Source organism: Rhinichthys klamathensis, unplaced genomic scaffold, assembly GCF_029890125.1.
Source record: "Rhinichthys klamathensis goyatoka isolate OS25496 unplaced genomic scaffold, OSU_Roscu_1.1 h1tg000570l_1, whole genome shotgun sequence".
Taxonomy (NCBI): Eukaryota; Metazoa; Chordata; class Actinopteri; order Cypriniformes; family Leuciscidae; genus Rhinichthys; species Rhinichthys klamathensis.
The window spans coordinates 103737-247500 of record NW_026607036.1 but is presented as its reverse complement, the minus strand read 5'-3'; the positions used below and the strand labels follow the sequence as shown (position 1 = coordinate 247500).

The 143764-nt window shown below is 39.6% G+C and overlaps 3 protein-coding genes, 1 long non-coding RNA gene and 17 other non-coding genes across 22 annotated transcripts; 18 read left to right on the top strand and 3 right to left on the bottom strand.

The window, feature by feature from the left end:
* The first annotated feature begins 8416 nt into the window (after positions 1-8416).
* LOC130074191 (5S ribosomal RNA) lies at positions 8417-8535 on the top strand. The gene has a single exon (XR_008804478.1). It is a non-coding gene; the product is annotated as a 5S ribosomal RNA (ribosomal RNA).
* Positions 8536-14254: 5719 nt separating this feature from the next.
* LOC130074799 (5S ribosomal RNA) lies at positions 14255-14373 on the top strand. The gene has a single exon (XR_008805068.1). It is a non-coding gene; the product is annotated as a 5S ribosomal RNA (ribosomal RNA).
* Positions 14374-14434: 61 nt separating this feature from the next.
* Positions 14435-14553, top strand: LOC130075145 (5S ribosomal RNA). Its single transcript, XR_008805399.1, has one exon. It is a non-coding gene; the product is annotated as a 5S ribosomal RNA (ribosomal RNA).
* A 61-nt stretch (positions 14554-14614) lies between these two features.
* LOC130074720 (5S ribosomal RNA) lies at positions 14615-14733 on the top strand. The gene has a single exon (XR_008804995.1). It is a non-coding gene; the product is annotated as a 5S ribosomal RNA (ribosomal RNA).
* An 11458-nt stretch (positions 14734-26191) lies between these two features.
* LOC130074130 (uncharacterized) lies at positions 26192-30565 on the bottom strand. Its single transcript, XM_056239671.1, has 6 exons — positions 30496-30565; positions 29031-29576; positions 28685-28784; positions 27033-28156; positions 26593-26801; positions 26192-26495 (listed from the first exon to the last, which is right to left on the bottom strand). The coding sequence occupies exons 2-6, from the start codon at positions 29565-29567 to the stop codon at positions 26192-26194; spliced, it is 2274 nt and encodes a 757-aa protein (XP_056095646.1). The 5' UTR covers positions 29568-29576; positions 30496-30565.
* A 235-nt stretch (positions 30566-30800) lies between these two features.
* Positions 30801-30919, top strand: LOC130074786 (5S ribosomal RNA). Its single transcript, XR_008805056.1, has one exon. It is a non-coding gene; the product is annotated as a 5S ribosomal RNA (ribosomal RNA).
* Positions 30920-31083: 164 nt separating this feature from the next.
* LOC130074775 (5S ribosomal RNA) lies at positions 31084-31202 on the top strand. Its single transcript, XR_008805045.1, has one exon. It is a non-coding gene; the product is annotated as a 5S ribosomal RNA (ribosomal RNA).
* Positions 31203-31263: 61 nt separating this feature from the next.
* On the top strand, positions 31264-31382 carry LOC130074403 (5S ribosomal RNA). The gene has a single exon (XR_008804681.1). It is a non-coding gene; the product is annotated as a 5S ribosomal RNA (ribosomal RNA).
* Positions 31383-31443: 61 nt separating this feature from the next.
* On the top strand, positions 31444-31562 carry LOC130074764 (5S ribosomal RNA). The gene has a single exon (XR_008805034.1). It is a non-coding gene; the product is annotated as a 5S ribosomal RNA (ribosomal RNA).
* Positions 31563-31740: 178 nt separating this feature from the next.
* LOC130074553 (5S ribosomal RNA) lies at positions 31741-31859 on the top strand. Its single transcript, XR_008804829.1, has one exon. It is a non-coding gene; the product is annotated as a 5S ribosomal RNA (ribosomal RNA).
* A 60-nt stretch (positions 31860-31919) lies between these two features.
* Positions 31920-32038, top strand: LOC130074751 (5S ribosomal RNA). The gene has a single exon (XR_008805023.1). It is a non-coding gene; the product is annotated as a 5S ribosomal RNA (ribosomal RNA).
* A 61-nt stretch (positions 32039-32099) lies between these two features.
* LOC130074739 (5S ribosomal RNA) lies at positions 32100-32218 on the top strand. The gene has a single exon (XR_008805012.1). It is a non-coding gene; the product is annotated as a 5S ribosomal RNA (ribosomal RNA).
* Positions 32219-32382: 164 nt separating this feature from the next.
* On the top strand, positions 32383-32501 carry LOC130074654 (5S ribosomal RNA). Its single transcript, XR_008804928.1, has one exon. It is a non-coding gene; the product is annotated as a 5S ribosomal RNA (ribosomal RNA).
* Positions 32502-47629: 15128 nt separating this feature from the next.
* Positions 47630-47748, top strand: LOC130074562 (5S ribosomal RNA). Its single transcript, XR_008804838.1, has one exon. It is a non-coding gene; the product is annotated as a 5S ribosomal RNA (ribosomal RNA).
* Positions 47749-47809: 61 nt separating this feature from the next.
* Positions 47810-47928, top strand: LOC130074733 (5S ribosomal RNA). The gene has a single exon (XR_008805008.1). It is a non-coding gene; the product is annotated as a 5S ribosomal RNA (ribosomal RNA).
* Positions 47929-53682: 5754 nt separating this feature from the next.
* Positions 53683-53801, top strand: LOC130074534 (5S ribosomal RNA). Its single transcript, XR_008804811.1, has one exon. It is a non-coding gene; the product is annotated as a 5S ribosomal RNA (ribosomal RNA).
* Positions 53802-53937: 136 nt separating this feature from the next.
* On the top strand, positions 53938-54056 carry LOC130075026 (5S ribosomal RNA). The gene has a single exon (XR_008805287.1). It is a non-coding gene; the product is annotated as a 5S ribosomal RNA (ribosomal RNA).
* A 61-nt stretch (positions 54057-54117) lies between these two features.
* LOC130074645 (5S ribosomal RNA) lies at positions 54118-54236 on the top strand. Its single transcript, XR_008804920.1, has one exon. It is a non-coding gene; the product is annotated as a 5S ribosomal RNA (ribosomal RNA).
* Positions 54237-90250: 36014 nt separating this feature from the next.
* Positions 90251-91074, top strand: LOC130074133 (uncharacterized). The gene is made up of 3 exons (XR_008804418.1): positions 90251-90635; positions 90746-90847; positions 90891-91074. It is a non-coding gene; the product is annotated as an uncharacterized LOC130074133 (long non-coding RNA).
* An 8510-nt stretch (positions 91075-99584) lies between these two features.
* LOC130074126 (zinc finger protein 239-like) lies at positions 99585-120506 on the bottom strand. 2 transcript variants are annotated; one of them, XM_056239668.1, is made up of 2 exons: positions 120393-120506; positions 99585-100805 (listed from the first exon to the last, which is right to left on the bottom strand). In XM_056239668.1, the coding sequence occupies exons 1-2, from the start codon at positions 120475-120477 to the stop codon at positions 99820-99822; spliced, it is 1071 nt and encodes a 356-aa protein (XP_056095643.1). In that variant the 5' UTR covers positions 120478-120506; the 3' UTR covers positions 99585-99819. The 2 variants fall into 2 exon arrangements, with proteins under 2 accessions (XP_056095643.1, XP_056095644.1); XM_056239669.1 differs by having other exon boundaries at positions 99585-100796.
* A 9546-nt stretch (positions 120507-130052) lies between these two features.
* On the bottom strand, positions 130053-131239 carry LOC130074128 (golgin subfamily A member 6-like protein 6). The gene has a single exon (XM_056239670.1). The coding sequence runs from the start codon at positions 131181-131183 to the stop codon at positions 130374-130376; it is 810 nt and encodes a 269-aa protein (XP_056095645.1). The 5' UTR covers positions 131184-131239; the 3' UTR covers positions 130053-130373.
* Positions 131240-143764: the final 12525 nt, after the last annotated feature.

The window sequence follows — 143764 nt, the reverse complement described above, 5'->3', positions numbered from 1 at the left end:
ACACAGGGAGGAAAGAATTAAATGAATTGATGAGGGAAAATAATTTAATAGATGTATGGAGAGAGAGAAATGGGAGGAAAAAAGTTTATTCAAGGAAGCAAATAGTGGGGCATTTTATATGTAAAACAAGAATTGATTATGTGTTATGTACAAGAAATGTGGAGAACTTTATCAAAAAAATCAGCTATGAAGAAACTAGTTTTAGTGATCATAAGTTTGTACGTTTTAAAATAGATTGGAGTAATGTGCAAAGGGGACCGGGTACGTGGATTTTAAATACAGAGATTTTAAAGAATGAAGATTATGTTGCAGAGATAAAAGGAATTATAGAGAAAGAGAAGGATAATGCAATGTATGAGGAAGATAAAAGAATGTGGTGGGAGAATGTTAAATATCTAATTAAAAGGTTTTCAATAAAGTATTGCAGCATCTTACAAACAAGTAAAAGACACAAAGAAAAAGAAACAAAGGAGACGTTAGAAAGAGAATTAAATAATGAGAATAAAGACATACAAAAGATAAAAGAAATAGAGGATAATTTGAAAGAAATAGAAGAAAAAGAATATGAGGGGGCAAGATTAAGAAGTAAGTCCAAATATATGGTGGAGGGGGAGAAATGCACAAAGTTCTTTTTTGACTTGGAGAAAAAAAGGGCACAAGTTGGAATAATAAAAGAAATAAAAGGGAAAAGGGGAGAGATTGTGGAGGGGAATGAAAAAGTGCTAGAGGAGATAAAGGCTTTTTATGAGGATCTTTTTAAAACAAGAGGGGTAGAAGAAGAGGTAAAAAATAAACTGTTAAATTATATTGAACCAAATTTAAGTGAAGAGGATAAAAAAGAATGTGATGGGGAAATCAAGAAGGATGAGATTGAAAGAGCGATAGATCAACTAAATAAAAGGAAAAGCCCAGGGATAGATGGTTTGGGAAGTGAATTTTATATATGTTTTAAGGAATTTTTAATAGAGATTTTAAAGGAGGTTTTTAGGGAAATTTTTAAAGAGGAAGAGATGAATGAAAGGATGGGAATGGGGCTGATGAAGCTAATATATAAAAAGAAAGGTGAACTAACAGATTTAAAAAACTACAGGCCGATAACAATGTTAAATACTGATTTAAAGATATTAGCAAAGATTCTTGCAAATAGGTTAAAAGAAGTGATGCCACGAATAATAAAAACAAATCAAGCATATGCAGTTAAAGGAAGAGACATAGCAGACATAACGATGAGTATAAGGGACACAATACAATACATAAAAGAAAAGAATGGAGACGGGTATTTAATCAGCTTAGACTTTGAAAAGGCTTTTGATAGAGTGGAGCATGAATATTTGTTTGGGGTTTTAAATAGGTTTGGTTTTGGTGAGAATTTTATGAAATGGATAAAGATTTTATATATAAGGGGGCTCTAACAAAAATAAAATGTAACGGATTTTTAACAACTAGATCAATTAGACAAGGATGTCCACTCTCAGCTTTATTATACTCTCTTGTAGCGGAACCTTTAGGCCTAGCAATAAGAAAAGAAGAGAAAATAAAAGGAATACAAATACAGGAAAGCAAAGCAGAAGGAAAAATTTTCCAATACGCAGATGACACAACAATAATAGTTAAAGGGGAAGAGTGTGTAAAAGAAGTAATGAAGAATGTACAAGAATATTGCAAAGGATCCGGAAGTAAAATTAATGAGGACAAGACGGTATATATGAGGTTCGGGGCAACGTCAGTTTTAACGGAATACTTTAATTTTAAGGAAGTTGAAGAAATTAGAATTTTAGGGATTTTAATGGGAAAGGATGGGAGGCAAGTAAGAGAAAAAATGTGGGAGGAATTGATAACAGGAATAGAGCGGAGGTTGAATTTTTGGAGATTGAGGGCTTTAAATTTGAAAGGGAAGGTTTTAGTATTGAATGTTTTAATGGCTTCAAAGTTGTGGTATGTTTTATATGTGACAGAAATGCCTTTGTGGGTAGAAGGGAGGTTGAAGAAATGTTTTCTTTGTTTTTTGTGGGAGGGTAAACCCCCAAGAATAGCGTATAACACTTTAATAGGGCCATTAGAAGAAGGTGGGTTGGGGTTAATGGATATTAACCCTCTGGGGACCAGAGTGTTTTTGGGGCCCTTTGGATGTTTTGACATGCTCTGACATTTGTGCTTTTTTCAGTTGCTTATAAACATATTAATGGCACAGGTGAAATTAAACTCTATTTAGCACAAACAGGTCTACCATAATGTGTGAGCAACATGTATGTACATGTTTGTATTTTTGAGAGAATATTGTTTATGCGTGGTTATTGAAAAAACTAAAAAATAAAGTTTTTGAAATAAGGACACAAAAAACATACTAAATATGAGTCCACAAGACTTTTGACTAATGTACGTTGTTGCCTAGAGTTTTTGCTTCAAAATGATCTGAAAATCATCCTTCCTAATCATTCACATAAAACAATAGATTGTTTTAAATTGTGAAAAACATTTTTTTGTTTGCCAAGGCAATATGCGGATGGGCGGAACGGCCCAACCCCTATCATGAATAATTAAGTGGTTCTCAGACAGTGACCCTGCATAATAATGAGCCTTTCATTCAGGGGTGTCACACAAGAAAGAATGTAAGGACAATATATATATATATATATATATATATATATATATATATATATTGTCATTGCATTCTTTCTTGTATATATATATATAGCCTACATGTATATATATATATATATATATATTTTGTCATTGCATTCTTTCTTGTATATATATATAACCTACATGTGTATATATATATATATATATATATATATATACACACACACACACACACACAAACACACACATATATATATATATATATACAAACAATCAAAATATAAATGAAAGCCAAAAGCACATTTTTAGTCATACCTGGAAACAAATCCTGGTCAAATGCTATATGGGCCATTCTACAGAATTGGTTCAAAGTTACAGTTGGAAACATCTTGAAAAGAAAATAGTCTTTTCCCATAAATGTCTTATAAAGTATTATTTTTTAAAGTAGACCAATACAATAAAAATAAACCAGTCGCATTTCAAAGTCGCTCGCGAAATGACCGCCAGGTGGCGCAAAGGGACATTTATCAAAACGTAAGTGGGGCTAATGTCAATTAACAACAGTAAGGATGAAATTCTACAAGTTATGGTAATTTACAAATAAGCCTACAACAAACATTTATTTTTAAACAAATATTTTTAAATATGTAACATGCACGTTTAAACAACAAACAATACAATCTGAACCAGCGCTCCTGTATTGAGACATGCAGCGCGTTTCAGTTACGATCCTGGTTCCAGTGGCCTTAATACATTCACGGCTTTTTAAAATGTCACAAAGCGTTTTGAGATGGTTTTGAATGAAATATTGAAGTTTATAATTAGGGTATTTTGGCACACCACGCCGAGTGGCTATGCATTATTCTAAAATCTGGCTTTATTCTGGCATGTTGAATTAGAGTTTGACAAACGCGGCGGCGCGTTCATTTGGATTTATTTTTCTCATAACAGCTAAAAGAACTTACTGCGTAATTGTTGGTCATACAGATAAGATATCATCTTTTAAAACTGTAAAAGGTCTACTTTTATTCATGTAGGCTAAAGTAGGCCTACACTCACACAGGCTAACGACAAAACGTTTTCTCGCTCATGTGAGAAACAAACGTTTGGGCATTTCTCAGTGAGGAAATTAATAGCCGAGCGGTAGAACTTACGGTTCATCATCAAGATGACACGGGTTCAAATCCCGATCAAACATGGTCTACTGCAAATTTTATATTTATTAATGCAGAGAGATTTGTCTAGCTCTAAAACTCTGTTACGCCATACAGTTTTTTGGTTATATTTATAAAATAAAATTACCATGCATTTCCATTTTACACTAGGAACAATAGTATCGAACACAACGACGTTGCATCTGTACCAATCGTACGAGGCTACCAATCGTAATTTCAAAAGCAGTTCTGTAAAAAAAGTAATTTTACATATATAGCCTATATATATATATTTTTTTTTATTAGGCCTATTATTATCATTATTATTTTGATTCCCTACAACCTAGAGTTTTTAAAAACATGGTTTTAAGTAAAGTGTGATTTGCCAGGGGGGACGGGGATTTCCTTCTGGTCTAAACATCCCTGCTTCTGCTGAATTATTTGAATCCCCACACCCCTCCCTCCACAGTAATCAATGCTATAGGCTACTTCACCAATAGACCATATCAAATATAAAATAGAGATATGCAACAAGCACGTTTAAACAACGACAAACAATAAAATCAAAACCAGCGTTTCAGTTGTTCATTAGTTCAAGTGGCCTTAATGCATGCACGGCTTTTCAAAATTTTACAAAGCGTGTTGAGATTATTTTGAATGAAATATTGAAGTTTATAATTAAGTGTTTTGGCAGACCACGCCGAGTGGCCCTATGCATTTTTCTAAAGTCGGGTTTTATTCGAACTTTTGCTAACGACAAAAACAGTTTATCTGTCGTCTCTGTCTCCGGGAACTGCGCGTCACAAAAATGAACCGAAGCCACTTCAGCTCAGTCACTATAAGAAATCGGCTCTGTCTAAAGCCTTTAAATGTCTAAATATTCTGGCTAATAAATGTTATCTGATTATGTAATCCATATGAAAACGAGAGGTACAGAGGATGTACTCAAACATGTAGCCTGTAAGCGCTTCCCAATGAGAAAATGACAAGGGTGAAAATCTCGCTCTAATTAAATGTAGCAGGCTAAATCGCCCTGAATTAAAATGTAAAAACAGATCAAATAATGTATTTGTCGAAATGTTGCGATATTGTTTCATTTAAGTTCATAATTATTCAATACATGTTATTTAATTTAGCAGCATTACCACAAAGCACCGTGGTTCGATATTTATTTGAATAAAAAAATAAAAAATAAAAAACTTAATTCACAAATTGCATGCCTGGTTGAAAGGATCCAAAGATCCATGTAGACTTTAATATTGAGTTGAACATTTTGTTCATGAAAACAAATTAACATGCGTTTTTTTCAGATTATATTTAGTTTTGCTTGGAAAAAGCTGGCCCAAACCAGTTTTATTTCATCAATTACTGAAATAATGAAATATTTAGTAATAAACTTTTATGATAGAAATATCACTAGGCTACATGTAACTAAATCATTTAATTCCTTCATTATCAACACTGTCTAGAATAGCGATTTAAGTGTGAATTGCGACTTCTCTTTGTGTTAAGTCAGCCTCAGACTCCGATAGCCTGTGGGGGGTTGGAGGGACAGTTCAGTGCTGTATCGAGCGCGCAGGACAATAGGCATAGGTGTTAATGTTCCTCTTTCATATGGAGAGCGAGGGAGACTAAATAAACTTGTTAAAAAGAGATTCAGCGCGAGAGAGGCAAAGAAAAACGCATGTTTTAATTTAATTATGTTGCTTTGGACAATTTTCGTTTTGTAGGCCTACTGTTTTAATTGTTTAATATAGCTGTCATTTCTTTGGCAATACAAATTTAAAATGTCGCAAGAATAAGATTAGCCTAGTGTTTCTTATTTTGCATCGCAAAAGAAATAAACTCTAAACCCGATGCAACCCTGTTTTAAATTAAAAAAACTGTCCCGACACTTTATTTAAACCTTGAAATGTTCGAACTTGGTTTCAAACTTAAGTAATTTTAGTGTTCTTTTACATTACACAATAATTTAGCAGACTAAAGACGAGCTTCTTCATTTTCATTTTCTGATGCAATCGGCTGACAATCTTCCTTCATCAGTTTTTGTCGTTTGTGCAGCGGCTGCGGTTCTACAGGAATGTAGCAAATTTATGTTGTAATAATAATTAAACAAAACTCTTGACTTTAAATAAGTAAACAGTTATAAACAGTTAGCTATTTAAGCATCAAGAAGGTTAAATATAAACGCTGTTGGCCAACATCAGTTAACAACATGTATGCTACATTGAGATTCGATCTCGAGTCGATTGAAGCTCCTCGAAGCTCGTGTTGTTGCGTTAACCACTGAGCTATCGTCTGTACGTCTGTAAATGTTTTTATTGCAATGTTTTACTTTTTCATTATTTATTCAATTTCATTTCAGTAGCCTAATTTCAGTATTGTGATTATGAATTATTTTAACTATACGTTTCACTTGTTGAATTCATCTGCTACCAGCTTTCAATCGCTCTGAATCAGTGCGGTGCGGCAGCAGATTACGCATTAGAGAGAATAAACAAACACTTTTCAGAGTCTATGATTGTAGCGCCTCTTGGCGGTAAAAGGCAGCAAATACACCACACATTTTACCGCCGCGGTGGAACGGCTGATGTGGGCATTGTCATGGCTTGCCTCAACATTTGCGTTTGAATAGCGCGCGTCCTCCGTGGGCGTGTCAGATTAACGCGTAATGAAGTGTAATGAGCTGGGGAAAAAAAATCTGACAGCACTCTCTTTTCGTACAGATTACATAAACTGAGAATATTTGTTTTTTATATAAATTACATCATTGAAAAGAAGAGAATTCAAGCTTCATAAAGAAAAATCTCTCGTGCTTGTATGACAAGTATTTGCAGAGTTAGAGTTAATTTTTCGGACGTGTTTCAGAATGGACTGCACTGACAGAGAGAAGGCAAAACTCGCATCATGTTTATTTTTCTTTATTTGACAAAAAGCACAAAACTTTGTTTTTATTGTGAGTATACAGAAAAATAATAGACAATTAACAAGATCGATTGATGTATAACACTTATATGTACGATCAAAATCAACAGAGTATTTTAAGTCTATTTTTCTGCTATGTGAAAAAAAAACGGCAAAACGCGCGGGCGCGTTTCTGGTCCCCAGAGGGTTAAACAAAGGAAAAATTGCTTAAGGGTTAAAATAGTCAAAAAATTGTTGCAAGACGAAAATGAAACAGAATGGAAGAAAGTTATGAAATATTTTTTAAACAAATGTGGGAATTTTAATTTGGGGGAGGATATTTTATGGATGAAAACAAAAAACTGGATGGCGGAAGGATTATCGGATTTTTATAAGGAAATTTTAAGTGCTTGGGGGGATTTCTTAAATGTAATTGATTATAATCTGAAAGGAAGAGAAAACATTTTAAACCAACCTCTGTTCTTAAACAAAAGTATTTTAAGAGATGGGAAAGAGATCTTTTTTAAAAAATGGATGGATGTGGGTATAACAAGGGTAAGAGATGTTTTGTATGAATTTAAAGAAGGGTTTTTACCATCACAATTTATAATGGATGCAATGGAGGAAGCAAAAGAGGAATGCAACAAACGAGAAATAGAGAATAAATACGAAATACGCAATACCGGAGGAATGGATTAAAAGAATAGAAAACATGGAGGAATGGAAGAAAGAGAAAGACATTTATGTCAGACTTAAAGGAAAACTATGTAATTTTAAGGAGTGTAATGTGAAAGATTTTTATTGTTATTTTAGAGATGATGTTTTTAAAGAACCAGTTGCTAACAATTTTTGGGTACAGAAAATTAAGGACCTGAAAAAAGAAAGTATATGGAGAAATATGAGGGGAAAGTTTGTGGAAGCAAAACTTGAATGTTTAGAGTATTTTATAAGGCACAAAGTAATTTTTACCGAATGTATTTTAACTAAGATTGGAATGGAACAGAATGCAACATGTAAAGTATGCCAAGAAGAAGACGAAGGGATTTTACACTTGTTTTTATACTGCAAAGAGTTGGAGGGTTTTTACAGAAAATGAAAAAGGGTGATAAAAGAAATAATTGAGGACTGGGACGAAGATGTAATAGAATGGAAGAGGATAGTGATGTTTGGATGGGAGGAAAATTGTCAAAGTAAACAGTTTGTGAACCTGTTAGTAATGTTGATAAAAAATGCAGTATGGGAAAGAAGAAATGTGGCAAAAAAAGGAAAAGTGGTGCTTGATGTTTGGAATGTTCTTAAAAGGAAAACAGAAAGATATATTGAAGGATTGTATTGGTATTTTAAGTATGAAAACATGTTGCAAAGCTTTTATGTTGTTTTTACTCCAAGGGTTTCTAAAGTTTTAAAAGATCTAGCATGGAATGTACCTGAAAGTGATTTGGATTTTTAATTTTAATTTTTACTTTTATTGTATTTTATTTTTTTAACAGTTCTTTAAACTTAGGAATTGTGAACTGAGGGTCTGTATAACAAAAATATGTATTGAAAATGATGAAAGTTTTGATGTATTTTTTTGTATTTGAAACATTTTCAAAAAAAAAAAAAAAAAAAAAAAAAAAAAACCCGATCTCGTCTGATCTCGGAAGCTAAGCAAGGTCGGGCCTGGTTAGTACTTGGATGGGAGACCGCCTGGGAATACCAGGTGCTGTAAGCTTTATTGTTTACTTCACTAATGTTCTAACCTTTCAAATAGCCCGATTTTGGCAGCAGATTTCGCTTACGGCCATACCACTTTGAGCACGCCCGATCTCGTCTGATCTCGGAAGCTAAGCAAGGTCGGGCCTGGTTAGTACTTGGATGGGAGACCACCTGGGAATACCAGGTGCTGTAAGCTTTATTGTTTACTTCACTAATGTTCTAACCTTTCAAATAGCCAGATTTTGGCAGTAGATTTCGCTTACGGCCATACCACTTTGAGCACGCCCTAGTGGTAGCAGGAAGTTGTGTGGCAGTAGTTGGGAGAGGAAGGCTCTCCCCCATTTTGTTTTCTTCTATTTGTGTTTGTTTTGTGAGTTTTTTTTACTGTAAGTTAGTTTTTTTGTTTTTGTTTTTGTTTGTTAAACCACCTAACAGCAGCATATCGCTGTCTGGAGGGTGGTTGATCTTTTTTTTTTCTCCAAATGGACGGATTAAATGGTAACGACTCGGAACTGGCTGGAGAGAAACGTATGGCAAACGACACTGGACTGGCTGGAGAGAAACGCTTGGCAATCGACACTGGAATGGATTATCGACAACGAGCTGGACATGATGTGAGAGACAAGAGTGCAGGACGGAAATACCTAAAGGAGGCGACAATGATTTTGAATGTGGAAAATGTCAATGAGGTGAGAGCGGTGGATATTATAAAGGCGGTGGTGGAAAAATGTGGACATGGGAAAATTCTGGCGTTAAGGCCAAGACAAGGAAAAGAATATGAACTAACAATGGAAAATGAAGAAACATGTGAGGATTTGATGGACGGACTGAATATAAAAGGAGTGAATTGTGACATTAAAAAGCTGCAGAATAGAGACTATGTGGTTTCCTTCATGCACCTGCCCGTCTACCTGGAGGATAGAGCAATAATTGAAAAATTGGAGGGATGGGGAGTTAATCCCATTTCAAAAATTAAAAGAAGACACTACCCGGGCACGGATATTGAGGATGGAACGAGGTTCCTTAAAGTAAGGTTCCCGAAAGAGGTGGCATCGTTGCCTTACAGCACAAGGCTGGAAACGGCAGAGGGGCAGCAGTATTTTAGGGTGATGCACAGTCACCAGGTGAAGACCTGTCGGCTGTGCATGAGCCCAGATCATCTGCTTAAAGAGTGCCCAGATTTTAAATGCCACAAATGCGAAGAAAGAGGGCACTTCGCAAGAGACTGTAACGCAGCCAGGTGCCCGGAGTGTCGGAATATTTTAAATAAATGTGAGTGTTTGATGGAGGAAGAGGAAGGAGGTAGGGAACACCAGGTGGACGGACAGGTGCATGAAGGAAACAACGAGGAGGAAAGACAAACTGATGTGGGACAAGAGGAACAAGTTATACAACAAAAAGAAACGGAAGAAGGAACGAGTAACAGAGAGGAAGAAGGAGAGCAAGAGAGCAATAAAGATAAAGAACAAACAATGGAACAGGACATGCAATGGTCAGCAATGGGAATATCGGACAGTAGTAAAAGTTATCGGGATGGCATGGAGAAGGATGAAATAACGATGGACAACATGGAGAACAACAGAGGAGGGAGAGGACAAATAAGAAGAAGGTCATTGAAGTTTGAGCCAAATCTGGAAAATGCAAGAAAAAAGACTACGACAAGGGGGCAAGATCAAAGTGCAAACAGATATGAAGTGTTAAAGGACCTGGAGGGAGAAAATGGAGAATAATGGTTTTTAGGTATTTATTTTTCTTTCTTTTAATGGTTTTAAGTTGTGTTACTTTTAATGCAAGGGGACTGATGGACATGGGAAAATTTGAAAGAGTGAAAGAAAAGTGTAGAGGAGAAGATGTTATTGTTTTACAAGAAACAAATTGGAAAGAGAGTGTGATGATGGAATATAAAAAGAAATGGGAAGGGGATATTTTATATAATAATGGGGATGGTAGGCTTGGAAGAGGGGTGGCGTTTTTAATGAGAAAAGATGCTTTTAATACAACCAAAGTGGTGTACAAAGATACGATAGGGAAATGCATGGCTGTGGAAGTAAATTACGAAGGATGTGAATTGATTTTAGTGAATGTACATGCACCAACAGAAGAGAAAGAAAAGAAAGAATTTTTTAATTGTTTAAGGAGTGTAATAAAGAAATATAAGGAAATAATAATGATGGGGGATTTTAACACTGTTTTTAGCAAACAAGACATGGCAGAGGGGATGGTTTTTAAATCAGACACAGGGAGGAAAGAATTAAATGAATTGATGAGGGAAAATAATTTAATAGATGTATGGAGAGAGAGAAATGGGAGGAAAAAAGTTTATTCAAGGAAGCAAATAGTGGGGCATTTTATATGTAAAACAAGAATTGATTATGTGTTATGTACAAGAAATGTGGAGAACTTTATCAAAAAAATCAGCTATGAAGAAACTAGTTTTAGTGATCATAAGTTTGTACGTTTTAAAATAGATTGGAGTAATGTGCAAAGGGGACCGGGTACGTGGATTTTAAATACAGAGATTTTAAAGAATGAAGATTATGTTGCAGAGATAAAAGGAATTATAGAGAAAGAGAAGGATAATGCAATGTATGAGGAAGATAAAAGAATGTGGTGGGAGAATGTTAAATATCTAATTAAAAGGTTTTCAATAAAGTATTGCAGCATCTTACAAACAAGTAAAAGACACAAAGAAAAAGAAACAAAGGAGACGTTAGAAAGAGAATTAAATAATGAGAATAAAGACATACAAAAGATAAAAGAAATAGAGGAGAATTTGAAAGAAATAGAAGAAAAAGAATATGAGGGGGCAAGATTAAGAAGTAAGTCCAAATATATGGTGGAGGGGGAGAAATGCACAAAGTTCTTTTTTGACTTGGAGAAAAAAAGGGCACAAGTTGGAATAATAAAAGAAATAAAAGGGAAAAGTGGAGAGATTGTGGAGGGGAATGAAAAAGTGCTAGAGGAGATAACGGCTTTTTATGAGGATCTTTTTAAAACAAGAGGGGTAGAAGAAGAGGTAAAAAATAAACTGTTAAATTATATTGAACCAAATTTAAGTGAAGAGGATAAAAAAGAATGTGATGGGGAAATCAAGAAGGATGAGATTGAAAGAGCGATAGATCAACTAAATAAAAGGAAAAGCCCAGGGATAGATGGTTTGGGAAGTGAATTTTATATATGTTTTAAGGAATTTTTAATAGAGATTTTAAAGGAGGTTTTTAGGGAAATTTTTAAAGAGGAAGAGATGAATGAAAGGATGGGAATGGGGCTGATGAAGCTAATATATAAAAAGAAAGGTGAACTAACAGATTTAAAAAACTACAGGCCGATAACAATGTTAAATACTGATTTAAAGATATTAGCAAAGATTCTTGCAAATAGGTTAAAAGAAGTGATGCCACGAATAATAAAAACAAATCAAGCATATGCAGTTAAAGGAAGAGACATAGCAGACATAACGATGAGTATAAGGGACACAATACAATACATAAAAGAAAAGAATGGAGACGGGTATTTAATCAGCTTAGACTTTGAAAAGGCTTTTGATAGAGTGGAGCATGAATATTTGTTTGGGGTTTTAAATAGGTTTGGTTTTGGTGAGAATTTTATGAAATGGATAAAGATTTTATATAAGGGGGCTCTAACAAAAATAAAATGTAACGGATTTTTAACAGAATGTTTTAAAATAACTAGATCAATTAGACAAGGATGTCCACTCTCAGCTTTATTATACTCTCTTGTGGCGGAACCTTTAGGCCTAGCAATAAGAAAAGAAGAGAAAATAAAAGGAATACAAATACAGGAAAGCAAAGCAGAAGGAAAAATTTTCCAATACGCAGATGACACAACAATAATAGTTAAAGGGGAAGAGTGTGTAAAAGAAGTAATGAAGAATGTACAAGAATATTGCAAAGGATCCGGAAGTAAAATGAATGAGGACAAGACGGTATATATGAGGTTCGGGGCAACGTCAGTTTTAACGGAATACTTTAATTTTAAGGAAGTTGAAGAAATTAGAATTTTAGGGATTTTAATGGGAAAGGATGGGAGGCAAGTAAGAGAAAAAATGTGGGAGGAATTGATAACAGGAATAGAGCGGAGGTTGAATTTTTGGAGATTGAGGGCTTTAAATTTGAAAGGGAAGGTTTTAGTATTGAATGTTTTAATGGCTTCAAAGTTGTGGTATGTTTTATATGTGACAGAAATGCCTTTGTGGGTAGAAGGGAGGTTGAAGAAATGTTTTCTTTGTTTTTTGTGGGAGGGTAAACCCCCAAGAATAGCGTATAACACTTTAATAGGGCCATTAGAAGAAGGTGGGTTGGGGTTAATGGATATTAAACAAAGGAAAAATTGCTTAAGGGTTAAAATAGTCAAAAAACTGTTGCAAGACGAAAATGAAACAGAATGGAAGAAAGTTATGAAATATTTTTTAAACAAATGTGGGAATTTTAATTTGGGGGAGGATATTTTATGGATGAAAACAAAAAACTGGATGGCGGAAGGATTATCGGATTTTTATAAGGAAATTTTAAGTGCTTGGGGGGATTTCTTAAATGTAATAGATTATAATCTGAAAGGAAGAGAAAACATCTTAAACCAACCTCTGTTCTTAAACAAAAGTATTTTAAGAGATGGGAAAGAGATCTTTTTTAAAAAATGGATGGATGTGGGTATAACAAGGGTAAGAGATGTTTTGTATGAATTTAAAGAAGGGTTTTTACCATCACAATTTATAATGGATGCAATGGAGGAAGCAAAAGAGGAATGCAACAAACGAGAAATAGAGAATAAATACGAAATTATCAAATACGCAATACCGGAGGAATGGATTAAAAGAATAGAAAACATGGAGGAATGGAAGAAAGAGAAAGACATTTATGTCAGACTTAAAGGAAAACTATGTAATTTTAAGGAGTGTAATGTGAAAGATTTTTATTGTTATTTTAGAGATGGTGTTTTTAAAGAACCAGTTGCTAACAATTTTTGGGTACAGAAAATTAAGGACCTGAAAAAAGAAAGTATATGGAGAAATATGAGGGGAAAGTTTGTGGAAGCAAAACTTGAATGTTTAGAGTATTTTATAAGGCACAAAGTAATTTTTACCGAATGTATTTTAACTAAGATTGGAATGGAACAGAATGCAACATGTAAAGTATGCCAAGAAGAAGACGAAGGGATTTTACACTTGTTTTTATACTGCAAAGAGTTGGAGGGTTTTTACAGAAAATGCAAAAGGGTGATAAAAGAATTAATTGAGGACTGGGACGAAGATGTAATAGAATGGAAGAGGATAGTGATGTTTGGATGGGAGGAAAATTGTCAAAGTAAACAGTTTGTGAACCTGTTAGTAATGTTGATAAAAAATGCAGTATGGGAAAGAAGAAATGTGGCAAAAAAAGGAAAAGTGGTGCTTGATGTTTGGAATGTTCTTAAAAGGAAAACAGAAAGATATATTGAAGGATTGTATTGGTATTTTAAGTATGAAAACATGTTGCAAAGCTTTTATGTTGTTTTTACTCCAAGGGTTTCTAAAGTTGTAAAAGATCTAGCATGGAATGTACCTGAAAGTGATTTGGATTTTTAATTTTAATTTTTACTTTTATTGTATTTTATTTTTTTAACAGTTCTTTAAACTTAAGAATTGTGTACTGAGGGTCTGTATTACAAAAATATGTATTGAAAATGATGAAAGTTTTGATGTATATTTTTGTATTTGAAACATTTTCAATAAAAAAAAAAAAAAAAAAAAAAAAAAAAGCACGCCCGATCTCGTCTGAATTCGGAAGCTAAGCAAGGTCGGGCCTGGTTAGTACTTGGATGGGAGACCGCCTGGGAATACCAGGTGCTGTAAGCTTTATTGTTTACTTCAATAATGTTCTAACCTTTCAAATAGCCCGATTTTGGCAGCAGATTTCGCTTACGGCCATACCACTTTGAGCACGCCCGATCTCGTCTGATCTCGGAAGCTAAGCAAGGTCGGGCCTGGTTAGTACTTGGATGGGAGACCGCCTGGGAATACCAGGTGCTGTAAGCTTTATTGTTTACTTCACTAATGTTCTAACCTTTCAAATAGCCAGATTTTGGCAGCAGATTTCGCTTACGGCCATACCACTTTGAGCACGCCCGATCTCGTCTGATCTCGGAAGCTAAGCAAGGTCGGGCCTGGTTAGTACTTGGATGGGAGACCACCTGGGAATACCAGGTGCTGTAAGCTTTATTGTTTACTTCACTAATGTTCTAACCTTTCAAATAGCCAGATTTTGGCAGCAGATTTTGCTTATGGCCATACCACTTTGAGCACGCCCAATCTCGTCTGATCTCGGAAGCTAAGCAAGGTTGGGCCTGGTTAGTACTTGGATGGGAGACCGCCTGGGAATACCAGGTGCTGTAAGCTTTATTGTTAAAAAAAAAAAAAAAAAACTTTCTTCAAAAAGCCTGAAATAGTCTCTCTGAGTTTCTTCAGAAACCCTGAAAGAGTCTCTTAAATTTTTCTTCAAAAAGCCAGATTTTGGCAGCAGGTTTCGCTTACGGCCATACCACCTTGAGCACGCCCTAGTGGTAGCAGGAAGTTGTGTGGCAGTAGTTGGGAGAGGAAGGCTCTCCCCCATTTTGTTTTTTTCTATTTGTTTGTTTTGTGAGTTTTTGTTACTTTAAGTTCGCTTTTTGTTTGTTTTTTCGCTTTTTCAAACCACCTTACAGCAGCTTTGGCTGGCTGGAGGGTGGTTTTTTGTTTTTGTTTTTTTGCAAGCATGGACGGATTAACGGCAATCGACACTGTACTGGCAGGAGGAAGACGCATGGTAATCGACACTGGAATGGCAGGAGGAACACGTACGGCAAACGACAATGGACTGGCAGGAGGAACATGCACGGCAAAAGACAATGGACTGGCAGGAGGAACACCCAAGGCAAACGACAATGGACTGGCAGGAAAAAAACGCACGGCAATCGACAATGGACTGGATAATCGACCACGAGTTAGGAATGGAAACACCCGAGATGTGAGAGACAAAAACAGCGAAAGGAAATATTTAAAAGAGGCTACAGTGATTGTGAATGTGGAAAACGTGATCGAGGTAAGAGCGGAGGATATCATTAAAGCTGTAACGGAATTATGTGGACATGGTGGAATTTTAGCGCTAAGACCAAGACAAGGAAAGGAATATGAACTGACAATGGAAAAAGAAGAAATGTGTGACAAACTTACTGATGGACTGGAAATAAAAGGAGTGAAATGTGAAGTGAAAAATTTGCAAAACAGAGACTATGTTGTTTCCTTCATGCACCTGCCCGTCTATCTTGATGATGACGAAATTCTAGAAAAATTGCAAGGATGGAGAGTTACTCCCATCTCGAAAATAAAAAGAAGATGCTATCCGGGCACTGACATAGAGGACGGAACAAGGTTCCTAAAGGTGAGGTTCCCCAAAGAGGTGGCATCGCTGCCGTATAGCACTAAGCTGGAAACAGCGGAAGGGCCACAGTATTTTAGGGTGGTGCACAGTCACCAGGTGAAGACCTGTCGGCTGTGCACGAGCTCAGAACACCTACTGAAAGACTGCCCTGAGTTCAAGTGCTATAAATGTGAGGAGAGGGGACATTTTGCACGAGACTGCAATTCTGTCAGGTGCCCGGATTGCAGAGAAACATTAAATAAATGCGACTGTGGGATGGAGGAAGAGGAAGGAGGTAGGGAAAATCAGGTAGACGGACAGGTGCATGAAGGAAACAACGAGGAGGAAGGACAAACTGATGAAGGACAACAGGAAGAAAGCCTACAACAAGAAATGGAAGGAGCAGTGAGAATCAGAGAGGAAGGAGAACAAGAGAACGATAAAGAACAAACAATGGAGCAGGACAATCAAGGGACAGTTATGGACATTTCGGACAATTCTAAAAGTTACCTGGATGATGAGGAGAAAGATGGACATGAAAAGAAGGATCAAAGCGGGACTGAAAGTGAAGAAGAAACAACGATGGACAAAGACAGGGAGGGGAAAGGACAATTAAGGAGAAGACTAGTAAAGGTAAAACCAAATATAAGTAACGCAAGGAAAAAGACTATTTTAAAGATCTTAGATAAAAGTGAAAATAGGTTTGATGTGTTAAAGGATCTGGAGGGAGAAGATGAAGATTAATGGTTTTTAAGTATTTATTTGTTTTTCTTTTAATGGCTTTTAGTTGTGTTACTTTTAATGCCAGAGGACTTTTAGATGTAAGAAAATTTGAGAAACTGAAAGAAATGTTCAAGAATGAAGATGTGATTTTATTACAAGAAACCAACTGGAGGGAAGGTTTTATGACTGAAATAAGAAAAAGATGGAACGGAGAGATTTTATATAATAATGGGGATGATAGGCAGGGCAGAGGTGTAGCGGTTTTAATAAAGGAAAACAGAGGTGTAACATGTAAGAAAATATACAATGATAAAGAAGGGAAATGTATGGTGGTAGAAATGATTTTTGAAGGAAAAGCAATAGTTGTGGTTAATGTTCATGCGCCAAATGAAGAAAATGAAAAGAAAGAGTATTTTAGTATGTTAAGAGAATTTTTAAAGGATTACAAAGAAGTCATTATGATGGGTGATTTCAATACTGTTTTTAGCAAAATTGAAATGGGTGAGGGAATGGTTTTTAAAAGTGACAAAGGAAGAAAAGAGTTGAAATTATTAATGGAAGAAAACAACATGGTTGATATATGGCGAGAAAGAAATGGAAAAATTAGAGAATATTCAAGGAGGCAATTAGTGGGGAATTTTATGTGTAAAACAAGAATTGATTTTATATTATGTACAAGGAATGTGGAAGGATTTATTGGTAGTATGAAATATGAGTTATCAAGCCTAAGTGACCATAAACCAATTTTTATGCACCTAGACTGGAGTTCAATGAAAAAAGGGCCGGGAGTATGGGTTTTAAATACAGAGATTTTAAAGAATGAAGATTATGTCTTAAGTGTTAAAGAAATTATTGAAACAGAAAAGAAGAACGAAATGTACAGTGAAGATAAAAGAATATGGTGGGAAAATACAAAATATTTAGTTAAAAAGTTTACAATCAAGTACTGCAAGCTAATACAGAAAAGCAAGAGAAACAAGGAGAGAGAAATAAGAGAAAATTTGAAAAAAGAATTAAATGAGAATGGGGAAGATATACAAAAAATAAAAGAATTAGAGGGAAAATTGAAAGAAATTGAAGAGGAGAAATATGAAGGAGCTAGACTAAGAAGTAAGGCAAAATACACGGTGGAGGGTGAAAAATGTACAAAGTTTTTCTTCGATCTAGAAAAAAGTAGAGGGAAAGCGAAAATGATAAAAGAAATAAGAGGAAATAATGGAGTAGTTGTGGAAACAAACGAGGAAATTCTAAAAGAAATAAAAGCATACTATGAGAATTTGTTCAGTGCAGAGGGAGTGAAAGAAGAAGAGAAACTGGAGTTACTGAAACAAATAAAAACAACAGTTGGGGAACAAGACAAAAAAGAGTGTGATGAAGATATAAGAGACGAAGAGATAAAAAGAGCAATAAGTGAATTAAACAAAAAGAAAAGTCCGGGTATAGATGGTTTGGGGAGTGAATTTTATATAGTTTTAAAAGATTTTTTAACTAGCATTTTAAAAGAAGTATATGTAGATGTTTTTAACAAAGGAGAACTGAATCAAAGAATGGGAATGGGTTTAATGAGTTTGATATACAAGAAAAAAGGAGAGAAGATGGATTTGAAGAATTACAGACCAATTACTATGTTGAATACTGACTTAAAGATTTTGTCGAAAATTTTAGCAAACAGATTGAAGGAAGTAATGCCGAGTATAATTAAAACCAATCAAGCGTACGGAGTGAAAGGAAGAGACATTGCAGACACAACAATAAGTATAAAAGATACAATAAGATACATAAATGACAAGAACAAAGAAGGTTATATAATTAGTTTAGATTTTGAAAAAGCGTTTGACAGAGTGGAACATGAATTTTTATTTGATATTTTTAAAAGTTTTGGATTTGGAGGGAATTTTATTAAATGGATACAAATTTTATACAAAGGCGCAGTAACAAAAATTAAATGTAATGGCTTTTTAACAGAGTGTTTTAAAATAACTAGATCAATAAGGCAAGGATGTCCACTTTCAGCTCTTTTATATTCTTAAGTTTCTGAACCGCTAGGTCTGGCCATAAAACAGGAAAAGAGAATTAAGGGAATAAGTGTTGGGGGAGAAAAGAACAAAATATTTCAATATGCGGATGATACTACAATGATAGTAAAGGATCTAGAGAGTGTGAAAAAAGCAATGATAATCGTAGACGTGTTTTGTAAGGGATCAGGAGCAAAAGTAAATGCAGACAAAACAGTGTACATGAGATTTGGTGGGGCAAAAGAATTGACAAATAGTTTTGCATTTAAGGAAACAAAAGAAATAAAGATTTTAGGGGTTTTAATGGGAATGGATGAAAAGAAGGTAGGAGAAGCAATGTGGGAGGAATTATTAGGGGGCATTGAAAGGAGGATGATTTTTTGGAAACTGGGAACTTTAACTTTGAAGGGGAAGGTTTTAATTCTGAATGTTTTAATGGTTTCAAAATTATGGTATGTTTTATATGTGTCATCTATGCCATTGTGGGCAGAAAAAAGGCTGAAAAAATGTTTTTTTAGATTTTTTATGGGAAGGGAAGCCAGCAAGAATTGCATACAATACATTGATAGGAGAGGTTGAGAAGGGAGGTTTGGGCTTAATGGATTTTGAACAAAGAAAGAATAGTTTAAGAGTAAAAATAATACAAAAGTACTTAGACGAAGAAAAGAAAACAGCGTGGAAAAAAGACAATGGAATATTTTTTAAGTAAATGTGGGAATTTTACACTTGGAGATAATGTACTGTGGATGAGAGCAAAGAAATGGATGACAGAGGGGTTGCCAGATTTTTATAAGGAACTGATGAGTGCCTGGGGAAAATTTTTAAGTAATGTACATTTTAATCCACGAGGTAGAGAGAACATTTTAAATCAGCCTTTATTCTTAAATAACGGCATTTTAAATCAAGGAAAGGAGATTTTTTTTAAGAAATGGTGGGAGCTGGGAATTACAAGAGTGAGAGATGTTTTATATGAATTTAAAGAAGGTTTTTTACCAGTGCAGTATATTGTGGACGTAATGGAGGAGGCAAAGGAGGATTTTAGCAGACAAGAGATAATAAACAAATATGAAATAATAAGAAAGGCAATACCCAAAGACTGGATAAACAGAATTGAAAGCATGGAAGAGGGGACAACTGAAAAAGAAGTGTATGTGAAGTTGGGAGAAAAATTGTATGGTTTTAAAACATGTACGGTGAAGATGTTTTATGGTGTTTTTAGAGATTTTGTTTTTAAGGAGCCGATTGTAAATCGATACTGGATGCAGAAATTCAAAGATTTAAAAGAAGCATGTATATGGAGAAACATGGGGGGGAGGTATGTGGAAACTAAATTGGGATGTTTGGAATATTTTATAAGACATAAAGTGGTTTTTACTGAGGCAATTTTAAACAAAATAGGAATTGAACAAAACAATCTGTGTAAAGTGTGCCAGGAAAAGGAAGAGTGGATCTTACACATGTTTTTATATTGTAAAGAATTGGAGGAATTTTTAAGGAAATGCAAAGTTTTAATTAAAGATTTGACTGAGGAGTGGGATGAAAATGGAATGGAATGGAATAGAGTTGTGATGTCTGGTTGGGAAAAGAAGTGTCAAAACAAAAGTTTTATAAATCTGTGTGTAATGCTAATGAAATGTGCAATATGGGAGAGAAGAACTGTGGCTAAAAAGGAAAAAATTGTGTTGGATGTGTGGACTGTCTTTAACCCATTTAATCCCAAATTTTTCCCAGACATAAAAATATCCAAATCATGTGTCATTAGTATCCCTTTGAAACAATCAATCATAATTTTTTTTCATTTTCTTGGAAAAGTGTGTGAAAAAGTGAGTTTTATGATCGGTCACAATTGTGACCGGTGGGATAATGTGTTGTATCAACCATTGGACAGACTGAATATAGGTCTATAGGACCTGTGCAGTGTGTTTGTGTGTGCATGTGCATGTGCATGTGTGTGTGCGTGTGCGTGTGTGTGTGTGTGTGTGTGTGTGTGTGCGTGTGTATGTGTGTATGTGTGTGGGGTTTGTGGTGTGCATGTGGGGTTTGTGGTGTGCGTGCGTGCGTGTGGGGTGTGTGGTGTGTGTGTGTGTGGGGGTGTCTGGTGTGTGTGTGTGGTGTGGTGTGGGGTTTGTGGTGTGTGTGGGATGTGTGGGGGGTGTGGTGTGTGTGGGGTGTGTGGTTTGTGTGTGGGGTCTGTGGTGTGGTGTGCGTGGGGTTTGTGGTGTGCGTGCGTGTGGGGTGTGCGGTGTGTGTGTGTGGGGTGTCTGGTTTGTGTGTGTGGGGTGTGTGGTGTGTGTGTGGGGTGTGTGCTGTGTGTGTGGGGTGCGTGGGGTGTCTGGTGTCCGTGGGGTCTGTGGTGTGTGGTGTGCGTGCGTGTGCGGTGTGTGTGTGTGGGGTGTCTGGTGTGTGTGTGTGTGTGGGGGGGGTCTGTGGTGTGTGGTGTGCGTGTGTGTGGGGTCTGTGGTGTGTGGTGTGCATGCGTGTGGGGTGTGCGGTGTGTGTGTGTGGGGTCTGTGGTGTGGGGTGTGCGGTGTGTGTGTGTGGGGTCTGTGGTGTGGGGTGTGCGTGTGTGTGGGGTCTGTGGTGTGTGGTGTGCATGCGTGTGGGGTGTGCGGTGTGTGTGTGGGGTGTCTGGTGTGTGTGTGTGGGGGGTGTGCGTGTGTGTGGGATGTGTGGTGTGTGTGTGGGGGGGGGGTGTGGTGTGTGTGTGGTTTGTGTGTGGGGTCTGTGGTGTGGTGTGCGTGGGGTTTGTGGTGTGTGTGCGTGTGGGGTGTGCGGTGTGTGTGTGTGGGGTGTCTGGTTTGTGTGTGTGGGGGGTGTGTGTGTGGGGTGTATGGTGTGTGTGTGGGGTGTGTGGTGTGTGTGTGGGGTGTGTGGGGTGTGTGGTGCGTGGGGTGTCTGGTGTCCGTGGGGTCTGTGGTGTGTGGTGTGCGTGCGTGTGTGTGTGTGGGGTGTCTGGTGTGTGTGTGTGTGTGTGGGTTGTCTGTTGTGTGTGTGTGGGGGGTGTGCGTGTGTGTGGGATGTGTGGTGTGTGTGTGGGGGGTGTGGTGTGTGTGTGGGGTGTGTGGTTTGTGTGTGGGGTCTGTGGTGTGGTGTGCGTGGGGTTTGTGGTGTGCGTGCGTGTGGGGTGTGCGGTGTGTGTGTGTGTGGGGGGTGTCTGTTTTGTGTGTGTGGGGGGTGTGCGTGTGGGGTGTGGGGTGTGTGTGTGGTGCGTGTGGTGTCTGGTGTCCGTGGGGTCTGTGGTGTGCGGTGTGCGTGCGTGTGCGGTGTGTGTGTGTGGGGTGTCTGGTGTGTGTGTGTGTGTGTGTGTGTGTGGGGTGTGGGGTGTGTGGTGTGTGGTGTGTGTGCTGTGTGGGGTGTGCGGGTGTGTGGTGTGTGGTGTGTGTGTGGGGTGTGTGGTGTGTGTGTGGGGTGTGTGGTGCGCGTGTGTGTGGGGTGCGTGTGTGTGGGGTGCGTGTGTGTGGGGTGCGTGTGGGTTGTGTGGTGTACGTGTGTGTGGGGTGTGTGGTGTGTGCGGGGTGCGTGTGTGGAGTGTGTGGTGTGCGTGTGTGTGCCTACCTGTAATTGCGTTTGTGTGTGTGGAAAATTAGGTAGAATTAGTTAGCTAGCTAGTCTTTGTGTGTGTGTGTGTGTGTGTGTGTGTCTGTGTCTGTGTCTGTGTGTCTGTGTGTGTGTGTAAAATTAGGTAGAAAGTTAGGTAGCAGCAGAAAGTAAGGTAGAACAGTTAGCCTATGTCTATTAGCATGTAGATACAATGGGTTATCCCACCGGTCACTATTGTTGCCGGTGACATGTTTGTGAGTTCTATGACCACATTAAACAAAGTTGAGTAATTGCAAATGCATATATCAATACTAGACACCTTAAACATGATGTGTATCAAAAATCTAAGTCCTATCTTTATGTTAACATGCTTTACTGATCTTTTCTTTGGGAGCTTTCTTGCTGCCATCCTCTTCTCTTGGCACAAACAGGATATAAACAGCTCTGGTCATGTGACAATTTACAGTAAACATGTGACACTGCACATATTTCATTGAGACCCTTTATTATTTCAATATCTGTTGGAAATGCACTGATAGATCATTCAGTAACATTTTTATAGCCTTAGAAATGAAACATTTTTTTACGGTCACTATTGTGACCGGTGGGATTAAATGAAAACTGAATTATATATTGAAAGATTGTATGTGTATTTTAAAGGTGAAAATATGTTGCATGCTTTTTATAATGTTTTTACCCCAAAAGTTTGTTGTGTTTTAAAATAATTGATGTGGAAGCTGCCGGGAAGTGAAGAGTTTTTCTAAATTATGTATGTAACTGACAGAGATGGGGGACTCGAGTCACATGACTTGACTCGAGTCAGACTCGAGTCGCAAATTTAAGGACTTGAGACTTGCTTGACTAAATTAAGAAAATGACTCGACTTGACTTTGACTTGAGATCCAATGACTTGAGACTTGACTTGACTTAAACTGTATGACTCGAGAATGACTTGATATACATTTTTATATAAATCATCGCAACATCCATTGATAAACAAAATGAAAGCAACGGAACCATTGACGTCAGTCATCAGATTCTGCGCGATTGCGTGACGCTGCACAAGCCCAGAAATAGCCTACATCGCGGTGAGCGCGCTAAATACAAAAACATCTCCCTGCATCGTTTCTTTTTGGATATAAACACTAGAAAATTACCATATTCATGCAAGAAGATTTGTTGTATGCGTTGTAATAACTGGCAAGGGATATCGGACGACCATCACAACCTCGAACAGTCGAACTTCATTCACCACGTCTAAAAGTAAGCTATGGCTTGTTTAACCTGTTTGTTATAGTTAATTTGACTATCTTTAAATCTAGAGAGAATAATATTGGTCAAAACAGCATGCCTCTTTATACACAATTATGTTTTCAAATGTAGCTTAATGTTGTCAATATTCAAATGATAATTAATGATGGTATATGTTTTGTATAACATTTGCCACATTTCTTTTTAAATCATGCTTTAAAGCCAAAAATGTTGTTCTTTCCAATGACGAAAAACAATAGAGAAAACTGTTAGTTTTGTCGTTTATGTTTCTCTTAATGTTATCAGGGGGTTGGTGGCAAAAAATGCCAGCAGAATTAATATGCACCCAAAATTCAAAATGTGGTGGAAAAATGGCCCTAGTATGAGTTATTTTCATAATTATAACATATATAAAAAAATATTTCCAGATTATTGGCGCGATTGCAAATGTGATGATTTTATAAAACAGTTCAGTAAACAAAGAGTGAATATTGTGATGTGACATTTTAGACATAATATTCCAAATATTCTCTGTTTTTGCTCTATTTCTCCAATGACAATAGTTCCAAACAAGCCACAGAAAGAGTTATGCGTATTTGTGAGTCAGTGACCTAGTTGCTTAGTTCCAGAACGAATCTGTCATTTTGAACAAATCAGTTGACTGCTTCTATGACTCGTACATTAAGACGGTGATTTGGCGCCACCTATTGGCGGTTTTAACTTCATTATAGGCTAAATGCCAACGGCTGTTATATAACTTATATAAAGGGGATCCCAGTTTGAAGAATGCCATTTGGTGGCATAGGAACCATTATACTTGAATTGTGAATTGTTTAATACCTTTTAATGGTCTTCTGCAATGTTTGAGGCATATTTATTTTTTCATGCTTTAATGTTGGCCTAATTTCAGTTACATTTACATTTTAGGCTATGTAGTTTGAAATTGTATTTATTTTTTGATTTTTTTGATTTTTATTGTAGTAACCACTCAGCTGTATGTGGAAATGCATATTTAAAAAAAATATGTTGCAAATAAAACCATAGTCCACAACTTATGTAGTTTTAACTTATTTTAATATATAAATTCAGTGAAATCATCAAACGTTTGTATGACTTGCCAGTGACTTGTGACCCAAGCTACGACTTGACTTGACTTGCTTGATATAAGGCAGTGACTTGACTTGACTTGCTTGCTTTTATAAAAAATTGACTTGGACTTGCTTGAGACTCGAAGGTTAAGACTTGAGACTTGCTTGTGACTTGCACATGTGTGACTTACTCCCACGGTAACTGAAAGATATGTAATGTAGAGATGTTTGTCTAAATTATGTTTGGAAAATTTGTATTTTTTATTGTATTAATTTTTATTGTATTTTATTGATTGAAATTTCTTAAAAAAAAAAAAAAAAAAAAAAAAAGCACGCCCGATCTCGTCTGATCTCGGAAGCTAAGCAAGGTCGGGTCTGGTTAGTACTTGGATGGGAGACCGCCTGGGAATGGCTCATGACCCCTCCAAGTCCTTATCCTGGGTCCTGATCACCTTGGAAACAAGGGGAGGAGAGAGATGAGAGAGGGGATGAGAGAGGGGAGGGGCCAAATGGAAAGAGAGACCAATGTTTTCAAACTTCAGGACATCTATATTTTAAGTCTTGTTTACCTCTGAAATAGTTTACTGTTCTTTTTTTATCTTTTTTATGTTTTTGTGAATAAGACCATGAAGACTATAATCTCTGACTTGAATAGTTTATTAAGTATAATATGATGTCTGTCACGTAATATAACAAACATAATGCTTCAGTTAAAACAATAAAAAACAAGTAATAAAACAAATGTGTTTGCTCATATCTGTTTGAAGTATGAATGGATGCACTTTACAAATAAACTTGAGACTTTTAGTTACAATGTTTGCAAGATCACTGAAAAAAGCTAATAAACTATATTAGGCTACTTGAACAAAGTGTAATTTGCTCATATGTGAGATATTATGCACTCTATATGCCCTATTCGCCCTGTAGGGAGCATGTAAAATGTACTCATAAAAGGGCCTTAATGGAAGTTTAAGACTTTACCTTCCTGGTAAGTAATTCAGCCTCTGTTATACTCAATAAAGTTTCATGTGACAGTCTTTAGCTATTGGACAAATGGGGAAACAGCAGTGAGAGGAATCATATATTTGGAAACATTCTTTTTTTTTATTTGGTCAACAATATATATCTACATATCAGAAATAAATAAACAACTCAACAATAATAACAATAACACAGGTAACAAAGTACACAGAATAGAATTAACATTAAGTAATTTAGCAGAAAATATAGCAAAATAGGTACTAAATTATAATTTACAGGATTTGTTCAACAATATATATCTACATATCAGAAATAAATAAACAACAACAATAATAACAATAACAGGTAACAAGGTAAACAGAATAGAATTAACATTAATTATTAAGTAATTTAGCAGAAAATATAGCAAAATAGGTACTAATAAGTTATTATTTACAGGATTTTTATATATATTTACAAGATTTATACATGTACACATTGAGCAATATACAATATACGTACAATATATACAAGAGGATGAGGTAATGCAGTGCAATAGTATGCAATGTTAAGCAGATATTTACATTCACTGAAAACACATCTTTTTTGGCAAATTACACAAAGTGCAAATAATGTTGAGGACATGTAAATCTGTGCACAGGTAATTCTGACTAACCCACACCATGTCTAAACCAGGACCAAATTACAACCCCAATTCCAATGAAGTTGGGACGTTGTGTAAAACATAAATAAAACCAGAATACATTCATTTGCAAATCCTTTTCAACCTGTATTCAATTTAATACATTACAAAGACTTCTTCAAAGACTTTTGAGCTTCTTATACATAAAGATTATATATGGATTAATATTACACTTACCTCAACCCCACGGGTGATCCGTCTGACATAGGACCTGATCTGGTGAGGTTTGAGGAAGGCTATCATGTCCTCGTCTGAAAGACTGGCGTACAACTCCTGGTTGCCCTTCCTGACTGCCTGGATTAGGAGCATCATATCGTCCTGCACCTGCCAGGGCACTCATGAACATCCCATACTTGGCATGGCTCTGTTTGATGACAACAGCATCCCAGCGGTGCAGCCAGTGTCGGATGTCCAGTCTGACCACAGTACCCTTCTGCACCCAGTCCCCGAACAGATTCTCCAGGAAGGACGAACCACTGTCACTGAAACAATATAAATTCTGCATGTGTTCTTTGTTTTTTTTTTAACATTAAATTAATGACAAATTTTATCAGGGTATATGGATGTGTTATTACCTACCGACAACAGTTGTTATCTGCATATATGGCAATTGGTGCAGGAGCCCTAGCTCGTTCAAAGCGGGCCATCAGACCTTTGGCCATACGTCTGTAGCACCCCTCAGACTCGGCTGCCACCACCACTGTGGTCAAGAACTGGCCCCACTCGTTCAGCACACTGGTGATATACTGCATGGTGCCCTGGCCATCACCATATATCTTCTTAAGGACCTGGAAAATACAAAGCAGAACATTCATTTGATAGTTTCTATCAATAACCTGTCTGTCCAATATAATTTATATGAATTACAATGCATGTACATATTGTATCCATCACATTTGAACGCTGAACAGTGAGGCCAAAGTCCCTTATTCAAAACGATAAGCTGGCTCAAGTCACTTTAAAGTGACTAAGTAAATATTAAGTCTGCTTAACTTCATGAATTGATACAATACACATACCTTTTTTGTACCATCAATGCAGAGGATTTCTCCAGTCACACTGAGGATTGAGGCTCTGTACACAGGCATCTTCTCCATCTCCATGATCATGTGTGCACGCCTCAGCACACGTGCAGAAGGAAGGGGAGTCCGGGGCAGAGGAGGGGTGTAAGTACCAGCAGCTTTGACAAAGGACAGGATGCTCTTCTGAGACGATGCAGATCCAGCTGTGTGGGCTTCGTACAGGAGAGTCTGGTACAGGTCACGGCGCTCCACATACCACTCATCATGTCCCTGCTGCAGCAGTCTCTGGACTTTGTTCATGGACACACTGTTGACCCTGTCATTCAGAAGAGTAACCACGCCTTTGTCAATAGCACGCTTCCCACACAGTATGGCAGGAAACATGCTTCTGATGGCCGGGGCCAGGTTCATCAAAATCTTGGGACTGTGTGCCAGCCAAATGTACTGCTGAACATGATGACTGTCCTCATCTTCACTGTCTGTGTCACTATGTGTCTTACTCACTGCCCGCCTCATCTTTTCACAATGTGAACACTTCAGCTTCTCCGTCAACAGGGTGTAATTGTACTTCATCCCACACACTTGCCTGGCATAACTACCAAAGCCTTTCTTCTCAAGGTATTCACCTGGTGGTGCAGGGCAGTTGGAGCTAGGGCAGCGGATCTTGGCTTGCATCACACCAACTGGGCGCCAGAAGAAGGCAGGGGTTGTGAAAAAGGCCATCATGTTGGGCAGTCCTCCCTTGACAGAAGTAGGAATTGGGGGTGGGTGGAACTCCATCTTCTCCTTTAAAAGCCTTCTCTCCACAATCTCTCCTTTGGCATTCTTGTACTTGGAAGGCCTCTTAAACAGACCATACATCTCATCACATTTCAGCCATGTGATGTTAGGAGGAGCTATACCATTGGCTTGTGTAGATGGAGGTGGATGCTCCCAGTATTTCTGCCAGCCCTCCAGCAAGATGCCACCGGTTTCTGAGGCAGAGGTGTCTACAGGGGAAGAAGGTCTTCCCTGAGATGTGCTGAGGCTGTGGGAAGGGTCCTGACTCACAGCCGGTGTGAGCTCTCCCCAGGTGGTCAGCCGTGTGGAGACCGCTACCTCAGAATCTTCAAGGACTGTCTCTGTAGAAAAAAATCAGACAAAATGTATCGAGCACATTGCTAAAGATGTGAATATAATGACAAACACTAGCATTATCACAATAAACAAATTTTGTTTCTTTTTTCCATGTTATCAGATCTTATTTTAGAGAACACAAATTATATTTGATACAAACATTTTAGTATAGAGCTGCTACAAATATAGGCAATAGTTTAAAACAAATCCAACATATCACATCTACAAATTAAATTGATTTTTGTATGTGTTATCTAAATGCCAACAAAGAATTTAGACATTAATCTGTTAGACTGAAAAAGGGCAGCTAGCTTGACAATATCCCTCACCCTGCTGAAAATTAAAGTGAAATACTAAACCTACTGTCGTCATTATCAGTGCCATAAAATGTGTGATATTTCAGCAGTGTATTTAGTCAGATGTTTGAAATACATCAGTAAGAAAATGTTATATGAATTTTAAAATAGAGTTATGGCGTGTTAAATGTTATATGAATTTTAAAATAGAGTTATGGCGAGTTAAATGTTAAATACCTGCAGCTGCCAACAATTCAGCATCACTGGCATAGTCAGGATCCTGCTGGAACTTAGAAAGGGTAGATTCAGCCTTCTTTCCTTTGTCTTTCCTTGACTCCTATTCATGCAGAAAATAAAGAAATTGTATAAAAACATACAAAGTTGTATTGTACCACATAAACACAAGTACTTACACTGTTACCACTTCCTATGTCTAAAGCACAAGCTTTTGTGCAGAGTAAACATTGATGATTTTACTATTGAAGGTGCATTACATGTGCCTAACTGATTTACACATGCACTACATTTTTTTATAAACAAAACAGTAAATATAATTTAATCTCAGTTAAAGGGTTAAAGTTACCTCCAAGCGTTTGTCAAGATGAAAGGTGACAGGCGGGAACTCTCTGGCATACTGCAGCAATCGCTCCTTTTGCCACTTTAGGAGTTCGTTCTTCTCACCCTTCTGGCAATATTCAGACAGCAGCCATATGACCCAGCCCACATCATTTTCAAGCAGCCACCTGAAAGACTGTCCTTCATATTTGCCGAATGTGACAATTAGCTGGCCTTTCCACATTTCCCCTCCAGCTTTCTTTGCAGCAGCCTCTGCCTTTTCAGAATCCAGATAGCTGGGGTCTACTGCTTTGCTGGGGGCCATTGCCACACTCTTAGCTGCATCCGTACACTGTAGCTTGGCCTCTCCCTGCCTGTACAGACGGATGCATGGGTACAGGTGCTGTTTTTGGTGGCTGCTCAGCTGCTGTTTCAGTGAGAAGCTTTTCCCACACACTTCACACACATGTTCCTTTGGACCATGAAGCTGCATGTGCCGAGTCAGGTTGGACTTCACAGAGAAACTCCTGTCACATACACTGCACTTGTGTCCCTGCAAATCCATGCTTTTTATCTGATGTAATAAAACAGAAACAGATTCAGAATAGTTTCTTCTTTTCAAACGGTACAGGGGACTAAACACTGGAAGACCAGGAGATGCAAAACATGTACATCACACAAGTAACAGTAGGCCTACTGCTATTACTATTACTTAAAGTAGAAGTAAAAAAAAAAAAAAAAAAAAAAAATACTACACAAGTACTGAGTAATCTTTATGGATGTTATCTGATTTACCTTTTAATGTGATATTTCACATGATTAGCTGAAAGTTCAAAAGGTAATGGTTTATAATTTTAGACTGTATTTTAGTTTTCAGTGTTTTATGTTATTGACTGTTAATGGCTTATCAGTTACTATGAGACAAAATAGTTTAAATAAGTGGAGATAGCCTGACAAAACAGGCCTAAACTATTTAAATGTACAGTATGGTAGTCAGTCAATTCCAACAGGACAAACTGGCAAGTGACAGTTGTGTTACTAGCCATAAGTAAAATCTAACTGTATTTGGATAGTAGGTTAGTTTTAATGTCCAGCCCTGATAGTGTTTGGGTAACTATTTCCAAAAGTATTTACTTTTTAGTAAAACATTACAAAGACTATCAAGAATTACTGCAGTGCAGTTTACGATTCATGTCAGTAACGTTAGTTAGATGGGCGATTATATTTCCCCTATTAATGTTTTTAAAACTTTAACAGTTGATAACTTTGTAATTACTGCACGTAAATCCATGCAGAAAAAACTGTTAGAAAGCTTAAAGTCATATCTATTCGCGACATCACTGAGTAAAGCCGTTTTTGGCCAAACACTAAGTTACGCGAAGACGTGATGTCAAACAGTCCTAGCCAATTTAATATACTAAAATCCGCTATCTCAACGATCGCTCGGTAAATGCTAAAAACATATAAAATCACAGAGAATATACTGGACTTACCTCTTGTTTGCTGTCACCGATCTCAGTCCACTGATGATAGTAACGTTAGTGTTGTTTACGCTTGTCACTCTCATGATGCACTTGACCCGGTCAATGGGGCCATCTGATTGGTGGGTTGAGGAAGATGCCTGCTCAACAGAGCTCAGTGATTGGTTGATTGAGCTACTCAACTTGCTCAACGGCGCTCAATGATTGGTCAGTATAAGGACTTAGAGGAGAGTTTGCCTACCAGGTGCTGTAAGCTTTATTGTTTACTTCACTAATGTTCTAACCTTTCAAATAGCCAGATTTTGGCAGCAGATTTCGCTTACGGCCATACCACTTTGAGCACGCCCGATCTCGTCTGATCTCGGAAGCTAAGCAAGGTCGGGCCTGGTTAGTACTTGGATGGGAGACCGCCTGGGAATACCAGGTGCTGTAAGCTTTATTGTTTAAAAAAAAAAAAGAGTCAATGAGCTTTTCAAATAGGCGGAAATAGTCTCTTTGTTTCTTCAAAAAGCCTGAAATAGTCTCTCTGAGTTTCTTCAGAAACCCTGAAAGAGTCTCTTAAATTTTTCTTCAAAAAGCCCGATTTTGGCAGCAGGTTTCGCTTACGGCCATACCACTTTGAGCACGCCCGATCTCGTCTGATCTCGGAAGCTAAGCAAGGTCGGGCCTGGTTAGTACTTGGATGGGAGACCGCCTGGGAATACCAGGTGCTGTAAGCTTTATTGTTTACTTCACTAATGTTCTAACCTTTCAAATAGCCAGATTTTGGCAGCAGATTTCGCTTACGGCCATACCACTTTGAGCACGCCCGATCTCGTCTGATCTCGGAAGCTAAGCAAGGTCGGGCCTGGTTAGTACTTGGATGGGAGACCGCATGGGAATACCAGGTGCTGTAAGCTTTATTGTTTACTTCACTAATGTTCTAACCTTTCAAAGGGCCAGATTTTGGCAGGAGATTTCGCTTACGGCCATACCACTTTGAGCACGCCCGATCTCGTCTGATCTCGGAAGCTAAGCAAGGTCGGGCCTGGTTAGTACTTGGATGGGAGACCGCCTGGGAATACCAGGTGCTGTAAGCTTTATTGTTTAAAAAAAAAAAAAAAAAAAAAAAAAAGAGTCAATGAGCATTTCAAATAGGCGGAAATAGTCTCTTTGTTTCTTCAAAAAGCCTGAAATAGTCTCTCTGAGTTTCTTCAGAAACCCTGAAAGAGTCTCTTAAATTTTTCTTCAAAAAGCCCGATTTTGGCAGCAGGTTTCGCTTACGGCCATACTACTTTGAGCACGCCCGATCTCGTCTGATCTCGGAAGCTAAGCAAGGTCGGGCCTGGTTAGTACTTGGATGGGAGACCGCCTGGGAATACCAGGTGCTGTAAGCTTTATTGTTTACTTCACTAATGTCTAACCTTTCAAATAGCCCGATTTTGGCAGCAGGTTTCGCTTACGGCCATACCACTTTGAGCACGCCCGATCTCGTCTGATCTCGGAAGCTAAGCAAGGTCGGGCCTGGTTAGTACTTGGATGGGAGACCGCCTGGGAATACCAGGTGCTGTAAGCTTTATTGTTTACTTCACTAATGTTCTAACCTTTCAAATAGCCAGATTTTGGCAGCAGATTTCGCTTACGGCCATACCACTTTGAGCACGCCCGATCTCGTCTGATCTCGGAAGCTAAGCAAGGTCGGGCCTGGTTAGTACTTGGATGGGAGACCGCCTGGGAATACCAGGTGCTGTAAGCTTTATTGTTTAAAAAAAAAAAAGAGTCAATGAGCTTTTCAAATAGGCGGAAATAGTCTCTTTGTTTCTTCAAAAAGCCTGAAATAGTCTCTCTGAGTTTCTTCAGAAACCCTGAAAGAGTCTCTTAAATTTTTCTTCAAAAAGCCCGATTTTGGCAGCAGGTTTCGCTTACGGCCATACCACTTTGAGCACGCCCGATCTCGTCTGATCTCGGAAGCTAAGCAAGGTCGGGCCTGGTTAGTACTTGGATGGGAGACCGCCTGGGAATACCAGGTGCTGTAAGCTTTATTGTTTAAAAAAAAAAAGAGTCAATGAGCTTTTCAAATAGGCGGAAATAGTCTCTTTGTTTCTTCTGTAAGAAATTATAGTCTGCTCCGATCCAACTTCCACTCCAATATATATATGTAAATGTTCCTTCACTAAAAGAGCTTATTTATCATAGAGACAATTCATTCCAATCTCAGTAATATGCAAAGAGTCACGGTTATCACCTATAGCATGGGAGCGACAGCAGGCAATCAAGAACCATCTTGATTACAGGGACTTAAAATAAAAGTTATCACCTTAACATTTGACAGTTCTACATTGAAGTGATGTACATTGTGTTTTGCACTTTGGAGTTGTGATGATGATGATGATGTCACCTGTTAAGCATGAGAGTTCTGCCAGTCCTGTTCTCCCTATTGTAAGTTAAAAGAATCAGTTGGGCTGATTGGATTATCATCAAGATGTGAATGAGACTGTTATGTTGATGAGATCAGGACTGGGGAAATGGGCTGACTCTTGTACTTCATTTACATGCTGAGGGGGAAGACGAATGGAATACAGTATAAAATGTTTGAGCTGAGATTATTTCGGGGTTCATTTGGACGCCGGTGAACCCAAGGTGCTCCGTGTATCTTGCCACTGCTATGCTGTAATAAACTTCATTTTTGAGATCTTCGACGTCCGCATTATTTTTTCTTACATTGGCGAGCCACCCTTCCAGGAGTTTCCAACAAAAAGTGGGGAAAGGTAAGAAAAAGCTGTTTTCTTTCATTTATGCTGTTTTTTGTCAGGAAACCCCTCGTTTAAAAAAATCTAGAAAAGGAAAATTTAAGGACAGAAGAGAATTTGGTTTATTCAGTCTTAGCAGGAAGAGTTGTTAAGCCTATTCTGTACGATTTTGTTTAAGATTCTAACAGAATTGAATCAGCCCGAAGTAGTGTGGTGACAGAGTTGTATTGGAATTGTTGTTTCTAAAGTAGTTGAAACAAAGTGCTTAAGTGTAAAGTTTCTAAAGTAACTGAAACTTGGTGTCGGTCTCTTATAATTCTGTTGAGATTCTAAAGTAAGTGAATCAACCCGAAGTAGTGTGGTGGCAGAATTATATTAGATCAGTTGTTTCTAAAGTAACTGAAACAAATGTGTATGTTTCTAATGTACTTGAAACCGATTGTGAAGTTGTTATAATTCTGAGGAAATTCTAAAGTAAGTGAATAAGACCCTACGCAGTGTGGTCACAGAATTATTGCACAACGATTGTGTTTTATAGTGTAGATTAGTGAGTCTGACACTTTACGGCTCTGTGGAATTTAAAACAAGAACCCGAAGCAGTGTGGTTTTGCCCGACGTACTGTGGCAGTGTTTTAAATTAGATATTGTATAAGCCCGAAGTACTGTGGATAAGTAAACTGTTTTAAGAAAATAACATAAAACCCGACGTAGTGTGGTTTTGTACAGTGTTTTTTAAAACTGTTTTGTGTAGTGAAATTTAAGGTCAAATGGATTGTGGCCATGGTTAAGTTTAGAAGCCTCAGATAGTGTGGCTATTTTGTTAATTTGCGTCCGAAGTAGGCTACTGAAGCTGTGAATAATTAGACGGATATCTCAAAGGAACTAGATAACGTGTAGTTATTTAAAATCAGACTTTGTGAATAACTATTAGATCACGAGATACTCTAAAGCCTGATAAGACTTTTGAAAATGGAAGAAATTATTGTTAAATACATCGCTAAACACGGTTCTCAGGGAATGTTTGACGGAATAGAGAATATTGTTGACAAACCGTACAAGTGGGCTATCTCTAAGTTTGAAAATGATCCCAAAATGCCTAAGAACAAAAATGGGAAAATTGCTAATGCGCTTCAAGCACTTTTTGCTTCATACAAAGTAACTAGGAGGAGAGTAGATGAGTTAGAGGCTGAAAATGAGCGACTCAGTGTTGGGGTAATTTCTACAAAAAATTACCTGGCTAGTGAAACAATATGGAAAGAAGAAAAGGTCAAGATGCAGAATGAGATCACACTTCTTAGATCTAACAATAGTATGCTTAAATCATCTGTGGAAACATTGTCCAACAATTTGGAGGAAGCGAAGGCGGCTTGTCAGTTTATGATAAAGAGTGGCACAACTGAGAAAAACCGTAGTAAGACATTGTTAGGTGTCACATTGTGTAACCCAGTTCCAGAAATGCCAGATTTGCAGGAAGACACCACTGAGGGTTGGGAAAAATTTCCCATGGCACCAGTCCATACTACTACGACTATGCGTGCTAGTGAAGGAAGGGAAGAACCAATGACCTCTACCATAGTCCGAGGATTTAATCCAACTGAACTAGAAACTGTGATCAAGAATATTGGTAAATTTGATCCTGCCAAACAAGATCCATTAGATTTTCTGAAAAACTTGGAGGAATATGCTGAAGTTTACAATTTAACAGATGGTGATGCATGCGTTTTGTTGAGAATGTGCTTACCTGACACTTTGTCTGGAGCCTTAACTCAGAAAGTAAAGGACAGAAAGGCTAATAAGTCAGAGAGGAAAAAGGCACTGCTTGAAGTCTTAGGTGAGATGTCAGTTAATTGGGATAAAATATCTGAAATGCACATGAGGAAAGGGGAGCATCCAGCAGCATTTTCAGAACGATTATTGGAGATGTTTAAAACTTTCAGTGGCAATCCCGATATTACTAAGAATGATGTCAGTTTCAAGTCTGCCTTGATTAACAAATGTGACCCACTCACCCGGTCTGCTGTGACAATGCTTGTGACACCACTCTCTGAATATAATGACATTATTGGTAAAATGACACAGTTTTACAACAATAATGCTAATGCAAATATTCAAATGAAAACTGCCAAATCTAGACATCCAGTTGCAGCCTTAGGTGGGAGAGAATGTTCTACATTATCTAATGGTTCCCATCATAGACCAAGGAGATTTACAAAAATAAATTCAGAAGGTGTTATTCTTTGCTATGCATGTGGAAAAGCTGGTCACATTGCTAGACATTGTCAAGACAATGAGAGACCTCTTCAAAGCTTTGTCTGTCATGCATGTGGAAAGGATGGTCACATTGCAAGGCACTGTTTGGAGAAAAGAAAGGAAGATCAGGAAGTTGTTTGTTTTGCTTGTGGAATGATGGGGCACAAGGCAAGACAGTGTCACTTTTCACACAAAAGAAAGATGGGCTATCGTGGTTTGCTTAAGAAAATAGTCAATTTAGAAACCCAGTTGGCACTGTTGAAAGGAAATAAAGAAGAAGCGATTCACTCCTTGTCAAACATATCACTGCACGAGCAACATGACTGTAGCTCAGTCACAAGCAGATGCTGATGCAAATTAGAATTAGTTTTATGATAGTAACACATTTTAGAAAAAGGTTTACTATCAAAAGGGGGGTGATTCTTTAGGATTTATGAAACATGTTTTATTAGCATTGATATGTAGTTGTAATTTATAATAAATGTTTTAATGGCATTATGCTTAGAAATAATTTTTTAAGAACATTACTGTAGCGATTGTACGCACGTATAAATATAATTAATTATTATTCATAACAGATTATGATCAATAATTAATAATTGAATTATTTTCAGAATTTACTGTAGCAAAATCAATAATATGATCAGTTTATCAGTTCATCCAATGAACGGAAAGCATAAACAATTATTAATTCTAGGAAATATAATATCTTCTTGGCCAAGAAAGACTAATTCCCAGCTAACAGCTAAATCAAGAAATAAATCAAGGGTCAAAGCATAGGTAACTTAGATCGAAGTTCAAGACAATAAATCGGTAAGCACATATCACAAGTAATGCTTCTCTTTTCAAATACAAACAATACTTTAATGATTATAAGCCTATGACTAACACACAAAACAAATATCTAACACAAACACACGCACACGCATTCATACAAGTTGAAGAAAGACAGAGAGTGAGGAAGAATGAGTTTTAGGAGTTAGATGGTGAGATCCCAAGTTTCTATATGCACTTAAAAGACATGACCTGAACGAACCATCAACAATTAATTTCACCCTTGTATCGTTTCTTAGGCGGGTAATTCAATTTGATATAAATTGCACCAGGTCAGTTACGTCTGGAGGCGTTACTTGCTTGTCCTTTGCGTTGCTTTGGGGATTCTCCTTTTTGTCGTAAAGGGGGTTTCCCGGTCCGTTGGTTGGCTGATCTTCTCGTGTGCCTGGATAGATCTTTGGACAGCCAGTCACGTGGTGTGTTGGCGCGGATGAATGAAAGTCTTTGAAGTTGAAAGCTGGTTTTGCAGTTGAAACGTTAAAACGAAACGTTGCAGCAACACTTAACTTAGAACCGAGACTTTTAACGGAAAAGAAACAAACTAAGAAAAGAAAGGAAAGTGAGACGAGATGGCTTCAATTAAATCTGTTTTAACCCATATCTTGATTTGGGTCATTTGTCTCTGCGTCTACATGGTTACTATAACCATCGTCGGGCATCACAAGAGAGAGTCACCAGAGCAAGAGCGCATCACAAGAGCGAGGATCACAAGAGCTAGTCACCAGAGCGAGATTCTGTGTCCGGGTCTAAGATTTTAAACTCAAAATGTTTGTCCCGCCTCCTGGAGGAATTTGGAATTCGGACAATAAGATACTATATGGTTATTTGAAAAGGGGGTCTATTCTATCCCCCCCCCTTCTCTCATCGCGAATCATGTGTTCTCTGTGGTCTGCTTTACTCATCAGCTCGAAACAGAGGATTCAGTTTAGACATAATTTCCATTTTAAGAACATAAACATTTTTACACAGATTTCAATCAAGCCATCTTTTGAATTAAACACATACGAGCATAATGATAGGAAACAACGCACAATTTCACTCACACACCTAATATTTATAACAAATATGAATTGTATGGCATTTAAGCATATGAGAGACACACACATATATTGTAGAAACAACATATAATCAAAGTCCATCGAGAATTGTCCTGGGAAGAGTTTTATGGATTTTGATATGTAAGAAAGTCCTTATGTGTGTGTGTGTGTGGGTATCCTTATGGTCAGCATTTGTGCATCCGTGGTGTGTACCACGTGAGGGTTTAGTTTCGCAAATGGCTGTCTTCAAGACAAAGGGTATTTTGTATGCAAGTCCACTTTTTCAGCCTTAAGGATATAATTGATGAGGGGAAAACTAGCTCGGGACGCTGAATGGTTCAGTCTGTTTAGTCGCAGGGGTCAGGTGACTCCTCGTTAGGGCCTCTTGCTTCACCATTTCTGAACAGATCTGTTCTTGCCAAATTATAAAACATTGACAACGTCCTTCCTTTAGTTAAGCAACAAAAGGTCTTCTTGGCTCATAGCCTCAGGGATAATTTGGAATATGCAGCCCCTTGTGTTTGATTATGTACGAACGCTTCCCTCGTGTGGGTTGCATTCTCGTTGTTGCTACATATCCCCCCTTCGTTCGATGATGGGTTGAGGAGAAGACATCAGTGAACGCTGGAGAAACGGGTAGAGGAAGCAAACACACACAGCAAACAACAAGACAACACCTCCATGACTGGTCACTTTACTGGTGCAGGGCATTAGATTACCTAGGCCTAAACAGGTTCACTCTCTCAATATAGTCAATCACGTTGAATAAAGTTTAGTTCAATTTTAGGACCGTTATTCTATTTTGTTTTGGTACGGTGATTGATCAACTTTGTGACTAAATTTGATTTGTTTGTTTTATTCTCTTCTAAATTGTTCTAGGTTTAGACCAATTTACCTTTCAATTTGTGATACGAATGATGCAGGGAGTTCTCTGGCTCACATTCGTTTTAAGGTGACTTACAAATATAGGAGTGGTGTGTCAATCCTATTATTGTGACCTTGACCCTTATGGGGTGGACAGGCATTTTACCTAATAAAAGAAGAAGGAAAGGAAGGAAGAAGTAAAACAAAACAAAGCAGTTTTGAGTGTTCCTGATATGACTTATAACTACGGTTGCGCAGCTAAGGTGTCAGGTATCATGATGTAATGAGAGGTGTTCTCAGGTGTACCTGTTGGATGGGTAGTTACCATGTTTCCTATGGTAAGTGTAGCTAAGTTGTTAAGCTAGTTTCTGAAGTTAGTTTCTACCTGTGGGGGAAAACATATTTGTTGAATGTTTTGCACGGTAGAGGTGGTTAACTTCTGTATGTAAGTGAGTATGTTAGGGGTGTCGTGTAGTGCATGTATGTATGTATGGTCAGATCTGTCTCAGTCTGTTTTGCTCCCCCCTTTTGCTTGATGGCTTAGCTTTGATGAGCTTGTTGCATCTTTGCCTTGGAAAAGGGATCTTCTGTGATCTGCTGGGGGTCAATCCAGTAAGGCAGGAAGTTCTCTGGCAGACATTGGGAGGTAGTTTGGCACGGATGTGTGAAGATGTAGTGCGAAACTTTTCTCCGTTGTTGCATTCCTCCGATGATGCCTTCTGGTTGTGACAGACTTTCTGACCTTCTGTGCATACTGTTGTTGCTGTAGCACACACGTGGTTCTTGAGTTTGGAGCTCGTTTGGTGGTTTCTTTATGAGTGATGGGTAGCCAGGATGGTGTTTTCTGGTACCTCTGGATGTTTGTCAGTGGTTGACTGTGAGAGGCCACTTTGTTCTGTGTTGTTGTAGAACAAGTGGTCGTCAAGTTCATTATGAAGGTGTATCAGATGAAACGGTGGTCTTCCATTCCATCGCCATCCTGTTCGTCATCCATGTTTACCTCATTTCCGATGAACACTTTCAGTTGCCTCATTAGTTGCTCCATGTCTTCTGAGGGTAAACTCATACTCAGTGCTGTGTTTAACTGAGTGGTGCCAAGGTGGGTTTCGTTGTTGAGTACCCACATGGAGTGCTTTTGGATGCCTTGGTTGATGGCTTTTGGATGTCCAGTTAGGTTTCCAGTGGTTTCCTTCTTGTGGGTTACTTGAGAAGCGTGGCTGGTCCCATGGCATTTCCATGCGGTTAGTGTAGTAGGTGTCAGCGACATGGGAGTCACGTTCTCTGTGCTCCTTACGAAGGACTGTGGTATTGTCATGCCACTGGGTGTCTTCCAGTGCAAGGCTTGTGTCTTGGCTGATGGAGTTTGACACTGTGGATGTTTTCAAACCTTTCTTTGAGTTCATCTTTTGTTTGATGTAGGCCTTGTGTGTCAGGTCACGTAGCTGTTGAATTGTCATTGTGCCTGGGCAGGCCATGATACCAAGATGATGACTCAATCCGGGGTGCAGGTTTCTCAGGAAGAGGGTTTTGAAGTTCACATCCTCTTCAAGTTCAGGTTTGCTATGTGCACCTAAGTAGGCTTGTCGAAAGCGGTGGTAGTAGGCTTGGGGAGTCTCTTGTCGACCTTGTTTGGTTTCCATAGCGATTAACACACCATGTTCCGACTCTGGGCCTGTGAATTCTTTAATCAGTGTCTCACATAGCAGCTGGTAGTTTGACTTGACATGAGCAGGTTGTCTGTCTAGGAAGCTTCGTACCTCTGGACTGGATGTGGATCTGAGGAGGTAGAATCTGTCTCTGTCAGTCATATGTGGTCTCACCTCAAGGTGGAAGTTGATATCTCTGATGTAGGTCTGGATGTCGGGACCCTCTGTGGAGTTTGGGTTGAACTGAGTGATATTCTTTACCAGCTGGTTGAGATCTTTAAAGGTCATCCCCTGTGCAGCTTTGGAGTCTGCCTGGATGAGCTCTCTTCGTTTGTTAGCAGGGAAGAGTTCTGTGGTGAAGGCCGGTGACGTTTTGGGTTGTGGCCATTCACTTCTTCCGTTGTATGGCAGTTCTTGGATGAAGGACTCTGTTCTGCTCAGCAGGGGTGATGCTGAGGGAGGTCTCTCCCTTCTTGGCTCTGGTTTCTGTTGGAACATGTGCAGGAGTTCATCTCTGACCGTGTAGAGCTCGTCGTTGGCGTCATCTCGCTGTTGGGTCAGATGGTCCATTTCAGCGCTGCACCTTTCCAGGTGGTCTTTCAGAGCATTAATTTCAGAGTTCTTATCTTTAATGTCAGCTTTGGCTTTCTCTAGCTGATGTTCAGCAGACTGGAGTTGGTTTACCAGGTGCTTTTGGACAGTCTTTAATTCTAGTTTGTCACGTTCAGTGACTGCAAGGGCTTCTTGGAGCTTGTCAACTTGTTTCTTTGTTTCTTGCTCCGCTTCGTCAGGCACTTTGAGTTTGTCTTGAGCTTTCGCTTTGAGCTGGTCTGTGCAGTGTTGAGTGTGCATCAGCTCTCTCAGGAACTCAGTGGTCTGACACTTGAAGTTGTCCTGGACTTTCACTTCCAGCTTGTCTATGCGGCTCTGGGCACGTGTCAGCTCCTCTTGGAGGTGGGTGATGTGCTTGTCGCTTAGTTTCAGCTGGGCTGTGAAGGCATTACTTAAGGAACAGGTGATTTTGGTTAGTTCCACGTGGTTGTGGTTCTGGCTTGAATCACGTGTCAGGAATCTTCTCAGAATTATGATTATTATTAAAAATAATAACAGTTCAATTGTCTTTGGTGTGAGGCAGTCTGTAATGCCTCTGAGCCAGGCGTCCACGTCGTCCCTTTGGGCACTGGGGTTCGTCGTCCACGACATGTTGGTACGCTGGGGTGAAGAGACTGACACAGACCTGTGTGGAATGTAGGCCTATATGTGGTTGAACAGCTAAGTGTCGTTTCAGTGACGATACACTAATAGTGAAATGTTGTAATGTCTACGTGTTGGTCTCAGTGTAGGCAGGTAGGCTAGTGATGGGGAAACTTCGTCACTCAACTGAGTGAGGGAAAGAGAGAGAAAAAGGTTAAAACAAATCTCAATTTGTAAAGGTTTTTTTTTTTCAATGGGAGAAATATTTTTTATAAATATTTTCTATCAATGAAAAGCTGGTTTCAGCTCGTGATGTGAGGACTACGTCACTCAACTGAGTAAGGGAAAAAGAGAGGAAGAGGTTAAAAACCAATTTAAAAAGAAAAACAAGAAAGAAAATTCTCAACTAGGAGAGATATTATTTTTCTCGTAAATGCTTCCTATTAAAGAGAATCTGTTTCCAGAAAGTTAAACAATATTATTGTTTACGTTTACAACGAAAAATAATACAATAATAATGCTGATACCTCTTTTCTGAGTTTGACAGGATTGACACCACACACCGTCAGTTGGGCCGCTTACAGCAGGGATGCTTTGAAGGCGACGGTTGCTCAACACTTGTCTCTGTTAATTGATCTTGGATGAGATGTCAAATTGTAAATTGCGTACACAGATGCAGGGAGAGTACGGAGAACAGAGAGGGTTTGATTAAAAATCAAATACCTAATGATTTCTTTGGAAAGATTGTCTTTCTCTTTCTTTTGAATCAATTGATGGTTCTCTCAGGTGTGTTCCCTACAAGTGTGAAGAATGGGATGGAATAAAGCAGGACAGCACAGGAAAGATGTGAGAAGGGAAGGAGGGAAGGAGATTGGATCCACAAATGGCTGGAGCCTTTGTCGAACTACGAGTATGGAATTGACAGTTGCCAAACAACTAAACATTCACAAATAAACTTTTGAAAGAGAGGGTTATCTCTGATTTATTTGAAACTCGTAGTGAGATACCAATGTCTCCTTTTGAGGCTCAGGTGTGTCACTTCCAAGCAAAAAGGAAGAGGTAATGAGGATGAAAGAAAGTAATAATGATAGTGGACAAAATAAGAAAGGAAAATTAAATAAAGGGGGTAAATGAATAAGTAAAATAGATTGGTTAAGTTTATAACCACAACTGAAATAAATGAGAAAAGGAGGATACAACGCAATAACAATAAGAAGCAAGTATGAGTCTAACAATATTTTGTAATAGGGAAAATGTTGGTGGAATAAGTTCTTAACTTTCAAAGTTTAAGACTTATTCGCCTGTGATTAGATCTAAAAGAGAAATTTAGAAATTATGAAATTAGATTTATTAAAAATAAATCGAGAAATCGTTAGAAATTACCTGTTAAGAAAAATAGAATTTAAATTTAATAATTCCCTAAAAAAAAAATCAAATTCGAATTTGACAATTAATAATCATAAACCAGTATTTTCTTTTGCAAGTAAAATGCAGGTAAAGGAATTAATAATTGCAAACGACTTCCTTTTCAAGGAAAATATGGGTTAAGTGAGATATGGGAAAGGTAAATAAGAAAGAAGAAAAGACCAACAGGTGGAAAGTCAAGGTGTTTAAATGGTTAAATCACTTTAACGTTGTTCAAACAGACACTATTTAACCATTGAGGTTAATACTACTGATAACCGTAAATAATGCTAAAGGCGTTAGCATATAGGCCTCACTGTAAACAACTGCTTTGGTTAGCTTGGCAAAGGGCTAGCTAGCTTAGCCACCAAAAGGGTTTGTTTACACTGTGGCTCTGATCATGCGAGAGGTCAGAGTTCCCCCGGAAGCGTTGGTTAAGACTTCCGTGTCACGATCGTAACTATGGCAACGAAACGAACGCTAGTGGGTAAACATGTGAATTGCAACAGTTAGGAAACAGTTACGCATGTTACATGAAATGTCGGCGCATTTCAACAATGTTCATAGAATATGCATGTACAGTAACAGTCGATCATATTACGGGAAATGTCGGCGCATTTCAAACTGTACAAAAATACACCACTCGTAGCTTTAGCTGGTTTTACGACGTGGGGTTCACTCAGTTTATTAGGAGTGATATTAACTTTAAGCAAGCGACAGCTTTGCGTTATAATAGATGGAACGATGACGACCTCGGCAGATCGTCTCTGTGCAAGTTTATCTGGGCACACGAACAACAGGGTTCTTCACGTTAACTGTTGGTTAAGTTCCACGTCAAGCTTTACTTGAACACAATTTTAAAATGACTCTTATTCAATTACATTCGGACACACGCAGTGTTTACCCGAGAATTCATTGAACAGGCACCAACATACAAGCAAACATAGACAAACAGCTGTTTATTACTGGGATTGCAATGGGACACGCATTGACAATCAGATAAATATAACTGCTTCTATGTTTATCACGGGTCGCAGTGGAACACGCACTGTAAATCGGATAAAAATATATATAACGTTAGATGAGGAACACGCTCATCGCTCTGTGAGGAGAATAATCGTTCTTATAGGCCTATAGTTATTTTAATTACTGCAGTATAATTTTGTTAAGCTCTCTGGCTGATACACACACATGTATAGCTTTGACAGACGCTGGAACACGCAGACGTCGGTAAGCTATAATCAAGGTATTTCAGAAATTGAGGAACACGCTCAATTCTCACCTTATTGTTGTGTGATATTTTATATCTTGGGTTATTTTACTGCAGTTGAAAAATAACATATATGGAGGCAGACAGACTAGCTCTTTCAGGGGTGCGTCTCTCAAGCAGCAGATTCATTCAAACAGGGCGCGCGCTGCGCGCTCTCCATCCGTCACACACAGACTTTCGCAGGTTCGGATCTCTCATCCGCACAATATGAAAAGATAAATTACTTGGTATATGCTTACAATTTAGGTTAAACTTCCCGCATTTTTCTCCACCATAAATAATGTAGCGATTGTACGCACGTATAAATATAATTAATTATTATTCATAACAGATTATGATCAATAATTAATAATTGAATTATTTTCAGAATTTACTGTAGCAAAATCAATAATATGATCAGTTTATCAGTTCATCCAATGAACGGAAAGCATAAACAATTATTAATTCTAGGAAATATAATATCTTCTTGGCCAAGAAAGACTAATTCCCAGCTAACAGCTAAATCAAGAAATAAATCAAGGGTCAAAGCATAGGTAACTTAGATCGAAGTTCAAGACAATAAATCGGTAAGCACATATCACAAGTAATGCTTCTCTTTTCAAATACAAACAATACTTTATTGATTATAAGCCTATGACTAACACACAAAACAAATATCTAACACAAACACACGCACACGCATTCATACAAGTTGAAGAAAGACAGAGAGTGAGGAAGAATGAGTTTTAGGAGTTAGATGGTGAGATCCCAAGTTTCTATATGCACTTAAAAGACATGACCTGAACGAACCATCAACAATTAATTTCACCCTTGTATCGTTTCTTAGGCGGGTAATTCAATTTGATATAAATTGCACCAGGTCAGTTACGTCTGGAGGCGTTACTTGCTTGTCCTTTGCGTTGCTTTGGGGATTCTCCTTTTTGTCGTAAAGGGGGTTTCCCGGTCCGTTGGTTGGCTGATCTTCTCGTGTGCCTGGATAGATCTTTGGACAGCCAGTCACGTGGTGTGTTGGCGCGGATGAATGAAAGTCTTTGAAGTTGAAAGCTGGTTTTGCAGTTGAAACGTTAAAACGAAACGTTGCAGCAACACTTAACTTAGAACCGAGACTTTTAACGGAAAAGAAACAAACTAAGAAAAGAAAGGAAAGTGAGACGAGATGGCTTCAATTAAATCTGTTTTAACCCATATCTTGATTTGGGTCATTTGTCTCTGCGTCTACATGGTTACTATAACCATCGTCGGGCATCACAAGAGAGAGTCACCAGAGCAAGAGCGCATCACAAGAGCGAGGATCACAAGAGCTAGTCACCAGAGCGAGATTCTGTGTCCGGGTCTAAGATTTTGAACTCAAAATGTTTGTCCCGCCTCCTGGAGGAATTTGGAATTCGGACAATAAGATACTATATGGTTATTTGAAAAGGGGGTCTATTCTATCCCCCCCCCTTCTCTCATCGCGAATCATGTGTTCTCTGTGGTCTGCTTTACTCATCAGCTCGAAACAGAGGATTCAGTTTAGACATAATTTCCATTTTAAGAACATAAACATTTTTACACAGATTTCAATCAAGCCATCTTTTGAATTAAACACATACGAGCATAATGATAGGAAACAACGCACAATTTCACTCACACACCTAATATTTATAACAAATATGAATTGTATGGCATTTAAGCATATGAGAGACACACACATATATTGTAGAAACAACATATAATCAAAGTCCATCGAGAATTGTCCTGGGAAGAGTTTTATGGATTTTGATATGTAAGAAAGTCCTTATGTGTGTGTGTGTGTGGGTATCCTTATGGTCAGCATTTGTGCATCCGTGGTGTGTACCACGTGAGGGTTTAGTTTCGCAAATGGCTGTCTTCAAGACAAAGGGTATTTTGTATGCAAGTCCACTTTTTCAGCCTTAAGGATATAATTGATGAGGGGAAAACTAGCTCGGGACGCTGAATGGTTCAGTCTGTTTAGTCGCAGGGGTCAGGTGACTCCTCGTTAGGGCCTCTTGCTTCACCATTTCTGAACAGATCTGTTCATGCCAAATTATAAAACATTGACAACGTCCTTCCTTTAGTTAAGCAACAAAAGGTCTTCTTGGCTCATAGCCTCAGGGATAATTTGGAATATGCAGCCCCTTGTGTTTGATTATGTACGAACGCTTCCCTCGTGTGGGTTGCATTCTCGTTGTTGCTACATTACCAATGTTTGATGTTTTGAGATGAAAATTCTGTGACTTTCATGTTTGAATGTGAAAAGATGATTGTGGGGGAAAGGGGGGCAACCTCTTCTTTTGATCATTGTTTCAGATATAAGCATCGAGATGTTTGTCTGAAATGTGTAACCTCCTGGAGAAAGATGATATGGTCGTTTGAAGGACGAGAAGGAAGTAGAACCAGTGGAGCCAGGGGATTTTCTCAAGAAAAAGAACAGAATACAGAGATTTACAGATCTGCAAGACCCTGAGACCCACCATGGGATGGATGGAACTGACGAAGAGGCACAGACTCGAACAACACCAGAGACTGCTTCTTCTAGAAGGACTTATGATCCAAGTGGAAAAGAATGGATAATGAGAAGAGAAATAAGAGGAGATTTCAGAAACAAACCATTGCAGAGACTACGGACATCAGTCTTTCCACATAGAAAAAAAACAAGTGGATAAAGGATGTCCACACTGAGAAAATCGACACAAAACACATGACAAAATGAAAAACCACACACACACACACACATTATACTGTCTATTGATTGTTTGAGTTATGCAAATAACAAATGCATGACCTTTAAACCTGCTGTTTGTGTATCATTTTTATAATCGGTCAGTGCATGATGTTATGCTGTACGTGTTCCATGTTGAAACGTCAGATTGAAGATAATTCTATGATCAATATTGAACATTTCCGTTGGATGTGATGGTTCTTGATTACCTCTTTCAAACCCTCAAAAAAAACAAAAAAAAATAATAATAATAATTTCTTAACAACGCAAACTATGATAATTCTGCTCAAGTGAAGTAGAGCTGTAACCAGTGTGCATGAGGTGTCGACCCAACGACGGGTAAGATTCTCCGATGGCCATAGGGGGACAACCTAAGCCAGGGCTTCACCGCCACTGGGCACCTGCCCACCAGGGAAGGGAGGTGTTATCTATGAAAAGGGAGTGGATGTGATGCTTCTTATGGGCCAAGAGCATCAAAGGGGGGACTGTAAGAAATTATAGTCTGCTCCGATCCAACTTCCACTCCAATATATATATGTAAATGTTCCTTCACTAAAAGAGCTTATTTATCATAGAGACAATTCATTCCAATCTCAGTAATATGCAAAGAGTCACGGTTATCACCTATAGCATGGGAGCGACAGCAGGCAATCAAGAACCATCTTGATTACAGGGACTTAAAATAAAAGTTATCACCTTAACATTTGACCGTTCTACATTGAAGTGATGTACATTGTGTTTTGCACTTTGGAGTTGTGATGATGATGATGATGTCACCTGTTAAGCATGAGAGTTCTGCCAGTCCTGTTCTCCCTATTGTAAGTTAAAAGAATCAGTTGGGCTGATTGGATTATCATCAAGATGTGAATGAGACTGTTATGTTGATGAGATCAGGACTGGGGAAATGGGCTGACTCTTGTACTTCATTTACATGCTGAGGGGGAAGACGAATGGAATGGAATACAGTATAAAATGTTTGAGCTGAGATTATTTCGGGGTTCATTTGGACGCCGGTGAACCCAAGGTATCTTGCCACTGCGATGCTGTAATAAACTTCATTTTTGAGATCTTCGACGTCCGCATTATTTTTTCTTACACTTCAAAAAGCCTGAAATAGTCTCTCTGAGTTTCTTCAGAAACCCTGAAAGAGTCTCTTAAATTTTTCTTCAAAAAGCCCGATTTTGGCAGCAGGTTTCGCTTACGGCCATACCACTTTGAGCACGCCCGATCTCGTCTGATCTCGGAAGCTAAGCTAGGTCGGGCCTGGTTAGTACTTGGATGGGAGACCGCCTGGGAATACCAGGTGCTGTAAGCTTTTTAGTTTACTTCACTAATGTTTTAACCTTTCAAATAGCCCGATTTTGGCAGCAGATTTCGCTTACGGCCATACCACTTTGAGCACGCCCGATCTCGTCTGATCTCGGAAGCTAAGCAGGGTCGGGCCTGGTTAGTACTTGGATGGGAGACAGCCTGGGAATACCAGGTGCTGTAAGCTTTTTAGTTTACTTCACTAATGTTTTAACCTTTCAAATAGCCCGATTTTGGCAGCAGATTTCGCTTACGGCCATACCACCTTGAGCACGCCCTAGTGGAAGCAGGAAGTGGTAGAGTCAGTGGAGAGAACAGGTGGAGAGTGTTTGTTTGGAAGATATTTTGAGTTTTGTGCTAAAACAACCCTTTATTAAACAAGGAATTGTAATTTGTGGAGTTATTTACTCCCCAAACGGCATTTCTGCTGTTTGGGGATTAGTACTTCTGGCACAGTGAAGGTGGGAATGCAAGCTGACAACATGGAAAAGGGAAGAGGAGTGGACAAGCGGAATGTGAGTGAAAATGGCGTTGAAGATGAACAAAGGAGAAGGAATTATGAGAAGAGACTAACAGTGCTGGTGGAGATAGAGGGGAGAGGACAGAATAACCATGATGGAACTGCTGAAGAAAGTAAGAGAGGAATGTGGAGTGGTCATCGGATGCAGGTACAAAACTCCAAAGGAATATGAACTAACAATGGAGGAGGAGAAAGGAAAAGATAAAATATTGGATGGATTAAAGATAAAACAGAGCAGAATCATGGCGAAAGAAATAAACAGCACGGAGATGGTAGTTTCATTCCTGGGTCTGCCTACGTACATCCAGGATGAGGAAATAATGAGAAAGCTAACGGAATGGGGAGTGACGGCTGTCTCAAGAATAAAGAGGAGAATGTGGCCAGGGACTGATATAGCGGATGGGACCAGATTTTTAAAAGTCAAGTTCACTGATACGGTCAAATCCTTGCCGTATTCCACAAAGTTTGACACAATGGGAGGTACGGAGCACTTCAGAGTCATCCATGACAGACAGGTGAAAGTTTGTCGCTTGTGCATTCAACCGGGGCACATACTGAGAGACTGCCCAAGCTTCAAGTGCAACAAGCAAGGACACTATGCACGGGAGTGTAAGGAGGGGAATTGCAAGGAGTGTCAGATGAGGTATGGACTGTGTGTGTGTGAAACGCCGGCGGAGATGGGAGAAGAGAGCATCGAAGGAGAGCCATCAGATCTTTACGAGGTGGATGAGGAGGAGAAAAGTGAGGAGGAGGAAGGTGTAGCGGCTGGAGAAGAGGTGAGAAGTGGCACTTGGTGCGAAAAAGAAGGAAAAGGAGAACGGAGAGCTGCCGAGAGAGAGAGTGGTCGAAGAGAAAGTGGTCTCACGACTATGGCAGAGAGAGAGAGGAGAAAAAAATAAAGTTCTGGAACTAGATGAAGGGACAAATTTAAGAGACGGAAAAGCAAAAATATTGAAAGAACGGGAGAACGAAGAAGACGATGGAGAGATATCGAAAGGTGATGGTGAAAGTCAAGGTGCAAAAAGTATGAAGGAGAAGGATGAAGGAGGGAGAGGAGAAAAGGAGATGTCACAGAACCCAGCATTAAACGTGGAGGAGGAAATGGACACAAGTGAGGAAAAGAGCATAAAGAAGAAAAGAAAGAAAAATGGGAAGGAGGAGCATACTGCAAAAAAGTAAGGAATTGGATTTACTGAAATGAGTTTGAGATTCCTTAAAACTATAATATACATTATGTGTGGCGTTATGAACATTGCATGCTTGAACGCCAATGGACTAAGAGATGTAAACAAGTTTGAGAAGGTGAAGGGAGTGCTTAAAGCAGACATAATATGTTTACAAGAGACGCATTGGTCGGAAGAAATAATGGGAAATATAAAAAAAGTGTGGGAAGATGACATTTTTGTAAACCATGGAAATCAAAAAGCTTGTGGTGTGGCGATTTTGATAAAGAGGGATAGAGTGTATAATGTACAACAAATTTATAAAGATGGTAAAGGGAGATTGTTAGTAATAGATTTTATGTTTCGCAATGAGCTATTTAGGTTGATAAATGTTTATGCACCTAATGTAGAAACTGAAAGAAAAGAAGTCTTCAAAGAAATTAAGCCGTTATGTAAAGGGAAATTTATAGTAATGGGAGACTTTAATGTTTGGTGCACAAGACTAGATGCATCAAGTAGTGCAAATTTTAAATCAGATGTGTCTAGGAAATATTTAAATGAATGGATGATGAGCGAGGATATAGTTGATGCTTGGAGAGAGGAGAATCCTTATAAAAGAGAGTTTTCTAGAAGGCAAATGGTGATGGGGAGTTTGAAGCAAAGCCGAATAGATTTATGTTTAATTAAAAGGGAAATGTTAGGATACGTGAAAAATGTGAAATATAAGTTTATAGGGATAAGTGACCATGCTGCTATGACAGTTAAGGTTGGTGTAAATATGGAAGAGAGAGGTGGGGGCGTGTGGTGTTTGAATGCATCTCTGCTAAAGGAAAAGGCATATAAAGAAAATATCAGCAAATGTATAAGGTATGAAATGGAAAACCCATTGTTTAATGAAAATGTGTGTGAATGGTGGGAAATAATGAAAGCAAAAATAAAAAAAAGAAGTGTTAGATATTCAAAACAAAGGGATTTCATGAGGAGGAGTAAAGTAGAAGCAATGGAAAATGCATTGAAGAAGGAAGCAGAGAAAATAGATAGGGATCCTAAGCATGGAAAAGAATGTTTTTTGAAGATAAAAGCAGAGATGGAGGAATATGAAAAAAGAAAAAAGTAAGGGTGCAATAGTAAGGAGTAGGGCACAGTATGCTTTAGAGGGAGAAAGGAGTACAAAGTTCTTTCTGAACTTAGAGAAAAAAAAGCAGAGGAAAAATCATATTTTTGAGTTGGAAAATGAAAAAGGGGTAAAAGTAACTGATTATGTGGAGATAATAAGAGTAGTAGAGTCGTTTTATAGAGAATTATTTAAGAAAGAAGGTGTAAAACAGGACTGTGTGGATGAGGTTTTAAATACTGTAAGTGCTAGGTTAAATGAAGAGGATAAAAGTATGTGTGAAAGAGATATAAGGATTGAAGAAATAAAAGAAGCAATAGAGCAAACAAAACCGAATAAAAGCCCAGGTGCAGACGGTCTAATACATGAATTTTATAAGACTTTTGTTGATATTATAGCACCAATATTGTGGAAGCTGTATAAGAGTATGGAAGAGAGAGGGGAAATGCCACAATCAATGGGTTTAGGAGTAATCACCATCTTGTACAAAAATAAGGGGAGTCCACTTAAGTTGGAAAATTATAGACCATTGAGTCTTTTAAACACAGACTATAAAATTTTAACAAAAGTATTAGCTAATAGAATAAAAAAGGTAGTAGGGACAATAATATCACCAAATCAAGCATACAGCATAATGGGAAGAGATATCACAGACACAATTAGTACAATAAGGGATGTAGTAGAAAGCATGGGAAAGGATGGGGAGGGCGGTTTGATTTTATCGATGGCTTTAAATAAGGCGTTTGATAGGGTAGAGCACAGCTTCATGGAGCAAACAATGAGAAGATTTGGATTTGGGGAGAGGATTCTAAGGTGGATAAAGTTAGTATATGATAATGCTAAGAGTTGTGTGAAAATTAATGGGGTGTTAACTGACCCTTTTCCTTTAGAGAGGTCAGTTAGGCAAGGATGTCCATTGTCGGCATTGCTATACTCAATAACAGCAGAGCCTTTGGCAACACTGATTAAAGGAGATAAAGAAATAAGAGGAATTCAAATACCATATGGGGGAATCAGCATAATTCATCAGTATGCAGATGATCCCACATTTACAGTTAAGGACATAGAGAGTATAAATAGAATAAGGGAACATACGGAAAAGCGTCAGGTGCAAAAATAAATGTAGATAAATCCGAAATAATGAGTATAGGAGGTGTGGATATAAAAGGGTCAGACACTCCCTTTAAAATAACTACAGAGTATTTGAAGGTTCTAGGTGTAAAGATAGGAGTAAATGTAAAAGAAGCTAGAGATGCTACGTGGACAGGAATATTAAATAAAATTAAACAAGTTTTACAATTTTGGAGACTAAGGGAGTTAAGATTAAGAGGCAAAGTAGTAGTAGCTAATTCATTATTGCTTACAAAATGTAACTATGTGATGGGGGTAATAGACCTACCAAATTGGGTGTTGAATGGAATTAAAGAGACAGTGAATATTTTTTGTGGGGAGGTAAAGGAGTTAGAATATCAGCAAAAACTCTAATAGCGGATTATAAGGAGGGAGGCTTGAAGTTGATTGATTTAGAAGTTAAAAGAAAGGCAATAAGAGTGAAAACGATAAAAAATATCTATATGATAAAGTAGAGTATGGATGGAAGGGTTATATGAGAAATTACTTAGATAAAAGTGCAGGATGTGGTGAGGAAGGATTGTTCATGGCCTTAAAAAGACCAATGATTGAAAAGGTGCCATTATTTTATCAGGAAGTCTTTAGTGCATGGTCTGAGTTTGTAGTGAATGTGGGATATGAATGTGAGAATATAAATCAAGTGCATCATCAGCCAATTTTCTTGAATCCAAAAGTAAGGTTAGGAGGGAAAATGCTTTACAATAGATTGTTCATGAGAGCGGGTATTAGAAAAGTAAAAGATATGGCATATGAATATGTGAAGGGGTTCTTGCCAAATAGGGCAATATATGACTGTGTGGTGGGATGGGATGATGAGATTGAACAAGCAAAAGTGGACCGTGAGTGTGAAAATATCAAAATAAGCCTGCCTAAGAGCTGGGTGGAAAGGATAGAGAGAGAGACTGTTAAAGTGGGAAATTGGGGAATTCCAGAAATGTATATTTTGGAAAATAATAATAAGAAGTATTTGTCTTAGATAAATGTGAAAATGATATATAAGATGTTGCTGAAAAAGGAAAATCAAAATGCCTGCATCAGAAGCTGTATGGACAAAACTATTTCCAGATTTGAATGTGAAGACAATTTGGAAGAACTTAAGGGTGAAATATAATGGACTGGATTGTGAGAACCTGGACTTTAATCTCAGACATAATAGGATATACACAAAGGTGGTAATCCATCAAATAAACAAAAATGTGAAAAGAGAATGTGATTTATGTGGGACAGAGCCAGAGACCCTGATGCATATATTCTTTGAATGTAAAGAGCTTCAAGTGTTCCATGAAAAAATGAAAAAGATGGTCAAGGATGGAATGGGAAAAGATGTAACAGGGAATGAATGGAAAAAACTGTTTTTATTCGGTGAATGTATGAATCACAAAGACAAGATGGTTAATTTCTGGAATTTTATGTTAAGTCATGCAAGATATGCAATATGGGTGAGAAGGAACTTGGCATATTTTGAAGGGAAGAAAGTGGATGTAATTGAGATGTTTAAAACTGTTGTAAGAAAGAATGTGTATCTAATGTGGCAATATTTGAGCAAAGAGGAATTTGAAAAGGCATTTGTGGATGAAGAATGTGGGCTTATAAGTATAGATATAAAATAAGGGTTAAGTTTAAATTTTTGAAAAGAGACAATGAGCTTGAATAATGGTTCAACATTTTATTTGGAATACTCTGGTGGATGAAGATTGAAGAAAATTAAGTTATGGTTTTTCCCTGTATGATTCATTGATATGTGAGATGAATTAGTGTTGGGGTTATAATGATTGGAATCATAACTTCATAATTGTTATGTAAAAAAATGTTGTTACTTTTTGATAATAAAAAAAAAAAAAAAAAAAAAAAAAATGCACGCCCGATCTCGTCTGATCTCGGAAGCTAAGCAGGGTCGGGCCTGGTTAGTACTTGGATGGGAGACCGCCTGGGAATACCAGGTGCTGTAAGCTTTTTAGTTTACTTCACTAATGTTCTAACCTTTTAAATAGCCCGATTTTGGCAGCAGATTTCGCTTACGGCCATACCACCTTGAGCACGCCTGATCTCGTCTGATCTCGGAAGCTAAGCAGGGTCGGGCCTGGTTAGTACTTGGATGGGAGACCGCCTGGGAATACCAGGTGCTGTAAGCTTTTTAGTTAAAAAAAAAAAAAAAAAAGAATCCTGAGCTTCTTCAAAAAGTTGGAAATAGTCTCTTTGTTTCTTCAGAAAGCCTGAAAGTGTCTCTGAATTTTTTCTTCAAAAAGCCAAATTTTGGCAGCAGATTTCGCTTACGGCCATACCACCTTGAGCACGCCCGATCTCGTCTGATCTCGGAAGCTAAGCAGGGTCGGGCCTGGTTAGTACTTGGATGGGAGACCGCCTGGGAATACCAGGTGCTGTAAGCTTTTTAGTTTACTTTACCAATGTTTTAACCTTTCAAATAGCCCGATTTTGGTAGCAGATTTCGCTTACGGCCATACCACCTTGAGCACGCCCGATCTCGTCTGATCTCGGAAGCTAAGCAGAGTCGGGCCTGGTTAGTACTTGGATGGGAGACCGCCTGGGAATACCAGGTGCTGTAAGCTTTTTTGTTTAAAAAAAAAAAAAAAAAAAAAAGAGTCACTGAGCTTCTTCAAAAAGCTGGACATAGTCTCTTTGTTTCTTCAAACAGCCTGAAAAAAAAAAAAAAAAAAAAAAGCACGCCCGATCTCGTCTGATCTCGGAAGCTAAGCAGAGTCTGGCCTGGTTAGTACTTGGATGGGAGACCGCCTGGGAATTGCTCTTCAACCCTTCCACTGCTTGTCGTCTAACTTCTTCCACTCGAACTGTGTCCTTTAGATCCCCATCGTACCATCTCCCAAGACTCTTCACTGGCTTCTCAGAAACTGTTGGTATTGCCTCATCATTAATGAAGAGTGTTTTATCTACTACCTTTCCTTTAACTATCGAGATGCTCCTTGATTTAGAGGGCTTAAATTGCATTCGTGCCCATTCGATATTATCTGTTAACTTCCCCAATAACCGATTAGTGCAGGCTACTTGTCACGATGTGGGTTTGTGTCTTGTCATGTTTAGTGGTTCCCTGTCTTGTCCATTAGTTATCCCAGGTGTTTCTTGTTAACCACGCCCCCTTGTTATCCTGTCTAGCTCGTTTGTCCCGGATTATTTAAGCCCTGTGTTTTTGCCCTGTCCTTGTGAGTAGAGCCTGACCGATATATCGGCGGGCCGATATTATCGGCCGATTTTAGGCATTTTCCTAACTATCGGTATCGGCATTTATAATGGCCGATAAATGAATATTTTTAAAAATGCGGTGCGGTGATTCATGTAAGGGTGGCGCTGCCAATAAAGCACCTAAAAGCTGTCACAAGAACTGGCAAAAGTAATGATTATGAATACAACAAATATGGCAAGGAGACATTTTAATTGTTTATTAATAAACAAGTGTTTTCAGTCAGTGTCAGCCAAAGATGAAGTTGACGATGCTGACTCGCGATCTTCAGTGAACGCGTGCCAGAGAGAAATGCACATTTCATACGATTAGCCTACATGAGTCTGTCTGTCTTTCGTTTTGAATTGTTCTGTTTAAAAGTAGACATTTCAATATAGATATATTTTAATTCTCAGGTCTATACGCTAAGTTTCGGTTCATGAGACGAGCTCCAGTTCACCCGCAGGCGCCTCCGTGTCGAGATTATCTATCGTCTGCTAGCTATATTTACTTCTTATAAATTAAATCCAGGCAAATGGTTGATGAAACATTGATTAAAATTAAGATACAATTAATACAAAACGAAATTCACTTTGAAACGAAAGGTTTTGTGCTTTCTGTTTGATGTCTATGTGAAAGTTTCAAACGCCTATTTTAGTGCCGCTTTCAGAGCCCTCACGTCCGTAGTGCTGAACTGTTGCGTCTGTAACATTGTTTTTTTCCTCATAAATGCGAACACAAAAAATAAAATAAAATAAAATGAATATTTTATGTAGCCTGTGGAGACTGAGAGCCAACCCTTCTTCATCCGGTGGGTAGTAGCCTACTTGTGATTTGCGCAGTGTAATTCACAGAATTGATTTCTCTGCTACCAGCCTCTGTCACGTATTGTGTGAGCTTGTGACTATTGCAAGCGCGCAGCTGAGAAGTCCTGATTATATTGTCTGCTATATTTAGGCCTAATTCTTATTTATTAAGGCAATTGGTTGATTTTAATCAATGAAACATTGATTAAAATGCGTGGCGCGAGCGATCTCCGACAGTAAACTGATTCTGCTTTGTCTAGGGTAAACAACTGTTGCGACGCGAGCAATAACGGCCGCGTCCGGTGAAGACACAGTGTAAAGCTCATTCTGCCTGATAACGCTACGTTACAACATCAAGCAATATTCCAAAAATGTATATAATAACACTTTATATAGGGCCATTTTGCATTAAGAGTAGGCCTAGCCTAGTTTCACGTTTAGTACATTTTGCTTACTAATTATTTAAAATAGTATAAAAGTACTGTACATAGGCTATGTAATTAAAAACGTTTTCATTATGATATTATTAATTTTACTGAAGTAAAAAGATCTGAGTTCTTCCTCCACTGGTAGAGATAAGAGGAATTAAGAGTAAAAATAGAAGATAATAAGGTTTTGTCAGTGACACTTTTTATATATTTATTGATACAAGTTATGACTAAATTAAAAGACAAAGTCGTTAGTGAAGATTATGCAACAGTAGAATATAATATAATATAACATGCAATGCAAACTAGTTTGGTTACAGCTCAGCTGTATAATTCTCATTCTATCATTCCCCCTGCCTCCATTACATATCTGTGTCACACAAGTGTTTGATTACCACATTTGAGTGATCATTGCAAAACGTGTTTATAAAATATATTTATTCTGTTTATAGCTACTGTGTAAAGTACCTATCAAAAGTTTGTACACACCAATAGGAAAGTGTCCAAACTTTTGATTGGTATACTGTACTATAATACACATAAATAATATTGCTACTGTATTATAATATACACATAAATAATATCGGCCGATATATCGGTATCGGGCTCTTTTTACTCCCTAATATCGGTATCGGCCCCCAAAAATCCATATCGGTCGGGCTCTACTTGTGAGTTGTTGAATGTTTGAAGTTAACGTTAGTTATTCCTGTTTCTGAGTCCTTGTATCCTGTTCCTGTCTGAGTTCATCACCTGTTTAATAAAGCCACACTGCGTTTGGATCCAGCCTCTTCTCAGCTTCATCGCACCCCGGTTACACTACTGTTGTAGTCATGGTTGTCATGTCATCCATGTATGCTCTGATTGGTGGTAGTCGCATCCCAGAAGCCAAGCGCTCTCCTCCTACTACCCATCTTGATGCCCTAATGATTACTTCCATTGCCATGGTAAAAGCCAGTGGAGAAATGGTGCATCCTGCCATTATTCCAACCTCTAAACATTGCCATGCAGTGCTGAATTTTGGAGTTGAGAAACTAAATTGCAAATCTCCAAAATAGGCTTTCACTAAATTTGTTATTGACATTGGTACTCTGAAAAAATCAAATGCTGCCCAAAGAAGCTTGTGTGGCACTGAACCATATGCATTAGCCAAATCCAGGAATGTCACATGGAGCTCCTTCCTCTCCTTTTTAGCTGACTGAATTCGTTGCCAGATAACATTGATGTGTTCTAAGCATCCTGAGAACCCTGGAATGCCCGCTTTTTGAACTGAAGTGTCAACGAAGCCATTCTTTAATAGGTAGGTGGACAATCTCTGGGCAATAATGCTGAAGAAAATCTTACCTTCAACGTTTAATAGTGAAATAGGACGAAACTGATTGATGCTTGTAGCATCTTTTTCTTTAGGTATAAAGACTCCACCTGCTCTGCACCTGCTCTGCGCCATGCTCTAGGTACAACCTGTTTTTCCCATGCCACTTTTATCAATTTCCACAGAATTCGCAGAACTCCTGAAGCACTCTTGTACACTCTGTACGGAACTCCAGTAGGCCCTGGAGATGATGAAGCCCTTGCCTTTCTCACAGCCTGCTCTACCTCTTTCCACTTAGGTGCACAGACCTCCATTTGGTATTCTGGTGGGTTGATAGGTGGTATGTCTGATGGAATTGACATAGGCTCATGCCTTTTTGCATCTGTATGCGTTTCCTCCAAATATCTCTCTAACTCAACCCTAGATGCTTTTAAAGTGCCATTCTTCTCCCTGGTGAATAACTTCTTTACGAATTTGAATGGGTCTTTATAGAAATTAGCCCTCGCACGTTCCTTCTTTTTGTAGCGTTTCCGTAGGCGCTCAGCTCTGCGTAATGTTGCCAGCTTATCTTTTATGGCCCTTTGTAAGAGATTGAGTCCCTCCTTCTGACTTTGTTCTGCTCTTTTCCATTGCTTCCTCAGCTGTCTCCTTTCTCTAACTAACCCTTCAATTTTCTGCTGCCGTCTAGACATTCCAGGAGTAGTTTGTACTTTTTCCTTCCTTTTTTCCACACCAAACCTCTCACTTCCATATGCGTAAATGATGTCTCCAAATTTATCCAGCTTCTTTTCAACTGTACCACTTAATCTTTCCAATGCAAAGCATAGATCTGTGTTTACCGTGTCCCATGCAGTTTTCTCACAAGCTCTTGGCCATCTAACTCCAGGCCTATACCTGTTGAGGTTCTTTTCTCTCTTATGCTGGTTAGTCTGACCGGGTTCACAAGTATGAATTTGTTCATCACTAACTGTGCAAGCCCTCCTGTCCTCTATGACAGGGGTGCTGATATCCTGCGAGCTGTGGTTTGCTTCCTGTCGCTGGATTTCATTCGACTGACTTGACTGACTTCGTAAGAAGTACTGATCAATGCGAGGCCCTTGTCCCTTCTCCCTCATTTTCCCTTGATGAACCTTCAAACCCCTGACCGTTGTCGCCTTGCTCCAGCCACAGACACAAACTTGGAGTTCAATGACTTTACTAACTGCAGATCTTGAACTAGTCTTACTCTCCATACTCATATCCATTTTCATTCCTAAGTCGTTAACCATGTTGTCCAACATTGAGTCATCTTCCGCCCCCGCTCTCGCAGACTCTAGGGGTATTTTTCTCTTTAATTTCTCAGAAGCCTTGGGCGGGTGTCTCCAGCATCCTGTAAACACGGAGCTGGATACTGCCGACAAGGGTAGCTAACCCTTACCAGCCCCAATGGGGTCTCTTTCCTCCTGTCAGCTGTCTCTCCAGGCTGTCACAAGGTCTTTCCCTTGTTGCCAGCAGCACTATTCACCGCGGTCACTGGACGTATTAGTATTTTGCTTTCTAATTACACACTTAGTTACACAGCGAAATCGTAATGGGTATACCTGGCAACCAATCATCTAAACCGTCAGCCTTCACTCGAATTTTCCATTTCATCGTGAGCCTTTGAGGATGGGGGCACACACAGGGCACTACCAGCAAGAACCAGCCAGGTGAGATGTAAAATTCTATTTGTATTCAATATTTTAAAGATGTGTATTTCTAAATGTTTCACCCCAAATGTGAAGATATTCGTTTTACCATTAAAGGAGCTGTATGTAAGAAATGTATTTCAATTAATCATAAAATGGCCCTGATGTGTCTCTAGACATTAAGAAATCATGTTCATTTCAAATACTTATATCACTGACAACAGTAGTACGGCCACGATATTGTCATTTAAAAAGTGCAGTTGCAGCCCTCAACTGATGTTGATGTTGTCATCTTGTGTTTTGGCCTGAAGCCCCACCCTCCACCTATCTACCAATCACGAAGTCAGTAGTGTTTCGGCATCCGGGTTGCCAGCTCTGCTCTAGTTAAAAGCTCCTTGTAGCAGCCTATGTTCCTGCTGGATCCTGCAGCCTATCTGGCAACCTCGAGTCAGGGAGGAGGGGGAGGGGATACACAGCTCTACAGTAATTTGAAAGTGATTGCAGTACCAGTTTTGTCCACAATCTTACATACAGCTCCTTTAAATAATCGGTGGTGATTTTGATATAAAGATAACGTTAGCTTTGTAACGGAAACATTCTTGCCAGTTAGCCAAATACTAGTTATCACAAGGTTTGCTGTTAATGTTAGTTAATAATTTCAAGTTTAGAACAAAGTAAATCCAAATGTTATTTTTCTGAACATTTGTGTGTAACGTTAACTTACACCGTGTGCGTGCGTGTGACCTGTCACAATCGAGGCCTCATATGCGCCCGTTAACGTTACGTTATGCCTACAAGGCTATATGTTCGAAATCGACCTATGTTATCCACGACTTGAAGGGACAACCACAGTGTTTTCAATCACATTATACATTTATAACGTGAGTACAACCGATGTACACTTAAAGTGAATTACACAGTCGGTGAAAGTCGCGCCGAATGAATTCCCGCGTCTCGGCATCCTTCAGACCAGACGTTCACAGGGTTTTATTTTGCTCACTCGTTTTCATTCACTTCAAGTACACTACCGTATATTAGTTTATTAATGTCTGGATACAGCCACTGCCAACGGACTGAGGTTAATTTAGTTGTATATTTGATATTCGTTTGATATTCACGACAATGGTCATTATAATCTCCGTTTTTGTCACCTTGGGTGCTTCTCATTTCTTATTTGTGACAATTCAGGTTCTCCCTCGAAATCGGGTCTCTGTCAGGACCCCAAGCGATCTCAAATTAGTTTTAATTGGTAGGCCTACACTCTTTAGTGTCTAATTACAATTTCTACAAAATCATGTTATGATAAATCCTTTTTTAACCACTTTAAAATGACCATTAATATCTGTAACTTATTATTTAGCATACTAGCACAGATACCGATTGGCCTGATAGCATACACGCATTTACACCTACTGTACATGTATTCAGTCATCTTTAAGATAATTATGTGTTAAATTAAGTGTTAAATTCCCAATTATTTCAGTTATAAAAGAACAATGTAATGATCAACCGTTTACCTAAAAGGCTAGGCTATTATTATTATTATTAGTTTTTGGATTCATTAACATTTATCAAATAAAACAAATTGCACTCAGTTTTTTTATTTTTTTATTATGCACTATATAGTAAGCTATGCATATTTTAAATTATAGTTTATATGAACTATTAATCATAGCTGATAGACACCCAATTTCGAGGGAGGACCCAGTTTGTCATTACATCGGGGGTCACAGGCTGAAGGATGGAGGAGTCATCAAATATGAAATGTTGCTAAGAAAAAAACCCTTTCACAAATCTCAGTTTGTGAAACTTACATTCTATTTGTTTTAAAGAAATATACTAGTGTAAATGTATGTAATATTCTTATTCTATTGAACTCAAAGATCATAGAGACATGAAATCGACTGTAAAACACTCATGTTATTCTTAATAATTCACAATTAGTAATAAATTAAATACACAGATTGAATAATTAATATGAGCATTCAATTATTTATTTACAAAAATTATATGTTAACTTTTTTGCTATTTTTAAGTTGCATTTAAGTTGTTAGCTTGTAATTTCTGGTCTTTGAAATTTGTTTTCTTTTCTAATTCTTTATTTTGATTTTACATATTGGAATTATTTTGCAACCTTTTTATGTTTTAACTGATACATGTTTCTCTTTGTCTTGCAGGTAAAAATCCTTGGTTAAGTCACCAGATATGGATGGGTAAGTACTGTATAAAGTTAAAATTGCTTGGAAATAAGATTAGAAATGCCTTTCTCTTGCAAAGTGTGTCAGTACTCTGTAGAGTCTATTCCAGAATTTATCAGACATGCTAAGGAACACAGGAATCTTGCAAACCATAGATTCTCTTGTGGATTTTTCCAGTGTCCATGTAACTTCAAAACTGCTGTTGGCCTTCGTATACATATGTATCGTAACCATGCAGTGGTTACACCATGTGCTGACAAATCACACAGTGGTGTTAATATGACATGCCAGGTTATGGGATGTTCTTTCACTTCTACATCCGTATCTTGTCTTTGTGAGCATTTAAAATAGCACATTAGAGATGGCAAGGCAGTTAAAGCTGCAGTAGGGAGTTTTGAGAAAACGTTGACTTAGCCTGAAAATTTGAACAAGCACAACTTACAGGTCCCACCCCCTTTGCTCTCTGCTGCGCTACAGCCCTCCCTCCACAGCTCGTCCTCCACAGCGGAGCCTGTCGTGAACGCGCAGGCTAGTAAACAGGGCCACCGATAAATGTGGATAAAAAGTTATATGGCACATTCACTAATAGGGACTGCGTCAACAATATGCTTTACATTGATTGACTATGGCCTGCCCATACTTTGACTACAAACTTGGTCCTCAAATCATTATGCATTTTGCAATAGCCTACATGTAACTTTATAACGTTGCACTCTTTCTATAAGTTATAAATAGCTAGTAAGATAAAGTTAATATAACGGTAACTAACGTTACAGTATGTAAGTAATTATTCTAGCGATATATAATGCAAGATAAGGTGTGCTAGTACATTATTTCAGCAACATGACAAGCCAGTGAATTAGCAGGTTTCAATTGTTGCTTAGCAGAGTGCGTGACATTTTATCTACATGTTATGCGGCTAGAGTTTTGACACCGAATCAATGGGCTCTGTGTAATTCTTTCTTTTTCGCTTGTTTATCGTCATCGGTCTTTTTCCTTTTACCTCTTTGTTTTATGAGCAGGTGTCACTCAAGAATTGGCAGTTTAGGTTGTTTCTCCGTCATAAGCACAGCTGCAGCACGCCGGCAATCTTGAGTTTGAACGACGGCTCGCGCTGTGCAAGAGAGGGGTGTGATCAGCGCGTACACGAGCGTGATTGACACTGCTAAGACATTCCTCCTGGCTCTGATTGGTTGTTTCTGACCAGGAGCGTGTATTTCTGCAAATGGCAATAGGACCACTGGGAGGAGCCAGAAGAGCTTGATTTTTTTTTTTAACAGATTATCTGTCTCATATTCTACTGTCAGGACATAATGACAGTTTTAACAAATATGTAAAAAATATTTTGTACATAAGTTACCTACAGCAGCTTTAAATGTCCTTTTCCAAGCTGCAAGAAAACATTCAGGGTTAGGTCATCTTTTCTCTCTCACATAAGCAGAAAACATTCAGCGCGTGACATCTGTCGTGAAGACGGTGCAGTAGGTCTTGACACCAGTATGTCATGTGCTGCTGAGGAGTCTGACAATGTAACGTTTGCAGAGATTCTGGGGACAACCTCAGCTCATGCAGAGGGAGATGTTCTAATGACTAACTTGGCCCTCTTTTACCTCAGAATGGAAGCAAAAATGCTCCTGCCAGCCACCACAATATCAGCATTAATAGACGAATTCCAAGATTTACTTGAGCACGGGATGGCACATGTACTGGCAAAAGTACGCCAAGAACTGACAAAACTTGAGATACCTAGAGATAGGATCCACACCATAGTTGAAGGGCTTTCAAAGGAAAATTTGTTGAAGATGTAGAATCAGGGTGTGTTTAGGTCAGATCAAACTAGGAAGACTTTTTTTAAGAGGAATTTTTTTTTTTTTTTGGCATTAATGCCAAAGGAAATGAGTGTTTCTGTCAGTATGTGCCTGTCAAAGATACACTTAAAGCCTTTTTAAGTCACCATTCAGTTAGACAAAAGTACAACACTTCTAAAATGCAGCAATCTGTAGAATCAGATATACTGGAAGATGTCCAGGATGGTAAGAATTGGAGAAAAAAATACTCTTCTTCAGCAGTGTCCATCTTCTTTCTCCATAATTCTGTACCAGGATGCATTAGAGGTTGCAAATCCCCTTGGATCTGGCAAAAAAATCCATAAACTTCTGGCTGTGTACCTTACCTTGGGTGAAATTCTGCCATATAATAGGTCCTCTATAGATCCCATGCAGTTAGTGATGCTTTGCAGGGAACAGGATTTACAGTCTTTTGGCCAAGACTTGGTATTGTCTCGGCTTGTTAATGACTTAATGGATATTGAGGAATCTGGAATTATTTTAGATGATGGTGAGAAACTGCAAGGAGCTCTCATAGCAATTGTAGGTGACAACTTGGGATCCCATTCTGTGGGAGGATTTACTGAAAATTTCAGCAAAAGCAAGAACTTCTGTCGGTACTGTATGATACATAGAGACGAATTTGAAATGGAGCCTACAAAAATTGGTCATGTGAGGACTCAAGAGGCCTATAAGAACAGTGTGAGAGGGTTGTCACTGGGTCACAGCCTTATAGATGGTGTGAAATCCGATTCTGTTTTCAATCGTTTGAGACACTTCCATGTGTGCCAGCCAGGCCTCCCACCATGTTTAGGGCATGATCTTTTCAAAGGGGATTGTGTCGACCGATCTTGCTTTGTACATCAAGCACTTTGTATCAGTAAAGCATTTTACATACCCTCAGTTAAACAGGAGTATATCTCAGATAAAGCTTGTTGGCAGTGATGCAAGCAACCGGCCATGTGAAGTTGTGAAAGATGGAAAGAAGTTGGGGGGAAGTGCAGCCCAGAATTGGTGTTTTTTGCGCCTTCTCCCTCTTTTTATTGGTGATCGGATCAAAAATGCCCTTGATGACCAAGTGTGGCAGTTGTGTTTGAGGCTCAGTGAAATTGTAGAGCTTGTTTGTGCATCCAAGATTCACACCATTCAGGTAGCCTATCTCAAGGTTCTCATCGGGGAGTATGTTCAGATGCGAGTGGATATTTTCCCAGATAACCCTATCAAACCAAAACACCACTTTCTTCTCCACTATCCAGACCTAATCCTTAAATTTGGTCCTCTCATTCGTCTTTGGACAATGCGGTTTGAGAGTAAGCATACATATTTTAAGCAGTGTGCACGGAAGCTTCACAACTTCAAAAACCTCTCCAGTACTCTGGCAGAAAGGCACCAGTTGCTTCAGGCGTATCTTCATGCTGGTAATGTCTTTCCTCCTGTTCTTCAAGTAGGTCAGGCTGATGAGTTTAATGCCCACATGTATAATGTCGCCATTCAAGAAGCTGTACGACTCAGTAATTTGACTGGTAGCATCATGGAGACAGCCATGGTCACATACAAGGATACAACATATAAGAAGGGAATGAGTGTTGTACTTGATGTTAGTGATGGTGGATATGTGCTGGGGAAGATTGCTCTGATAATAGTCTGCCAGGAAAAGGTGTATTTTGTTTCAGAGAGACATCAGTCAGTGCCAGTGTTGGATCTTGGTGTGCACTGTGTACAGCATGACAGTGAGACTTGTTATGTGTGTGTTTGTGTCGACGGGCTTGCAGACTATCACCCAGTGTCTGTTTATAGACATTTGGATCTCAAACTAGTTGTGCTTCACCATTCTATCTGTTTAGGTTGCAAGACGACATGGAGTCAATCATAAAGGCCACTCTTGCCCACTTGAGTGAGGAGACGCTGACATGTCTTCTTGAACATCTCTCTAACATTGGCATAAGGACCTCAGATGACTTCAGATTTCTAACAGAGGATGATTTAAAACAAATGATTTCATTGATTGATAACAGAAAACTTCTACATGCATTTAACAACAGAGGTAAAACATTTTGCAAATGAATTTTCTAAATGCTGTAAATATCTTCTTTTTTTTTGCTTTGATTTTTAGAGTTCAAATGTTACTTGACATTTTGCATAGTTGTTTTGTAGTCAAAAGATTCAAAGTTCATGTTCTTTTATTATGGTAACTTTATTTGTCTCATTTAAATTTGTACTCTGTCTTTAGTAGACTCTGTCTGTGCTTTCCCCTTTTTTGGTCCTTTTTATGTTTTTATTTTTAGGTGGTGGTGGTACACAGTGCAGTCAGCCAAGTGACAATGCAGGAAGTGAAACAATTACACTGACATTTACTCCAGTTACTGAATTGGAAGTCTCCTCAATAATGACTTCACCACAGTGCAGCGTTCCTTTGCAAAATAAAACATGGACTACGGCATTTAAAATTCCATGGGAGAAGACTAGGCCCACTCTACAAAGATGTCTCGCTCAGAACACAATCCCAGAAGACACAGACAGACGGCACATGGTTAGAATCACTGTAGATGCCATGAGAGAAAAATGCTTAAACCCAACATGGAGTCAGTGTACAGTAATTGCTAAAAGTGTAGTTGACAAATACCCTGATAGCTTTGAAGACAGAACAGATGAAGGTGACAGAATGGGCAATGGATACTTCACGTTGTCCTCACAACTGAAAAATAGAGTGGATAACCTTAACAGAAACAATACCCTTGCCCGTCTCAGAAAGCCAAAAAGACCTGCGGATACTAACAATGTCCACCCAGCACAGCCAGAAAAAGTTGAAAAAACTGACAGTTATGGATGCATAAACTGGCAGCCATCTCAATTACCAGAATGAGAGACAATAGACTCTCTACATCATAAAAAAGAAGAACTTAAATTAATTTTCTCTCAGGAAGGACCAAGTGGAGCAGACCGTGTAAGAGTGAATGATTTGATGGTCTTAACTTATGCAAGTCAGCGCAGTGCAATAAACTCCACACCTTCACTTAGTGTACATGAATTGAAAAGAGAATGGCCTTTCCTGTTTATGAATAAGTTTTTAATGCAGCACTTCACTTCACTTACTGGGATCGAGCTTGATGAAAGGCTGAGAGAATGCATTGCTGGAAAAGGAAGGAGGGTGCTCCAGTTCTTCAAAACTCAGTTTCTTCGCTGGACAAAAGAAGTGAAGAATGTTCTTGCCGACGTCTCCAAGGCGAAAACATGGACTCAACAATCGCTGTCATATTGCTGATGATGACCTTCTTTAGAGAGAAAGATGATGCCATTTTCCTTCTTGCTGATGTAATTATTATACTGGATTCATATAATGGCCAATGAATATATTTTTTTTAGATGTATTAAGATTTATTGCTGTCTCCCACATAAGCACTCCTTCTGTTTGACCTTTTGCATGCAGGTCACCAGTACCCATGCAGATGCTGAAGCTCAGATGTCGCTTCCCATTACACCAAGAATAATCATGCTGGGTGAGGTTGTCATTCAGACTTATACCAGTTCATTTAGTGCAACCGCTTCTGATTTGCTTCTAAGAGATAATTCTGCCCTATAAGGTCAAGTTTTCAAATTAGTTTTTTAGGAGATTCCATCCTGACATCGAAAAAATGAATGCTCTGCGTATGAGGAAAGGTGGTCATCCAGTCAGTTAACCCTCAGGATGACTTCACATCTGCCCTGGCTGTCTTCTTCGCTTCTTTCTATATATTCAACCTGGAGTACCAATCTGAGGCTGCATCAACCCTGGAATTCATCCAGAGGTAACTATTGATGAGCCCTTAAAAAATCATACTGTATGGCATGAGCAGATCATGGTGAGCACTGATAAATTAACACCTAATCCAGTGTGGCCAACTTAACCCTTTAAGGTTAACTTAATTTCTGCTGATTTTCATGCAAGATTTTGCAATTAATGCTATCATTGCTTGTCCAAATCTACAGTGGAAGTACTATGGTCATTCAAACCTATGCAAACATTATAAGTTTATTTTTACTTTCCCAAGCTGGGAAAATAAATGTAGAATATAGCAAACACTATTGTTTTAGACTTGGCTTTTTTAGCTAATTGCTTTTTTCAGTATATTGTAAAAAAAATTCTATTTACAGATTTTTGGTCAGGATAAATCCAGAGAACACAAAATGCAGAGCCAAATTTCAGCAGAGCCATAACAGTGGCAGGATGGTGCAACGTAAAACAGGGCCCTGAATCCACATGTTGCCAGCTTCATCAAGGAATTCACCAACTATGACTGGCAGAATTATTAGAATTAGGTAAGACTTTTAATTACTGATTAAGTAAAGAGGAAAGATTAGTCAGTGTAGTTAAAAACGTATCAACAAACAAAAGTTTCATTTCAATATTTTATTTGCTTATAATGTGAAATACAAGCATTACATTTAAATGTAATCAGGAGCATTTTTACCTTAATTGTATCAAGCAGGACAATCAGAAAGGGGATTCATTGTGAAACGAATATCTCTGTAGGTTTATGCAGTGTTGAATATGTTTTTCATCTCTTTCAGCGTGTATGTACTTGTTCGACACTGCAGCGCGCTGATGAGTATCGCTCTTACGGTTAATACAGAGGTAAGTCATTTTCAGCTATTGAAGAACACATTCAAATACATAAAATTAGAGCGGCTTTAGCTTTTAACATGGATCGAGGAGATCAGGATCTTAGAATTTAGTTTAAAGGGATAGTACACCCAAAAATGTACACACACTCACATAGTTTCATTCTCATTTAAAGGTATTAAGTTTTGGCTTATCTCCTGGTTCAATGTATTGTGGTTCCATATACTGTAAATTAAATTAAAGCTGTTTATCACATTGATGTCTGCCAAGCTGTAGTGTAACTAAATTTTTGTTTTGTTCTCTATAAGCAGCAACAATCTGGGATCTGCATTGGCCCTTCGAAGTCTGGACTGGAGAATGTTTTTACAGTTTGATGAATTAAATTTTAATAAAAGTTTTTTAAATGGACTTCTGAGTGTTGTCATAATTGATGTGACATCTAATAATTAGTAATATAACTGTGAAATATTTGTGCATACAAGTCTTTATATTTCATTCTTTTTTAAGCTTGTAACAGATTGTATTTAGTCATAATATGTATATATGTTAATATAAAAACTATATATGTGAATATAAAAACTACCGTAATCAATTATACTGCATAGTAACTTTACAGTGTTTTAAAATACAGTGCAAAAACAAGAACTGTAATTAATTTTACAGTATAAATATACTGTAAGTTATTATACAGTATGCTGTGAACTACTGTAGTCAGATTTACAGTAATTTTACCGTGGAATAAAATACTGAAGCTTGCTGGATATTTGTTGCCAGTAAGTTACTGTTGATTTTACGTTAAATTTTTTACAGTGTACACAGGGAAGCTGGTTTACTCTGTCAATGAGAACTACAATAAGTTGTATGGAAGGAAATTGGTCCCTAGCTTCACTCCACCTGCAGTATACACAGGTAAATATATTTTTGATAAATGCAGTTCACAATGTTTTTTGGTAAAATTACAAGTGCTTCTGGACAAAAATAATATAATTTTTGACAGATCACAGAAAAAATAATACTACCTGTATTTTTGTACACTGGATTCTTTGTCCTAGGTGTCAGGGCAGAAAATAAAATTCTTACTAGAATATAGAGTAACTCTGTCTTTTTATGATGCCCCCTGAATTACATATTTTTTGTTCATGCACAAGCTGACAACAAAAAGATTTACTGCATTTTAATAAACCTTTCTGATTATTTTCCTTTAATAATGTTTCCTGTTCCAAATATTTCCTCAGGGGAGCTCATTGGAGTGCAATATTTGTTGAGACCGAATAGTCAGCCCCTGGAGGACATGTGCCCTACCTCCGATAGGACCTCTCAGTTGCTGGAGGAGATAGATGTGGAGGAGCAAGGGGAAGAGGATGAGGGTTTCATTGATTTGTTGGGAGAGGAAGCCACAGTTACAAATCTTCTGGCATTAGATGACTCATTCCTTATAGGTCCACCAGTCCCACCCACTGCACCGCTGCCCTGTGTCCAGGCTCCACCAGTGCCCAGTGTCCAGAATCCTTCCGCTGCACCACTGCCCACTGTGACTCCTTCCGCTGCACCACTGCCCACTGTGACTCCTTCCGCTGCACCACTGCCCACTGTGACTCCTTCCTCTGCACCACTGCCCTGTTTCCAGGCTCCACCAGTGCCCAGTGTCCAGGCTCCACCAGTGCCCAGTGTCCAGACTCCATCAGCTGCACCACTGCCCTGCTTTCAGGCTCCATAAGCTGCACCACAGCCCTGGTTTCAGGCTCCACCAGTGCCCATTGTCCAGACTCCATCAGCTGCACCAGTGCCCTCAGAAATGGTAAAATTTCCTTTTCTAGACCAATTGTTTCTCAGTTCGCCCTTAAGCAACACATCCACAAACTCACTTAACAGCATGTAATTATCTAACCAAAAGTTATATTTTTCCAGGCTGTTGACGACCACTGTATTCCTGGAATGGACCGGGTGGATGAGTTGGCAGAGTGTCTGGTGGAGCTGCGCACACAGGCAAGCCTCACACTTACCAACCAACAAGTTGCAACCATTGTGGGTTTGTGGCAGAACCTGGACCAATTTGACAAAGACAGGGTGATGTATGCAGCTCGTCATCAAGACAGGCTACTTACAGGACGTTTTAGATCCTCTAAAAAGAAAGCTGTCTTCACACCTGGTGTCGACAGCACAAAGAGATGTGTTTTGGGTTCTAGCGGCTCTCCAGCACAGTGGCCTAATTGTTGTCGCCTTGTTGAAATGATTTTCATAAGGTTGTGTAGCATCCACCGAAGCCCCAAAAAACAGAGGAAACAATCTCTGTCTAGATGGGATCTCATTCTTCGCGATTAAAGAAGAATTCGGCAGCTAATCCTGAGCAATGGAACGGTGATGAGCGAAACAACCCTTCAGCTAGTTGAGGTAAACCAGAGGACCCTTACAACGTGGCACAATGAACGTTTAAAGGGTCAGGAGGTCTCAGTCCTGTTGCAAGGGCTGGAGCTTCCTGAGGCACGTCCAGTGGCATTAGATGCTCTGCCTCCAGCACGAGTACAGCCTGTTGTGCCTCCACAATATAGCCACCAGTTGCATAACTACTAGATGCCACCAGACACAGCTGGACAGGCAAAGACAAAGTTTAGAAAGATCCAGCCCTCAGCTGTATGTACATCTGCCACAGCATCTTCATTTGAGCCATCAGCCTTACACCCTCAGCATTCAGCCACGTTCAGCCAGCTAAGGACAATTTATCCCAGGCCGACAGCACCGCACCCATTGGTTCCTGACACACCCACTGCCCCGGTTGTGTCTCAGATGGTACTGTTGCCCTGCCCAGCCCCATTTTCCACCATTAACCCTGGAGCAATTTCCTCTGATCCACCTGCAATTGACACAGCCACCCCAACCAAACGGTCGTACAATCGTACTAAGGCAAATATGTGCAGAAAGTGTGGCCAATTTCGTACACAAGAAACTGGCCATAGCCAGTACAAAGGCAAAATATTTTGCCCAAATAAAGAAACAATCACTAAGGAGCAGTGGTTACAGAATATGAGAAAACAACATAAGAACACAAACATAAAAATAAGTTAAATTAAAACTTAAATTAAAAACTTAAATATATATAATAGTTTAATGTTGTTTAAACTATTATATATATTTAAGTTTTTAATTTAAGTTTTAATTTAACTTATTTTTATGTTTGTGTTCTTATGTTGCTCCATATGGTGAATTCAGTACTTTTCCACATTTTACTAATATGTATATAGTTAATAAATCTAATTCTCTATGAAGACTGGTGTGTTGTATTTATTTGTTTTATTATGTAACCAGGTCAAAAGTTAGCAGTCTAATTACTGTACTGGTTAAACAATGCTTTGGGATTAGGGAAGTTACACTATGGACTATTCCAGGGTTTTCTTACTTATTGGTAAAATATTACGCTAGCCCTTTAAGAAACGTGAGGTGTGACGTTCTGGAAGTGTCGCGAGAGTCGGCGGTGCACAGCGCGTGGTTCCAACGTGATTGAGATGCTGATGGCGCGGTGAAGTGTCGAGGCCAATAAACTGTGTTGTTGTTAAGATAATGAGAAATATGGTGCACAAATAGTGACTTGGAAGTCTCTTAGTGTGTCGTGAGGTTTGTGTGTTGTGCTGAGAGAACTTTTAACTGCTGTCGAGACTCATATCTTCGTGGAGAAATCCTATCGGCACTAGATCTCGAAGCGTAAGTCACCATCACTAATGTCACTTTATCATTGAGATTATCTTGTTGTGGATGATATGATTTGGATATTAAGTGATTGGTGATCATTTTGGTTGATTAAAGAGGGGAGAGGAGTACTCTGAAGACTTCTTGAGTGTTTCCAGGCCGAGTGTGAAGTAACAGAGTGAGTGTTGTGGACTAATTAATACTAAAAAAGTGTTTATTGCTTATACATATGTGTGTGTGTTTGGCAATCCATAGATTGTTAAAATTGTTCTTATGTGCTCCAAAATGTTAAAGAAATGTGTTGCATTGTGTCTATTGCTATTTGCAGAAGGAGGATTGAGTTCATCATTCACTGTGAAAGTGTGTACATGCTATAGGGAGTGGTGATGAACAGTAAGTTTGTCATTTGATTATTTTCAATATGAGTATGAAAATGTTAATTCCCTGTGATTGAGAGTGAATGTTATTTGTTATAATATTTGAAACGTATTAACGTTACTTGGAAATGTGACTTCTACATTTATTTTCATGCATGTATTATGTAACATGAGCAGCTTTATTTGGTATTCTGTATTGACAAATCTTGTAATACTCTGTGTATGTGTTTTTCAGAATACACTATCGTTGTCTATGTTAGATTCCTGTATTGATTTGTGAATATGATGACTGAGAATAGAAAAGACCAGAAAGACTCAGTTTGATAAAGAAACCATATTGATTTATTTCATCCAATGTAACAAGCTTTTCTGTCTAAACCTTCTAAGATATGCATAGTTAACGCTGCGCTGTTCCAAGTGCAGTCTGGAATAAACGACCCCTCAAATAATTAAATTTCTGTGTCCGGTGCTGTCACTAACACCCACACACCGGCCCACAGAGAATTTTGGTACCAGGAGTGGGGTTCCATTGCTAGTTTAGATAGGATAGCATAAAAACATAGACAACGGTAGTGGGAAAACAGGTCATGTGCCGGGGCCAAGGAGGTCAACGACGTGAGGTGTGACGAGCCTGGAGGACCTGCGGAGAAGCAAGGGACCAGCTTTGGGAACGCAGGAGGGTGCCTAATCGTCGGCAACGAATCGGCCTTTCAGGTTGGCCGGCATTGACTGTGACTGTTTCTGACTCAGGGCCATTCGAAATAGGGACATTGCAAGAGCATGGATCAGGACGACGATGTGCCAGCTGCTCGGGCTGGAGCCAGCCATGATGTGGACGATGCTAGGGCTGCGGGTCATGATGATGAGGGTAATCCTGTGGCGGAATTGCAGTCACAAATTCTGGAGTTAGGTCGGAGACACGACCAAGTAATGTCAACCCTGGCTAATATGAATAATGCTACTAGATCGTATGTTTATATTCCAAGGGAACGTCAAATTGTGCCATTCAGTGGTGATCATGTTAAAGATGGTCAATCTGTAGATGAGTTCATTGACGAGGTTGAACGTGTAATTCGGGTAAGGGGGTTGAATACTGATGACCAATTGGATTTCATACTTTCCCATTTAAGAGGTTCAGCCTTAGATGAAGTCAAACTGTGTATGGGGGGGGGGAGACCAAACAACCCAGTGATCTGTTTTCATATTTGAGGGGGGCCTTTAGGGAGAAACGCACTACCCCACAGTTGTTGCATGCTTTCTATGCGCGTAGACAGTTAGACGGGGAAGACCTCCGTGACTTTTCTCATGCTCTCTCCCAACTTCTTAATTTTGCTCTCCAGCAGTCTTCTAATGCTGTGTCTGACCCCCAGCTCACATTAAGAGATCAGTTCATCGAAGGCATAAGAGATGCAACCCTGCGTAGAGAGCTGCGCAAGCTTGTCAGAGAAAAGCCTCAGTCTACCCTGTTTAACGTCCGTGAAGAGGCCATGATGTGGGTTATGGAGGACAGACCCCGCGGAGCTAATGTGGCCAGGAGTCGACACATCGTGAGTACATGTTCGGAAGGGATGTCAGAACCTTCAAATCCGGTCAGTACTGCACAAAGTGACATGGTTGTGGCTCTGCAAGAGGTAGTGAAGATAATTACTCAGCAGGGTAAAGCCATTGGAGAACTCACTAATGCGGTTCGTGGACTCACCGTACAGAAGGTTAGTTCAAGTGGTAACCAGATTGGCAATCCCAAAGTCAAGCCCAAGTACACTGATGATGGCCAACCCGTCTGTCTGAGGTGTGAAGGAGTGGGACATATAGCCAGACAGTGTCCTGTACCTCGTAGTTTCAAAGGCCAGCCCACTGCCACCACCAGTTCTGCGGTACAGGGAAACGGGGTCCCTCCGTTGCAGTGAGCCGAGCAATGCGGGGAAAACCAGAAGGCTCGGGATGCAGTACATTAACAAAAGAGCGGTTCTTGGAGCGTGCTGTTGGCAAGTGCCCTGAAGTTGATATTCACATTGATGGTGTTTCAGTTAGATGTCTTCTGGACACGGGAAGTAATGTGAGTACCCTGACAGAAAGCTTCTTCAGAGAAAACCTCCACGGAGAAGACAAGGACCTTCACTGCACCTCTAAGTGGTTAAGAATAACTGCAGCTAACAAGCTACCCCTGCCGTACTTGGGGTATGTTGAATTGGACATTCAAGTGATGGGGCTTACTATACCCGAGTGTGGGTTTCTGATAGTCCGTGATGGGGATTCCGCAGAGCCAGATCCAACTCCCCCTGGTATCATTGGCATGAATATCACCCAGAGATGCAGAGAGTTGGCACTGACTGAGTTTGACACCACTTTAGGAGGAAAGCTGGAGTCCGTGTGGAGGGAAGCCTTCACTCGTGTACAGGAAGTTGAACTGGGAAAAACAATGTCAACAGCCAGAGTAGGTGGTAAGGGCAAAGTCCATGTACCAGCATCCTCTGTAGCCACAGTTTATGCCAGAGTGAACAAGAAAGCCACCGACACCAATGCTTGGCTGTTGCTGGAACCAGGAACCACCCCATTACCAGGCGGCTTGATCCCTATGCCCACCTTAGTGTCGTCCAGAAGTCGAGTGTTTCCAGTTCAAGTGGTCAACTTCTCCCAAGAAGATGTTTGGCTGCCCCCTAAGGTTCGGCTTGGGATACTCACCCTCTGTCAGTGTGTTGAGAGTGACGCCTGCGAGGCGAGATTCCAGCGCATCTCTGCCGAACATGGAGAAGTGGGAGTTGACCAGAAAGATAAAGCAGAGTCTGATGCTGACCTGAGTAACCTGTTAAGTAGACTGCATATGGGAGGTAATCCAGAAGAGCAAGCAATGCTCGGTGCATTACTTTTGAAGTATGCAGATGTGTTTGCTGTCCGTGATGAGGACCTGGGATGTACAGACCGAGTGAAGCATGAAATCCACTTGACAGATGATACTCCTGTAGCTCAGCCATATCGCAGGATACCACCGACCCAGTTTGAAGAGGTCAAAGAGCATATCTCAGGTCTACTGCGAAAGGGTGTCATCCAGGAAAGCTCGAGTTCCTATGCTTCACCCATCGTTCTGGTACGCAAGTCTGATGGAAGTCTGAGGCTGTGCGTGGATTATAGGAGACTAAACTCGAAGACTAAACGTGACGCTTTTCCATTGCCGCGCATTGATGAGAGCTTGGATGCGTTGGGCGGAGCACAAGTTTTCTCGACAAAAAACCTTGCTAGCGGTTACCATCAAGTTGCAGTCCATGAAAAGGACAGACATAAGACAGCCTTCACTACGCCGTTTGGCCTCTATGAATACCATCGGATGCCTTTCGGGCTATGCAATGCGCCCGCCACGTTCCAGCGGCTCATGCAGGCCATAATGAGTGACTTTGTGTTCCAAATTGTGCTCATCTACTTGGATGACTTGTTGGTGTACTCGTCCACCTTTCACGAACATCTCGTGCGACTTGAAACTGTGTTTAGAAGGTTGAAGGAAACTGGGCTGAAGATTAAAATAGAGAAGTGTCATTTCCTGCAGCCGGAAGTGAGATTCCTTGGCCATCAAGTTTCATCCCAAGGCGTGGGTACAGACCCTGATAAGATAAGTGCAGTTCGGGAGTGGCCAGTCCCCGGCACTCTCAAGGAACTCAGATCGTTCTTGGGGTTTTGTAGCTATTACAGGAGATTCATTGAAAGTTTCTCCCAGATAGCTGGGCCGTTGCATGATATAGTGAATGCGTGCCTTAGGGAGACAAGTCACGTCAAGGCAGCTCAGCTGTATAGGAGTTCTTGGACTTCTCAGTGTCAGACAGCATTCAACCGTCTCAAAGACAAGCTTACCAGCGCACCAACGCTGGGGTATGCTGATTTCACTCTTCCCTTTGTGATTGAGACTGATGCGAGCAACCTTGGGTTAGGAGCAGTCTTGTACCAACATCAAAAGGGTAAGAAGACAGTCATCGCTTATGCCAGTAGGAGGTTGAGAGGGGCTGAGAGAAATGATAAAAACTACAGCAGTATGAAGCTGGAACTGTTAGCGCTTAAGTGGGCGGTCACTGAAAAGTTCCGAAGTTATCTGCTGGGGTCCAAATTCACCATCATAACAGACAACAACCCCCTCTGTCACCTCGGGACTGCCAAGTTGGGAGCCATTGAACAACGCTGGGCTGCTCAACTCGCTGTGTTTGATTTCGATGTCAAGTACCGCCCTGGACGATGCAACACTGCTGCTGATGCCCTTTCTCGGATGCCAGGATCCGATGAACCAGACTTTGAAAGTGAAGATGCAGAGTATGATGGCTGTGTGGCGATCTGTAACTCGCTCAGGATAGGAACAGCTCTGGGACCAGACCTGGTAGCAGTAGGAGTTGAGGGTGGCAAAGTCAGGCAGTTACAGGCATCCTTGGCAGGAGAAGAGGTATGGTATTTGCCAGGGTATTCAAAGTCCGAACTCCGTCAGTTTCAGGAGTCTGATCCAACACTCAGTGTGTTCAAGAAGTTCTGGAGCCGTCAAAGGAAACCTACCAAGCAGGAGAAGTTAGGTTTGTCCAGGTCTGTGCGTTCTTTGCTGAAACAATGGCCAAAGATCAGAGAGAAGGATGGTCTCTTATACCGTGTTATCGATGACGTCCACACTGGAGCATGTCACCAGATGTTGCTACCCACCTGTATGACGGAACAAGTCCTGAAGAATGTTCACGATCAGATGGGCCATCAGGGTATAGAGAGGACATTAGCCCTGTTGAGACAGAGATGTTTCTGGGGAGGAATGTATGAGGAGGTGGAAAGGTGGGTGAAGCGATGTCAGCGATGCGTGTTAGCAAAGATGCCGCAACCAAAGATCAAGGCGCCTTGGGCTTCATTCTTGGCTTCCCGGCCACTGGAGGTTGTAGCAGTCGACTTTACGATCCTTGAACCAGCCACGGATGGGCGAGAAAATGTTCTAGTAGTGACGGATGTGTTCACAAAGTTCAGTCAAGCATTTCCCACCCGTGATCAGAAGGCGGAGACCACTGCCAAGATCCTCCTCAGAGAATGGTTCCTGAAATATGGAGTGCCACAACGCTTGCACTCTGATCAGGGCCGGAATTTTGAAAGTGCTGTGATTGCGGAGCTCTGCAAGTTGTATGGAGTCAAGAAAACACGCACGACACCGCATCATCCCCAGGGCAATCCTCAATGTGAGAGGTTCAATAGAACCCTTCATGACCTCTTGAAGTCCCTTCCACCTGAAAGGAAGCGCAGGTGGCCTGAACACTTATCAGAGCTCGTCTATGCATATAATGTGACGCCACACTCATCCACCGGATACTCCCCATACCATTTGTTGTTTGGAATCCAGCCGCATCTGCCAGTTGATGCTCTGTTGGGCCAGGAGCCTGTAACCGATGACAAACCTGACTGGTTAAAAGTACACCAGGAACGCCTCCGAGACGCCCATGTTCGAGCAAAGGAATATGCGGAAAGGAAGGCTGTGGAAAGAGCAGCGCGGCATGAGGAGAAGGTATTTTGCCCTGCTGTAGAGATTGGACAACATGTGTACCTACGACACCGACCACTAGGAAGAAACAAGATTCAGGACGCATGGTCTTCAACAAGGTACAAGGTGTTAGAGGTTCAAGGGACGACCTACACCGTGGAGCCTGTCGAAGGAGGTACAGTGAAGAGGGTGCACAGATCCAACCTCAGACCCTGCAATAATTCAGCGCCAGTGCCCATGCCAAGGCGTCGGCGAACTTCTGTGGAGGAGGTACCTACCCCAGATTCTGAGTCAGAGATGACCTCATTGGAGGCTGAGTGTGTTCTAGTGGAGGAAGGTCCGCGTCTCAAGGGGATACTGGAAGTAGCACCAGCATCTGAGGGTCAAAAACAGCCAGTTCCTGGAGGCAGAGACTGTTTCAAGGGTCTGACAGAGGAATCTGATAGGAGGGGTCATTGCTCGGAACCGGAGTGCAACGAGACCCTTGATGATACCCTGGGAGTGCTGCCAGTATTGTTGGAGCCAGAAACAAAAGGTGTTCACTTACCTGCTGAGAATCCAGTGATGAAACCGGTGCCCACACCTCGAAAGAGAAAGGAAGACGGTGTTAAGCCAGAAGTGCCTTGTCCCGCTGTGCGTAAAACACAAAGGACAAATGCAGGAGTGCATAGTAACCCAAACCGATTGCCCAAGTCGACGTGCAATGCAGTGTCTTTTAGTCCTGACGTGCTCTCCCAGGTGCTAGCTGGAATGGTCCTCTATACCACAGGGAAGCTTCAAGGGGTACAAGATGATTAGAGTTGGTAGTCACCGGGGACGTCGACTATCAGCAGGGGAGAGTGTAACCAGGTCAAAAGTTAGCAGACTAATTACTGTACTGGTTAAACAATGCTTTGGGATTAGGGAAGTTACACTATGGACTATTCCAGGGTTTTCTCACTTATTGGTAAAATATTACGCTAGCCCTTTAAGAAACATGAGGTGTGACGTTCTGGAAGTGTCGCGAGAGTCGGCGGTGCACAGCGCGTGGTTCCAACGTGATTGAGATGCTGATGGCGCGGTGAAGTGTCGAGGCCATTAAACTGTGTTGTTGTTAAGATAATGAGAAATATGGTGCACAAATAGTGACTTGGAAGTCTCTTAGTGTGTCGTGAGGTTTGTGTGTTTTGCTGAGAGAACTTTTAACTGCTGTCGAGACTCATATCTTCGTGGAGAAATCCTATCGGCACTAGATCTCGAAGCGTAAGTGTTTAACCATCACTAATGTCACTTTATCATTGAGATTATCTTGTTGTGGATGATATGATTTGGATATTAAGTGATTGGTGATCATTTTGGTTGATTAAAGAGGGGAGAGGAGTACTCTGAAGACTTCTTGAGTGTTTCCAGGCCGAGTGTGAAGTAACAGAGTGAGTGTTGTGGACTAATTAATACTAAAAAAGTGTTTATTGCTTATACATATGTGTGTGTGTTTGGCAATCCATAGATTGTTAAAATTGTTCTTATGTGCTCCAAAATGTTAAAGAAATGTGTTGCATTGTGTCTATTGCTATTTGCAGAAGGAGGATTGAGTTCATCATTCACTGTGAAAGTGTGTACATGCTATAGGGAGTGGTGATGAACAGAAAGTTTGTCATTTGATTATTTTCAATATGAGTATGAAAATGTTAATTCCCTGTGATTGAGAGTGAATGTTATTTGTTATAATATTTGAAACGTATTAACGTTACTTGGAAATGTGACTTCTACATTTATTTTCATGCATGTATTATGTAACATGAGCAGCTTTATTTGGTATTCTGTATTGACAAATCTTGTAATACTCTGTGTATGTGTTTTTCAGAATACACTATCGTTGTCTATGTTAGATTCCTGTATTGATTTGTGAATATGATGACTGAGAATAGAAAAGACCAGAAAGACTCAGTTTGATAAAGAAACCATATTGATTTATTTCATCCAATGTAACAAGCTTTTCTGTCTAAACCTTCTAAGATATGCATAGTTAACGCTGCGCTGTTCCAAGTGCAGTCTGGAATAAACGACCCCTCAAATAATTAAATTTCTGTGTCCGGTGCTGTCACTAACACCCACACACCGGCCCACAATTACAAACAGCTATTTGTGTCAAGTAGCTGTTCCTTTTCACTCTGAATGAAATAGTATATTAATATAGTGTGAATGCAGTAATAAGAGGGTTATTTTGCCCCTACTGCCATAGAAAATGATTAACTTAAAGGTTGGGTATGTGATTCTCTTTTTTGTACATTTTTTCAAAATAACTTGAAATCCTATTCCTAACCCACTTACAGCCACTGAGTTAGAAGCACTGAAATGAAAATTAAGCAATTTAATCATCTGTTGAACGGGCAGGACTCGAAAAACTCCAGCCAATCATTTCCAAGACCACCAGAATCATTGGACAGTAAGTCCGTCAATCAAACGGTTGTACCACACCCCCCTCCCCCCAGCACGCGTGATCCCCGTCGTGCGCATACTCAAAGTTTGTGACGCATGCGCATCTCGTCAGGAAAGCCGGTTCCATGATTAGTAGTAAATCATCATTACAATCTCTCGCGCATCTGAGTTTTCGCTCGTGCATGATTGCGCGTCCATGTTCTTCGAATGGGTGGAGTCAGAGCCGGTGTTCCGGAAAATTCTGTTCCCCTGTTTCCCCTTCAGCGCGCATGCGCAACAGCAAGACGAAAATCATGATCTCACGTCATTATTCCGCGCAAGCTCCTAGCCGTATATTGTGCAATGATTGTGCATCGCGGTGTTTTTACTTATTCTCCATCACAGTAATGTAAATTTTATTCTGTTTGTTAGATAATCTGCAATTACATACAGGTTTTAAAGCATAGAATGTATATTTTCAGATGTTTATGGCTCAATCGGATGTAGATAACGTTACATCACACTTGCTAATTCTAGTTATACGTTCTTTTTATTATTATTTTTATTACTGCGTGTGTGTCGGTTTGCTGTAGACATAAATAAACTATATTGCACTGCACAAATAAGTAATCTGTGTTGTTATTCTCATTTACGTTATTTTATGATATTCGTCTACTTGAAGGCCCAGAAAAAAGTGGTTCTGTATAGTACATTTTCAGTATTTATAACACACTGTAGTGATGCTGGTGATGTATTTAAGTGGCATCTTCATGTGTAAACACTGTCATCCCATCGATCAGTCTCTTACACTGAACACACAGGGGGAACCGTTTTACCTGCTGGCCCAGAAAAAGTGGTGCCCCCCCCCCCCCCCCCCCCCCCTGCAATATTACATTTTCAGTATTTATAACACACTGTAGTGATGCTGGTGATGTATTTAAGTGGCATCTTCATGTGTAAACACTGTCATCCCATCGATCAGTCTCTTACACTGAACACACAGGGGGAACCGTTTTACCTGCTGGCCCAGAAAAAGTGGTTCCCCCCCTGCAATATTACATTTTTAAGGAATTCATAACACACTGTAGTGATGCTGGTGATGTATTTAAGTGGCATCTTCATGTGTAAACACTGTCATCCATCGATCAGTCTCTTACACTGAACACACAGGGGGAACCGTTTTACCTGCTGGCCCAGAAAAAGTGGTTCCCCCCCTGCAATATTACATTTTGAGGATTCATAACACACTGCAGTGATCCTGGTGATGTATTTAAGTGTATAATAGGGGATGTATAACACTTCACTCAATCTGTTAAACTATAAACGTTTTTTATTAAACAAAAACACAAAACCTACACACTTTACATACTTTCAACAACATACACACTTTCGAAAACTCACAATTCAACTTTGTCGCAATGTGGAGAAAGGACCAAAAAGCGAAAGCTGGTTACTGAGATTTACTGTTCAGTGACATAAGGCAGTCTGGCAGTCTTCCATTCAACGGCCATCTTGGCAGACGCAGAACTAGAGAAGGAAACTCAAAAATGGCCTGGCAGCAAACAAGCGGAGTGTAAGAGATATGCTTGTAGACAGGAGACACTTAGGGACATATGAGCGCAGACTCAGTAGCACAGAGAAGCAGTCTTGCAGGCAGCTTCACTGAGCAGAGCTCACGCTGGACACACAAGACAGGAAAGGACAGGACTAGGCTAGACTGGACAAGGTGGGAAAATCACAAAGTAGAGAGTCTATAAATAGCATGCACACCACAGTCAAACAATAAACTGACAAAGAGGTGGAAAAACAGAGAGTTAAATAGCGGAGAGATCATAGCAAAGGATCAACGGGTGTAATTTTCATGAGCGCAAATGCAGTGGATGAACACTGCGATAAATGATAGTTTACAGTTGTGTCAGAGAGCATGTGCAGGATAGAGAGCCTAAACAAGATAAGGAAAAATCTTGGTCTATAATTTACCTTGGTCTATGTAGTGCAAGCTGTGCAATAATAATCTGCCTCTGCTGGTGGGTTGCCAACACATGACTGGTGGTACCACCTGTCACATCCATCACAGGCAATCTGAATGATCATAAAATATAATGTCACAAAATAATTTTATTTCAACATTAGATTAGATTAATCTGTTACAACTATTTAAAAAAAAAATAAACTAACAACTAATTTAAAAAAAGTCCCATTACCCAAGCAGGTGGCAAGACTGGGTCACTTAGATTTTCTTCTCCACAGAACCTACAGAGATCACTCAAATCTTCTACAAAAGTGTACAGAGTGTCAATAACATTTAGACACTGGATTAATCATAAAGCAATCAGCCATAGAATTAAAACCACTGGCAGGTGAAGTGAATAACATTATCTTGCTACAGTGGCACATGTCTATGGAGGACCAGCTCTACCATATTTGATGACATGACTGATGCAGTAAAATGCTAACCAACCAATGGGCAGAAGTTGACCCCTTAAGACACAGCCCCTCCTCATTTGCATAATGAGGCAGAAATGCATACAGAAATGTAAAAACGACAGGCAGAAATAAATAGCATTGAAGAAATAAATAGGGTAAAAAAATACAAAGGAAGAATAAAACAGACAAAAATATTATAACATGCATATAAATAAATAAGGTAATTATTACAAAGGTGAATAAATAAAGAAGCTAATTAAGAGATATATACATTTATGTCTCACTGTATAATTTAATTTCATTCTATAATTTAATTTCTACCTACATTTATTTGTTTATTGTGTTTTTGGGTCAATTAATTGTATGCTTATTTATTTATTGAGCATTTATTTATTTCTGTATTTATTTTTAAATATGGTAGAGCTGGTCCTCCATACATGTCAGTATATATAAGTTAGCAGGTGAACAGTCAGTTCTCAATGTTGACGTGTTGGAAGCGGAAAAGAATGAGCAAATTTAAGTATCACAATGCTAACGTTATATTCAAAAATATACTTACTCATTAGAATAGCATTAACTGTTTATGTCCAGTTTTGTCTGTGTTCCTTGGTTTTTAATTGAATGGCATACCTGTTACTGTTCTAGTTAATTTACTCTATCTGTGTATTTAAGCCCTTTGTTTCTTTGTGCAGTTGCTCTGTTGATTTGTCACCTGCATATTTCTCCTATTCTTACTAAAAAGACTTTTGGAATTTATTCTGATTTGTGCATGTTTTACTACACCGAAACACTAGAATTGCATAGGTTTCTGCATTAGTTGACCATTTCTTCTTTAATTAAATCATAATATTAAAAACACAATGTGGTTAAACATAAAGAACAATAATATTTGTACTTGTCGATATGTAATGCACTGTTTAAATACTCATTGGAAACTGAACTTTTTTGCATTTTGTTAAAGTAATACCCCTTTACCAGCATTTACCTGATTCCTGCATAAGCTTCACTGCCAAGTTTTTTCTTAAAAGGTTTACTGCCTTTTCTGTGTTTGCGAAGACTATTGACTGGCCTGTCAGGATTTTTTCTGCAAACTAAAAAGTAGTATTTCAAATAAACATAACTAAACACACTTATTACAATCTAGCAATCTATTTTATGCTTACCTTACATACAAAAACACCACAAGATGTGACGTCACTCACGTTGCACAGGGTGATGAACTGTGTCACACGTCCACCTTGACACTTTGCAGCCTTTACTCCTCATAAAGGCTCTACAAAGAAAATTGATCAATTCATGTAACAATTCCATTGTACCTATAAGAAAGATACTAAATATTTTTTGCATTTGTTACTTAGTGGTTTCCAGGCACTTATGCAGTTTGTGTGATGATTCTCCCATAGGATCCAAAATTTTTTTTCTTTTTTGGGATGGATAAATGGCCTGAAAATTAAACAAATCACAACCTGTATATTAGTTGCTACACATTGAAAATAATTTTCAAAACTGTTGCTTTTATAGAAAGGATAGATTATCTGTTTTGCTTTATTGACTAAAATGTTTTGTTGTTTAGTACCTTGTTTGCCTTCATCATCATTGGACATTAAATGTTACACATATTTGCAAGACTTACATTTGATACAAGTTTAATCAGATTTGATTGCAACTTTCTATGGACTTCATTGTGAGGTGTATTCATGGATACCCACAGCAATAGTCCAGTGATCATGCTCATTTATCACACCCAGAAGAACTTTATACTGGCGTGGATCACACTAAAATAACAATAATAATAAAAACAGATTACTAAATCAAATTAATAAAGCAATACAGAAAAGAACCAATAAAGAAAATGAATCATCATCATTAGAAAAGATTGTTAAATCAGATAAGGACATTGTTTTGTCCAATATTTATTACATAGTCTCAGTCCGATAAAGTTACCCTGCTTAAGGTGTGATATGACCCTTCCCATATTTTAGTCATTGCGTAGGAGTCTATCATGTATGCCTGGTCCTCGTTATCCTGGTTATGCTTCCTCACCAACATATAAATGTGTGCATTAATAACCTTCAGAGAAACAAACATATTGGTGTTACATTGGTCCTGGATTGTTTTGAATACATCTATATATTGCAGTGGGGGAACCACTTTTTCTGGGCCAGCAGGTAAAACGGTTCCCCCTGTGTGTTCAGTGTAAGAGACTGATCGATGGATGACAGTGTTTACACATGAAGATGCCACTTAAATACATCACCAGCATCACTACAGTGTGTTATGAATTCCTTAAAAATGTAATATTGCAGGGGGGGGGAACCACTTTTTCTGGGCCAGCAGGTAAAACGGTTCCCCCTGTGTGTTCAGTGTAAGAGACTGATCGATGGATGAAAGTGTTTACACATGAAGATGCCACTTAAATACATCACCAGCATCACTACAGTGTGTTATGAATTCCTTAAAAATGTAATATTGCAGGGGGGGAACCACTTTTTCTGGGCCAGCAGGTAAAACGGTTCCCCCTGTGTGTTCAGTGTAAGAGACTGATCGATGGATGACAGTGTTTACACATGATGACAATTAAAGACATCACCAGCATAACTGCAGTGTGTTATAAATACTAAAGGGGGGAACGAAAGGGGGTGGGAGACGGGAGGGGGGAACGAAAGGGGGTGGGAGACGGGAGGGGGGAACCACTTTTTCTGGGCCAGCAGGTAAAACGGTTCCCTCTGTGTTCTCAGTGTAAGAGACTGATCGATGGATGACAGTGTTTACACATGAAGATGCCACTTAAATACATCACCAGCATCACTGCAGTGTGTTATGAATTCCTTAAAAATGTAATATTGCAGGGGGGGGGGGGACCACTTTTTCTGGGCCAGCAGGTAAAACGGTTCCCAGCGACCAGTGGGAACCGAGTGTTTCCAGTGTTTCCATGGCGACCAGTGTACGTCAGCCGGCAAGTCCACCTGCAGCCTCAGGTACCACTGTACATCCACTTGGAGCATCCAGTACGACTGCACGTCCACCTGCAGCCATCCAAACTGGTTTACAGCAGACCGCCACTGTGAAAGCACTGTTGACGCGTGACAAACATATGTCTCCTTCACAGCTGGCAAAAAAACTAATGTCACCAGTTAAACCCTGTGGGTAGGAGTGTAAATATTGAATTTTCCATACAGTAGTTCTACATGTATTCATTTATAGTTATAGCAAACTTGTCCACTTGTTGTTTCCAGATCCATTTCCTTTACCTTCTCCAGCAGCAGAACCAGGGGCGGACTAGGACCAAAAAGTGGCCCTGGACTTTCTGGCCCACAGCAGCCCACCACATCCCAAATCATAACACATTGGCCCATTAATGTGCAGGATATTTTTTAACACCACTTATAGCATAAAAATATAACACAATACAAAAATAAATGCTATTTAAACATTTATTTTAAGTAACACAACATATATTAGGTCATATTTGTAAAACCAAAGGGAAACAAACAAAAAAACATTAAGACACACAACATTTAAAACTATCAAGACAGCATATCAGCTAGTCAGGGGGAGCTAGAGCCATCAGAGCCTGTTGAACCTCTGGCGTAGCCACGGGTGTGCCAGGGTGTGCCGGTGCCACCCACAGTGACAGCTGGCACACCTAATAATGGATTCAGAATTATTTTTTATAGTCTTAATAAAAAATGTTTTACTAAACTTGGGCTATTGTTGATTACTTAAAATATATTTTTTTAAATCAACACTTTCAAGCGCAAGTTAAACAAATTTTAACTGACCTTGTTTCCATGGCGACGCGTCATGATTGTCACGTGACACACCGCAGCCACAATAACTGACAGATGTATCGCTATTCGCTTTTATTTAATTTACCATGTCTGATATTCCAATTCTTCGTTTAAAAACCTCTATAAATGATATCTATAATCTATATAACAAGATGATCGCCGCAGTTTAGAGAGTCCTCTGTCAGCTGGATTTACAGCACCTGAAATTATCAGTTTCTCCCGAAATACATGAAAGAAAGTGGCCGTTGAACTGGGAGAAGAATAGAGTAAACTTTATAGTTCCGCTATGTGTGTCTGATATATAAATAAAACACATCAGCAAATTACATTTGATTCTGATTCATTTTATTTAAATAGGGACAATGCACAAGTTAACATTAACCTTGTTTAAAAAACAAAGAGAGATGCATTGTGCCAGGTTGTAGCACAAGTGCTATTTTCCGCCCGTAGTCCCTTGGCAGAGAATAATACAAAACATTAAAATATACAATTTTCTAACCATAAAATTAATTTACAATTAAAACTAACATATGCTCAATTTTCCCCCATTCCTAAAACCAACCCCACCCCACCCCACCCCGACAAAACTAAACAATCAAGATCCCTACCTCTCCCAGTACAAAACACACACACACACACACATTTCATAGATGTGTACAGTTTTGTTGTGACAATAACCATGCTTTTGTCAAACTCGAGAAGGTTTGAGGATTTGTACAGGTAATAAGGTGTGTGGGGAGAGTGTTCCACTGAGTTATAGCCACAAAAGAAAAGGCTGATTTGCCAAATGAGGTTTTGCGATTTGGAATATTGCATTCTCCTCTAGTGGCGGACCGAGTAGCTCTTTTTTTTTCAGAGTTTGAATAGATTGTTATTGCTGCTAGCCATCTGTGTATATTTTACTAACTCCAAATGTATTGCTTTACTAGTGCTTATGTGTATTTAAATGTCTGAAACCTAAAATAAACATTATGTGGTTGAAAAAAATGCATATTAGTTGTGATATGACAAGTGCTGAGCGCGTCCGTCTCTGGCTCAGCGCCAGCTAACCCCAACCGCGTCCGCGAAAGCAGTTTGAATCTGTCAGTTCTGTGACGTCACTTAACATTCTAGTCATACTCTCAGGGGCACAGAAATAAAAATCCAATAAAGGCTATGGTGCCATAATAACGCTCAAAAGGTTGAAATGTAATTTACATTTTAAATTATTTTCGTTTAAAAAATATCTGCCGACATTCGTACTGCCAACCAATCAGCAAACAGCAGCTGCTGTGACCCTAGCATCTCCATAGAGATATTTGCCGCGCATATAAACAACAGAGAATTTTTGACTACACATTGCTAGCAATATGTCGCAGAGCTCCCTGCTTAATTTCTTTTGCAAAAAACCTCGGCTTGATGGACAGACGGACACAAGGCCTAACGTTACACCTGATGAGGATGTTTCTCCCTCCCCGGGCCCAACATCAACAGGTGTGACTCCTCCTGCACTGCTGGCTACGGAAAAAAATGTAGAATCAGAAGACAACGAAATGGCCTCCATATCAGAGCTTAAGCCTACAAACCTTTCTGCAGTAGATGAGCCTGCATGTCAGCCAAAACTGTGTGCTTTTCCAGTCACGCAAACAGTCAGTGGAAAGAGGAGGAATTTTTCTGCTAAGTGGTATGGCCGGTACACTTGGTTAGAGTACAGTATCACAATGGATGCTGTTTTTTGCCATTCCTGTCGCCACTTTAACACTGATGCCAAGGAGGACAGATTCAGCAAAGCAGGACTTAGAGACTGGGGGCATCTTGGTCAGTTTTGTATAAAACATGAAGCCAGTAAAGCCCATGCTGCTGCTGTGGCCCGACACAAAGGTTTCATGGAGATAAAAAGGGCTGGAAAAGGTGACATCATACATCAGGTAACAAAAGACGCACAGGGGCATTTTACTGACCTGATTGAAAGAAACCGGGCACATGTCAAAGTTATCATTGACATTTTGCTTTTCTGTGCGAAACAAGGGATTGCACTGCGTGGTCACAAGGAAGACATAGAAAGCCTGAACAGAGGAAACTTTTTTGAGTTGTTTAAAGTGCTTTGTCAATATGACCCCGAGATCAAACGACGCCTTGATGAGCTTCCAGCTAATGCAAAAATGATGAGCCCAGATATTCAAAACGACCTCCTTGAAACTGCAGCATCACTTCTCCGACGAAAAATCAGAGCAGAATTGCATGCACAGGCTGACACCTATTATGCCGTTTTAGCTGATAAGTACAAGGACCTCTCGAAGAAGGAACTAATTGCTGTCTGTGTGAGGTTTATATTTAATGGCAATCTAAGAGAGAGAGCTGTTGGATTTGTGGCAACAGATGATATGACATCCTCTGGCATAGCAAGCAAAATTTTGGAAGTACTGGAACCGCTGTAGCTGGATCCTAAATTGTGTGTGGGTTTCAGTTTTGACGGAGCGGCAGTCATGTCAGGTGGGAGAGCTGGGGTGCAGATGCTCCTCAAAAAAACATTCCCCCATGCAGTGTATGTACACTGCCACTCGCAACGCCTGAATCTTGTTCTTTCAACAGCCTCAAAAGTGTATCCTACTGTGGTCACTTTTTTTGATGTTATAAATTCACTGCATCATTTCATGACTGGAGCCAACAGACACGCACGGTTTCTACAGATTCAAAAAGAGCTACATCCCGACAAACCCTGCCTGGAGCTTGTGCGCTCCACGGATATTAGATGGAGTTCAAAATCTGAGTCTGTGAGTCGAGTCTTGACTTTGTACGACGTCATATTGGAAACACTGAGTGAGTTTGCAGAAGGCTCAGGCCAGACCAAAATAGATGCAGAGTCTCTTTTGCAACAAATACAAACCAAGAGGTTCATCTTTCTCCTTGTTGCATTTTCTAAGCTGTTCAGTGCAAGTGAATTTGTGACAAAAGGCCTACAGTCCCCATCTGTTTCTGTTACTGACTGTGTCCACTTGATTGAAGGTTTAAAAGAAACTTTTACTACATTTAGGAATAACTCAGACGGGGAATTTGAGAGAATCATTGGGCTTACTGATGACGTCATGAAAAAAAAACGATGTGCACAACTGGGACGTAGTGGGTGCACGTAACAAGAAATTACCTGCCAGGCTTTCTGACTCGCATGTGACCTCTACAGTGGGCAGGTGTGCGCCCATTAGGACTGACTTGGATTTGCAATCCTTGTGGATTTCCATTCTTGACAGACAGCTAATGGAACTTAACAGCCGGTTTCAGAGCGACTCCTACCGAATAATGAAGGCTGCTGCCTCCTTGCTGCCCGGATCTGACGCGTTTGGCCAGATGGACATATTGCAGGTACCGAGTAAGCACTATGGACTTGTAGTGGAAGGTCCTGAATTTGCAGTATTTGTGCAATTGTTCAAACGAAAGGTCGATGGGGGTCACCTCTACCCATCCTTAATTGAAGTCTTAGACTCATGTGACAAGTACGTTTTCCCCAACATGAACAGTTTACTGCGTGTTTTGATCACATTGCCTGTTACAAGCTGTTCTGTGGAGCGCTTGTTTTCAGCAGTGAACCGAATCAAATCCAGCAACAGAGCAACCATGCTCACAGAAAGACTAAATAGCCTCTCGTTGCTGACGTTTGAACGAGAACTAGCAGATACACTGGACCTAGATGATATAATTGATGCATTCAAGGCCAGGCCACGCCGTCTCTCCCTTTAAGCAGCTAACAGGCACTATGTTATGACTATGGTGATCCTGAGTGTAATGTATAGTTATATTTTATATAGTTTATGGTTATGTGGGGCATGGTTATGGTTAATCATTTTGCACAGTAATCTGACAATAAATGTGGCACACCCAGTTTTTCAGATGCACACCCAAAGTCTCTTTTCTGGCTACGCTACTGTGTTGAACTGCTACTCTTCGTGCCAAATGTATAATCAGTTAATATGAAGCATTTCACAGCATCTACCTCTAATGCTTTTTTTAACCGTCGGCTGAAATTGGTCCTCGTCGGCTTTTTTTCGGCCGATTCGACATGTCGGTGAAAGAGGGAACTCTGATTGGCTGTTCAGCTTAGTGAACGAGTCAGTGCACTGCACGAGAATAATAGCAAAACAGCGAGCAAAGAAGTCAAAACAGCACAGATAGAAGGCTGTTCTAATTTACGTCATATTACCTGAGTGTTATTATATTATAATATTTCAATATTAACATGAGAATTGTTGAAGGTGTAAAGACGCTATATAGTATTGTAAATGTATGATTTTGCTGTAAATCACATTTTATTATGTATAAGTTAGCTAACAGAGGAGCTCCAGTAAGGACACATACGTCTCCAAAGTGGATTTGCATACATTTTAAACCGTATGCATCTTAAATACAATTACTAAATGTCTATTTAATATCTGGTAAGAAAATCTAATATAAGAATGGCATATTTCTACGTCTAATAGATATGAAATAGACTTCTGAGTTATGTATGTGTACTATTGTTTAAGATAATTCATCACTGTTGTCAACACTGTTTTCATTCGAATGTTTAATAAATTTACATAAAGTAACTAAACATAAGTAATCTATTTCATTTGTCCATTAGTACTGTTGAAAAATTGTGGAAGATTTATGAACAACATGTAAATGTAGTATTGAGCTTATAAATCACAGAGGTAACGTAAATCTTGTCTGGATGTTACAGGGACAGACGAGCACAGCCGTTTGCTTATCCGGTGGAGAGTGGCTCATGAAGCCCTCTTCACCGGGAAGCGGAATGCTGCCATCAAAGGCTTTGAGTGAGTATACAGAAATAATTAAAAATCTATTTAATTGTTTATTTGAAGTATATTTCAACAGAGATATTACAGCACTTTTTTGATCCTTGATTTCTCTGCATTTGCTGCAGATCTTTTGTGGTGGAGCAAGACCTGCAAGGCAGGGTGACGGCAGCATTTGTAAAAAAAAAAAAAAAAAAAAAAAAAGGGAAAACCTTAAACAAAAATACAAAGTAAGATAATTTTGTTACTTATCATGCTTGTGCATTTTTGCAGGATCTGAAATGTCCGCAGACAGGGGTGAGCACTGAGGATGGAGGGGCCACAGCAGCGTCCTGGAAGTGGTACACTGCCATGTATGAGGCAATTGGGGGCAGACCCTCCATCTCTCCTCCTGCCCTCGTTGCCTCATGTGGGCCGGATGTTGCTGTGGCCTCTTCATCCTCAGTGAGGCCAGAGCCAGGAAAAGGGTGAAAGATCTGGAGGACCTGATCATGGAGATGGAGGAGAGAGAAGAGGAGAGAGAGCGGAAAGCAGCTGAGAGGGAGGAGAGACTGTGGAGAGAAATGGAGGAGAAGGAGGACAGAAGAGAACGGGAGAGACGAGAGAGAGAGGAAAGAGAAGTAAGAGAAAGAGAAGAGAGATGGCACCGGGAGGCAAGCGAGAGAGAGGAAAGGAGAGATAAATAAACAAAAGAAAGGGATGAAAAATTCCTTTCTGTCCTTGAAATCCTTGCGAAAAAATTAATTCAATGACAAAAAACATCTTATGATCATTTACACATTTGGGTTAAAATGAATTAAATTATATATATACATACACACACAGTACTGTGCAACAACAACAAATGGTGGCCTAAGACTTTTGTACAATACTATGTATATAAAACAAACAATTTCTAGGCATTCACAGTAGCCTACATTATAGACTTCTAGGAATTTATTGATACTTTAAGATTGTGATAAAATTCATAAATTAAATATTTATGAAGTGATGAATAATTAGTGAATGTGTGGTGTAATGTAAAAAAAAACCTTTAAAACAACTGTTTTATTGGAGTGTACTGTATTATATGACTTCTAAATGCACACAGAGCTCATGCAGGGATTGTCAAGGCAGGTCATGGAGGGTTCAGTTCCAGCACACCTGTCTGTAATTTTCAAGTAGTCAGTTATTAATTGGTTTAAATTGATTCAGGTGTGTATAATTAGGGTTGGACAATAGCCCTCCATGACCTAAGCTGAACTTGAGACTGTTTACACAAACTACCTAAATGCCGAGTTCAGACTGCACGATTTTAGCCCCGATTTTGGCTCGCCGACAGGTTTTGAGAAATCACAGGCAAATCGGTGCTTGTTCACGCGAGTGACAATCACGCAGTGTGAATGAGCAAAGACGCGATCTGAGAGAATCGCCGACGAGTCGTCGACGCCCATGAGATATTTGGCATGCTAAATATCTGGACCTGTCGGCGATTCACAATCCTGCTGTGTGAATGTGTTCTGACTGAAAACTACATCGGCGATGACCGACAGCCAATGAGAGAGCAAGATACAGGGAGGAGGAGGAGGAGTTATAGACCAGAATATCAGTATTTTAATAGATAGGCCTATATTTACAATTATATCAAACAGAAACAAAGCACAAACATTTGCATGACCAGCAGCAACAGCAGGACATTTGCAAAATTATTTATTTACCCCCAACTCTCTTTGCAAAACTCAGTCCTTGCTCCCCTCGTCTTCCCAACCATTTCCTGCATAAACTTTTTTTTTTTTTTTTTTTTTCATTTTCGCTACAAATCAGTGCGCAGACAATTTGTAGGCTATTATTTTTATAACAAATTCAGTGTCGCGCGAGAACTCCGGTCTCACGCACGCGTGATCTTCCGTTATTTCCTTATCACTTCTCGCGTTTGTTTGGTTGTGAAACGTAGTTTGCGGACCAGGCAGAAGTTGTCGGCGATTCTTTCTTTTGTAAAGTCATGCAGTGTTAAACCTCCTGTCACCGATCCATCGTGCAGTGTGAACACAGCAGCAACTGAATGTTACCCCAGATAGTCATGCAGGGTAAAAACAACAGTGACCCGATTATTTTGAAAATCGTGCAGTCTGAACTCGGCATAAGTTTTGCATTAACTAGGGTTAGGGAACCCAAGCAAAAAAAGGGTTAATGAACCCAAGCAAATAATTCAGTCATTATTTACTCCTCTTCATGTTGTTGGATCCCTCTGTTTTTTTTGTTTTTTTTTTTTCTGAACACAAAAGGTGATTTTGGTCAGGTTTGTACTGTTGGTTTAATGCAATACCACTCAATAGACTTTCAGAAGCTTCAAAATGCCAGGAAGCTTCTGAAAGTTGGGCTCCATTGACTGATATTGTATGAAACCAGCAGAACAAACTTGACAAAAATCCCCTTTTGTATTTAAACAATAAAAAACAGAGGGATCTAACAGCATGAAAGCACATAAATAATGGCTGTATTTATATGTTGAGGTGAACTAACCCTTTCACCCACCAAATAGAAATTGTAGTAAATTTATGTATGCATTTTGTATTATAGTAATACCTTGACGAAATAAGCAGCTTTGAGCGTTTATGCCTGAGACCGTTTTAAAAAAAAAGCTTTACAAAAATCAATCACATTTATGCATTTGCCAGATGTTTTTATCCAAAGTGACTAAATGCATTTATTACAGGGACAATGACCCTGGACAAACCTGGAGTAAAGAGCCTTGCTGATCGACCAGCAATCTTCTGCTAACCAGTTCAGTGGTTTAGCCCACTACACTACAAAGGTAGTAAAGCTCTAACAAATATTTGGATGTAATTGTAAACCTATAAAATGACATTTGGCAAGAAACGGAATGCTGACAACATGAATTGTAAAACATTTTAATCTTCTTAAATGTTTTAAAGGTAGTCGTGCTCCTGGAGACCCGGCACAGGGATGTTTGGAGCAGACACTGCAGCAGCCAAGTTGTCTCGCACATGTTCTCCCACTCTTGCTTCAAGGTTGTGGGGATCAGGGAGGCCGTCATCAAGGTCTTCCTCATCCTCTGGCTCAATGATGTCCCCATTGACTAAAGCGAGATTGTGAAGCACAGCGCAGCACGCAACAACCTCAGGCACGAAGGCAGGGCTCACCTCCAAGGCCTTGAAGAAGATACAGCGCCAGCGTGTCTTCAGCATCCCAAACGCTCTCTCCACGATGTTGCGGGCACGGGAGTGCTTGCTGTTGAAACGAGCCTGCACAGGGTTCTGTACTGGCTCTCTGCACCCTCCAGGTCATCTCCAGTCGGAAAGCTAATCACTCTCCTCAAAATTCCCATGATGGCCTTGCTCACTCTGTGCACAATGTTATACACAGAGGTATTTGGGATGTCGAAGGCCTGCGACACCACCCTGTAGGATGCTGCATGGGCCAGCCAGTGCAGGAACACAAGGACCTCAATCTCCCGTTCCCATCCATGGTCCGATTCCAGTCTGACTGCAGCAATCAGGGACCTGATGGACGGCAGAGACAGGCGAAGGTGGGCACGGTGATCAGCTGCCTCATCAAAATAAAGCAGCAGAATGGGAACACCTCTGTTGAGATGGCAGTATGATGTGGGGTTCACCGCCTGTAAATACATCATAGTTTGTTAAAACAAAAATCTTGAATAAAGCAATGTTTCATATGGTATTGACTTGTATATATATTTATTTATTGTGATGATATGATATCTTTTATTCATTAATTTACTTATTTTTATTCATGTTTCATATTAAATATTTATTCATGTTTCAATAAAATATCCATTTCATGAATTCTTGCATTAATCATTGCATGTATTCACATCAGCTGTATTTGTCTAGTGTGTATTCATACATCTATGTCATATGACAATACAACAGTTTGCTTGTTTTACCAAAATATATAATTTTAATTAAGAAAATGTTATATAATGAAGTGCTGGTCAGCATTTGTCATTATTGTGCATAAGTGTTGGGGTGGGCTAGTAATGCAATTCATTCTGGGGTAATCTTATTTTTTTAAGTAGTAATACTTGCTTTGTTTGAGTGTAAAATCATCAGTCTTCTCCAAAGGCGAGATCTCCGAGCAGCAGCCCGACGTCTCCTTTGTGCACACATTCGTCTAACTATTGCAGACATGCCAACCATTTCAGACGCTGATGAAAACCGTTCTAGTTAGGTTGTACTGATGCAGTGAGATGTTGGTGCACCTGTTGCTCATAACTTTTAAATTGTTGCGCTTGTGATAACGTCATAGGTCACATGATAACGTCAACATGGCGGATGATGTCCGGATCGATTCATACTCAACGAGATTTGGCTATAAAGTACCTACTCTTTTAGCGCTCGTTAAGTAAGTACTCATTGAAATGAAGTACCTACTCATTGAGTATGCGGTTTGGAACGCAGCCCAGATCTTCCTCATCATCAGCCCCCAGCTGAGCTTCCAGGTCACTGGAAAGATCATCTTCCACCTTTCCAGCATGAGTGGATCCGGAACACACTGTTTAAGGCCAACATGCGAACCGGAAAGCCAGAAATAGTGTCCCAGCTGAAGCTTTGATGGTATCCTCCTCAGCCCCCTTTAATAAACACCCAGCCACCCGCCTCACCTGACCTTTTCTTCTGTCGGCCCATTTTCTTATGGATACCGCTAAAGATGTGGTTATTTCCTCTTGTCTGCGTTTGCCCAGACTGTGGTAAGCACAGACTAACAGCGGCAGGACTTTACCGTACCGTGCGCAAGGTCTTGGACATCGATGGGTGGTATGACCTTGCCACTGAGTATCTGGAGTGCAAACGCTGCAAAAAAAAGTATCCAGCCTGGAACGAGGACATCTTGGATATGGATATGGACCACCGCAGTCACTTTCCAGCTTTGCTGACATACAGGTAATTCATAATGACAATCATTTATTATTAGGCGCTTTTATTTGTGTTATTTTTTCCAACCAAAGCATTTGCATGATTATACTGTTGTTTCCTTATACTCACGTGACAACCAGGTGGTGAGGATGATGAGGGAGAGGACACTGGGCAACAGTGTGACTCAGCTCTACAATAAGCTGATGGAACAACACAGTGAGGCATGGACACAGCGTGTCCTGCAGTACCTGACTGCCTGTGAACCATTCACAAGGTCCTCCCTTGTGCAGCCTCCTGTGTTTGCTGAGCCTCCCCTTTTACCTGCCCTTCCTAAACCTAAGTGGCTGTTAGCTGTCTACACCAGGGATGTTCTGGGGCGACTGCATGAGGTCAAAGCCAAAATTACATCTGTCTTTGGCTGTGTTCTCAAGATGGACTCCACAAAAAAGGTATCACAGCCCTATTTATATCCAGAAATTTGCCAGATATGGATATGTGTGCGTACATAATGAACAGAGTTTTTGACCCTTTTATTTTTCCCACTAGGTCACAAAGAAACTTGCCGGTGCTGCTTCAGGAACAGCTGCCTGGTGCACAAATGTGGGAAACGAACACGGCCAAGTCCTTGTCTCTGTGCTAACAACCGCCGAGGGACATGCACTGGGACCCCATGGCAGCTGGCCTAATGAAACGCTACCGGGAGGCAGGAGAGGCATCCCCAAAAGTGATGTACGTAGACAGAGATTGCTGCAGTCAGCACGGCCAGTCTCGGGTGAAGGCCATGTTTTCGGAGTTCCCTTAGCCTATCTTTTTTCCACTGACGTTCCGCTCTCCTGCACTCGTGCCTGGCAGCACGGGTTATGTCATTTAGCCACGGTTCAGAGTTTGGCTTTGCACGAACAGTCCTAAAAGGGGCAACAATGTCCAGTGCATTCTGACAAGAAGTTTAAAACAATGATGTTAACTCATCAGTATTATAATAATGATTGTTCACTGAAAATGCCATGTTTGTGCTATTAAAAGCATCAGTAAACTGTTCTGCAGTTAAAGAGTTAAATGACCGACAGCGACGAGCAGAAGCACAATGTTTAGGACTATAGAAACAAGAAATCTCAAGTAACACCGGGATGTGGTCAGAAAAAGTAGCATCACAAACATTAATATTGGTAACAGGTAGACCACACGATAAAACCAGGTCTAATGTGTGTCCATGCTCATGTGTAGAGCCAGCCACAAACTGCATCAATTTGAATGACTCCGTGAGATTTAAGAAGTCTTTGACCAATGGCTTGGAGGGACAACAAATATGGATGTTAAAATCTCCAACAATTAAAACTCTGTCATACTTCGGCATGATGATCCTGAAGACATTGTTTAGCTTGCTCAGGTGTGTTTGATCAGTGTTGGTGCTAAACTCTGCAGGACAGCGGCCCTCCAGGACAGAGTTTGAGGAACCCTGCTCTAGAGCATTCTAATTCACGGTTCCATGCTGGTGAAATGATCTCCCCACCGTCATCCGGAATGCAGAATCCCTGACAGCATTCAAAAGACAACTGAAAACTCATCTCTTCCGTGAGCACTTAACCTCATAGAAAAAAAAAAAAAATGATTTCATACATACATCATTCTTTCTTCTTTCAAGCAGACATATTTATTTGTATAAATTAAATATAATTAATCCATATTAAATCTATTAAAGAGCAGTGAATGCTTTTCTCTTTTTATTTGTTGTTTGATTAATATTAAATGTACAGACGACATTAGGTTTATTAGACACTGTCACTTTAAGACCGAGTGTGCAGATCCAATTGCCCTGATGCACATCCGATATTCTTACAACTGTACGTTCTGTAAAGACATAACCGACTGCGTTTACGTGAATACTCTACAAAACGGACATTTAGACATAATGTTGTGTGTATTTGTCCATTCAGACGCGAAAGAGAGCTGTATAGCTGTCTATGTGCAGGGTCGGGTCGGTGTGTGTGTTCGTGTGTGTGTGTGCACGCACAGAAAAACATACCGAAAAAGCTCTCTTTCGCGTCGTCACTCTTATTCCGTTCTATCCATATGTCTGCTCTTCTCTTTCTCCCAGACGTTTACATTTTTTAACGATTTATGAGACATGCATCAAGCGCATGCCAACTCGTGTCCTGCCGGGTAGATCAGCACGTTACAATTCAAATGTGCGCATCTACCACAAACGCAAATCAGTTCTGAATGGAACTCTTCCCAATCGTCCCTCCCTAACATTTTTGTTTAGTTTTTATTTGTTGACGAAAATGTCAATAAATTTTCGCCATAGTTGTCGTCATTTTAAACTGGTTTTTATTTAGTTATCGTCTCGTTTTCGTCAGTGAAAAAATGTCGTTGACGAAAATAATGACGAAATTAACACTGCTCAGATCCTCTTCTTCTATGCATTGTAGTGTTCCCCGTGTCCGCCCTGTTACTATGGGGTAGGGGTGCACGATTCAGAAAATGTCACGATTCGATACCGATTTTTTGTCTCAAGATTCGATTCAAAATCGATTTTCGATTCAAAAACTATTCTCGATTCAAAAAAACGATTCGCAGTTTATAAATGTAGTTTACTTTTTCCTATGTGATTGATTGCAGTAGACACAATTTAAAAGAAAAAAACAACAAATTAAATGTAGTTTGATATTACTTTATGTCTTCATACAAAAATAAAAACTTTTGCAACTAAAAAGTGCAAAGTGCCAAGCTTTGGCCAGCTTTCAAATACATTTAATTCAAGTTTAAAATAAAACTTAAATAAAAACTTTTACATTTAGCTTTAAAGTGCTGTAGTCAGATCAAACAAACAATTATGCTAAATGTGGTTTAAGGACTACTTTAGCTACCAGGCTGACTGTTGAAATGTGAACTCGACTGGGCACATTGAACTTCCTAAAAATATACTAATGTCATAGAACCCTTGCAAAATAATTTTAAATAGATTTTAAAAAGCCACCGCTAGTGGTAACATCTATGGTTAGATTGATTTGTTTAGATCCAGTGAGGTCGTTCATAGGCGTAATTTGCGGGTATCTCCAGTTAACTAACAGAGCATTCATTTAGTTCGCTATTAAATAAGAGATCTGTTGTTTTTGAAATCAAGCGAGCGCTGACAGCGCTCGTTGCCGCTGCTATCAGTGTCATGGATACAGTGTTCTCTGTGGCTCGCGCAGTCTTCACTCGGACGCACGCGCGCTTCATATCGCCGTTGTGGTTCCGGTGAAATCTCAAAATAAAATGTACACAAACGTGATGAACATATTCGGTTTTGATGAGAGAGAAAAAACTATACGAGTGCGGTTTAGAACCCGTAACCTCTGACACGCTTGGCAAAAGATCTACAGACCATTAAGAACTCAAACATAATCTGCGGATCGATGCATTTATTTACGGGTTGAGCAGAGAGGCTGCAGTTTGACCAGTGGGCGGCAAGAACTTGCAATGTAACTATTTATCAGACCGGCCCTCGCAGCCTCGAAACACTACCGAACCACCGGTAAAAGTCCCGACTCACCCGATTGCCACTCCGCCCGTGCACGCCATAAAAAAAAATATATATATATGAATCGATTTTTGGAATTCTATGAATCGATTCTGAATCGGTAAAGATTGAATCGTGATTCAAATGTGAATCGATTTTTTTGCACACCCCTACTATGGGGGCTCTGCTCATCATGGAACTCGATTCCACCGGACCTCCATAATACTGATACCCTCTCACATTTTAAATCCAAAATCCAAAAGGTTGACAACAATAGAGCATGAATGGAGCAGTTCTCCTTGCCAGACATTAGTCATAGACTGCAAATGGGGGTTCACAGGGCAATAACATATTTGATTAGCATTTTATCTGCCTTCTCTAAAAACTCACGACATGATCTTATAAATTTATTCACAGAATGCATAGTTTTAAAGATATCATCCTCAGATTTGAAATGAAGCATGACCACACTTTGTGGCTTCACTGTATGTTGTGGTTATAAGTTGTTATACTACATTCACATAATATTTTTATACATTTAAAAAATATATTTTTAATATTTTTGGTTTTTATGTTTGGGCTTATATATCTCCATATCATATAACAGTCTGAGTAATTCCGAGTCTTGAGTAGAAAATAGAAATTGGAATAGAAAAAAGCCTCAAGGTTTCCTTTGTTTTCTGTTCCTTTGTTCACCTTTCCACAGTGATGGAACATGACAGGGTTCTCTTCGGTGTGAGTTATTAAATGATTCCTAATGTGTTTCCTGTTTGTGAAACTCCTTTCACACTGATACAATATAAAACAGTAAAAAACAGTTCTCTCATAAGTGAATCCTCATGTGGTACTTTAGGGTTACTTTATATTGGAAACACATTCCACAGTGCCCACATATAAACGGCTTCTCTCCAGTGTGAATTCTTATGTGCCTGTTAAGGATTCCTTTTCGGTTGAAACCTTTCCCACATTGTTGGCAGGTAAAAGGCCTCTCTCCAGTGTGAATTCGTATGTGGTCTTCAAAGTGTCCTTTCTGATTGAAACTTTTTTCACACTGAGGGCATGTGTAAAGCTTCTCTTCAGAGTGTGCTCTCATGTGGACTTCAAAGTGTCCTTTTTGATTGAAACTCTTTTCACACTGAGGGCACGTGTAAAGCTTCTCTTCAGAATGAACTCTCATCATGTGGACTTCAAGGTTTTCATGTTGATTAAAACTCTTTCCACATTGAAGGCATGTGTAAGGCTTTTCTCCAGTGTGAATTTTCATGTGGCTGTTAAGGCTTCCTTTTACAGTGAAACTCATTCCACACTGTTGGCAGGTGAAAAGGCTCTTTTTAGTGTGAATTCTCATGTGGCAATTAAGGTTTCCTTTTCGATTGAAACTTTTTCCACACTGATGGCAGGTGTAAGGCTTCTCTCCAGAGTGAACTTTCATGTGGTCAGCAAGGTTTCCATGTTGACTGAAACTCTTTCCACACTGTTGGCAGGTGTAAGGCTTCTCTCCAGTGTGAATTCTCACGTGCCTGTTAAGGCTTCCTTTTTGAGTAAATTTGTTTCCACACTGTTGACAGGTGTAAGGGCTCTCTCCTGTATGAATTCTCATGTGTTCTTCAAAGTGTCCTTTTAGATTAAAACTCTTTCCACACTGTGGGCATGTGTAAGGTTTTTCGCCATTGTGAATTGTCATGTGAACTTTAAGTTTCCCATGTTCATCAAAACTAAAAGATTTTACTCCAGTTATGAAATCATGATGATCCTCATGTTGATATTTTTCTTCATTTTTCTTCAGTTCTTCACTCTCTTCTTTCATGTCTAAGGTGCAAAAAGACCAAAGTTAATCCTGGTTTAATGGCACAAACCAATAGACATAAACATTTAGACATGTAAAGCATCAAAACCAACATTCAACTAGATCCTATACCCATTAAGTTACTGAAATATGTTACATGTATTCTGAGAACCCCTTCTCAATATTACTAACTTTTCACTTTCTTCAGGGCAAATCCCAAAATCTTTCAAGCTGGCAGTTAAACCCTTAAAAAAGTTTGACCCAGGAGAGCTGATTAATTATAGACTCATCTCTATCTCCCATTTACTACATCTTCTAGGGTTTAAAACGCAATAACTTTAAAGGGAAAAGAAAACAGAACAAACTCCCTGCTCAACCATCAGACCAAAAACTCATCACACAGTAATTCCATGTAATGATTTATTAAAAGATAACACCATTTTTGTCAGAGAGGAAGCAGCAAATGTTGGTTATAAGTTCTGAATGATCCACCGTGTTGGTCCAAACATCGCGGGAGTTACAATTCCCCGATCGACTGAACCTAAAAGCAAAACATTTGCAGCAAATGCTTAATACCAAATTCAGCAACACCTCAGACAGCCAGAATATATTCACAACATTCTCCTATTCCGCCCCCCTCCACCTCTTCTCTGACTGCTGAGAATTTTGCCAGCTAATTCACCAACGATGTGGCAACCACCACTTACCCACAGCCAACCATCATCCACACTCATTCCACTCTTCTCTTCCTTCTCTCCCCTCACAGAGAACAAGTTCTCCAAAGTTTCACTGAGATTACTAACTGCTCTGACTCATATCATCAACATATTCCACACTACTGTCAAATTTCCCACCACATTTAAGGAGGCATGGGTAACCCCACTGCTCAAAAAAACAACACTCAACCCTAAACAAGTGTCTGGTGGCTCAACAGTGCCTGGTGGCTCGAGAACGCAAACCTTGAAATAGGTTCCAAGGTGCAAGCCTTGAATTTTTTTGAAAAAAGGTTATCTCCGTGCAAACTTCAAAAACGCTGACAGTGTGCACATGCTTATTACGTGTTTAGTCTGTAGCACATGTGTCAAACTCAAGGCCCGCGGGCCCGCCCTGTCATTTTATGTGGCCCGCGCGAGCTCAAAATGCATATGATTGTCTTAAAATAAAGTATGCTTACAGTGTACATTGACCAAAAACTACATCTCCCACAATGCATGTCGATTTTGTAACCCACGAAATGACGGCATCGTGCCGCTAGATAGCAGTGTTTCCAAATCGGCGCGCGCAGTGGAGTTGAGAAAGAGCTATAAACAACCCAAATTTAAAATGTATAAACTAAAATGTCCAAAAAGAGAAAAATTGATGCAGAGGGGAGGCAATTTAAAGAATGATGGGAAAGTGAATACATGTTTGTACTTCAAGGAGAAAAACCGGTATGTCTTCTGTGTGGCGAGGCAGTGTCGGTGATGAAGGAATACAATTTACGTCGGCATTTTGACACCAAACACGGAGCGAAGTATGCTAACTCTAGTCTCCAAGAAAAAAATCAAATTGTTCAAGAATTGAAAGGCAGACTGCAATGGCAGCAAAATATGTTCACAAAAGCCACAGTACAAAATGATGCAGCCGTGAAAGCTAGCTTTATTGTGGCTGAAGAAATAGCCCGTGTTTCCAAGTGTTTTTCAGAGAGAGCATTTTTGAAGAGGAGTATGCTAAAGGTATGTGAGCAGGTGTGCCCCGACCAGATACAGAATTTAAAAAATTTCAGTTTGTCAAGAAACACCATCGTAGACCGAGTTAAGGAACTGGCAGGCAATCTGACAACACAGCTGGCCGAAGAGACACGCAGTTACCAGACTTTTTCATTAGCTGTTTATGAAAGTACAGACAATACGGATACAGCGCAACTATCCATTTTTATAAGAGGCGTGAAGGCAGACTTCACTATCTTTAGAATTAAAGATTCCTTGTTACATCTGAAATTGGTGTTTTTTTATGTGTTTTAATGAATTATAAGTTTAAAGGGCATAACAAAGAATAGCTATATTATAATTGTCAATACAAGGCATAATTAATACATTAAAATATTTCTATAATGCATTATATATAAAGACTTTAAGAAAATTGTTACCAGAAATTTAAATAATAAATGATTCAAGTATTTAAAGGAGCTGTATGTAAGAAATGTATTTCAATTAATCATAAAATGGCCCTTATGTGTCTCTAGACATTAATAAATCATGTTCATTTCAAATACTTAAATCACTGACAACAATAGTACGGCCACGATATTGTCATTTAAAAAGTGAAGTTGCAGCCCTCAACTGATGTTGATGTTGTCATCTTGTGTTTTGGCCTGAAGCCCCACCCTCCACCTATCTACCAATCACGAAGTCAGTAGTGTTTCGGCATCCGGGTTGCCAGCTCTGCTCTAGTTGAAAGCTCCTTGTAGCAGCCTACTTTCCTGCTGGATCCAGCAGCCTATCTGGCAACCTCGAGTCAGGGGGGAGGGGGAGGGGATACACTGCTCTACAGTAATTTGAAAGTGATTGCAGTACCAGTTTTGGCCACAATCTTACATACAGCTCCTTTAAGCAACACATCATTATAATGTGCTATATGAATAATGGATATTCATTTTGATATTTACTTAAAAATGTTCTTTGAGTATTTTTTGAAATAGAAAAAATATTTCAAAATGCTGCTGCAGATTTTTATCTATAACGATCCATTTATAATGTCTCAGAAAAATATTAAGTTTCATATTTTAATATAAAAACAAGTTTTGTAAATTAAATTGTACTGAAGCAAACCCTGAGGTTTCTTGGACCCTGGTTTGAAAACATCTGATTTTGTATTAGTTGAACTGGACCATTGTACACCACAACTATGGTGAACAGCAGGGTGTTGACGAGACGGCCAAAGATGCCACAACACAAACTGAAGATTTCAGCTACTCCATGCTTCAAAGTGATGCCAATTCATTCCTCTACACTGGAGTCTCACTGGAAACCTTCAACTCTCTTGTTTCCACCTTAGATGGATTTGCTGAAAGGGCTTTTGTTTTGTCAGTGCGTGATCAGATACTAATGACACTGATAAAATTGAAATTAAATCGTGTTCTGGGTGACCTTGGTAGGCAGTTAAATGTATCTCAGAGTGTTGCCAGTAAGGTTATCTCATTTTGGATTGATAAAATGGAGCAGGTCCTGCGCCCTCTTATTATCTGGCTCCCAAAAGAAACCATTAAGGCCACTATGCCAACTGCATTCAAGAAGTGTTTTCCCAACACCACCTGTGTCATTGACTGCAGCGAAAGTTTGTTACAGGCGAAAAATCTTGACTCTAGAGGGGAGTCCTACAGCCATTACTACTCACACAACACAATCAAATACCTTGTTGCTGTTGCCCCATGTGGCTTAATCATGTTTATCTCAACTGGATATGGAGGACGTGCCAGTGACAAATATATCACTACGAACTCTGGTATCTTGGACTATTTAAAGCCTGGAGACAAAGTCATGGCAGATCATGGGTTCTTGATTCGTGATTTACTGTTTGAAAAAAGGGTCAAATTGGTTCTGCCTGCTTTCACTATAGGGGGTGCTCAGCTAACTGAGGAACAAGTCACAGCAACTCGCAGGATTGCAAATGTTCGGATTCATGTTGAGAGGGCAATCAGGCGACTTAAAGTATACAAGATATTGTCTCAAGTGATACCAATAAACATGACCCCCAAAATCCTCAGAATCTGTGCGGCCCTCGCCAACTTAAGGGGTGATTTCATCCGTGAGTGATAAGTGACAGCGGTGATGTTCTGATGTTGTAGTTGCATCTGCGCGCAGATACACACACACACACACTTTAAACATCTACATAAATTGCTCCTGTATATTTCATATTGACACTCGCTGCCTTTTGTAAATTTTTACTGTTTATATTTACTCTTTGTATGAAACTTGTTGTTATTCTTTGTGTACAATAGATTTTAACAGATTTGCATACAATTTTAAATGAACAACATGCTGTATTTGTAAATATTCACTTAAGTACAACAATACTTTAAATGCAAGGAATAGATTGTGTAAAAAAATGAGTTTTCATACTGTTAACAGCAGCAGCACAACACAGTTGTTTTGTGATTTGAATAAAATGTTTCTTAAGGATATTTTCTATTAATTCATTATGCTCATGTATCTGTTTTGCAGTTTCAGTCGCTGACCAACAAATTCATTCACAAGCTGGGGCAACATTGTTGAGAAATAAAATCTCTTCAGATGTCCTACTCTCTCCAGAACATAGGGCTCATCAAATTGTACAGTGAGCATAACTGTCATTAGGGCTCCAGATAAACAATTTGGCCATCTTCAGACCGGCACAAAACATGCCTAATTGTACCTGCATGTAATATCCTCGGCTACCTGTTTTCTGAAGTTGTGGTACTCCATCTACTAGTTTGACATCACTGCAGTTATGGTCAAGTTGATCCAAGAGGGTAGAATGGAGTTTACTCGGGGCAGGACATTTTATTTTGAGTAGGACAATTACCCCATCTGGGCTGGCTGACAACCATGGCTCTATGACACTAACAATGATGGCCCTTTGTGTAATACTCATGCCTTGCTCTCGAAGTGCATTGCCAGCAACCACATAATTTTCCTTACCATAATTTGTAGCATAGTTGCTATGAAAGGCGGGGCCGGATATAGGCATGGGCAAGGAGGGGCAATCAGGGCCGGCCCGTGGCATAGGCGGTATAGGCAAATGCTAAGGGCGCCACCACTCAATAGGGGCGCCAAAATGAGTGAACGAGTGATTTTTTTTTTTTTTTTTTTTACTAATACTATTTTAAAACCATTAATTCGAAATACTACAAAATAAAGCAAAACAACTCCACAAAAACTTAACTAAGTCCCCCGACTCGGGTCCAGCGCATCAATCCTCCCCCGCTCAGCGAGTGCTTAAAGTGCGTCAGAAACAGAGCGCGCGCGATCAGTTTACTGTTGGTCATTTGTTGTGTAGCGTCGCCCCTCGCCGCATCCAATGTAGACAGCATTGCTTTCGTTTGAGGGCGCTTAACACACTCAAACACTCCCGTAGAAACTGGCCTGGCAGCTCGCGCCAGGTCTAGACACGGTGAAAGTTTCCTCATTGTGACGAATGGCCGAATTTTCATGACACATTTAAATTAGCATTATAGCCTGCGATAGATACAGTGCCAAAGAGAAGAGGCTACAAGGGGATAAAGACAGAGGTAAAGTGATGTAATGAATGAACAGTTTATCTAATTGCATAGTAGTAAGATACTATAATTTAATGGCAGTTATTTTTACCTTATAACTTTATGCTAACAGTAGTTCTAAGTTCTTCAGAGCCCCCAGACAATGCGATTTGTAACAATCATGTCAGTCTTTTTTAGACGCATTTACTATCACTTTTATTAATTAACGTTTTACTATACAGTTGTGCAGTTTTGAGGGGGATATATGGTATTTTAAAAAAATTATTTGCCAAAATTATTAACGATATTTATAGGCTACAGGTTTGTTATGTTTTATGTAAAATTCACATTAAAGAAGACATTTTGCAGTTTCATTCATGTTGAAAACATGAACCGTGCCATAATTTAGTGAAGGATTGCTGCCATCAACTCCCAAACAAACACTTTTGCTAGTGCTCAATGAATGAATGACATTTGGACGATGACATCACTGTTTTATCCAGAGCAAGCTATATATAAATTAGATAAATTAATATTTTTTTTACAACAAAATAAACCATCACTGAACATACTTAAGCTTGATTATGACACTATTTTCTTCTAGATCTGCTGTACAGGAGAAGCAAACTTTGTTGCATTATTTTCCTGTTATCACTGTAAAGCTGCCTTGAAATAATCTGTATTGTAGGCTAAAAGCGCTATATAAAAATAAAGGGGACTTGACATGAATGCTAGATGTAATGCTCTTGCTATATATATATATGACTAAATAATCACCAACACAATGATGGGGTGAAATGGGCTGTAATGCATGGGGCACCAGGTAAAATCTTGCCTAGGGCAGCAAATTGGTCAGGGCCGGCCCTGGGGGCAATGCCCCCCCAAATGCCGTGACTGCCCCCCCAAACGTGATGGCATGCAAAGATCCCAAATTTAAAAAAATATTTCAAGAAAAATGGTCAGAGTGAGCGCTCTCTGCTCTCTATCCCTCATTCAAAGTAGCTACTGATTGGTAGAAGCATAGGGAGGGCGTGGCCGCTTCACCGGCTTGTGGTGAACCTGCTAAGCTTCACGTCTCAGTCAATCACTGCAGAGCGGAGCACGGAGACACACTGTCGTCAGCTGAGCTCAGCCCCTGTTTTGAGTTTCCTTCACCGTCAGTCACTGAAATTATTTGGTTACTCTTTCTGTAAGTGTGTTCTCATTCCCTCCATATCTCTCTATCGCTTTCTCTTGTAATTTGCACCGAGTGACGAGTCGAGTATGCGCCGATTTCTGGTTGCTAAAGCTAGCACTGGCAGCAGCAACGAGGCTGCTAGGGCATTAGCTGCAGCAGAGACCGAATCCCCCGTCGTTCCCAGCCCATCCGTGGCTGTTGCGGATGAATACAACATAGGCTTAAACACTGAAGCACCGTCACAACCCATAGCTCTGGTTTTCCCCAAACGTAATTTTGGCAAGAGCTCCCGCTCATTCTGCCCAGGTTGGTATCGTGGGAGACCATGGCTCGAATATTCAGCAAAGCTTGATGCGTGCTTTTGTTTCCCGTGTCAGAAATTTGGGGGGAACAATGATAGGGATTTGGTTTTCACAAAACAAGGATTTACTAATTGGAAAACTGCATTGGAAAAGGACAAGGGACTCTCAAAGCACGCATCAAGTCAATGCCACATAAAAAATGCAAAAGCCTGGTCTGAAATGTCCCAAAGAGAGGCCACAGGGGAGACCATTTGTAATTTAATAGGGCCCACACAAATGGAAAAAAATAGGTATTATATTAAAACAATTGGAGAAGTAGTTCAGTTCCTAGCAGTAAATGAACTTCCACTTCGTGGCAGTGTGGAAAGTTCAAATGATGATGATTTCTCTGCAGGACTGTTCTTAAAAATGGTTTACTACACACTAGCAAAGGACCCCAAATTTAATGAAATTAACAAACACATCCCACCAAATGCAAAATACACCTCTCACAACATACAAAATGAAATTATTGAAACACTGGCCAAAATGGTATTAAATCATATAAAAGGTAATTATGACAAAGCAGATTATGCTGGGTTTTCCATCAAAAGTGACGGAACAAGGGACAGATGTAATGTGGAGAATCTGTCAATCATGGTTAGATTTGTCTGTAAAGGCATTCCAGAGGAACACCTGATTGGCCTGCTTGATCTCAGTCAGTTAAATGCTGAATTTATTACCACACAAATTCTTGAGCATCTTTCTGACTCTATAGTGCAGCTGAAATTATCAGTCAGTGCTATGATGGAGCTTCTGTCATGAGTGGGGTTCAGGCCTTATTGCAAAAGAAGGTAGGGAAGGATATTCCTTATCCACTGTTATAACCACCAGCTGCACTTGGCCGTGGTCCATGCAATGCAAGGAGAGCCGTGAGCAAAAATCTTTTTTGATCTATCAGGATCACTGCACTCTTTTTCACCGTCATTATGTGTCACAGAACTATAATGTTCCCTCCCCTAAACGACTGTAGGAGATCAGGTGGACAAGCCACCATGATGTGACCAAGTGTCTTGTGGAGAATCAGGATGCTATTCTGAGTATCCTGTCAGAGGTCAGGACAGAGCCGCTGCTGTTGATATCTGTACAGAGGCATCAGGGCTGTTGATGATGTTAAGGAGGCATCATTTCTTTGAAATAGGAAAATTCCTCCTTAAAGTTCTGGGTTCCTTGAAGTCTGCAAATGCTATGCTGCAGGCCCATTCTGTTGACCTGTGCTGTGCTTCAGAAGTAGTCAGTGCATCTCTGCAGGCACTGAAGCAGATGAGAGATGAGGAGAGTGAGACATTAACCAGCATGCCTGCACCAGCTGCTAAAAGAAGAAAGAACAATGAGCTCACTGCTCGTAGGTAGCATTGTTACGTCCACTGTTGGCCATGCAGAAGACTCCATGACTCCTAGCCAGGCTCTGAAGAGAGCTCTTCTCAACATTTTGGACATCGCCATTGTAGAGATGGAGACAAGATTCTCCAAAAGCAATCTGGATCTCATGAAAGCAGTTAATTGCCTTCAACCACAATCTCCCTCTTTTCTGGATGTTGCCATGTTAAGTCCTCTGCAAAAAATGGCAAAAAGTGACAGTGACAAACTTTCCAATGAGATTCTTGTCGCAAAAATAATGTTGGAAAAAGAATTCAAAAAGACTAATGATGATGGGAACGTAGAGTTTGTAGACCTCTCCACCATTTGCACATATCTACACGGGTATAAGAATGCCTTTCCTCAGCTCCATCGCATGTATGTGACCTCACTTGTGATTGGAATATCATCTGCATCATGCGAGAGCTCTTTCTCCACTTTGTCTCGTGTTCTTACCCCCTTCCGCCGCACTATGCTACATGAGAGAAAAAGAAATTTAGTTATTCTGGCTCACGAGAAGGCCATAACAACAGGTCTAGATATGGACGCATTTGTTAGGACTTTTGCACAGAAAAGCAGACGACTGATGCTATAATGACTGATATAAGCCATGCTGTGTACAGAGCTAAAAATTAAAAATAAAAAAATCAAAAAAAGATTGAAATAAAAAACGAAAGGACAGACAGACAGGAAGACAAACAGACAGACAGACGGATAAAATAAAAAAATAAAAAAAGATACATGCAGCCTCAACAGGGCACAAGCCAGTGTCCTATTTGTGCCGGTCCCAAGCCCGGGTAAATGCAGAGGGTAGTGTCAGGAAGGGCATCCAACATTAAACCTATAAGACAAATCAAATGGATCAAAGGAGCTGATAGATTAGAGCTGGGCGACATAGGATTTTTTCATTTCACAATATATTTTTTCATTTCTGGCCATATCGATATATATCACAATATAAATCAAATCACTATATTTGTCAAATTTAAATGTTCCGTTAAATGACTTGCCCCCCTGATATTCTACCTGCACCCCCTAGTGGGGCTGGCTGAATCCAGCCCTGATGAAAGGAGGGGTAGAGGTGCTCTGCCATAAACTTATCAGGATTGATGGATGCTCTAGAAGGAACCTTTTTTAGCTGAACTTGCAGTTATTCTCAATTTTCTTGCATTGTGCCACAAATCAGAAGAACTCTGCTCCCTTGTTTCAGATTCTAAAGTAGTGCACTGCTAACTTGAACATACAACTCATAGAAACTTTTACATGTTTCACATGTGAGATCAGAAACGGCATGGGTTTGATGGGGTCTTAAAAATCTTGCATCTACTGCAGTATTTGCAAGGCTACAGGGTTGCACCTCTGGTTTTACACTGTAACACTTGCCCAATAGACTGTTTTATAACAGGAAAAGTGGCTTTGTTGGGTCTTTGTCTACATTATTTATAAATTCTGCATGTGACATATATTGTGGGGTGTTTGGTAGTGGCTGAGCACCTGACATACTAATGCTAAATCCTGTGCTGGCTGAAGTTTATGTCCCTCAATCGTTTTGGTTCAAGGTTCCTGACTGTCCCTGCATTCCACCTGCGCTGCTCATCTGTACATGCAAGCCCTGTCTTCCCAGTAGTAACTGCATTCTCAACCTGTAATGAGCACATGCACCTAATACGGTTACCAGAGTCTGATCTATATCCTTTTTTATTTTATTTTTTATTTTTTATTAGGGACCATGTACAATCTATAACATAAATGTTGCCATTTGATGCATTGTACCAGAGTTAGCCATAGGCTATATTACATCTGCAGTCAAGTGACTGGTACTTTCTCTAGGATCTTACAAATGGAAAGTTTTTGTCGCAATATCGAGTTCTTCTAAGCTATCTGGGATGCTGATGAGATGAAACTGATCAGGGATATTATTAATAAAGCAATCTTTATTGGCAGAAGTGATAGGTCTAACATATTTGTAACATGGAGTCGGCTTTGCAGCCTTGGCTAAACGAACTATACACAACCATACCGGCGTGAATACTTCGACTTCCAAACAGATGGAAATGGATAAATACTCTAAGTGTTCCGATCCAATCTGACTTGTAATGCTGCCCGAATCATACACTGTTCCTTCGTTGGCCAGAGGAGAACTGGCCTCCGACTGAGTCTGGGTTAATATTCAACAATATTATTGATCTGCCTTACTTAAGGTGGACGTTGACGCAATTTTCTTCTAGAAACAAACTTTGTTGTATTATTTTCATGTTATCACTGTGAACCTGCTTTGATACAATCTGTATTGTAAAAAGCACTATATAAATAAAGGTGACTTGAAAACTCTAGATAATGATCTGAGATGTCATCGCTCTGCTGCAGAATTTCAATGGCATCAACATTGATTCCATGTGATAATATTAGATCTAGAGTATGATTACGACAACAAGTAGGTCCTGACACGTTATCTAACTCCAATAGAGTTCAGAATGTCTTTAAATACCAATCTTAATGCATCTTTTTTGTTATCTACATGTATATTAAAATCACCAACAATTAGGACTTCATCTGCAGCCAGTACTAACTCTGATAGAAAATCAGCAAATTATTTGATAAAGTCTGTGTATGGTGCCCTGGTGGCCTGTAGGCTACACAGTAGCCAGCACAAATCTCAAACGTGATTTATCGTTTACACTATGTTACAAGAACAGCCTTTTTCCATCTTAGAAACATTGCTAAATTACGTAACATGCTATCTGTTTCTGATGCAGAAAAGTTAGTTCATGCATTCATGACCTCGAGACTAGATTACTGTAATGCTTTATTAGCTGGTTGTCCTGCATCCTCAATAAACAAGCTACAGTTAGTGCAAAATGCAGCCGCTAGAGTTCTTACTAGGTCAAGAAAATATGATCATATAACACCGATTTTATCATCTCTACACTGGTTACCTATCAAGTTCCGTATCAATTACAAAGTACTATTACTGACCTATAAAGCCCTAAATGGTTTAGCTCCTGTGTATTTAATGGACCTTCTATCGCCCTACAATCCAAAACGTTCTTTAAGAACACTAAATTCGAGGCTTCTAGTCATTCCTAGGATATCTAAGTCCACTAAAGAAGGGAGGGCGTTCTCACATTTAGCTCCTAAACTCTGGAATAGCCTTCCTGATATTGTTCGAGGCTCTGACTCGCTGTCCCAGTTTAAAACTAGATTAAAGACGCATCTCTTTAGCCAAGCATTTACATAATGCTTACCTTTTATAATACTGCTGAATCAGATCAAATGCATTTAATACTATAAAACTTGAAGAGACTGTTATCTGTATAGGTTGCATAGTATTTACAGTCATTACGTTCCTGTGTATATTGCGTGAATGACGGGTGGTTGGGCAGATATTGTGTTGCGGTAGGTGGTATGCCATACGGAACCGTTGTCCACTGAAACTGCCTATTCACGCACCAGTGGGGCTCGACAGCCTTAGTCAACGGGTTGGCGCGTATGGTTGGGTTGCGGAGAGATTGTGAGATTGTGGTTAGGTCTCAGCAGCAGGAGGGACGTAGAGGTCAGTAAGCTGGGCTGAGTTGAGTGGGGGACGGAGGGGGGTGATTTTGGGACGCAAGAGTCACTGTCTTCATGTTTTATCATTTACGACTGTGCTATGGAAATCATCATTATGAACAGCAGCTACGCTAATTATTTTCCCTTTGCTTTTCTGCTGTTATCTCGGGACGCGAGTCCCGAGAAAATGGCGTTCGTCAGCTCCAGTTTGTATCCAGCCTCTCACGGAGACTTCAGATGCTCCAATCACAAAGCCTGTGAAGTGACGACTCAACACGGGCGATATGGACTGTCTATGGTGGACGGCACTGATCCTCAACTACTCGTCTTAAGACCGGCGTGATTACTTGGACTTCCAAAAAATACTCTAAATGTTCCGATCGAATCTGACTTGTAATTCTGCCCGAATCATGCACTGTTCCTTCGTTGGCTAGAGGAGAACTGGCCCCCCGACTGAGTCTGGTTTCTCCCAAGGTTTTTTTCTCCATTCTGTCACCTGATGGAGTTTTGGTTCCTTGCCACTGTTGCCCTGGCTTTTGGCTTGCTTAGTTGGGGACATTTAACATTTAATATTCAATAATATTACTGATCTGCCAATTTCTTTTAGAAACAAACTTTGTTATATTGTTTTCATGTTATCACTGTGAAGCGCTTTGATACAATCTGTATTGTAAAAAGCGCTATATAAATAAAGGTGACTTGACTTGAATTGACTTGACACTATATATTTTTACATTAAGCACCAACACTTCAAAAGAATTATATTTGAAACAAGACTTCACAGTAATTCTGGAGATATTACTATAAATTACAGCAACACCTCCCCCTTTGCCTTTCAGATGAGGCTCATGTTTATAACAGTAGTCTTGGAGGGTGGACTCATTTAAAGTAATGTAATTGTCTGGTTTTAGCCAGGTTTCTGTCATACACAGCACATAGTTTGTGGTAAGGTTCAAATGTTGAGGAAGGAAGAAGACAGGGGTCGGCGTGACTGGGACTCTCGTTTATTAAATAAATAAACAAAGCAAAAGGAGGCGCGTAGTAGCGCATTCACCATGCCACAGCGTGACACAAAACAATCGCGGCAAAACACACAAAACAGCTTTCAGGCAGGTATTCTTTCAGACAGGCAGCCGTTCGCGAGGTCCCAGTCCAACTCTCTCGTTCCCACCGGCTTATATGCGGTCTCTCCACGCCAATTACTGCAATCAGACACAGGTGTTCATCATCTGCACTTGACCAGTGATGGGAATAATGGCGTTATAAATAACGCCGTTACTAACGGCATTACTTTTTCCAGTAACGAGTAATCTAATTGATTACTCTTCTCATCCTAATAACGCAGTTACTGGCAAAAAATGCGGCGCGTTACTATAACTGATGAAGCTGTTTTTTTTTTTCATCAGACCAACTAGATCTCTGAGCGAAAGGCAAATACTTTTTTTACTGTTCTTCCTTGGTTAGTGGGCAGAGCACGAGCCAAGCGCATAAATGCTGACGATTGGCTGAGGTAGAGTAAAATGTTATTGTAAGCCAATCAGAGGTAGAGTTGGGCGGGTGTTCGAAAGCATGCATAGTAGTGATGGGTATTCGGTTCTTTTGACTCAGCTCACTGAAAAGAGCCGGCTCTTTTGGCTCACAAGCGGCTCTTTAAATGACTTTGACTATAATATTTCAATTTTTATTACATAATTATTTAATTTCTATAGGCTAAATTTGTAAAAAAATAGAGTCGGCTCTTCAGATATGCGAGCCAGCTCCCGACGTTCACCTAAAAGAGCCGGCTCTTAGAGTCGAATCGCGAATGACCCATCAAAAGCTCATTCGCGAACGAGTCGATCCATCATCACTAACGCTCATTCGCGAACGAGTCGATCCATCATCACTAACGCTCATTCGCGAACGACCCATCATCACTAACGGCTAACGTTTATGAATTGCGAACGACCCATCATAACGCATAGTCGGTTAGGACAGGACACACAAGGAACAACACAAGCCAACGAGAGTCAACGAGAGACAGGTCAACGAGAGACAGGTATGGCGACGAGCCCAAATAATCCAAAAGTAGCCTTCTCTAAATGCAAGTATAGACATTACCTTTTCCTTCAAGGAATTAAAGGAACGAATGTAATCGTGAAATGCACATTATGCCCTGGGCAAAAGTGCCTATTAAGTGTCCATTTCATTATAATATTCAGATTTATCATAAATAATTAAACATGCACATGTATTTTAAGTTCCGAGGTGTAGAGGTGGGGTCACATTTGAGCATTTAAAATGTAATTTTACTTGAAAGTAATGCAATAGTTACTTTCTTAAGTAACTAGTTACTTTTAAAATTTGTAACTGAGTAACTAATTTAGTTACTTTTTGGAAGAATTAACTAGTAACTGTAACTAATTACTTTTTAAAAGTAACTTGCCCAACACTGCACTTGACCTACTTACTCACTGCACGGCTCTCGCCTCTCTCTCCCGCTACAGACTTCGCAAAATCACGTCCGCTCGCCACAAGGTTATAATCTGTAATCATATCATTAACAATTGCTTTTGAAGGAAGGTATCGAATATTCAGCAACCCAAGCTTTATCATTTGTTCATCTGTATTATGTTTGGGAGTTTTTTGTATTTCCTAATTCGGGGAAAAGACACAGTCTCTATATGATGATATCTAGGTGAAAGAGCCTACCGGTATGTGATGGGATTTATCTGACCTCAGTGAACAGACTGACATCTGTTCAGGAAGAACAGCTCGTTCCGTACGTCATACTTCATTACGCTATGTCCATGTCACTGCACATGCGCAGTCCTTTCAGTTTCGATTTTCAATCCGATGAAGTGTTAACATGTTCTCTGAATTGGATTAGAAAAGGAATAAACCACCCCTTTCAATCCAATCGAAATTTCATTCGGATTGAGCTCAATCGGATCGGTTAAAGTGTTTACATGAAGGCTTTTCAGTCCGATTGAGCAGTCAATACGATTACTAACGGATTATTTGGTTGCATGTAAACAGCCACTGTTTCTTCAGATCTCTTAGGCCCTGTTTACACGAGAACGCTCGCGGATGAAAACGTAAAAATATGTTATCGGATGTGCCTTTCGTTTACATGGCGACGGCGTTTTTGGGGCTTAAAAAAAACGTTTTTGCATACAACCTTCACTTTCTAGCAGATTTCGAAATCTTAAAAACGCTCCACCGTCGCGTTTCCGTCTAAAGGGTAAAAACGCAAAAGTCTGCTAGAAAGTGAAGGTTGTATGCAGACGCGCGGACTTGGTGTTGTTGTGTGGCAGTGCTTCACATTGCCACCTAGCCACCTGGAGTGCATACTACATCGAATTTCACACACTTTTGCGTCACCATATGCACGCGGATTTCCCAGCCATAACGCTCGTCTAAACGCAGAATAAAACGCCACTTTTGCGTTTTCTCTTTACATCGTTTCCGTGTAAACATAGCCTTATATGGTTTGGTCTCTGCAGCACACTCAATGATGAGCATCAGCTGTGGCCAATTAGCGACTGCTAAGCAAGCAGAGTGAGAGAGTGACAGAGAAAGGGGAAAAAACACATGGCTACATAAACAAACCTTAAACATTAATACCTTACGGCCTCAGGACGTAACACCAGACATCCTTTTTGTGTCAAAATATTTGTGATTAATTAGCTCTCTGATTTTCTCTCACATAATCTCACTCTCACTTGGGCATCACATGTATAGTAGTTTGGCGGCTTCAGTCACAAGCAGATCTTGCAATATTTCATGGAAAGGAGAGAGTCTGTAGCCTCGTGAGACCATCCTGATCTCGCGAGCTTTCAAGGTTTCACTCGCAGATCAGTCTGGATACTTTCCGTTAAAGAAAATTTGGGAGCAGTTCACCAAACGAACGTCCAATCAGCGTTGGCTTTGAGGCGGGTTGAGGTGTGACGCAACGAGAAGCGCGTCAGTTCAGTCTAAAGAACATGTCGGCTTCAGCGGATGAAACTAGCATCAGCGTGGCTATCGAGCAAGTTTTATCGGAATTACAGAGTATTTCTTCACTGAAAGAAGAGCAAAAAACTGCTCTGGAGGCTTTTCTCAGAGGAAAAGATACGCTCTGTTAGTACGTCATATATTGGTTGATTTGGCCCGTCTATCACCAACATAGGCCAATCAGCTAACCAGTATTTTCGCCCCTTACCAAAACTACTTCAACGGAAGGTTTCCAGATGGATATGCGGAGCAAATCCATCTGGCGGAGTCAGGTTAGAGAGTCTGAGTCACATCAGCTAATCACTGGGCTGCTTCAAGGTTCTGAGCTTGGTCCTCTTCACTTCTTCATTTACACATCCTCACTGGGCATGATCATAAAGCCACATGGCTTCTCCTGCAGCTATGCACATGATTCAAAGCTCTATTAGTCATTTAAACCTGATGATCTCACTGTCTCTGATCGTATTTCTGCCTGCTTTTCGGACTTCTCTGCTTGGATGAAGGACGTCATATCCAACTCAACCTTGTAAAGATGGAGCTCCTTGTAATCCCTGCAAAACTACCTCTACTAGTCAGTTGAACACATCACTGTTCAACTAGGGTCTACAGCACTAATGCAACCCAGGATAGCAAGTAACCTAAGCGCTGTGTTAGATGACCAACTGAACTCTCCACCTGCATTTTAACAACACCCCAGTGAAGTAGGTGTGCTTGAGTGGTAAGCCTTCCAGCAAGTGTGACTAAGCCTCTGCAGATGATCCAGAACACAGCAGCACATCTGGTCTTCAATCAGCCAAAGAGAACCCACATCCTGATCTCACCCCGCTGGCTCCCAGTTGCAGCCAGAATTACATTTAAGGTTTTGACACTGGCTTTCAGGACTGCACCTCAATTCATTCCTACAAGTATATAGTGAAGGGTTGGTCAAAATCCCTTGCCTCTTCAAATACATATATAATCATATATCATTTTGAATGGTTATATACTTCCTTTATAAAAATCAATAATCAAATATATTCATTATCACATAATAATTTTTATATTCTTGTGCTTGTGAAATTATATTTTCTTAAATGCATGGATGCAAGTAACCAGTTTCTTTTAGGTGCATTCCAATCTTACTTTGAGATTGCACGTAGTACACGCAGGACACGAAGGCCACGTAACCCACAAGGCCGTTTGTCTCTTTCTCTGGGATCAGTAGAAAGGTTAGAGGGTCCTAAAGGCAGCGTGGGCACATATGATTCTTCGCTGGACATATGGTCAAGCTATATTCAGCGTTACTATCAAACTTTAATTGTATTAAAATGTATTCTTTCCAGTATATTTCCTTCCTTGGGAGTAAATTGCCAGTGATCTGTTTTTCTCCCAAACAAGTGAATGTTTTAGCATTATGTTTTGGTATACTTAACTGATAATAAGGAGCTCAGACTCTCTTCAGCCTTGATGGGAGCTGTTATTTGCTAGTGTCTGTTATTTGTGTGTGTGTGTGTGTATGACATTCTATGTAGGTTCTGGACGGTCGAACCAGACACCCCGGCGCCCTTCTCTAACCCGCGAGGCCACCACAGACCTAAATCCAATGAGTGGACGACAACTATCTTTACTAATGGCGATAGGCACCCCTATCTCCTCACATGTGTTAAATTGTTTAGGCTTTCATGTTTCTTAGCCAATGAGAATCATTCAACCTGTAAGCAATGACGTAGCTTAGACCTTGGAAATGGTATAACTGCTGTGATCTTTGTAACTTTAAGCGGGGCGGCCTACGAACTCCTGTGTGAGTCTTGAAGCTGACTTCTGCTGATGAAAATGCAAACTATCTTCAGTAAAACTTTTCTTTAATTTTTTATAATTCTGACTCCGGGTCTTCATTCTTCATATCTGGTTCTGGGTCTTTGACTGTATACTCCTTACAATAGTACCAGCCAATAACCTTGTAGTGTTTATAGACGAGCCTGCATCTGTGTGGATAATAATACTACCTGTAAAGCTGCTTTAAAACTGTGTAAAGTGTGCTATACTATTTTTTTTTTACTGATTTGACATCAAACAACTAATTATTATTATTATATATTGTAATATTACTAATATATGAGCAATATAACACAAGAAGGTTGAGTGGCACAGGTAATCACAATCGTGCTGATATAGAGCCATATCATAGCACTTTAATATGTTGTTGTACTGTATACTCTCTTTATATACAGAATATACTCTCTGTATATTCTCTTTTCCAGCACTTTACACGCAGTTGCTCCATTGCGCTTAAAGAAGATTAAAGAAAATAGTCCAACACCGTGGTACAACGAGCACACCCAGGCCCTTAAGAGAGCAGCCAGAAAAATGGAGCGCAACTCGAAGAAAACTAAACTAGAGGTATTTCGGATTTCATGGAAAGAGAGCTTGATTGCTTACAGAGAGGCTTTAAAAGCTGCTAGATCTGGTTATTTTTTCAACCCTATTAGAAGAAAATAAACATAATCCTAGGTATTTATTTGAAACAGTAGCTAAACTAACGAAAAAGAAAGCTTCAACCCCAGAAGTGTCCAAGCAACACAGCAGTGATGACTTTATGAACTTCTTTACTTATAAGATTGATAATATCAGGGACAAAATTATAACTATGCAACCATCTACCACAGTATCGCATCAGGGAGAAATATTGCAGTATCGCGCTGCAGTTCATTCAATCAGTTGCAGTTCTGGCGCCTCCGTCTCAACATACTGTACAACTCGACGTACATTCACATCACATGCTAACGCAGAGGTATAGTTACACTCACGGGACACTGCAATTCACAAAAGTTAATTATTTACATGTACTTTACATGTAACATGCGCTTTTCTGAGCGCGTACACCCGAAGCACACAGGCACTAAACAGCTTAAAAACTGTTTGAAAATTCTTATTACCCTAATACTGTCAAATACTCACAAGATTTACATAAACACAGTTGGTTATGTCTAACGTGAAAGAAAACATTTGAGAGAAAATTGGGTGCGTGTGTGTCATATGCGTGTCGGTCTTAAAGTGACAGTGCCTAATCGTAACATGCTGCCGCTTGTCCATAGAGGGATAGTTCACCCCAATAATTTTAATTCTGTCATTATTTACTCACTCTAATGTTGTAACAAACCTGTATTCATTTCTTTCTTGTGCTGAACACAAAAGAAGATATTTGGAAGAATGTGGGTAACCAAACAGTTGATGGTCCCTGTTGACTTCCATAGTGGGAAATATACTATGCAAGTCACTGGGGTACATCAACTGTTTGGTTAGCCACATTCTTCAAAATAACTTTTATTTTTCAACATAAGAAAGAAACGTATTCTGGTTTAAAACAACTTGAGAGAGTAAATAATGATTTTTTTTTATTTGGGGTGGGGGACTATCCCTTTAATGTTAATAAAACAACACGACAAAGAGAAAATCACTCACTGCTCTTGACTGAGAACTTTAATACACTAGCTTTAATAAGAATCAATGTCTAATTGTTTTATTTTTATATTTGATCATTTAATTTCTGTCTTGAATGCTACCGATCAATACACCTACTGTAGCTGAAAAAAATAAAGCCTGTTTATCTAGGGTTTATGTTGCGTATATGTAATAATATGTATCTTTGTTTTTATTTTTTAATAACAAAGAAAATAAAGGTTTTTATCTTTGGCACTTTGGCTTAAATGTCTGCCATTATTTTTTTATTTTGTTTAAGGCTTTGTTTTTAAAATAGGGACATTAGTTTGGCTGTAATGCTCAGTCACTTGCAAAATAGTAAAACCAACATGAAAAAGAATTGTGATCAAATCTGAATTGTGATTTTCATGAAAAAAATCGTGATATATTTTTGCCATATCGCCCACCCCTAGTTCCATGTCAAATAAAACCACTTTAATTAAGACACTCATATTACATCCTTAAAAAAAATATATGAATTTCTGTAGAGCTGGACATTTTAATAAGGATAAGCTTTGAGAATGAAACCAACCTGTTTGTTCCTCAGTATCTTCTTGTTTCACTCTGAATGTTTCTTCAATCTTCATGTCTTCACTCTCGTCTTTAATGAATGCCATCTTTATAATAATTGTGTCACGTGGATCTCAGTCGCTTTGCTTGGACACTGTTATGATTAAGATTAGAATAATTAACAGAAAGAAAAATACATCTCAGTGTGTGTCTCAATCAGCTCTAGTTCAGTAGTTCAGTTCACTGGTAAGAGTCAGTAAGAGTACGAGTTCATGATTAGCTAAACAACAACAACAATAACAACAACAACAACAAGCACAACAAATAAAATAACAAATATTACAAACACGTTAAATTTGTTTTAATATTTTTGAATGATCTGTAGATTATATTTAATAGATTCAACAACATTTGCAGTTGGCTTGTTAAAGTTGTCATTACACGTTTGTTTTACATTTACACTCTTTTTACAAGCATCGTCAGCGCGTGGCAATTCGAATCAGTTTCTCCCATCAATAATAATAATTCGTTGCTGCCAAGTATTGATGGAAGAAATGAAACGCACCTTTTCTGTTACAAATGTATGGATGCACCTTACTCACAAAACGTTCATTAATGTTATTTATTACATTATTACAATGCTACACTCAGTAATAATACATTTCACAGCTCTCTATAAAACCGTCTGTACGGTTTATATTGATTTTAAACACTGTAAATGGTTAAAAACACAAACCTTTCTTCAGCCGAATCACAGACGCAACCTTATGACATCACATCTCCAGACCAAAATAAAAGTCCTTTTCACACGCTAAAAAATAATGCAATTATAATAAACAAATGCAATTTGTGATATTCTCAATCACAGATAAATTCAAGTATGTTGTTCATCATTTAACAAAGGTTGAGAAAGAACTTTTAAGTATTTTAAACTCATAAAAAATGTATTGATCAAAATTAAATATGTGGTTTCAAGGAAATCTAATTATTTAATTTATTAACTAAAACCGTATCACAATATATCCATATTATTCCTCTTAGTTTCTCCACAGAATATAAGGGCAATAAATATAATCGAATTTCAACTTTATTTGATTAAAGTGCATTGCATTACAGTTTTTTTCGATTGCTAAATGACAGTGAGCACAACTGGAGCTACATGTGCAAAACTCTAAGTACAATCTGCAAAGCAGCAGTTCATGTGGACCAAACTCTAGTTCGTTTTTCATTGCTTGAACAGTTTTCAAAACTCTACACATTTATCCCATGACTTTAACCACAACCTGCACAACACTGTGGATTTACAGCACTTTGTTCAAATGCTAACACACTGCTGTCAAAACTGTGAACCACACATTCAAAACAGAATAGATTTCAGCCTTGTGCCTTTCACACACTGCTGACTGCACTCTCAGCTGAACGGCTGAAACCTGTGGCCTGATGCAGGATTAGCCCCTCAATTATTTGTTCGAATTACAGTATGTACTCTTAGTTTCTACCTTTTTTCCCTCATTACTGTAATTCCGTAAATTACTACAGACTTTTGAAGCAAACTGCTAATTTTCATTCACCTTAAAGAATTGTAAATTGTTGTTTTGCACATGTAGCTCCAGTTGTGCTCACTGTCGTTTAGCAATGGAAAAAAACTGTAAAATAACCATACTGAAAAGTAACAAATCTGTCTTCTATAAGGATTGGATTGAAATTAACATATGGTCTGTCTTTGATCTTATTGATAATGTTCTTTTATATATATATATTTTTTTTTTGCAGTTTAAAGGAATAATGTTCACTGATTAAAGCCTGTTCAGTTTCTTCAATTTTCAGAAAATATGATATTGCATATTCAGTTGTTACTCCTCATCTACCCTTATTAAAAGTGAATGGTGTTCAGTTTGTAGATACAATAACCAGTTTATTAGAAACAATAATAAAATACTTACAATATCCAGTTACAGCTGTAGGAAACTCAGAAGTGAAGGTCAGAGACTCAGTGAATCTTCAGCAGGATTCTTTATTGAGATAGTACTGTCGCGCTGCAGTCATCAAGTCTGACTAAAGCAGTGAATCTTGGGAGTTGTATAATGAATTAATTAATAAGCGCTTTACATATAGAAGTAGGGAATCTCCTCAACCACCACAAATGTGCAGCACCACCTGGATGATGCGACGGCAGCCATATTGCCCACCACACACACCAGCTTACTGGTGGAGAGGAGACAGAGTGATGAAGCCAATTAGTATATGGCCGTTTCTTCAACTAGGGGCACTTTTAGTCTTGTAAAGTTGAATAAAAAAACTTGTTCAAATGTCACGTAACACAGTCTCATAAGTTTAAATAATTTGTCTAGTTTTAAGGTCTGTAAGAGAACAAACTTAAATTACCATAGAAATTGGTAATATTTTACATTTTTTTCGACCTACTGTGAACAAATGTAATTTCCACCACATCTCAATATACAGCTGTTATTTAAAAATAGAATAACTTCTGCCACTCAAGAATTGTCTAAGATCATTTTTCTAACTAGTTTTATCAGTTTTTCCACAATGTACATTTATACATTTTTCATTGAGATAAATTAACTGCCCTAAGGACCAAATGCTGAACTGTACATCGTCACACTCTGAAATTTAATATTGTTCGGGGTAAGAGGTTATTAGAAAATAAATAACTTGAATTTTTATATTAAGTAGTTTTTATATTAAGTTTTTAAATATTTTTTTTAAATGTGTGTAGTGATGGAAATGACACTGTGGTGGTGGAAATGACAATGAATTAACGTGAATGTAGAGAAACAGTAGAGATATTTATTAGAAAAATGCATCACACTCATTAAACTCAATTCACAAAGTCATTACGTAAACATAACCACACCTGTTTTTAGTGTAGTGCTGAATTTGATGTATAAAACTGATTTGTCTCACAGATGAACAGTTACAGTGCATACTGTAAATAACTTACACAACTGATGGCAAGGCAAAAATATATATAAAAAAAGATGATGCAACAAAATGTCAACATTGTGAAATAATTATGAAGCTATATAATTGTGAGAGTTTGGTAGTGAAATGTTCTCACTGGTCTCTTAAATGAACACTCATCTTCTGTAAACAGTAACTGTAAAGAACACCTGAAACTGTATCATTTAAACAGAGATGTGGAATATGGAAAAAGTTTGAGCACCTTGAATGTGTGAATGAATGTATGTCTGCATGTGTGAGAGAGAGAGTATATGTGTGTGTGTGTGTGTGTGTGTGTGTGTGTGTGTGTGTGTGTGTGTGTGTGTGTGTGTGTGTGTGTGTGTGTGTGTGTGTGTGTGTGTGTGTGTGTGTGTGATGTGTTTCAAGGCCAAATCTAATTAAGTGTTTCAAAGATTTCTTTCCAAACAGACACAATCATTTCCTTGTAACGTTTGGTCACTGGTACAGGCTCAGGGATAAGGCCTATAATATTCTTGGTTTGGTCCAGATTTTGTCATCCCTTAGAGGCCAAAAAAAAAACCCGATTGAGTCCAGCATGGCCCATGGTTTTAACCAGAGCTCCACTGTAGACATCAGTATCCTGTATGATGCCAGGATAAACATCTCCATCGTACTTCACACCACTGACCAATGAGTCCCTCATTCAAGTCCACAATGTGCTGCAGACCTATTTGAGGTGTGTCAGGATGCAATGTACTTGTTGAGGGGGAAGCTTCATCCCAATGCTGGAACATGACTGTTACTGGATTGAAACTTTTGCAGACATGAGGTGCAGAGCAAAAGCAACTGAGGATTCTCCATGACATTTGGCTTGGGCTAGCAGAGATTATCTGAAAGGAGAAAAAAACAGGTACGGCATGAACTTAGTAAGAACAATTATTTGTTTGGAGACGACTGTCAACCATTACCTGATGGATCTTCATTGTGCCACGGATTGTTTGTAGCTCGGACGGCACATGAATGTCCATAGACTCAATGTCTTCTGGCTCAACATAGAAGAGCTCTGTGGCAGACTTTTGCTGCTGAAGCTCCTCAAAGAGCACCCGAGCATTTGGTAGGTCCTTCCCTCTAGCTATGATGTCATCAGCTCTTCTTTGCACTGCTGCTCCAATCCCATCAGCAGGGCCTTTTCCATGGCCAGAGTTCCAAGTCAGTTTCTTCCAGCCTATCTGATATGGAATGTTCGTGAAGAAGTAGAAATTCTTTTTTGAGCGGTATTGGGTGATCGGCCCATCACTGACCACATGCAGCACTGAAGCAGTGGGGTACTGATCCTTCAGGAAAGTGAGGACTTTTGTTAGATGTGCCCAAATAGCACAGGGGTCATGACGAAAAGAGGAGCTGATTGAGCAGACTGAGATGACACTGTTTTTGGTGTTCTTTAGCTTCACAATCGGTACATTCCCTGTACATACATTGCTTGGTATATTTTGGCGAACAACACAGGGATACATTCAAATCTTCAATGTAACTGCTTTTAATGACTTTATGATAAAGCAGCTTGTCTGCCATATTCTGCAGATTGGCATGGGTCTTGCAGAGGCATGTGTCTCTATCCTTAATGACATTTCTGTAGTTTTTTTGTGAAAAAGAAAATGGAAGATAGCTTCACTGATTAGCTTTTAATCAATACTTAGCATTTCATGTATGCAAAATACTCTTATTTAACTTAACATTTTTAACTTTTTAAAAACACCTTTGAAGGTACAGCATGTTTGGAAATGACAGAATAAATATATTAAGTGCTCAAGCAATATTTACCTTGATTTTTCTTCTTTTGTTCTTGATGAAAATTTAAATTGCCTCCATGTCCAACATGTGCTCTGATGTCACTGAACATTTCCATAGAAACCACCTAAACAATCTTTCACAAAAACTTTTTAAAGGGAGATTACAGTGTTGTGGTAATGACACGAATACTGTGTGACAGCTATATTTTGTATAAAAAGTAATATTCATAGGGGTCTCACATTAAATACTATAATGTATTTGAATTATTTTACTAGTGCTTAATTTAGGTATATTAATAGTTACCAGATAAGTCATATTTTTAAACTGTATTTTCATTGGTGAAGTTGAAAAGTCTGGGTGTGCGACAAGGAGAAAACAGTGATTTTGACCCCTATAAGGAGGTTGAAAAGTATGAAAAAAAAAACTAATAGAAAGGTAGTAAGAAGTTTTTTAGGTGGTTTTATTGTTAGTTTGACAAAGAAAGAGGAATTTGTCCTTTTTAAAAATATGACCAAAGTACATAAAACTGCCCATAGTCTAAGAATCACCCATATGGGGATGATTAGGAGGCCATGAGGGCACTGGGCAAATTTGGCCAGGATGCCGGGGTTACCTGGGATTTTTTATGACCACAGAGAGTCAGGACAAAAGCACTAGATCACGACCTTAAAAAGAGTATGCAAAGGATGTAAGCAGTTATAATAAGTTTCATCAGCTCTAATCCAATCAGCATAACTATAGCACTCATTATCATAGAGATCAGGGAAAGTCACACCTTCAGGTTTTACGTTCACACTTAAAACAGGCGTTGATGATCATGAACGATGAGCACTGAATTAAAGGAATGTGGCAGAAGAGGAAGAACATCACAGACAAAAGATGACAGCCTCAGTTATCATGATTTTACATTTGTGTTCACACACCCCTAAAGAGAACAGAATGTGTGGATTGACCAGTGAGATTCTTGCTATGAGAGTTTTCATTCGCTGGACGACAGTCGATGCAGACTCTAAACTTGCGATGTCATTTGTTCCTATGTGGAGAATCACTATTGTGTAGTTTCTCAAAGTGTTTGTGTTGTTGAACGGATCTCACAAGAGTTGTGTCTGGATGAACCCAGCATTGAGCATTTGGAAAGTAGTCCTCAATATCCAGACAAATTGGGCCCTATTTTAACGATCTAAGCGCATGGTCTTAGACCGTGTCCGAATCCACTTTTGCTAGTTTAACGATGGGAAAAATGGTTGGCGCATGGCATGGTATAAAAGGGTTGTCCCTATTCTCTTAATGAGTAATGGCTGTGTTTTGGGCGTAACCTACATAACCAGAATCTCCCATTCCCTTTAAAAGCCAGTTGTGTTCGTGCCATGGCGGATTTGCTATTTACATGGCAGAATTTCCAAGCAGAAAAACTGAATGCTTCTCCAGAGCGCAATCCTCGTGTGCGAGGTTAAAGCAGACCATCTACAGAACAAGCCGGATTCCACCATATCTTTATGTACACAATAATAATCTTTTACATTGTAATCCTTTTATTTGTAATATTTGGCATGTTTGTGTGTTGCTGCCTGTGTGTGTAATAAGCAGAGTGTACACACGTTGTGGACCCGCCTATAGGCACATATTACTAATGCGCTCTTTAAATAACAAAAAAAAAAATACTGCCAATGGTGCAGTCTTTTTGTCTCAAAATAGCAACGCGCCATCAATGTGCCTGAACACACCTCGTTTTCATGACCAGGAAATGACAAAAGTCCACACAAGACAAGGGGAACATAAGTCAGGTGGTGGAGCGGAGGCGAACCCGGGGGCGGGATGGAGGTATAGGCCTGTGCAGGGGAACGGGACCAGGACATTGCCATGGCGGGCCTGGGCCGTGGAGCGTGGGCGGACCAGGGCGCAGCAGGCTGTGCATGCGACCAGGGCGGAGCAGGCTGTGCATGCAACCAGGGCGGAGCAGGCTGTGCATGCGACCAAGGCGGAGCAGACAGTGGAGGCGACCAGGGTGGAGCAGACAGTGGAGGCGACCAGGGCGGATCAGGCAGTGCAGGAGACCAGGGCGGCCTGGGAGGAGACCCTTCAGGCGGCCAGGGAGGACCAGACAGTTCGGGAGGCAGCTTGGCCTCCATGGTCCTGTCAAGGGATTTAAGTGTTAAGGGTTAAATTTCTTGGGGGGCGGCTATAGGGTTATGGGCAGGAACAGACACTGGCTCGGGAACAGACACCAGCTCGGGAACAGGAACAGACAGCGTGGCGGTGGCCATCTTGTCCGGAGACGCTGGCTCGGCGGCGGCCATCTTGTCCGGAGACACTGGCTCGGCAGACGTGACGTGAACAATCTCTGGATCGGCAGACGTGACGTGAACAGTCTCTGGAATCAGATTTTCTCAACAACAAAAAAAGAATATCAAAAATGTCAAATTTTTGTCACACGATAATTCAGCGGTACAAGAAACCACCGGTATATCTCCAGCTGAGCTTCACCTAGGGAGAAAATTACACACCAAAGTCTCTCACACCAAAGGCATGTGTCTTATCCACTGCGCCATCACCACCCAAATTACAGGGTCCAATGGACAAGCTGCTGCGTGGGCAAAATCTTGCTCCAACCGGTCCATCTTACAATGTCACAGAACATCTGTCCGAGTTGCAAGCTAGAGCCAAAGAAAACACCAAAAAAGCATCAGTAAGACAGCTCCGTAGCTACAAGACCCGAAGAGATGTCTTCTACAAAGAAAAAGACCGTGTATGGGTGAGAAATTTCCCACAATCAAGTGCACTTCACCATTTTAGTTCAAAACTTGCCAACAAATGGAAAGGTCCCTACAGAAAAATAAAACAGCTGGGACCACTGAATTATCGTGTGGCACTAGAAGACACTGGTCAGGATGTGCGTACCATTCATGTCTGTTTTTTCTGGAATATTTACAGAGGTTGTGTGAGAAAAACACAGATTTGGCAGATTCAGACTGGTGTAGGGTTTACTTATAATGTTGGTTAATTTTTTTTTTGCTAACATGGTTATTTTCCACCCTATATTTTATACTAAAGTGACATTCTATGTCAAAGAGCAATTGACATTTTATTTTTATTATGCCATGACAGTGCAAGCAGGGCTGCCTGATCAGGATGTGCTTAAAGTTTCAGAGGTTTAATAAGACTCCTCAACAGACATTGCAATGCCACAGTGGCAACGGCAAAGTCCCACTGGTTGAGTCTTCTCTTGGAAAAGTCGAAAAGTCCTTGCACACTCAGTCCGAAATTCTCCCATAACGTTCGCACGTTAAAAAATAAATACGACCTCGCGTTGTGTTAATCACGTTTACTGCCTCCGAAACTTTCGCCCGTCATAAATTCAGATCGGGTTCAATTTTCTGCATTTTGAGAGGTGTTTTGACAAAATCGAACGCCAATATCCTGTTGAGGATCGATTGGTTCACGGAAATTGGTGGTCTTCTTTTTAATATGTGGCTCCAGTATCGCTAGCAAAGCATCAAACTGAGCAACTGACATCCTAAAGTAAACTTCGCTCAGGATAATCCTGATAAGGAGGTGGAACTCTACGCAATCTCAGGATTGGATGGACCCAATATTTTCTCTTTCTTTTTCTCTTTTTAAGAAGGAAGAGGACAACAAAATCATCCTCACTGCTTGAAAACTCTATTTTGTATTGACTCGATTTTTTTCGCAACGGATTAATTAATACGCATCAGACTCAGTGTGCAAGGTTTCTGTGCGTGACATTTTAAGGATGACAAATACAATGTCACATGGACTACTTTTATGATGTCTTTATTTCCTTATTTCCTGGACAAGAACAGTATACCGTACATACATTTTCAATGGAGGGACAGAAAGCTCTCGGACTAAATTTAAAATATCTTAAACTGTGTTCCAAAGATGAACGGAGGTCTTACATGTTTGGAACGACATGAGGGTGAGTCATTAATGACATAATTTTCATTTTTGGGTGAACTAATCCTTTAAGAAGGCAATCCTATCTCCTTCCAGAATCGACTGCCAGTGAGCCGGACAGTAATTTTCCACACAGATGCTCCTCCTCCATCACTTCTACCCTTAGATAGGTACAGGCTTGAGCCTACCAGCTGCCAGTTTGTATGAAGTCACCAACAGAAATTACATCTTCAATCACTGGAGACTACATTGGACATGGCCAGAAGAATAAGAATCACTGGACCCTGTAGCCATTCTGGAGTATTGCAGAACAATAGAGACTAACTTCTTGCCTTGTGGGCTTGTCATCCACCTTGATGCCCCCTGGTCAGGGTCGTCACCTAATGATGTTGTGTTTGACCAAACTGAAAGACCACCCTGTGCAATAAAATGGCCTGCCTGAAATAAAATGCCCGAATGCAAAAAGCTATGTTGATTGTAGCTATCTAAAATTGCACAGTGGCACCATGGAACTAAAATCACAGCACAGTTACTACTGGCAGGTCTAAGACTAGCTCTTGATTACAGCAATGGAGTGGGGTGATTTTGTTGTTTCTGCAGAAGACAACATGGTAATTCAGTGAATATACAGAGACAATGGAGTAGCCAGAATAATTAGAGAGAAAGGAGATTACTTCTGTTTCTATTTTTACATGTAAGCAGACTAGAGGCGTTACAGTCTCTAGTTTTACAATAAAGTTTTAATTGTTAACTCTACATGTAAATACCTTGGAGTGATTGTCATAAAAAAAATGCAACATTTGTAAAATAAACCTTGATACAAAGTTTTTACAGGAGTTACAAGCTTATTTAAGGGAGAAGGCATTTTTACATATACAGAAACTACTACACAGGTTGAGTAAAAGGTAAACTGTCGCTTTAAATTCAGGGGTGTTCATACCTGCTACTGGAGAGCTACTGTCCCACAGTTTAGCTCTAACCTCAAACAAACAACAAACCTCAACCAGCAAACCACCAAATTTAGGTGTTTAGGGTTTCTTTAAAAACAGGCAAGTGTGCTTGATTGGGGTTGGAACTGTAGTCTGCATGACAGTCACACTCCAGGAGCAGGGCTGAACACCCCTGGTTTAATTTAAAGGACAAGTTTGCTGATTTTCAACCAGCTTTGCATTGTTAGAATGTTGACAGTATACGCAAATGAACAATGTTTAATCTTTCTCCATTTCAGCTGTACTGAGATATGCCTGTTTATTTGTCAGCAAAACCCTGCCGGATGACACAATGCAGAGTTTTGCAGACAGATAAAGACTTTGGTTTCACTCATCTTGAAGTCAGATGGGGATGTTGCAGGTACGGGGCATCTTGGTCGATGGTCTCAAACATTTGCTCTCTGTGTGGGTAGTGTATAGTGATTCCACGCAAAAAGAGAAGGGATAGTTCCCTTTTTAAGTTTTCTTAGTGTCCTAATAGTCAAAACAAAATCATCTCGTTTGAAATGTACACTACACACTCTAGTGTTTTTTGTAGGAGTGAAGTTGTCCCTGCGAATCCTGGCTAACCACTGAGCCCGAACTTCTGGGTCAATCGGGAACGCATGAAAGCTTATCACGGAGTTATAACGAGATGAATTAGCACATTGGGGTACACAGCAATGTAGCGATGATCTTCTCTCCTGTCGCTGATAGATTAGTTTGTTCTTTTTTACTTTAAACTCGCTCATATTCGCTTTCTTCTCCTCTTCCCTCACAGTGTTATTACGATCAGAAGTAAGCATGCACACACTTGCTTCCGGGAAGTTTATGCACGCCATCTTGTGCACCGAGCCATTAAACGCCATCTTTGTTTGTTCCTCTGTATCTTCTTGTTTCACTCTGAATGTTTCTTCAATCCTCAGGTCTTCACTCTCCTCTTTAATAAGCACCATCTTTGTTTGTTCCTCTGTATCTTCTTGTTTCACTCTGAATGTTTCTTCAATCCTCATGTCTTCACTCTCCTCTTTAATAAGCGCCATCTTTGTTTGTTCCTCTGTATCTTCTTGTTTCACTCTGAATGTTTCTTCTATCCTCATGTCTTCACTTTCCTCTTTAATAAGGGCCATCTTTGTTTGTTCCTCTGTATTTTCTTGTTTCACTCTGAATGTTTCTTTAATCTTCATTTCTTCACTCTCCTCTTTAATAAATGCCATATTTATAATAATGTGTCACGTGGATCTCAGTCGCTTCACCAGGAGTTTTTCCTGTGTGTTTGGACAATAAGATGAGAATAATTAACAGAAAGAAAAATAGATCCACACTAAATATCTGTGCGTCTCAATCAGCTCTAGTTCAGTAGTTCAGTGCACTGGTAAGAGTCAGTAAGAGTGAGAGTTTTAAGTGGCCTTAAACCTGATTAGCTATAAAGAAATTGCATATTATTAAAAGAAAGCAAATTGTAAAGACATTTCATATTTAGTTACTTATAATTTATTTTTAAAGGATTTGATTCATTTAACTTGATTAAGTTTCTCTCATCACTACTTCCCAGTGACCAAATGTGATCAATTTCATGATAAACTGATTCACGATCTAGGGAGCGAAATAAGACTAACAAAAGGCTATTACTGTGTATGGATGCGCTTTACTGACAAACACTGACGATCATTAATGTTATTATGTACAGCATTACAGCGTTACATTCAATAATAATTCAATAATTTCACAATTCTCTATAAATTGTCTGAACAGTCAAAGTATTGTCCCAAATATAAGATGATGGGTTTTTTTTTCTTGGAAATACATCTTAAAATAAGGGGTCGTCTTATATTCGGGGTTTAAACTTTTACATGTCAATAATACACCTGAAACAATAGGGAGCGCCTAATACGTGTAAAACGAGTGTTTCTGCCCAGAACTGATAAATGCAATGGAGTCATCAAACAACTCATTAAGCAGCTATTAATTACAATGTGTCAGAGTGTAATATTAGAAGATGGCGTGCCCAAAAAGACAGTCTTAAAAAGTCAAAAGACAGTCAAAGAAAAGCTTACCGCGGTCCTAAAAGCGGCCGCTTCGAAGAAACTGACAGGCAAGTGTGTCAGTACGTAGCCGGAAAAAAAGAAATGAGGGAAAATGAGAGAAATGAGCTGAAGCCACTGGATATCGCCAAAGAGCTGAACATGCCTGTCAATATCTTAGAAGCGGCCGCTTTGATGCGGTGTAAGAATTAGCGCTTGCCCTACGACTTCAGGGAGAAACTGCTGTCAATTCAGCGCTATGTGATCGAAGGAAAAAACATTCATATCCCTTGGATCAGATTAGTAATGCGGATCAAACACTTGTGTTTTTTGACATGCCTACTATACTTGATAGAGGTGAGAAAACAGTCATAGTGAAATCTACTAAATGAGAACTTTGGGTTATTTTTATGGTAGCTATGCCATTAAGTTTTCATTTCTGAATGTGATTGTTGTTGATACATTTTACCAGTATTCGCCATACTTTAAATACAAACATTTGAAATTTAAGTATGAAAATATGCAAAATATGAAATGAAAATGATTTTCAAATAAAGTATTTTCTTTAAAAGAATAGATTTGGTCTTCAAAAAGCCTTTTCCAAAAGGTACATATTGAAAAGGGGGCGTCATCTTTTATTCTTATATTCAGGGTCGTCTTATATTCGGAACAATACGGTTATATGGATTTATGCTACCTTCACTTTTGAAGTTGTGATTACGAGCTCATTGCATTCAAATTTTGTCTTGAGAGGGCGTTCATGTCCAATTTTTTGATAATTTCGATAGCACATGAAGGCAGCATTAGACACTTTAAATACAAACCTTTCCTTTGCCGAAATGAATCACAGGAGCGTGGCGCAGCCTTATGATGTCATATCATCAGACCAAAATAAAAGTCATTTCCACACACTAAAATCATAGAAATTTACAGATAGAAACCACATAGAAATAATATAGAAAACACTTAAAAATAATATTAAAAAACATCCAACCCCTTTCACAGATCCCAAAAGAAATCAATAACACTGAGCTTTTTCAAAAGATTCTGGCTTAATTACCTGCTCTTAATTAACAATACCACCAACTACAGAGCATTTGTAATATTCTCTGTCAAGGATCATGTTCTTCATATTACAAAAGATTAGAAAGATCTTTTGAATAATTTGTAGATCAAAATTACATTTGAGGGATTAAAACAATTAATGTTGTCTGTCTGAAATGAACACGTAAATTAAAATGGTTAAATTAATAATTTCTTGTAAATGGTCATGAAATCTGGTTTAACTTTCCTCAGATTATCTTTATTAAACTTAGCAGTCTGGAATTTGTGTTGAAATGTGACAAACTAAAAAGTAACAAATCTGTCTTCTATAAGGATTGGATGGAAATGAACATATGGTCTGTCTTTGATCTTATTGGTAACATTATTTTATACAAGCTATTTTTTTAACATATTTTTTGCAGTATAAAGGAATAATGTTCACTGATTAAAACCTGTTCAGTTTCATCAGTTTTTTTTTTTTTTTTTTTTTTTTTTTTAAATATGATATTGCATATTTAGTTGTTACTCCTCGTCTATCATTATTAAGAGTGAATGGTGTTCAGTTTCCAGAAGATTCAATAACCAGTTTACTAGAAACAATAATAACATACCTACACAATTCAGGAAACTCAGAAGTGAAGGTCAGAGACTCAGTGAATCTTCAGCAGGATTCTTTATTGAGATAGTACAGTCGCGCTGCAGGCATCAAGTCTGACTAAAGCAGTGAAACTTGGGAGTTTTATAGACATTTTAGGAGGCCGTCCTCACTGTAAGGATATAATAAGTTTCATCAGCTCTAATCCAATCAGCATAACTATAGCACTCATTATCATAGAGATCAGGGAAAGCCACACCTTCAGGTTTTGCGTTCACACTTAAATCAGGTGTTGATGATCATGAACGATGAGCGTTGAATTAAAGGAATGTGGCAGAAGAGCAAGAGCATCACAGACAAAAGGTGAAAAGTCTCACTTTTCATTTGAGTTCACACACACCTACAGCAAAACAGATTCATTTAAATATTTTAAATGACATTTCTCTTGTGCTGACTTTCTAAGGCTGTGACTAAATTTGAACCAAAATAATTGTGCAGTAATGGTATTGAAACAACAGATTATGTTTTCTTTTCACGTCCAATCATAAATAGAGTTGTCAAGAATGTTTTTAAGTGGATTAATAAATTAATATTGATGTGCCTTTGTTAGAAAGTAAACATACTATTTGGAGAACACAAATAGTGATTATACAGTAAACTATATATACATTGAATGTACATTAAACCAAACTTATCAAGACCCAACCTCTTTTCAAACATTTAAGTCACCTCAAGATAAATCTCAGTTCATTGTATGCTGTAAAATAATTACCACGAAGTAAAATGTGATTTTTATCAAAAAAACTGAAGGCTTCCCTTGTGAAAAAGAAGTGTGCTTAATTGTATTGAAAGCATACTTTTTGTGTGCTTCAAATCATAAAAATATACTTTTTGAAAAGTGCACTTGCAGATAATATAATTAAAATGAAAGGGCACTTAAGTGTACTTAAAGGGAATACACTTTAATGACAATATTTCTTAACAAACTTTTTACAAATGCACTTTGTAATAATATCTAATTAAGCTTAACTTAAAGTAAGTACATTTTAATGACAATATTTCTAAACACTTACATGCACTTTTTAAAAATGCATTTTGTAATAATGTCTAATTAAGTTTCACTTAAAGAAAGTACACTTTCATGACAATATTTCTAAACACACTTAAGTGCACTTTTTAAAAATTCACTTTGTAATAATGTCTAATTAAGTTTTACTTAAAGGTCCTTCCCGAAGTCGTCTTGTGCTCTCAGCCCAGCGCCGTGCAGCTCGATTGCCGGGGAACGTTATGCTGTGTGCAACATCATGCAGCATGACAGGTTTGACAGTGGGTCAGTGACGGTCTGGGGAGGAATATCCTTGGAGGGTTGCATAGACCTCCACCTACTAGCAATAATATGCTGTTTGGGTCCCGGGATCCAATTGAAAACCTTTGGGATGTTATGTATCGGAGTAAGTAGAACCACAGATGATGATGATGATTTTGGTTTCCATTGACTATTGTCACATCATTTTGTTCTCAACGAATTACACATGTATAAACTGTAAGTAAAGATTTTCAACTTGAATAGTCTGTTCATTGAGATCCAATGTGTGATTTAAGTGTTTCAATCTTTTTTTTTTTTGAGCTGTGTATGTTTCAGTACAGACGTGTGATGTATGGATTCCGCCTTATTAATGCACACACTGTTTTTAGCCTTTTTTAAAAAAACATATTTGTCACTATTTGCATTGTAATACAAGGATATCTTGTTTTCCCCCTAAGCAGGGTAAAAAATTTATTTAAATAAGTATTTCACAAAGAAAATGAATTTAACATTTAATTTAATATTCAACAATAATATTGATCTGCCTGCATTGACACCATTACCGGTATATGAGAACTGAACTGAGCTGGACGATGGCATCATGGTTTTCTCTAGAACGGCTATATAATGAACTAAAATAATAAAGTTTTTACAACAAAAATGAAACATCATTGAACTTACTTAAGCTGGACTGTGACACTATTTTCTTCTGGAAACAAACTTTGTTGCCTTATTTTTATTGTAAAAAGCGCTAAATAAATGTGACTTTACTTGACTTGACAAAGAATTTGTGACAAAAACTAAACAAAGAACTCTGAAATCCTCTAACTTCTCATTTACACACACACACACACACACACACACACACACACACACACACACACACACACACACACACATATTCTATGCACTTTTGTCATTTTAGCATGTGAACACGACTTTTATTTTGGTCTGGAGATGTGACGTCATAGGCCTGGGCCTATGATCATGCATCTGTTGTGATTCGGCTGAAGTTGTGTTTTCAAACATTTTAGATAGTTTTGTCGATATAACACGTTCAATGTCATAGTTCTTACAAGCGAGGTAAAGTTAGTCGTTTATTATTGAAAGTAATGTTGTAATGCTTCTTCTAACATTAATGAATATTATTTATTGTCAGTAAAGGCATCCACGAGTAACAGAAAAGGTGCGTCTCATTTCTCTCCCTATATATCGCGAATCAGTTTGTGGTGGGAGAAACGGAGCTTTAAAACTCCGAGTCAACTGAACTAATAGATTTGAAAAATGATTTACTGATTCGAATCGCTAAGCGCCGACTAAACCTGCCGGTCAAAACTGCACGAGGGAGCTGATTGAGACGCACCCAGAGGTTTATTTTTCTTTCTGTTAATTATTCTCATCTTTAACATGACAGAGTGTCTAAACACAGAAAAACTCCTGGTGAAGTGACTGAGATCCATGCGACACTATCATAAAGATGGCAGATATTAAAGAGGAGAGTGAAGACATGAAGATTGAAGCAACATCTAGTTTCACTCTGAATACGGAGACTCAAAAAGGTTGGTTTCATTCTATAAGCTGAACTCAGTCATTTTTTGAAGAATGTCATATGATTGTCCTAATTAAAGTGGTTTTATTTGACATGAAGCCGGGATCTCATGATCAGACAAATACCAATGCTGCTTTCAAGTGAACCTGAGAAGATCCTACTTCAACACTGAACATTCGTATTATGACATGAAGTCACACATTAAATTAGGAAAAATAATAACACAATTAATTTGTGTAACATTAAATCCAATATCAACCTCTGAATTGAAAACAATGAAAGCCATTCATTTCTATCACTTAATTGACCCTTCGCTAAGCCCCGCCCTCCTTAGTTACTGTTGCTACGCCTGTCAAGCTTTCGCGGCTGCCACGTCTATTACAGTGTGAATGCACCGGTGTCAGACATTCCCAAGGAGATAATTAGTCATTTTTGGCGAACAGGTGAAATATCTGAGAGAGCAAGACAAAAGGGACAGCAGTATGCATTCGAGGGATATATCCACGACATAATATGGAACCGATTAGAGAATAATTTCATCAAAATTGAAGCTAAAGCCTATAACGTTAGGTCCCAGCGCAAGCAGCAGCCGTCTCCCTAGCAGACCATTCACATGGGAAACACACAAATTGAACAGCTATGTTCATTCACAGCAGAGTAAGTGTAATGTGAAAATAATCTAATAATTACAAATCAAACAGTTTATCCATCAATCTAACACCGGGAGAGCCGCGGTCGGATTGGGGTAAAGTTACAGGGGTAACGTTAGTAGGCCGTCGATTAACAAAATGCTGAAATATATTTTAAAGTATGTCAGTGAGCCTCCGTCTTGCCTTTAATCGTCTTATTTTACGTTCAAATATATGCATTATGAACAAAGAACCGCCATTATTTCCAAGCAATAGGCGTTTTTTTGTTTTGTTAATCCTGTCGACATTTAGTTGTGAATGGGTCTCCACACTGCTTGATCCACGCCCGGCATTTCTCCCCTTTGGCTTTTAGGTTTCGGGAAGAGAAAAAATGCCACCCCACCGTCCAAACTTTTACAATACCGGGTATCAGATTTGCACAATCCATACGCACAACGCGTCGGCATGTTTCCCTCGCTCGAAAGCTTGACAGACCTCCCGCGCCTAGTTACGGTTGCTAAGCCAGGATTGGCCAGTGGCGGTTTTCGGGCGTGTCTTAGCGAAGGGTCAATTATGCAGCTAACAAAAGCATTAAATTTAGGGATTCAATTTAAGTATATTCTACTTTTATCGCTGGACTACTCTCAGTTGACTGCCCAGATTGCTGTCCTTGTAAATATCTTACATTTACATTTAACATTTAGTCATTTAGCAGACGCTTTTATCCAAAGCGACTTACAACTGAGGACTAAACCAAGCGAGTCATCGTGAATAGACAAAAACAACCAAAGAAGTGCTCAAAATACAAAGTTCAGACATTGCTCGGAGTAGCATAAGCCAGATAAGCAAGGATTTAAACAGACTGTGATTGGTTCTAAACCCCATCTTTTGGGGTTTAGCTCGTAGCTCGAGCCTCTTTCGAGGAAAGCAAGCCAAGTTTGTCTACCTTTAACTATTAAGACTGAATGGGCAGGAGAAGTCTTGAACTAACCATGAATGTTGTTGGTTATAGCATATTTAGATCTATTCCCATTGCATCCAAAGTTGCAGTGCTGAGCGCTGTAACCAATCACAGTCTGTTCAGTGCATGAATTCAGTTATCTTGCGACTGGGTCACTCAAGACTTGCACATGGGGTTTTATTGATAGGCGCAGGTCTTCATTTATGTCTCTCATGTCAAAACATTTGAGTGTTAAACATATTCTGTTGGACTGTAATTTTTTTATGGTACTGCTAGAAAATGTTTTTATTTAGAAACATGTTTACATGGAATATTTCATAATGTATAATTAATCCAAATGTATTTAAGATTTTCTATCTTGTGTCAAGTTGAAATGTTTTGTATATTAATTTACATTTTATGGATTGTGATATTGACCTTTTATGTTTGCCATGTAAATAGCCTCAATGCTAACATGGCATTACAAATTTAATAAACGAACTAACAATCAATGATCTTGGTATTGCAACTCTAGTTTCTACACTCTCACAAATGCTATCATCATAACTAACATTGCAAACAAGAGATTAATTTTTCAGTATAGACAGTATACTGAATTCTGCTCTTTAACCAAATTTCTCACCAAAAATGTTTGGTTTAAGAGCAGAACTCAGTCATGGAACTGGAGTCTGACATCTGAAGTGATTTAACACATTTAATCCCAATGGTCACAATAGTGACCGTAAAAAAAATTTGTCATTTCTAAGGCTATAAAAATGTTACTGAATAATCTATCAATGCATTTCCAGCAGATATTGAAATAATAAAGGGTCTCAATGAAATATGTGCAGTGTCGCATATTTACTGTAAATTGTCACATGACCAGAGCTGTTTATTTCCTGTTTGTGCCAAGAGAAGAGGATGGCAGCAAGAAAGCTCCCAAAGAAAAGATTAGTAAAGTATGTTAACATAAAGATAGGACATAGATTTTTGGTACACATCATGTTTAAGGTGTCTAGTATTGATATATGCATTTGCAATTGCTCAACTTTGTTTAATGTGGCCATAGAACTCACAAACATGTCACCGGCAACAATAGTGACCGGTGGGATAACACTTTGTATCTACATGCTAATAGACATAGGCTAACTGTTCTACCTTACTTTCTGCTGCTACCTAACTTACTACCTAATTTTACATACAGACACATACACAGAAACACACACTCGCACATCACACACACACACACACACCACGCCACACACACGCACATCACACACCCCACACACTCACATCACACACACCACACACCCCAACGCACCCACACCGCACACGCACGCACGCCACACACCCCACATGCACACCCCACTCACATCACACACCACACACGCACACCCCACACGCACACCACACACCCCACACGCACACAAAACACCCCACACGCACGCACGCACACCACACACCCCACACGCACACAAAACACCCCACACGCACGCACGCACACCACACACCCCACACGCACACAAAACACCACACGCCCCACTCACATCACAGCCCACATGCACACCCACACGCACCCCACATGCACGCACACACCCCATACGCACACAAAACACTACACGCCCCACTCACATCACACACCCCGCACACCGCAACACACCTCACACGCACGCACACCCCACAAGCCCCACACACTCACATCACACACCCCACACCACACTCACCCCACATGCACACCCAACACCACACACTCCACGCATTCCACACACACCCAACACCGCACACGCACGCCACACACCCCGCACACTCACATCACACACCCCACACGCACACCCCAACCAACACCACACACCTCACCATACACCACCACACACCCCACACGCACGCACACCCCGCACGCACCACACACCCCGCACGCACCCCACACGCACGCACACCACCACACACCCCGCACGCACACACCCCGCACGCACACCACCACACACCCCGCACGCACACCACCACACACCCCGCACGCACACCACCACACACCCCGCACGCACACCACCACACACCCCGCACGCACCCCACACGCACGCACACCACCACACACCCCGCACGCACACCACCACACACCCCGCACGCACACCACACGCACGCACACCACCACACACCGCGCACGCACGCACACCACCACACACCCCGCACGCACCCCACACGCACGCACACCACCACACACCCCGCACGCACACCACCACACACCCCGCACGCACACCACCACACACCCCGCACGCACACCACCACACACCCCGCACGCACACCACACGCACGCACACCACCACACACCCCGCACGCACACCACACGCACGCACACCACCACACACCCCGCACGCACCCCACACGCACGCACACCACCACACACCCCGCACGCACCCCACACGCACGCACACCACCACACACCCCGCACGCACCCCACTCGACGCACACCACCACACACCCCGCACGCACACCACCACACACCCCGCACGCACACCACCACACACCCCGCACGCACGCACACCACCACACCACACGCACGCACACCACACACCCCGCACGCACACCACCGCACACCCCACACGCACGCACACCCCACACACACGCATACCACACACCCCACATCCCACACAGACCCCACACACACACGCACACCACCACACACCCCGCACGCACACGCACACCACCACACACCCCACACGCACGCACACCACCACACGCACGCACACCACACACCCCGCACGCACACCACCGCACACCCCACACGCACGCACACGCACGCACACCCCACACACACGCATACCACACACGCACACCCCACATCCCACACAGACACCACACATCCCAACCACACACACACACGCACACCCCACATGCACACACATACCACACACCCCACACGCACAATCACACCCCACACGCACAGACACATACACACGCGCGCACACACACACACACACACACACACACACACACACACACACACACACTGCACAGGTCAAATAGACCTATATTCAGTCTGTCCAATGGTTGATACAACACAGTATCCCACCGGTCACAATTGTGACCGATCATAAAACTCACTTTTTCACACACTTTTCCATGAAAATTTCAAAAAATTATGATTGATTGTTTCATAGGGATACTAATGACACATGATTTGGATATTTTTGTGTCTGGGAAAAATTTGGGATTAAATGGGTTAATAAAGGCAGCATTTTTGCATGCTTTCTGTATTATTCCATCTCTTAGAGCAGGGGAGCCCAAACATGCTCCTGGAGGCCCACTGTCCTGCAAATTTTTACTCTTACCCCAATAAAACACATGAATCAGCTAAGAAATGTCTTCTGGATTACTAGGGTGTAGGGATGGGCACTCGAGTACTCGTTTGTGACAGCGCCAATCGATCATGAAAACAATGATCGCCCTGATTTTAAAAAATATATTTCTCTTTTTTTTCCCTGATTGGTTATTGCAGCATTTGGAGCAGTTCCTGAGGTCTGATTGGTTGGCGTGAGACAACACGCCTTCCAGACCTGCGAAATGAAGTGAAACTGGATTTGAAAGTGCACACTACAGTGACGCCTGGGATCACTTTGATCATGAAATGTAGTTAAGTGCAAGATGTGCAGCGCCAATCTATCGTATGCATAACATCACAATGAGAACATGATTGTAATTGAATTGTAAATTCAGTGCTTTAGTTTTTCAGTGCGCTGTTAAAGAAAGAGCGCATTCACAAGTTAGCTACACAACAGACTAGCATGGTCAAGTTCATGTGCTCATTCACCATTTGTGCAGATGTAAGTTGTAAGATTACTTTTATGTGGTCTATATCTGATTATATCTGATTGTCACATGATTTTTGTGTGTGTGCCCAATTAAGGTGTCTATTTAACCTGTGTCTATTTAAAGTTGACTTCACTCTACATTGATATTGTGCCTGATGAAGACCTGAGGGTCGAAACGTTGCCTTTTAATAAATTCCTTTGGAGCAGTAATTTTTAGTGTGCGGACTTCACACTTCTTTATTTGTTTATATCAGCCTAGTTTGGGATGTGCACACCATTTTTGTATTTTTTGACTATATCTGATTAATCTCAAATATAAGATGCGTTTGGTTGAGTTACATAACCAGCTAGCAAAACGCTTTTACCAACCGTTCATTCACTCTTCAGTTTCAGCTCGAATGCAATGTCCGACATTACTGACTATGATTGGGTTATATGAGACGGTCATATTCCTTTTAGATAGGCTATTTCTTTTTCAAAATCATTGATGATATTAATAATCCAGCATTGTTATTTTGTTCTAATTTTTAACCGTAGGCTAAACCTATGTTTTATTTAAAGTTGTTTCTCGTTATGGCTTTGAAAATGCGCAGTGATGACTAATAATTTTCTATCATGAGAAAAAAAATTAAGTGCAAGTTGTGAAGCACCAATATACGCGCCATACCATTACAATGAGAACATGATTGTAATAGAATGTTGTAAATTCTCTGTGCTTTAGTTGCTTGTGTATCAGCGAGTTGTTAGGGAAGAGTGCATCCAGAGTTTCCCTTTCAAACCATAGACTAAAAAACTAGCACGTTCAAGTTCACAATCGCATTTATGTCCTTTTGTGCAGATGCAAGTTGTAATGTTACGTTTATGTTATGTATCTAGGATGTCATTGATCATTTACTCTTCAGCTTTAATTCAAGCAGCTATTCCTTTTAAATTCCTATTCTTTTTTGATAACATTGATGTAGGGCACTACTCAATTCTCAAGCACCCCTAGACACTTTGAGGAAGGTCAAGTCAAGTCATCTTCATATATATAGCGCTTTTAACAATGGATTGTTTCAAAGCAGCTTTACAGAGATAAACATAATTTAAGGTAACAGAGATTGTTTTGGCTTTATAGCGGTTCTTGAATAATGTTATTTCCAGCTAAAGTTAATTTTGATTGATTCACCTCCGTCGAAATGATCAGACTTTTAACGCGAACCTGTGATTAACGCTGACGGCGTTCACATGCAGATTCAGAATTGATTCTATAGTTATGTGCTTTTGAAAATATGTGCGCAGGTTTGTAATTCCATACAACCCATGCCTAAACAAACTACTTGTTTTGCCTATAAATTGATACAGAATTTTGTTTTATTTTATCACTTCGGGTTACGCGAACCGAATTCACAACGCTTTATCTGTAGAGTGGGAAAGGGATCCTCCATAGGGAGAGGATAGTGGATACTTCAGCACTGGATTGTCATCGGGTCCAGGCGAATCTCCTTCGTCAGATCTGGATACGGCCTGGATCCAGCAGGCTGCGGGAAAACCTCGGGATAAACAAAGACACTACAGTTAGCGTAGATGCCATTCTTCTTATGATGTAACGAGTACATCTGGATTTAAGGGAAGTGTTCCCAGTTCCGGCTGACCTAATCTATGCAGCCTAACATTGAATTATAGAAGTCTATAATGTATTATGTGTATGCTAGGTCAAAGAGATGTGTGTTGAAGAAGGTTGGAGCTAAACTCGGTGTGCAGGATCTTGGCCCTCCAGGAGCAGGTTTGGTCACCCCTAGTCTCAGACTCTGACGGACCATCGGCTCAATGCTTGATGCATAAGGCACACAAAATGGGAAACAAAATCTTTCTTTCCTATTGGTTTGGAGAAGGTTGTTTTATTTTATCAGCTTGCATTGTGCT

Bases quoted from the DNA above. Each gene is read 5' to 3' on its own strand.
- LOC130074126 (XM_056239668.1), bottom strand. From the start codon at position 120,477: ATGGCATTCATTAAAGACGAGAGTGAAGACATGAAGATTGAAGAAACA. The intron at 100,806-120,392 runs GTTGGTTTCATT...TTTGCACCTTAG, and splicing joins AGATACTGAGGAACAAACAG to ACATGAAAGAAGAGAGTGAA.
- LOC130074128 (XM_056239670.1), bottom strand. From the start codon at position 131,183: ATGGCATTTATTAAAGAGGAGAGTGAAGAAATGAAGATTAAAGAAACA.
- LOC130074130 (XM_056239671.1), bottom strand. From the start codon at position 29,567: ATGGATTTGCAGGGACACAAGTGCAGTGTATGTGACAGGAGTTTCTCT. The intron at 28,785-29,030 runs GTAACTTTAACC...CTGCATGAATAG, and splicing joins ATCTTGACAAACGCTTGGAG to GAGTCAAGGAAAGACAAAGG. The intron at 26,802-27,032 runs GTATGTGTATTG...TGTATTTTCCAG, and splicing joins GCATTGATGGTACAAAAAAG to GTCCTTAAGAAGATATATGG.